Source organism: Dendrobates tinctorius, unplaced genomic scaffold (genome assembly GCF_039654945.1).
Source record: "Dendrobates tinctorius isolate UK_male_01 unplaced genomic scaffold, ASM3965494v1 ptg000143l, whole genome shotgun sequence".
Classification (NCBI taxonomy): domain Eukaryota; kingdom Metazoa; phylum Chordata; class Amphibia; order Anura; family Dendrobatidae; genus Dendrobates; species Dendrobates tinctorius.
In genome coordinates this window covers 12,865,062-12,980,504 of record NW_027361810.1, presented here as the reverse complement: position 1 = coordinate 12,980,504, position 115,443 = coordinate 12,865,062, and the positions used below count along the sequence as shown (strand labels likewise).

The following is a 115,443-nucleotide window of genomic DNA, read 5'->3' as shown; positions in this document are numbered from 1 at the left end:
CAAACTGTAAGTCTTAATCATAGAATCGTAGAGTTGAAGGGGACCTCCTGGGTCATCTGGTCCAACCCCCTGCTCAAAGCAGGATTCGCTAAATCATCCCAGACAGATATCTGTCCAGCCTCTGTTTGAAGACTTCTATTGAAGGAGAACTCACCATTTCTCATGGCAGCTTGTTCCACTCATTGATCACTCTGTCAAAAAGTTTTTTCTAATATCTAATCTGTGTCTCCTCCCATTCAGTTTCATCCCATTGCTTCTAGTCTTTCCTTGTGCAAATGAGAATAAAGTTGATCCTTCTACAATGTGACAGCCCTTTAGATATTTGTAGACAGCTATTAAGTCTCCTCTCAGTCTTCTCTTCTGCAAACTAAACATTCCCAAATCCTGCAACCTTTCCTCATAAGACAGGGTTTGCAGACCGGTCACCATTCTGGTCGCTCTTTTCTGAACTTGCTCCAGTTTGTTGATGTCTTTTTTAAAATGTGGTGCCCAAAACTGGACACAATATTCCAGATGAGGTCTGACCAAAGAGGAGTAGAGGGAAATAATGACTTCACGTGATCTAGACTGTATGCGTCTGTTAATACATCCTAGAATTGCATTTGCCTTTTTTGCTTAAAGAGGTCTAGGACATAATTGACAGGTAGCAGGGTTACTGGAGGCCGCAGACAAACAGGAGAAGTCCTGAAGACCACTGACACGCAGCAAGGCCAACGGCAGCAGCAGACAAACAGGAGAAGTCCTGAAGAACACAGACAAGCAGCAGGTTTACGGGAAGCTGCAGACAAACAGGTACAGTCCTGAAGACCACTGACAGGCAGTAGAGTTACTGGAAGCCACAAACAAGTGAAGTGCTGAAGACCACTGACAGGCAGCAGGGTTACTGGAAGCCGCAGAGTAGTAATTCCGGGACTGGAAACCACAGGCAACCAGGAGATGGCCTGGAGCCGGAGGACAGGAGCCGTGCACACAGACAAACTGAAATAGTCTTACTACAATACCAAGACAGGGCTCATCCCACTGAATGGCCGCACTCCTTCCATGTGGGCAGAACACTACTCAGACAACACAGGGTGAGGGTAAAACAGAGTGGCAATGCTTTATTGAACCACCAACAGACAATAACATATAGAACAGTCCCAGCAAATACCCAGGATAATGAGAGTTACAGAGTCTCACCCTTCCGCTGCTCGCCGGGATTAGAGCCGCTGCGACTTCGGGGCTTCCAGGTCTGACTATCCCCACCAATGGCACCCCACTTTTGGCAGGCACCCAGAGAGAGGAGGTAATGACAATCTAGAAAACTGTCAAGACTGGAGAGATTTGGGCTGATTATGTGTTAAGCTCATAAAATGGCTAGACTGGAAAGCAATTGTAACAAATGATCAGCTTTGAGACGTAGGAGGTATGTACTGGGCTTTTTAAGCAAGAACGTTCCCATTCGTTGATGCAAAAAGTGTAGCAGAAAGTAACTTTGTGAGTATTAGGCTACGTCCCCATGATGAGCTTCTGAAGTTTCAAGTTTTTGGAACCATTTCTACGCCCATTAAGTAAAATAGGTTATTTGGAAGAAATTCAGAGTCAAAATGTTATTTTGGGAAAAAAGCCTAAAACCAATCCTGAACGGACCCCATGATCCCAACAGTGGTTGGTCCATTTAGGGATCCCCACTGTGACTTACACTTTACACCTCACCCACAACAACAGATTAGCAGGATGGGTGGGTCGCAGTGTACCCCAGAACCTATCCTGAGAGTATGACCATCCAGCAGCAGGGAAATGACACGTTAATAGACTTACATTGATGAGTTTACAGGGAGTCTATTATCTCTGTTCAAACCCAGCAATGTCAACCCTGAGACAGCAGCTCCCTATAAACAAGGACATGAAGCTCCTGTCCGTTAACATAGAGGAAAGGGGGGCTTCTAATCAGGCAGGCAGCAAATACACAGGAGACGTTCATCTCCCCCTATGGATCCAGCAGCAATCCATTAAGAAAAAGGTTGCTCAGACAAGTCTTTTTGTCTTATTTTGCTCTAATCATTGTATTATTGCTAAAGTTGTTACTTATGACTGTTGTGTTTGAAACTGTTAAACTGTAAAGCGCTGCGGAATATGTTGGCGCTATAAAAATAAATATTATTATTATGATGATGATGCACTAAGCAAAAAACGTATCCTTTCCAAATGAAAGAAATACTGATGGCTATTTAATGGATCTGTTTTCCATAGACTTCAATGCACAGCGCCACACACTGTATAGTGGCCATTCTTGGGTACTGCAGCACAGTTCCTATTAAAATCAATGTGATCTGAGATGCAGTAACTGGAGTCGACCACAACACTGTGTATGGAGTGGTGCCCACTGCCGCAGGAGCTGTGAATAGCTGACTTGATGATTTGTCCTAATAAAAACCAAATTCCACATAATGCTTCTCTTTTCTGTGTATCATCTCAATCATTTATTCATGAATTACATCATCCATAATCCAAACCTTCCACTCACGTTTCCAGGACTTTGAGCTGCACCAGTTTTCTGGAATGCGCTATCCCAGGCAAATTAGTTCCTACCAGCCACAGTTTTACATACAATGACTGTCACCAGATTCTGGCAAGTTAACTTTAAAGGGAATCTGTCACCTACCCTTTGGCGGGCGATGAAAACGAGGTCGATCCAGTCCGATGGGCGGTGTTCCCGTTGTGTGCTGCCTCCCCATCCTTGTCCGCCGTCCACAGGTTATTGCTGAATTGGAGTAGGTGTACGACATTTTTTGCGCTTCGGCTAAGCATTCATAGCTAGCGCACGCGCAGTATGCTTTGCCCATCTACGGCCAAAGCCAAAAAGCCGAACTGCGCATGCGCCAGTTAACTAAGCCCGGAAGTATTTTGCTGTGTTCCGGGGCTTAGGTAACCGGCTTTTCGGCTTTGCCCGCAGTTGGGCAAAGCATTCTAAATACTGCTTTCTTTTTCGAGTGCTTTTCTCTTTAAGGCGATGTTCACACAGAATTTTTTGGAGGCGAGCAAAAACTACACATTTTTTCAAGTGGAAACTGCATCAGGAAACGCATTTCTTTAGGGAGTTTTTCTTTTTTTCAAGCAGTTTTGAAATATTATTTTTTCTGAAGCCTTTTAATTGGACAGTTCCAAGCTGGAGCAGATTCCATTATCTTTCCGCCAGGTATTTTTGAGAGAAAAAAAAACTAAAAAAAAAAAAAAAAATCCTCATATGAACAATAAAGTGGATTTCGAATATAAATAAAATGATAGTTTCCCGACCATTTTTTGAGGAGTATTTAGGAGAGGATCCGCTAAAAAAAAAAATAAATAAAACACCCTCAGAAACTCCTTGTAAACATAATCTAAGTAAAAAAAAAAAAATGCATGAAAAAAAAATGCATCCACACTTTTAAAAAGGTGAAAAAAATTATATCACTTTTGCATTAACTTTTTTTTTCTTTAGCATTTTTAATTACTGGTGTTTTTAAAGTCCTACTGAAAAATCTATGTGAAAAATGCCAGATTAAAAAAAAAAATAAAAACATGCTGATTTTTGTGAAAAAAAAAAAAATGCTATTAATCCTATTGAAAAAGCACTAAAATGAACTAAAAGATCTAATTCTGTTGTGAATATGACCTGACAAGGGCTCGGATTCGCCTCTCCATTCCTCAGATATGGCCCTCTCTTTCCTATGGGATAGATTTTGTTTGTCAGCCAATTGGGTGTGGTCTTCGGGAACACACCTTCAAAGAACAGAGGATCACACCCCTTTGGCTAACAACAGTCGATTTCTATACAGTGAAGATGGAGGCAGTATCTCTGGAAAGGAGAGGAGCAGGAACAAAAGAAAAACAACGCCGGATTCAGGAGAACAGCGGCATTTACAACAGGTAAAAAAAATAAGAAATACATACTTTTAGCAAGTGGCAGGTCTTCTGTAAAGGACCACAAAAGAGATAAATGTTATCTGAAATTTCAACAGTGTTTTCAAACATAAGTCACGATCCTTTGTTCAAAATTACCAATACCCGTCAGTCAATCAAACCTTTGGCCGAGGTTTGAACAAATTCCGCCCTTTTATCAATCTAGATCACTGGATTGTTAACACAAAATCTTTCAAGGACCCCGGCTCTCCGCCTGTGCACGGCCCCTTTAAAGCTCCCTCCTTTTTGGAGAAAGAAAAGATGAAATCCCGGAGGAGTTATTAGGAAAGACGGCTCGGATGTCCGTGTCTTTCCTATCATAATGGACAATCCTGACACTTCTGCTCACACCGTTTGCGAGTTCAGCCGCGTGTGAAAAATCGGCAAAACTACAAAGAGTTTTGCTTCACCGATTCCTCGGCTCGTCTTCCAGAGGGCAAACGCTTAAAAATTAAACTAACCCAATAATTTCCAAAGCCCACCATTCCTTATTAGCAAACGTGTTAAACAGCCAGACCGACGCGTTTTATCCGATTTCTGATACAAACCAATGCGAAATGTCATTTATTCTCCATAGGATGAAATAACAAATTATTCCGACACTTTAACCGCTGGACTGGATTATTTTGGACACATTTGTTGTTTCCATTGCTGTATTCTGAAAGCCACGGGGTTTTTTTTTCCATGCCGGCATGGCTCTGCGAGAGTTACATTTTTTCTAGAGCAACTTTAGGTTTTTATCATCATTATTTTGTGGTACATATGCGATAATTTATTGAATAACTAATTATTACACTTATTAAGTAATGATTTATCTCACGGGCCAGCAAGACGTTAGGGAGCTACAGGACTCAACATTTCATACAAATAGTTATATTCTTGTACATAGGAGCAGTATTATAGTAGTTATATTCTTGTACATAGGGGGCAGTATTATAGTAGTTATATTCTTGTACATAGGAGCAGTATTATAGTAGTTATATTCTTGTACATAGGGGCAGTATTATAGTAGTTATATTCTTGTACATAGGAGCAGTATTATAGTAGTTATATTCTTGTACATGGGGCAGTATTATAGTAGTTATATTCTTGTACATAGGAGCAGTATTATAGTAGTTATATTCTTGTACATAGGGGCAGTATTATAGTAGTTATATTCTTGTACATAGGAGCAGTATTATAGTAGTTATATTCTTGTACATAGGGGCAGTATTATAGTAGTTATATTCTTGTACATAGGGGCAGTATTATAGTAGTTATATTCTTGTACATAGGGGCAGTATTATAGTAGTTATATTCTTGTACATAGAGGCAGTATTATAGTAGTTATATTCTTGTACATAGGGGCAGTATTATAGTAGTTATATTCTTGTACATAGGGGGCAGTATTATAGTAGTTATATTCTTGTACATAGGGGCAGTATTATAGTAGTTATATTCTTGTACATAGGGGCAGTATTATAGTAGTTATATTCTTGTACATAGGGGCAGTATTGTAGTAGTTATATTCTTGTACATAGGGGCAGTATTATAGTAGTTATATTCTTGTATATATAGGGCAGTGTTATAGTAGTTATATTCTTGTATATAGGGGTAGTATTATAGTAGTTATATTCTTGTACATAGGAGGCAGTATTATAGTAGTTATATTCTTGTACATAGGGGCAGTATTATAGTAGTTATATTCTTGTACATAGGGGCAGTATTATAGTAGTTATATTCTTGTACATAGGGGCAGTATTATAGTAGTTATATTCTTGTACATAGGGGCAGTATTGTAGTAGTTATATTCTTGTACATAGGGGCAGTATTATAGTAGTTATATTCTTGTATATATAGGGCAGTGTTATAGTAGTTATATTCTTGTATATAGGGGTAGTATTATAGTAGTTATATTCTTGTACATAGGAGGCAGTATTATAGTAGTTATAATCTTGTACATAGGGGCAGTATTATAGTAGTTATATTCTTGTACATAGGGGCAGTATTATAGTAGTTATATTCTTGTACATAGGGGGCAGTATTATAGTAGTTATATTCTTGTATATATAGGGCAGTGTTATAGTAGTTATATTCTTGTACATAGGGGCAGTATTATAGTAGTTATATTCTTGTACATAGGGGCAGTATTATAGTAGTTATATTCTTGTATATATAGGGCAGTGTTATAGTAGTTATATTCTTGTATATAGGGGTAGTATTATAGTAGTTATATTCTTGTACATAGGAGGCAGTATTATAGTAGTTATATTCTTGTACATAGGGGCAGTATTATAGTAGTTATATTCTTGTACATAGGGGCAGTATTATAGTAGTTATATTCTTGTACATAGGGGGCAGTATTATAGTAGTTATATTCTTGTATATATAGGGCAGTGTTATAGTAGTTATATTCTTGTACATAGGGGCAGTATTATAGTAGTTATATTCTTGTACATAGGGGAAGTATTATAGTAGTTATATTCTTGTACATAGGAGGCAGTATTATAGTAGTTATATTCTTGTATATAGGGGTAGTATTATAGTAGTTATATTCTTGTACATAGGAGGCAGTATTATAGTAGTTATATTCTTGTACATAGGGGCAGTATTATAGTAGTTATATTCTTGTACATAGGGGCAGTATTATAGTAGTTATATTCTTGTACATAGGGGCAGTATTGTAGTAGTTATATTCTTGTACATAGGGGCAGTATTATAGTAGTTATATTCTTGTATATATAGGGCAGTGTTATAGTAGTTATATTCTTTGTAGGGATTCGACTCGCTTAGGTGCAGCGGGAGACAAACATGAGGCACGTTCCTTTAAAATTTCACCAGGTTTATTACTCCATAAACCATAGACAGCATAACACTGAAATGTAACCTTCACTTCAGGCAAAGGAACAGAAATGTCCGTGGCTTCAGACTCGGACTGAGAGTCTCAGCACATGCTGGGAGCTGTAGTCCTCCCCATATACACTCTCTGTAGTGTCCCACCTGGACACATGGAAGTCTGTCCACACTCAGACAGACTCACTCTCACACTCTCTCACATGTGCCAAACACCTCAATTACATAGCCCTGTAACCACACCCACAGGTGATCACATGGCTATGACATCACTAAAGGTTGTATAGACACACACAGGCTTCCCTGACACAGTGTAACAGAAAGATCAGCAGTACCTCTGCTGATCAATACACCCTGGAGCCTGCATCCCAAGGCCACCCACCTTGAGACCCAAAATGGTCATTTAGGACCCTGCTTCTGTTACCACACTGAATGTGCCTGTACACCCGTCCTGGGACACCCACACAGCGCCCCCTAGCTGACATAGTGGTAACTACACCACATACCTCCCCCCTCTGTTCAAACTTGTGGGGTTGAACACATGACGTCACCCAGGGATCTTGAGACCTGGCACCCATGTCACCTTGCCCTACCAGTCGGGAGGACCATCTCTGTCTGTTTTGGTAGTCATACTGCATATTTACGTTAGGCCTCCCCTGCCCCCAGCGGTCAGTATCTCGGCCTTGGGCTTTGGCCTTCCCGTCAACGTCCGTCAGTGTGACCAGACACTCTTTAGTCTCCACCTGTCTGCAGTGTGCTTCATCACGCGACCTTTCTCTCACTGGCTGGCTCTCCCAGTTCGCACGGTCATGAGTCCCACGTCCAGCTGGGCCAACTGGCTGGTCTGAGTCTGACCCTCTGTCGCTATGTCCACCACCGAGTCTCGTGCCTATGTTACTAAGATTAGAACGGCCACTTGCGGACTCTCGACGTTCTTGCCTTCGACTACCTGTCCTTTCATTCCTTGGAGGATCCCTTCGGGTCCTTACACCTTGGGTTGGAGGGGGACGCCACCTGACGTTCTCTATCTGCTCATTCATCTGCAGTCGATCCTGTCTTAGCTGCTCAATCTCCTTCAGGTACGCTACCCGATATTCCAGGAGCATGCGAAGCTTCCCAATGCTTTCCACCGAACCAACCACAATGACAGGAACCATGTCATCTTCAATAACGACTTGGATTTCACCAGCAGGTGGGATCCTCACTCTCTTCACACAGGATCGATTCACCATCTCCTGCATCACCTTTCCAAGTCTGCCAACGACTTTCCCCACCAGATTTCTGGGCACCGGAATTATGTCTTCCACAAAGCCCAGCCGACTTTGTGCTTCCCTTGCAAGCTCCAGACGTCGAGCGGCTTTCCAATTACGCTTCACGAGCATCTGTTTCGTGCGGAGACATTGTAGGTGCATCTCCTTCAGGACAGCCACCCTTCTCTCTGTGTCTTCCGTTTCTGCCAGTATCACCAACTGGTCTGTTTCTGGTGCCCAGCTCACACTATAGGCCTTTACTGCCTTTTTAAAGGTCTCATGCACACCTTCGCTGGCACACGCTTCTCGCACGTCTTTGGGTACCTCCATCACACACTTGAAGGTCATGGACTTGCTCTCATCCTGGACAGATGGCTCTGGGTTCCCCACGGACACTTCCCTCAAGGTATCTGCCAAGACCGGGTGACTGTCTTGTGCAGCTCTTGGCTCACCATCTTCCTGAGATTTACAGTCTTCAGGACCCTTTTCCAAGATGGGCTTTGGCAGTTCTGCCTTGCTATCAGTCGGGCAAGGCCGCTGTACGTCTTCGCCCATCCACTTCTCCTGCAGAAGACCTTTTACTACTCCACTGAGTTCTTGCAGAACTTTATCTTTCTCCTCTGCCAGGTAGCGACGCTCATCCTCTCTCCTGAGAATCTCCTGTTGATGCTTCTCTTGGGCCTCTCTGAGCACCTCCATATCTTCCAACAGGGTCTTGTTCATGGTTTTACACGCTGACAGGTGACCTCTGAGCTCAGAGACTTCCTTCTCCAGCTCATCCACTCTGTGCTCAGCTGCTTGCCTTAGGACTCTTTCCCGTTCGACATGTTCTGTTACAGTCTCCTTTATCAGCTGTATCTCACGATCCTGCTCTCTTTTGTCCATCACGTGTCTCACTACTACCTCTTTAATTATATCGTTAAAGGGTACCACTGGGTCAGTCACCCCAGTCGAGTGAACCCTCCAGTTACCGTCCAGCACCAATGTGTCTAGTCCAGTCGTCTCATCTCCCAGCCCACCATCTGTCTTATCACGAGACGTCAGGTCCGTCACTTGGGCAGATGTACTTCTTCCTCTGGTCAGTTCTACCTCTGACCTGTCCATGTCAGGAGCCGTCACTGTCTCAGTGTCCGCTTGCCCCACAGTCGAAGCATCTCCATCATCCGACCAAATGTCATCAAACAAAAGAAAGTCCCGGCCCCTCTCCCAGGCATAGACTAAGTCCCGTGGTATCCCTCTACCTTGGCACTCACCACCTTTGGTCCCCTCAAACACTACTCTGTCTACTGCGTAGTTCACCGTGACCCCGTGTTTACAGCGAACCCTGATGTTTTTCTCGGTCAGAGAGAAAACGAGAGGAGTTCCTGTCAGAGTCACCTGACTCTCTGATTCCAGCCGACCAAAGGCTCCTTCCCGGTGCAGCATCACTGTACACATCTGTGGCCCATCATTACTCCCCGGAAAGGATATTCCACATTCTGAAAAAGACCTGCACATACACTGCGGTACTCCAGACATACCTACTGAGACACCCAGTGCTGTCACTTCTTCACACTTGGCCCCTTTCTGGACCACCACCCCGCTTTGGGTTGCCACCTCAATTTTGGTCACCGCCCCCTTTTGGAACTCCACCCCTTTTTGGGTTACCACTCCAATTTGGGTCACCGCCCCCTTTTGGGACTCCACCCCTTTTTGGGTTACCACTCCAATTTGGGTCACCGCCCCCTTTTGGGACTCCACCCCTTTTTGGGTTACCACTCCAATTTGGGTCACCGCCCCCTTTTGGGTTACCACTCCAATTTGGGTCACCGCCCCATTTTGGGTCACCGCCCCCTTTTGGGTCACCGCCCCCTTTTGGGATTTCCCCATGTCCGTCCTGCAGAACCTCTTAGGCCACAGTTCACACAGTACAGTTTTCGTTGATGCAAAAAGTGTAGCAGAAAGTAACTTTGTGAGTATTAGGCTACGTCCCCATGATGAGCTTCTGAAGTTTCAAGTTTTTGGAACCATTTCTACACCCATTAAGTAAAATAGGTTATTTGGAAGAAATTCAGAGTCAAAATGTTATTTTGGGAACAAAGCCTAAAACCAATCCTGAACGGACCCCATGATCCCAACAGTGGTTGGTCCATTTAGTGATCCCCACTGTGACTTACACTTTACACCTCACCCACAACAACAGATTAGCAGGATGGGTGGGTCACAGTGTACCCCAGAACCTATCCTGAGAGTATGACCATCCAGCAGCAGGGAAATGACACGTTAATAAACTTACATTGATGAGTTTACAGGGAGTCTATTATCTCTGTTCAAACCCAGCAATGTCAACCCTGAGACAGCAGCTCCCTATAAACAAGGACATGAAGCTCCTGTCCGTTAACATAGAGGAAAGGGGGGCTTCTAATCAGGCAGGCAGCAAATACACAGGAGACGTTCATCTCCCCCTATGGATCCAGCAGCAATCCATTAAGAAAAAGGTTGCTCAGACAAGTCTTTTTGTCTTATTTTGCTCTAATCATTGTATTATTGCTAAAGTTGTTACTTATGACTGTTGTGTTTGAAACTGTTAAACTGTAAAGCGCTGCGGAATATGTTGGCGCTATAAAAATAAATATTATTATTATGATGATGATGCACTAAGCAAAAAACGTATCCTTTCCAAATGAAAGAAATACTGATGGCTATTTAATGGATCTGTTTTCCATAGACTTCAATGCACAGCGCCACACACTGTATAGTGGCCATTCTTGGGTACTGCAGCACAGTTCCTATTAAAATCAATGTGATCTGAGATGCAGTAACTGGAGTTGACCACAACACTGTGTATGGAGTGGTGCCCACTGCCGCAGGAGCTGTGAATAGCTGACTGTGAGGGAGTCGGGTGTTGGACCCCCAGTTATCTGATCTTGATCATTTGTCCTAATAAAAACCAAATTCCACATAATGCTTCTCTTTTCTGTGTATCATCTCAATCATTTATTCATGAATTACATCATCCATAATCCAAACCTTCCACTCACGTTTCCAGGACTTTGAGCTGCACCAGTTTTCTGGAATGCGCTATCCCAGGCAAATTAGTTCCTACCAGCCACAGTTTTACATACAATGACTGTCACCAGATTCTGGCACGTTAACTTTAAAGGGAATCTGTCACCTACCCTTTGGCGGGCGATGAAAACGAGGTCGGTCCAGTCCGATGGGCGGTGTTCCCGTTGTGTGCTGCCTCCCCATCCTTGTCCGCCGTCCACAGGTTATTGCTGAATTGGAGTAGGTGTACGACATTTTTTGCGCTTCGGCTAAGCATTCATAGCTAGCGCACGCGCAGTATGCTTTGCCCATCTACGGCCAAAGCCAAAAAGCCGAACTGCGCATGCGCCAGTTAACTAAGCCCGGAAGTATTTTGCTGTGTTCCGGGGCTTAGTTAACCGGCTTTTCGGCTTTGCCCGCAGTTGGGCAAAGCATTCTAAATACTGCTTTCTTTTTCGAGTGCTTTTCTCTTTAAGGCGATGTTCACACAGAATTTTTTGGAGGCGAGCAAAAACTACACATTTTTTCAAGTGGAAACTGCATCAGGAAACGCATTTCTTTAGGGAGTTTTTCTTTTTTTCAAGCAGTTTTGAAATATTTTTTCTGAAGCCTTTTAATTGGACAGTTCCAAGCTGGAGCAGATTCCATTATCTTTCCGCCAGGTATTTTTGAGAGAAAAAAAACTAAAAAAAAAAAAAAAAAAAATCCTCATATGAACAATAAAGTGGATTTCGAATATAAATAAAATGATAGTTTCCCGACCATTTTTTGAGGAGTATTTAGGAGAGGATCCGCTAAAAAATAAATAAATAAAACACCCTCAGAAACTCCTTGTAAACATAATCTAAGTAAAAAAAAAAATGCATGAAAAAAAATGCATCCACACTTTTAAAAAGGTGAAAAAAATTATATCACTTTTGCATTAACTTTTTTTTTCTTTAGCATTTTTAATTACTGGTGTTTTTAAAGTCCTACTGAAAAATCTATGTGAAAAATGCCAGATTAAAAAAAAAATAAAAACATGCTGATTTTTGTGAAAAAAAAAAAATGCTATTAATCCTATTGAAAAAGCACTAAAATGAACTAAAAGATCTAATTCTGTTGTGAATATGACCTGACAAGGGCTCGGATTCGCCTCTCCATTCCTCAGATATGGCCCTCTCTTTCCTATGGGATAGATTTTGTTTGTCAGCCAATTGGGTGTGGTCTTCGGGAACACGCCTTCAAAGAACAGAGGATCACACCCCTTTGGCTAACAACAGTCGATTTCTATACAGTGAAGATGGAGGCTGTATCTCTGGAAAGGAGAGGAGCAGGAACAAAAGAAAAACAACGCCGGATTCAGGAGAACAGCGGCATTTACAACAGGTAAAAAAAAATAAGAAATACATACTTTTAGCAAGTGGCAGGTCTTCTGTAAAGGACCACAAAAGAGATAAATGTTATCTGAAATTTCAACAGTGTTTTCAAACATAAGTCACGATCCTTTGTTCAAAATTACCAATACCCGTCAGTCAATCAAACCTTTGGCCGAGGTTTGAACAAATTCCGCCCTTTTATCAATCTAGATCACTGGATTGTTAACACAAAATCTTTCAAGGACCCCGGCTCTCCGCCTGTGCACGGCCCCTTTAAAGCGCCCTCCTTTTTGGAGAAAGAAAAGATGAAATCCCGGAGGAGTTATTAGGAAAGACGGCTCGGATGTCCGTGTCTTTCCTATCATAATGGACAATCCTGACACTTCTGCTCACACCGTTTGCGAGTTCAGCCGCGTGTGAAAAATCGGCAAAACTACAAAGAGTTTTGCTTCACCGATTCCTCGGCTCGTCTTCCAGAGGGCAAACGCTTAAAAATTAAACTAACCCAATAATTTCCAAAGCCCACCATTCCTTATTAGCAAACGTGTTAAACAGCCAGACCGACGCGTTTTATCCGATTTCTGATACAAACCAATGCGAAATGTCATTTATTCTCCATAGGATGAAATAACAAATTATTCCGACACTTTAACCGCTGGACTGGATTATTTTGGACACATTTGTTGTTTCCATTGCTGTATTCTGAAAGCCACGGGGTTTTTTTTTTCCATGCCGGCATGGCTCTGCGAGAGTTACATTTTTTCTAGAGCAACTTTAGGTTTTTATCATCATTATTTTGTGGTACATTTGCGATAATTTATTGAATAACTAATTATTACACTTATTAAGTAATGATTTATCTCACGGGCCAGCAAGACGTTAGGGAGCTACAGGACTCAACATTTCATACAAATAGTTATATTCTTGTACATAGGAGCAGTATTATAGTAGTTATATTCTTGTACATAGGGGGCAGTATTATAGTAGTTATATTCTTGTACATAGGGGCAGTATTATAGTAGTTATATTCTTGTACATAGGAGCAGTATTATAGTAGTTATATTCTTGTATATATAGGGCAGTGTTATAGTAGTTATATTCTTGTATATAGGGGTAGTATTATAGTAGTTATATTCTTGTACATAGGAGGCAGTATTATAGTAGTTATATTCTTGTACATAGGGGCAGTATTATAGTAGTTATATTCTTGTACATAGGGGCAGTATTATAGTAGTTATATTCTTGTACATAGGGGCAGTATTATAGTAGTTATATTCTTGTATATATAGGGCAGTGTTATAGTAGTTATATTCTTTGTAGGGATTCGACTCGCTTAGGTGCAGCGGGAGACAAACATGAGGCACGTTCCTTTAAAATTTCACCAGGTTTATTACTCCATAAACCATAGACAGCATAACACTGAAATGTAACCTTCACTTCAGGCAAAGGAACAGAAATGTCCGTGGCTTCAGACTCGGACTGAGAGTCTCAGCACATGCTGGGAGCTGTAGTCCTCCCCATATACACTCTCTGTAGTGTCCCACCTGGACACATGGAAGTCTGTCCACACTCAGACAGACTCACTCTCACACTCTCTCACATGTGCCAAACACCTCAATTACATAGCCCTGTAACCACACCCACAGGTGATCACATGGCTATGACATCACTAAAGGTTGTATAGACACACACAGGCTTCCCTGACACAGTGTAACAGAAAGATCAGCAGTACCTCTGCTGATCAATACACCCTGGAGCCTGCATCCCAAGGCCACCCACCTTGAGACCCAAAATGGTCATTTAGGACCCTGCTCCTGTTACCACACTGAATGTGCCTGTACACCCATCCTGGGACACCCACACAGCGCCCCCTAGCTGACATAGTGGTAACTACACCACATACCTCCCCCCTCTGTTCAAACTTGTGGGGTTGAACACATGACATCACCCAGGGATCTTGAGACCTGGCACCCATGTCACCTTGCCCTACCAGTCGGGAGGACCATCTCTGTCTGTTTCGGTAGTCATACTGCATATTTACGTTAGGCCTCCCCTGCCCCCAGCGATCAGTATCTCGGCCTTGGGCTTTGGCCTTCCCGTCAACGTCCGTCAGTGTGACCAGACACTCTTTAGTCTCCACCTGTCTGCAGTGTGCTTCATCACGCGACCTTTCTCTCACTGGCTGGCTCTCCCAGTTCGCACGGTCATGAGTCCCACGTCCAGCTGGGCCAACTGGCTGGTCTGAGTCTGACCCTCTGTCGCTATGTCCACCACCGAGTCTCGTGCCTATGTTACTAAGATTAGAACGGCCACTTGCGGACTCTCGACGTTCTTGCCTTCGACTACCTGTCCTTTCATTCCTTGGAGGATCCCTTCGGGTCCTTACACCTTGGGTTGGAGGGGGACGCCACCTGACGTTCTCTATCTGCTCATTCATCTGCAGTTGATCCTGTCTTAGCTGCTCAATCTCCTTCGGGTACGCTACCCGATATTCCAGGAGCATGCGAAGCTTCCCAATGCTTTCCACCGAACCAACCACAATGACAGGAACCATGTCATCTTCAATAACGACTTGGATTTCACCAGCAGGTGGGATCCTCACTCTCTTCACACAGGATCGATTCACCATCTCCTGCATCACCTTTCCAAGTCTGCCAACGACTTTCCCCACCAGATTTCTGGGCACCGGAATTATGTCTTCCACAAAGCCCAGCCGACTTTGTGCTTCCCTTGCAAGCTCCAGACGTCGAGCGGCTTTCCAATTACGCTTCACGAGCATCTGTTTCGTGCGGAGACATTGTAGGTGCATCTCCTTCAGGACAGCCACCCTTCTCTCTGTGTCTTCCGTTTCTGCCAGTATCACCAACTGGTCTGTTTCTGGTGCCCAGCTCACACTATAGGCCTTTACTGCCTTTTTAAAGGTCTCATGGACACCTTCGCTGGCACACGCTTCTGGCACGTCTTTGGGTACCTCCATCACACACTTGAAGGTCATGGACTTGCTCTCATCCTGGACAGATGGCTCTGGGTTCCCCACGGACACTTCCCTCAAGGTATCTGCTAAGACCGGGTGACTGTCTTGTGCAGCTCTTGGCTCACCATCTTCCTGAGATTTACAGTCTTCAGGACCCTTTTCCAAGATGGGCTTTGGCAGTTCTGCCTTGCTATCAGTCGGGCAAGGCCGCTGTACGTCTTCGCCCCTCCACTTCTCCTGCAGAAGACCTTTTACTACTCCACTGAGTTCTTGCAGAACTTTATCTTTCTCCTCTGCCAGGTAGCGACGCTCATCCTCTCTTCTGAGAATCTCCTGTTGATGCTTCTCTTGGGCCTCTCTGAGCACCTCCATATCTTCCAACAGGGTCTTGTTCATGGTTTTACACGCTGACAGGTGACCTCTGAGCTCAGAGACTTCCTTCTCCAGCTCATCCACTCTGTGCTCAGCTGCTTGCCTTAGGACTCTTTCCCGTTCGACATGTTCTGTTACAGTCTCCTTTATCAGCTGTATCTCACGATCCTGCTCTCTTTTGTCCATCATGTGTCTCACTACTACCTCTTTAATTATATCGTTAAAGGGTACCACTGGGTCAGTCACCCCAGTCGAGTGAACCCTCCAGTTACCGTCCAGCACCAATGTGTCTAGTCCAGTCGTCTCATCTCCCAGCCCACCATCTGTCTTATCACGAGACGTCAGGTCCGTCACTTGGGCAGATGTACTTCTTCCTCTGGTCAGTTCTACCTCTGACCTGTCCATGTCAGGAGCCGTCACTGTCTCAGTGTCCGCTTGCCCCACAGTCAAAGCATCTCCATCGTCAGACCAAACGTCATCAAACAAAAGAAAGTCCCGGCCCCTCTCCCAGGCATAGACTAAGTCCCGTGGTATTCCTCTACCTTGGCACTCACCACCTTTGGTCCCCTCAAACACTACTCTGTCTACTGCGTAGTTCACCGTGACCCCGTGTTTACAGCAAACCCTGATGTTTTTCTCGGTCAGAGAGAAAACGAGAGGCGTTCCTGTCAGAGTCACCTGACTCTCTGATTCCAGCCGACCAAAGGCTCCTTCCCGGTGCAGCATCACTGTACACATCTGTGGCCCATCATTACTCCCCGGAAAGGATATTCCACATTCTGAAAAAGACCTGCACATACACTGCGGTACTCCAGACATACCTACTGAGACACCCAGTGCTGTCACTTCTTCACACTTGGCCCCTTTCTGGACCACCACCCCGCTTTGGGTTGCCACCCCAATTTTGGTCACCGCCCCCTTTTGGAACTCCACCCCTTTTTGGGTTACCACTCCAATTTGGGTCACCGCCCCCTTTTGGGACTCCACCCCTTTTTGGGTTACCACTCCAATTTGGGTCACCACCCCCTTTTGGGTTACCACTCCAATTTGGGTCACCGCCCCCTTTTGGGTTACCACTCCAATTTGGGTCACCGCCCCCTTTTGGGTCACCGCCCCCTTTTGGGTCACCGCCCCCTTTTGGGATTTCCCCATGTCCGTCCTGCAGAACCTCTTAGGCCACAGTTCACACAGTACAGTTTGTCTTTTAACGATACCACACAAGTCTTTGCTGGCACCACCACAGCTCCTGCTGTCACTGATCACCGGCACCTCCGGCTGCTGTTCACACACATACACAGCGGCTGGTGTCACTGCAGCTCCTGCTGCGCCATCTTCGTGGACCCGCCGATCCACTGGAAGCCGCTTGTCACCTTCAAAGATAAAAAAGCCAAAAAAGTGCGCCCATAGGGCCTTACCAGTGCAGGTATAATGGGTTATGCAGCAATAATACAGGGTACTCACCCTTAATAGTTGTGTAAAGCCACAACTACTGTATCTGCTTAGTCACATGCAATAAAGCTGCAGCAGGATGGTGTAGACAGACAGCGTCTGCTACCAATGCTCCCAGGGCAGATCCCAAAAAAGAAAAACACCAGGTCCTTGTGCTGCGAGACCTTCGTGACCCCACTGAGCCACAGCAAGCACCTTCAGGTTTTGCAGAGGAAAAGAAAAAAAAAAGAAAAAAAAAACACATGCACAGTCTCTCACGTGTCCTGTTCGTGTGCCACTCAGGACGTACCGTCTCCACCTGAGAATTTCCAACACACAGGGCACACCGGGTGCTATTCAGGGAGCAGCCCTCCTCCCAGGGTCTCCCAACACACCAGCCTCACCAGGTCCAGGGGCTCAGCGGGTGCTCTTCAGGACATCCGTCTCCGCCTGAGACTGCCCAACACACGCCTTACCAGGTCCAAGGTCATAGCACGTGTTCCAGGGATCCGATTCCTCTCCTAGAACCTCCCAACACTGACCCTCCAGGACCTTGCTCACTGACCCCTCCAGGAACACAGTCTCTCACTGACCCTGGTCAGTGCAACACAGACTCCTGTCTGTTACCTGTGTCGGCCACACAGGTTCTTGGACGCCTCTTCTCCTCAGAGGTATCCCACAAATATTAATAGTCACTTTCTCTGACCTCGGTCAGTATTACTCACGGTTGTCAGACCGTCTGCTCTCCTGGCTCAGAATCGCCAGCGCTGCCACACGCGCTTCTGGGAATCGCTGCCCGCAGTCTGTCACCAATTGTAGGGATTCGACTCGCTTAGGTGCAGCGGGAGACAAACATGAGGCACGTTCCTTTAAAATTTCACCAGGTTTATTGCTCCATAAACCATAGACAGCATAACACTGAAATGTAACCTTCACTTCAGGCAAAGGAACAGAAATGTCCGTGGCTTCAGACTCGGACTGAGAGTCTCAGCACATGCTGGGAGCTGTAGTCCTCCCCATATACACTCTCTGTAGTGTCCCACCTGGACACATGGAAGTCTGTCCACACTCAGACAGACTCACTCTCACGCTCTCTCACATGTGCCAAACACCTCAATTACATAGCCCTGTAACCACACCCACAGGTGATCACATGGCTATGACATCACTAAAGGTTGTATAGACACACACAGGCTTCCCTGACACAGTGTAACAGAAAGATCAGCAGTACCTCTGCTGATCAATACACCCTGGAGCCTGCATCCCAAGGCCACCCACCTTGAGACCCAAAATGGTCATTTAGGACCCTGCTCCTGTTACCACACTGAATGTGCCTGTACACCCATCCTGGGACACCCACACAGCGCCCCCTAGCTGACATAGTGGTAACTACACCACATCTTGTACATAGGAGCAGTATTATAGTAGTTATATTACTGTACATAGGGGCAGTATTATAGTAGTTATATTCTTGTACATAGGGGGCAGTATTATAGTAGTTATATTCTTGTACATAGGGGCAGTATTATAGTAGTTATATTCTTGTACATAGGAGCAGTATTATAGTAGTTATATTCTTGTACATAGGGGCAGTATTATAGTAGTTATATTCTTGTACATAGGGGGCAGTATTATAGTAGTTATATTCTTGTACATAGGGGGCAGTATTATAGTAGTTATATTCTTGTACATAGGGGGCAGTATTATAGTAGTTATATTCTTGTACATAGGGGCAGTATTATAGTAGTTATATTCTTGTACATAGGGGGCAGTATTATAGTAGTTATATTCTTGTACATAGGAGCAGTATTATAGTAGTTATATTCTTGTACATAGGGGGCAGTATTATAGTAGTTAGATTCTTGCACATAGGGGCAGTATTATAGTAGTTATATTCTTGTACATAGGGGGCAGTATTATAGTAGTTATATTCTTGTACATAGGAGCAGTATTATAGTAGTTATATTCCTGTACATAGGGGCAGTATTATAGTAGTTATATTCTTGTACATAGGGGGCAGTATTATAGTAGTTATATTCTTGTACATAGGAGCAGTATTATAGTAGTTATATTCTTGTACATAGGAGCAGTATTATAGTAGTTATATTCCTTTACATAGGGGCAGTATTATAGTAGTTATATTCTTGTACATAGGGGCAGTATTATAGTAGTTATATTCTTGTACATAGGAGCAGTATTATAGTAGTTATATTCTTGTATATAGGGGCAGTGTTATAGTAGTTATATTCTTGTACATAGGAGCAGTATTATAGTAGTTATATTCTTGTACATAGGAGCAGTATTATAGTAGTTATATTCCTTTACATAGGGGCAGTATTATAGTAGTTATATTCTTGTACATAGGAGCAGTATTATAGTAGTTATATTCCTGTACATAGGGGGCAGTATTATAGTAGTTATATTCTTGTGCATAGGGGGCAGTATAATAGTAGTTATATTCTTGTACATAGGGGGCAGTATTATAGTAGTTATATTCTTGTACATAGGAGGCAGTATTATAGTAGTTATATTCCTGTATATAGGGGCAGTATTGTAGTAGTTATATTCTTGTACATAGGGGCAGTATTATAGTAGTTATATTCCTGTACATAGGGGGCAGTATAATAGTAGTTATATTCTTGTACATAGGAGGCAGTATTATAGTAGTTATATTCCTGTACATAGGGGGCAGTATTATAGTAGTTATATTCTTGTACATAGGAGGCAGTATTATAGTAGTTATATTCCTGTACATAGGGGCAGTATTATAGTAGTTATATTCTTGTACATAGGAGCAGTATTCTAGTAGTTATATTCCTGTACATAGGGGCAGTATTATAGTAGTTATATTCTTGTACATAGGGGCAGTATTATAGTAGTTATATTCCTGTACATAGGGGCAGTATTATAGTAGTTATATTCCTTTACATAGGGACAATTTTTATTATAAAACCCAAACATAAATACAATTATAATAAAACAAAAATCATCCAGTATTACAAAACACAAACCACTTAGGTAATATATACACAGCACTAATAATCAGATCATATTCATAAATAAATTAAAGTGTCCACACCTGGGGATGGAAAAAGAAAGATAGAGGGAGAAAAAAAAAAAACAAAAAAAAAAACATTATCATATTTTCTAACTGAATTTTACGTTCCTCCATAACGTTGTGTTTCTTGGACTCCTTCCAACTTCCAGTGATTTTATCCACCGGAGTTCTGACATAACCTGATTGGCGGCAGCGGTGTGATCGAACAGCTCGTTGTGTAGTGACACCCGGGTTCTCATGTGCCAGTGATAGTATTTGATGACACTGATTATAATGTACATTGTCTCTCTGTTGATGTTACTAACAGTGGAGGGGACACCATAGATTATGTCAGGATACTTTAGAGTCCGCAGTCTGGGGATTTTTAGATTAGCTGACACTTCCTCCCAGATCTTACTCCCTCCCCAGCAATCACATATAAAGTGCTCCATAGTTTCCTCCTGCTGACAACCAAGGGGACAAGTCCGATCAGAGACACACAGATGTTTCAGGTTCCCTCTAACAAAGAGCCGACTATGCAGTGAAAGCCAAGTGACATCAAACAGTTTAGGAGGTAGCCGTTTCCCGTTTAGAAACCTAAGGCTTTCCTGCAGGGTGGTGGTGGCACAATCTCTCAGGGCCAGTGGAGAGTAGAAGAAAGTCCTACATACACGAGCATACAGGTCTCTTCTCGTACTGCTCTCAATGTAAGACCTCTCCAGTCCCCACCTCCTAACACACTTCAGACCATAGTCCAGATACTGGGGGAGGTGGTCACCTGTCCATCTCCTCCTCTTGAGACTGCCGCCTCGCACCCAAGATTCTGCAAAAGGCAATATCCAGTACCTGATACTATTTACCCACAGGGAGCTACTGTTTGAGTCCATGTTCCCAAAATTCATCTTTAGAAACAAGGAGTCAAAGAAAACCCTTGGATTCAACATATCCAGCCCACCCTCTCTCCGCCGTAGGTATGTTATTCCCCTCTTTATCAGGTTCATCCTATTCCCCCACAAGAGCTGGAAGAACAGGCTGAGGAGCCTCGCTGAGAAAGATTCTGGTAAAGGGAAAATGACAGAGACATACAAGAAAACGGGGACCAGGTAAGTCTTCAACATTGTGACCCTTTCTCTATAGGTAAGCCTCCAGTTCTTCCATCGCTGAACCTTTGCATTTCCGGTTTCCAATTTCTCCTCCCAATTTAGCGTGGCATTATCATCCCTCCCAAATTTAACCCCTAGGATCTTAATATGGGTGGAGGCTTTGGAAAACTGCGGCAGATCAAAGCTGGGCTCAGTATCTAATGTCCACAGAGCTTGGCTCTTTTCAAGGTTGACCAGAGACCCGGAGGCCTCTGAGTAGCTTCTGATGGACGCAGATAACATCTGCACCTCACGAGGATTGGAGATCACCAGCGTCACATCGTCCGCATAGGCAACAACATTCAGAGGCGGGCAGTGGGGGACCGGCACCCCCTGAAAATCACACTCCTGCAATGACCTCAGAAACGGGTCTAGGGCAAAAACATACAGGAGCGGACTCATTGGGCAACCCTGTCTCACCCCCGCCCCAACTCCAAAAGTGTCACCCTGCCAACCATTAATCAGAGGAAAGCTCACCGCCTCTCTGTACAACGTCTTCAACCAATCCACAAATTGTCCCGGAATACCGTACTTTGACAAAGTGGCCCACAGATAGTCATGATCAACCCTGTCAAAGGCTTTAGCCTGGTCCAGACTAACAACATATCTCCCACACCGCAGAGCTTTACATCTCTCAAACATCTCTCGTATCGAGATGACTGCTCCAGAGATGTTCCGCCCTTTTACTGTGCCAAACTGAGAGCCTGCCAACAGTGCCGGGGACAAACAGACTAATCTAGAAAATAGGATCTTTGCTAGAATCTTCCTGTCCACATTCAAGAGGGCAATCGGCCTCCAGTTCTTGATGTCGCTCGGCTCTTTACCTTTAGACAGCAGAATTAACGAGGACACTCTCATGGATGGAGGCATCAGGTGATTTTCTAGACAATTTCTATACACATCCACGAGAATTGGAGCCAGGAGGTCTCTGAATTTCTTATAAAATTCTGCCGTTATACCATCTGGACCTGGTGCCTTCTTCAGATATAACTTATCAATAGCCTCCTTAACTTCTTCCACCGTTAATTCTGCTGTCAAAGGAGAAAAGTCCAGATCATTAGTATCAGGCACTGGAGTTGCCTCCAAGAATTGAGCCATCTTATCTTTATCCAAAACTTTCCTCTGAAACAAGTCAGCATAGTAAGATCTCACCACCTCCAGGATACCCTCCCGTGAATCCTGCAATACACCCTGGGAGTCAATGAGACCCGTGACCATTTTTTTGGCCACCCTCTCCCTGCAATTCTCAAAGGGATCAGGGGCCCCTAAGGACCCATAATCCCGTTCAAGAACCAGGGAGGTATACCTGCTATACTGATACTGCTTTATCTCAGATTTCAGCCGGTCGATCTTCACTTTGTCATCCCCGCCCGCCGAATACAGTGACTCCAATTCTTTGCGCAGCTTTAGGTACTGGCTGTACTTATTCCTCCCTTTATTAACTGACAGTCTCTTTAAGAGGGATCTGATATCCTCCTTGACGTCCTCCCACCAGTCGGTCATGTTGTCATAGAAGTCAACCCTGTCTAGATGAAGCTGGATAAGGGAGTGAACACGGCTCTGAACATAGGCATCATCCAGGAGACTGGAATTGAGCTTCCACAACCCTCTACCAATGTCCGGACGGTTAGAGGAACCCAAAGAGAAGCACAAGGCGAGGTGATCAGAGTAAGGGACGACCTTCTCACTCTGGGCGCCGACAGCCTCAGTAGGACTGACAAAAGCAAAATCTATCCTACTGCTCCTGTTGGAACATGAATACGTGAATTTTGGCTGTCGCCCACCCTGTGTGAAAACGTCGGTCAGTCCTGCCTGCATTATAACGTTATGTAGGACCTTACCGTCCCTGGTCACTGCCCTGCCCGAGGAGCTGTCACCTGATGTCATTATGGCATTAAAGTCCCCCGCCATCACCACTGGAAGAGAAGTGAAGAGGTAAGGCTTGACGTCATTAAACAGCTGGATCCTGTCCGTCACTGTCTGTGGCCCATAGATGTTAATAAGCCGGAGTCGCCTCCCATGGACAGTGACTTCCAGGACCAGACATCTTCCCATGACCACCTCAGTCATCCTATGCACAGTCACATCATTGGTGTTAAACAGGACAGCGACCCCGGCGTAAGGCTCCACAGCCAGTGACCAGAAAGAAGGACCGGACCGCCATTCCCTCTCAGCCTCTCTCATAAGCCCCAGAGATGTCAGTCGTGTCTCCTGCAGGAAGATGACATCTGTGTCCAGATATGTGAGATGTTCATACACCACGTGTCTAGTTCTCCTCAGCTTAATGCTATTCACATTGCTCGAGGTCACTGTCAATGAGAACCCCGCCATCACAGCACAATATAGAAGGAGCAGAGTAACAGCCATCATCATGAGTCAGAGATGTTCTGTCCACCACTGGTGTCCATGTCAGACTCTACCTGAGGGTCTACAGATAAGGGCTTCCGCTTTGGCGGGGGATGGTCCTCTATGTCCCTGTCACACTCAGCATCAACTTTCCTCAACTCTTCCTCATAATCATCACCATTGGAGTCAGATAAAACTCCATACTTGTTGGACACGACCATCACTCCTGCAGAATTCTGAACCTTCTTACTAGCAGTCTGACCAGTGTCATATTCTGCCTCAGGTTTACTGGAGGATGTGTTCTTTTTCTTCCTTTTATTATTATTAATGCTCCAGTCATCAGATACAGACAGCGATGCTGAAGGGGGGGCATCTGAGGCTGCTGGACCTGATGGACGACCTCCATGTTCCCCTCTGCACCCTGCTTCTCTGGTGCTGCCTGAGTGGACTCCTGGTGGGCATCTGAGCTGGTCAACATCTCTCCTGACATTAAACACTCCTCCTCATGTGTCCCTGCCACCACATCCTCATCCTCCTGAGCCCCTGCCCCTGCCATCACTAACTCATCAGGGAAGACTCTGCAGATGTTGTGCCAGGCGTCTGGACAGTCCCTGTGAGGGTGGCCCATCCTACCACCGAGGTTGCACCTGACATCCCGGCAGTCTGCAGCGACATGGCCAATTGCCCCACACAGACTGCACTTCACCACAGTACAGGCGTTAGCCAGATGACCTTTCCCACCACATTTGAAGCACTTTCTGGGTTGCCCGGGATAATATCACCTTCCCTTCTCCCTCCCAATGAAGAAGGAGTTGGGTAAGTGGGCAGTGATGTTATCACATTGCCGCAATTTTACCAAGACCCGCCACCCCATTGTCCAGATACCATCCTCATCTCTGACCTTGGTGAGTCCAGAGACGAGGTCACAGTGTCTCCGGAGCCACACCTCGATGTCCTGTGGAGGAACGGCCTCATTCCAGAACGTGATATTCACTGTGACTGTGTCCGGCCTGGAGATAGGAACCAACACAAACTTATTCCAGCCCTCAGCATCTCTGAACTTGGGGTAATTGGCCCAGAATCTGTCCAGGTCAGACATGAGCTTGAAGCTGACCTCCTAGCCCTGCCTGTCCTGAAGATTAGACACTGCCAGTATCTCATTTGCCACAAACCCCATCTGGCCGCAGAGCAGCTCTCTCACCACATACCTGCGTTGTGGCAGATCCTCCTTGGCACCTATGTATTTAAACCGCACCACATTAATGCGCTTGAATGTCTGGCCGGTATACCTGGCGCTGGAAGTGAAGGATGGGGCGCCGCGGCTCCAGGCATTCCTGGGGGGCACCTGCCGGGTCACACTGGGCTGACTGACAGGGAGAGGGCCTGCAGCAGGGGGATCTGTCACACCTTGTGGACTAGATGGCAAAGGGGGATAATCACACATATCATGCACATTATCATAAGCAGCATCATTATCAGACAGTGCGACGTCCATTACAGAATGTGAAACCCCTCCGACCCCCGACCCCATGGGCACAGCATCCCCAGCCACAGTCTGTGCCTCAGCCTCATCAGCACAAACAGTCTCACATATACTGTCCTGCTCCTGTTTGGGGCATTCTGGGACCTGTGGTGCCTCTGCTGCAGTCTGAAGTGTATGCTCCTGTTCACACTGAGCTGCCTGCTGCTGCAGCTGTTTTCCCTCCTGGAAGCAGAAGCGGGCAGCCTGTAACACTGGCCGTGTCCGCTGCTGGGGGGTCCCGTCCTGAACATCAGGACTGAAGCACTTTCTGGGTTGCCCGGGATAATATCACCTTCCCTTCTCCCTCCCAATGAAGAAGGAGTTGGGTAAGTGGGCAGTGATGTTATCACATTGCCGCAATTTTACCAAGACCCGCCACCCCATTGTCCAGATACCATCCTCATCTCTGACCTTGGTGAGTCCAGAGACGAGGTCACAGTGTCGCCGGAGCCACACCTCGATGTCCTGTGGAGGAACGGCCTCATTCCAGAACGTGATATTCACTGTGACTGTGTCCGGCCTGCATTGTGATTGCTATAAGTGTGTGCTAGAAGTGTGAAGATTAATTTAAGAATTAAAACCAGAAGGATGAATACAGACTGTGCCCTGCTACCTGCCACCATCGCACTCTAACAAGCATCTCTATTCTTCCGACAGGTATGTCCATCCACCCAGCTCTCCTGCTCTCCTGCTGTCTGTCTATGAAGGACACACAGTGCGTCACCCAGCTTTGCACATAGACTTGCCTCTGCACCTAGCATTCACATGGTATGTCCATCCACCCAGCTCTCCTGCTCTCCTGCTGTCTGTCTATGAAGGACACACAGTGCGTCACCCAGCTTTGCACATAGACTTGCCTCTGCACCTAGCATTCACATGGTATGTCCATCCACCCAGCTCTCCTGCTCTCCTGCTGTCTGTCTATGAAGGACACACAGTGCGTCACCCAGCTTTGCACATAGACTTGCCTCTGCACCTAGCATTCACATGGTATGTCCATCCACCCAGCTCTCCTGCTCTCCTGCTGTCTGTCTATGAAGGACACACAGTGCATCACCCAGCTTTGCACATAGACTTGCCTCTGCACCTAGCATTCACATGGTATGCCTTTCAGCTAACCCCAGCTTACCCCAGTGTTATTTATGACCTTGTTTACTCTGGCTTGATCATATACATCTGGTCCACTCTTAATTGTCTGGCCAAGATGAGCAGAGACCACTCCTCTCTGCTTCACACCTGACTGCACTTAGTTGTACATATATTGCAGAGTACAAGTCTGCATAGACTTCAGTCTGCATTGTGATTGCTATAAGTGTGTGCTAGAAGTGTGAAGATTAATTTAAGAATTAAAACCAGAAGGGAACCAGAAGGGAACTGAAGGTAACTGGACACAGTCACTGTAAACAATGTTTCTGTTTGTTTTCACTTTCACCCCAATAATCCTTCACTTTCTGATAATTCCCCTAATCCCTACTCCTAGTAAGGAACTGTTCATCTCTTCTTCAATCCTCCCCATCCACCTCACCTCCGCCTCAAAACTGTTCCTTAACATACAATCCTCTGTCTCCAAACACAGACAGCCCCCTCATGCCCTCTCCTGCTCCCACCTGCTAACACTTTCTCTGCTCCTTCTCACTGCTGGTGATATCTCTCCAAATCCTGGTCCTCCTCACCACATTCCCACAGTCATTTCTACCTCCCATCCACGCTCTATCACAACCTTCCGTAACCTCTCCAACCTTATACCCATTCACCCAGCCCCCGCTTCCCCAGTCCCACTAACAGGAGCTCTGTGGAACGCTCGCTCTGTCTGCAACAAGCTTTCCTACATCTATGATCTTTTTCTTACTACCAAACTCTCCTTCCTCGCCATCACCGAAACCTGGCTCACCCCTTCTGACACAGCCTCTCCTGCTGCACTTTCGTATGGCGGCTTCCACCTTTCTCACACCCCCCGCCCCAGCAGCAAACTTGGTGGAGGAGTTGGTTTTCTCCTGTCAGATACCTGCTCCTTCACCCCAATCCCACTGCCACCCTCTGTTACCCTCCCTTCCTTTGAGGTGCACTCTGTGCGCATCTACTCCCCCTCCAACCTCCAACTGGCTGTCATCTACCGCCCCCCAGGGCCAGCCACCACCTTCTTTGACCACTTCACCACCTGGTTACTTCATTTCCTTTCCGCGGACATCCCTACTATCATCATGGGCGACTTCAACATCCCCATTGACACTTCCCTCTCAGCTGCCACTAAACTTCTATCTCTCACTTCCTCCTTCGGCCTCACTCAATGGTCTTCTACAGCCACCCACAAAGATGGCCACACACTGGACCTCATCTTCACCCGCCTCTGCTCCCTATCTAACCTCTCTAACTCACCTCTTCCTCTCTCTGACCACAACCTGCTCACATTCTCTTCCCTCTTCACTCCATGTCTACAATCCCCACCCCACAAACTTTCACACCCTCGCAGGAATCTTAAACACCTTGACCTACACTCATTCTCCGAATCCCTCCTCCCTCTTACAGATATAAGTTCCTTACACAATGCGGATGACGCTGCCGCTCTATATAACACCACAATAGCTGTAGCTTTGGAATCCGCTGCCCCACTTACACATACCAAAACTCGCAAAATCAACAGACAGCCCTGGCACACCAGCCTGACCAAAGAGCTGAGGCGAGCTTCCAGGGCTGCTGAGCGCAGATGGAAAAGATCCCACTCCAACGAGCATTTCATCGCATTCAAACAGTCCCTCACTACTTTCAAGACCACACTCGCCACAGCTAAACAAACCTACTTCTCATCTCTCATATCCTCCCTGTCTCACAACCCTAAACAGTTATTCAACACCTTCAATTCTCTCCTCCGCCCCCCAGCACCTCCTCCCTCCCCACTCATCTCAGCTGAAGACTTTGCCTCATTTTTCAAGCAGAAAATTGATAACATCAGGGACAGTTTTGGTCAACAACCCCCAGAGCCCTTCCTCCCGACTTCCCAGCCCTCCACCTTCAAAACCAACTTCTCCACCATTACAGAAGATCGACTCTCCACTCTACTCTCAAGATCACATCTCACCACCTGTGCACTCGACCCGATCCCATCCCACTTCATCCCAAACCTCACCACAGTCTTCATCCCAACCCTAACCCATCTCTTCAACCTATCACTAACAACTGGTGTTTTCCCCTCAAGCTTTAAACATGCCTCCATCACACCTATCCTCAAAAAGCCCTCTCTTGACCCATCCTCTGTATCTAGCTATCGCCCTATATCACTTCTCCCATACGCCTCCAAGCTACTGGAACAACACGTCTACCTTGAACTGTCCTCCCATCTCTCTTCTTGCTCCCTCTTCGACCGCTTACAATCTGGCTTCCGGTCACACCACTCCACTGAAACTGCCCTTACTAAGGTCACCAATGACCTCTTAACTGCCAAGAGCAAGCGACACTACTCTGTCCTCCTCCTCCTGGACCTGTCGGCTGCCTTTGACACAGTGGACCATTCCCTATTATTACAGACCCTCTCATCCCTCGGCATCACAGACTTGGCCCTCTCCTGGATCTCATCATACCTAACAGACCGGACATTCAGCGTCTCCCACTCACACACCACCTCCTCACCTCGCCCCCTATCTGTCGGAGTCCCACAAGGTTCAGTCCTAGGGCCCCTGCTGTTCTCTATTTACACCTTTGGCCTGGGACAGCTCATAGAATCTCATGGCTTTCAGTATCATCTTTATGCTGATGACACACAGATCTACATCTCTGGACCAGATATCACCTCCCTACTAACCAGAATCCCTCAATGTCTGTCCACTATTTCATCCTTCTTCTCCACTAGATATCTGAAACTCAACATGGACAAAACAGAATTCATCATCTTTCCCCCATCTCACGTGACCCCCCCTACGAACCTATCAATTACAGTAAATGACTGCCCACTCTCCCCAGTCCCACAAGCCCGCTGCCTCGGAGTAATCCTTGATGCTGATCTCTCCTTCAAACCACATATCCAAACCCTTTCCACTTCCTGCCGACTTCAACTCAAAAATATTTCACGCATCCGTTCATTCCTCACCCAAGAATCTGCAAAAACCCTAGTCCATGCCCTCATCATCTCTCGCCTTGACTACTGCAACCTCATGCTCTGCGGCCTCCCCTCAAACACTCTTGCACCCCTCCAATCTATTCTAAACTCTGCTGCCCGACTAATCCACCTGTCCCCCCGCTATTCCCCAGCTTCTCCCCTCTGTCAATCCCTTCACTGGCTCCCAATTGCCCAGAGACTCCATTACAAAACCCTAACCATGACATACAAAGCCATCCACAACTTGTCTCCTCCATACATCTGTGACCTCGTCTCCCGGTACTTTCCTGCACGCAACCTCCGATCCTCACAAGATCTCCTTCTCTACTCCCCTCTTATCTCCTCTTCCCACAATCGCATACAAGATTTCTCTCGCGCATCACCCCTACTCTGGAACTCTCTACCACAACATATCAGACTCTCACCTACCATCGAAACCTTCAAAAAGAGCCTGAAGACCCACCTCTTCCGACAAGCCTATAACCTGCAGTAACCACCGATCGACCAAACCGCTGCACGACCAGCTCTTCCCTCGCCTACTGTATTATCACCCATCCCTTGAAGATTGTGAGCCCTCGCGGGCAGGGTCCTCTCTCCTCCTGTACCAGTTATGACTTGTATTGTTTAAGATTATTGTACTTGTTTTTATGTATACCCCCCTCACATGTAAAGCGCCATGGAATAAATGGCGCTATAACAATAAATAATAATAATAATAATAATAACATCAGGGGTCCTGGCCTCTACAGCACAGTCCTTCTTATAGGAGGCGAACCGCTCGCGGTTCCTGTAGGTCTCTGCCAGGGGCCCCATGCTCTCCAGCACAGATTCAGTGTCCTGCACAACACTCGCCAGCTGTACACCCAGTGTGTTCAGTTTCAGGTCATACGCGTCATTACTGGCAGGATTAGTGATCTTTAGACTATAGATGAAGTCTACCTCCATTTGCAGCGCTTTTTTTTGCTGCTGTAACTCACCCAGTTTTCGGACAAGTCCCGGTATCTCATCCGCTAGCTGCAGCTCGGGTGCACGCGCCGGCCCCACAGGCTTAGTCTTGACCAGGGGTACAGGGGTTTTGAATCCTGTCTTGTGCGGGTCCACCACGGATGGTTTTGTGGCCCCTTGGCTGGATGCAGGCTCCGCAGCAGGTTTATCGCTGCCACCTGACTATGACCGTGTGCGTCCTGACCGCGTCATACTGCCATGCTGCTGTAGGTTCTCCTGCATTGTCTGCCTTTCCAAAGACGTCCGTCTCTGCCTGGAAGCAGGAGAGGTGATCTGCACAGCTGGGGCCGATCTCACCTGTGCACCTGGCAGGAGCTGCTTACTGACTGGGGAGCTACAAGACTTCACATTCTGCTGGTTTCCATCACTCACTGACACATTGCCTTCTGGCTTCTTTGCTGGAACTGGAGAAGGTTTTCCTCCCAAAATTTTACTCACAACTGTTTCCTTCTTCATAGAACTGCTGCAGCTTTGGCTCGCTGCATTCACTGGACTCACAGTGGCTTTGGGATTAACATTCCCATTAGAAGCCTGGGAGGCTAGTCCCAGTGTAGGCCGGGAAGCCTGGGCCTTGCCAGGGGAGCTTCCCCGCCCAGGGTGGCCCCTCCCTGGGCTTGCTCCAGACATCAGGAGATCCACAAAACACAACCTCACAGCTAGGAGGCAGTATTATAGTAGTTATATTCTTGTACATAGGGGCAGTATTATAGTAGTTATATTCTTGTACATAGGGGCAGTATTATAGTAGTTATATTCTTGTACATAGGGGCAGTGTTATAGTATATTCTTGTACATAGGAGCAGTATTATAGTAGTTATATTCCTGTACATAGGGGCAGTATTATAGTAGTTATATTCTTGTACATAGGGGGCAGTGTTATAGTAGTTATATTCTTGTACATAGGGGCAGTATTATAGTAGTTATACTCTTGTACATAGGGGCAGTATTATAGTAGTTATAGTCTTGTACATAGGGGCAGTATTATAGTAGTTATATTCTTGTACATAGGGGCAGTATTATAGTAGTTATATTCTTATACATAGGGGGCAGTATTATAGTAGTTATATTCTTATACATAGGGGGCAGTATTATAGTAGTTATATTCTTGTACATAGGGGCAGTATTATAGTAGTTATATTCTTATACATAGGAGGCAGTATTATAGTAGTTATATTCTTGTACATAGGGGCAGTATTATAGTAGTTATATTCTTGTACATAGGGGCAGTATTATAGTAGTTATATTCTTGTACATAGGAGCATTATTATAGTAGTTATATTCTTGTACATAGGGGCAGTATTATAGTAGTTATATTCTTGTACATAGGAGCAGTATTATAGTAGTTATATACTTGTACATAGGCGCATTATTATAGTAGTTATATTCTTGTATATAGGGAGCAGTATTATAGTAGTTATATTCTTGTACATAGGGAGCAGTATTATAGTAGATATATTCTTGTACATAGGGGCAGTATTATAGTAGTTATATTCTTGTACATAGGGAGCAGTATTATAGTAGATATATTCTTGTACATAGGAGCAGTATTATAGTAGTTATATTCTTCTACATAGCGGCAGTATTACAGTACTTCTATTATAGTTGTACATAGGAGCAATACTGCCCCCTCTGGACAGGAATATAGCTATTGCTCCCTTTAAATGATAATATGGTTCTGAGATGTATATAATTTTTAATGGAATTTCTCTCAAGGATATAATTATAGACTTGCTGGAGGAATGCAATATATCAGTAAGTATATGTTACTTGAATTGTAAGAGTTATATATCGGGAGAGTAGCATTATTATGTGATCAAATATATAATACATTAAAGAGCTGCTGACTTATGATCATACCAATCAATACTTGTAAACCGTTGTATTGCTGTGTGCTGGCGCCAAGGCTGAACAATCAATCTTTTTATGGCTTAAAATCAAAGTCGTTCATGATGTGATAATTGGATATAGGGGATCTTGTTCTGGAGATTAACAGAGTTTTCAATTATAATTCATACAGTTCTTCTATATCATAAAGGATGAGGCTGGATGTGAAATTGCATATATTCATGATGAACTGACTGTGAATGTGGCAAATATTTCTACTTTTAAAACCAGGTAAAAACATGAAAATTCCTTCTTTATCCCCTTAAGGACCAGGGGTATTTCCGTTTTTGCGTTTCCATTTTTTGCTCCCCTAATTCCCACTGCCATAACTTTTTTCTTTTCCGTCAATATGATCATGTGAGGGCTTGATTTTTGCGGGACAAGTTGTACTTTTGAACGACACCATTGATTTTACCTTTTAGTGTCCTGGAAAACGGGGAAAAGATTCCAAACGCGGTGAAATTGCAAGAAAAGGGCAATTCCACAATTATTTTTTTGGGATTTTTTTTTACCATGTTCACTAAATGCTAAAACTGACCTGCCATTATGATTCTCCAGGTCATTACAAGGTCACAGACACCAAACATATAGGTTCTTTTTTATTTCAATGGTGAAAAAAAATCCAAAGTTTGCAAAAAAAAAAAAATCCATTTTCCAAGACCCGTAGCATCTCCACTTTCCGGGATCTGGGAATGGGTGACGGCTTATTTTTTGGTGCCGATATGGCGTTTTTATTGGCACCATTTTGGTATGTATATGATCTTTTGATTGCTCGTTATTGCATACTAGGGACAGTATTATAGTAGTTATATTCTTGTACATAGGGGCAGTATTATAGTAGTTATATTCTTGTACATAGGGGCAGTATTATAGTAGTTATATTCTTCTACATAGGGGCAGTATTATAGTAGTTATATTCTTGTACATAGGAGCAGTATTATAGTAGTTATATTCTTGTACATAGGGGCAGTATTATAGTAGTTATATTCTTGTACATAGGGGCAGTATTATAGTAGTTATATTCTTGGACATAGGGGCAGTATTATAGTAGTTATATTCTTGGACATAGGGGCAGTATTATAGTGGTTATATTCTTGTACATAGGGGCAGTATTATAGTAGTTATATTCTTGTACATAGAGGCAGTATTATAGTAGTTATATTCTTGTACATAGGAGCAGTATTATAGTAGTTATATTCTTGTTCATAGGGGCAGTATTATAGTAGTTATATTCTTGTACATAGAGGCAGTATTATAGTAGTTATAGTCTTGTACATAGGGGCAGTATTATAGTAGTTATATTCTTGTTCATAGGGGCAGTATTATAGTAGTTATATTCTTGTACATAGGGGCAGTATTATAGTAGTTATATTCCTGTACATAGGGGCAGTATTATAGTAGTTATATTCTTGTACATAGGGGCAGTATTATAGTAGCTATATTCTTGTACATAGAGGCAGTATTATAGTAGTTATATTCTTGTACATAGGAGCAGTATTATAGTAGTTATATTCTTGTTCATAGGGGCAGTATTATAGTAGTTATAGTCTTGTACCTAGGAGCAGTATTATAGTAGTTATATTCTTGTACATAGGGGCAGTATTATAGTAGTTATATTCTTGTACATAGGAGCAGTATTATAGTAGTTATATTCTTGTAATAGGGGCAGTATTAGGCCGGGGTCACACTGGCGAGGAATACGGGAGAGTGAGAGGCGCAAAAAGCATGCATTAGACACGGACCAATGATTCTCTATGGGGTCCCTCGCACCAGCCGTATATTTCTCATCCGTATTCTACGCTCCGTGCCACTCGCAGCATGCTGCGATTGTCAGCGTACTACGCCCGTAATACGCCAATGCAAGTCTATGGGTGCGCAAAAAATACGGATTACACACGGACCACACGTGTGACTTGCGAGAAATACACACCAGGTGTCTTTGAGCAAAGCCGGCAATTCAGTGCGCGATACAGTAAACTCACACTGACAGGTTTAATAAAGATAGAAAGAATAGATATAGACACATAGAATACATATATATATATATATATATATATATTATGCATTCTATGTGTCTATATCTATTCTTTCATTTCTTTATTAAAACTGTCATAGGGCTCCATTATATGTCCATTTTGCAAGCCTGCGAGAAAATCTCACCATACGGATGCCATACGGATTACATACGGATGCTGACATGTGCAAAATACGCGACCACACCTTGATTACGGATGAAATACGGAGCACTGTTTAGGGGTCTGTCATCCGTATTACGCATGTAAAATACTGACCGTATTTTGCGCAGGTTAGTGTGACTCCAGCCTTATAGTAGTTATATTCTTGTACATAGGGGCAGTATTATAGTAGTTATATTCTTGTACATAGAGGTAGTATTATAGTAGCTATATTATTGTACATAGGGGCACTATTATAGTAGTTATATTCTTGTACATAGGGGCAGTATTATAGTAGTTATATTCTAGTACATAGAGGACAGTATTATAGTAGTTATATTCTTGTGCATAGAGGGCAGTATTATAGTAGTTATATTCTTGAACATAGGAGCAGTATTATAGTAGTTATATTCTTTTACATAGGAGCAGTATTATAGTAGTTATATTCTTGTACATAGGAGCAGTATTATAGTAGTCATATTCTTTTACATAGGGGGCAGTATTATAGTAGTTATATTCTTGTACATAGGGGCAGTATTATAGTAGTTATATTCTTGTACATAGGGGCAGTATTATAGTAGTTATATTCTTGTGCATAGAGGGCAGTATTATAGTAGTTATATTCTTGTACATAGAGGGCAGTATTATAGTAGTTATATTCTTGTACATAGAGGACAGTATTATAGTAGTTATATTCTTGTACATAGAGGGCAGTATTATAGTAGTTAAATTCTTGTACATAGGAGCAGTATTATAGTAGTTATATTCTTGTGCATAGAGGCAGTATTATAGTAGTTATATTCTTGTACATAGGGGCAGTATTATAGTAGTTATATTCTTCTACATAGGGGCAGTATTATAGTAGTTATATTCTTGTGCATAGAGGGCAGTATTATAGTAGTTATATTCTTGTACATAGAGGGCAGTATTATAGTAGTTATATTCTTGTACATAGAGGGCAGTATTATAGTAGTTATATTCTTGTACATAGGAGCAGTATTATAGTAGTTATATTCTTGTGCATAGAGGGCAGTATTATAGTAGTTATATTCTTGTGCATAGGAGCAGTATTATAGTAGCTATATGCTTGTACATAGGAGGCAGTATTATAGTAGTTATATTCTTGTTCATAGAGGCAGTATTATAGTAGTTATATTCTTGTGCATAGAGGGCAGTATTATAGTAGTTATATTCTTGTACATCGAGGGCAGTATTATAGTAGATATATTCTTGCACATAGGAGCAGTATTATAGTAGGTATATTCTTGTACATAGAGGGCAGTATTATAGTAGTTATAATCTTGTGCATAGGAGCAGTATTATAGTAGTTATATTCTTGTACATAGAGGGCAGTATTATAGTAGTTATATTCTTGTGCATAGGAGCAGTATTATAGTAGTTATATTCTTGAACATAGAGGGCAGTATTATAGTAGTTATATTCTTGTACATAGGAGCAGTATTATAGTAGGTATATTCTTGTACATAGAGGGCAGTATTATAGTAGTTATATTCTTGTGCATAGGAGCAGTATTATAGTAGTTATATTCTTGTACATAGAGGGCAGTATTATAGTAGTTATATTCTTGCACATAGGAACAGTATTATAGTAGGTATATTCTTGTACATAGAGGGCAGTATTATAGTAGTTATATTCTTGTGCATAGGAGCAGTATTATAGTAGTTATATTCTTGTACATAGAGGGCAGTATTATAGTAGTTATATTCTTGTACATAGGAGCAGTATTATAGTAGTTATATTCTTGTACATAGAGGGCAGTATTATAGTAGTTATATTCTTGTACATAGGAGCAGTATTATAGTAGTTATATTCTTGTGCATAGAGGGCAGTATTATAGTAGTTATATTCTTGTGCATAGGAGCAGTATTATAGTAGCTATATGCTTGTACATAGGAGGCAGTATTATAGTAGTTATATTCTTGTTCATAGAGGCAGTATTATAGTAGTTATATTCTTGTGCATAGAGGGCAGTATTATAGTAGTTATATTCTTGTACATAGAGGGCAGTATTATAGTAGATATATTCTTGCACATAGGAGCAGTATTATAGTAGGTATATTCTTGTACATAGAGGGCAGTATTATAGTAGTTATATTCTTGTGCATAGGAGCAGTATTATAGTAGTTATATTCTTGTACATAGAGGGCAGTATTATAGTAGTTATATTCTTGTACATAGGAGCAGTATTATAGTAGTTATATTCTTGTGCATAGAGGGCAGTATTATAGTAGTTATATTCTTGTGCATAGGAGCAGTATTATAGTAGTTATATTCTAGTACATAGAGGGCAGTATTATAGTAGTTATATTCTTGTACATAGGAGCAGTATTATAGTAGTTATATTCTTGTGCATAGAGGGCAGTATTATAGTAGTTATATTCTTGTACATTGGAGCAGTATTATAGAAGTTATATTCTTGTACCTAGGAGGCAGTATTATAGTAGTTATATTCTTGTACATAGGGGCAGTATTATAGTAGTTATATTCTTGTGCATAGAGGGCAGTATTATAGTAGTTATATTCTTGTGCATAGAGGGCAGTATTATAGTAGTTATATTCTTGTACATAGGGGCAGTATTATAGTAGTTATATTCTTGTACATAGGGGCAGTATTATAGTAGTTATATTCTTGTCCATAGAGGGCAGTATTATAGTAGTTATATTCTTGTACATAGAGGGCAGTATTATAGTAGTTATATTCTTGTACATAGAGGGCAGTATTATAGTAGTTATATTCTTGTACATAGAGGGCAGTATTATAGCAGTTATATTCTTGTACATAGGAGCAGTATTATAGTAGTTATATTCTTGTGCATAGAGGCAGTATTATAGTAGTTATATTCTTGTACATAGGGGCAGTATTATAGTAGTTATATTCTTGTACATAGGGGCAGTATTATAGTAGTTATATTCTTGTGCATAGAGGGCAGTATTATAGTAGTTATATTCTTGTACATAGAGGGCAGTATTATAGTAGTTATATTCGTGTACATAGAGGGCAGTATTATAGTAGTTATATTGTACATAGGAGCAGTATTATAGTAGTTATATTCTTGTGCATAGAGGGCAGTGTTATAGTAGTTATATTCTTGTGCATAGGAGCAGTATTATAGTAGCTATATGCTTGTACATAGGAGGCAGTATTATAGTAGTTATATTCTTGTTCATAGAGGCAGTATTATAGTAGTTATATTCTTGTGCATAGAGGGCAGTATTATAGTAGTTATATTCTTGTACATAGAGGGCAGTATTATAGTAGATATATTCTTGCACATAGGAGCAGTATTATAGTAGTTATATTCTTGTACATAGAGGGCAGTATTATAGTAGTTATATTCTTGTGCATAGGAGCAGTATTATAGTAGTTATATTCTTGTACATAGAGGGCAGTATTATAGTAGTTATATTCATGTACATAGGAGCAGTATTATAGTAGTTATATTCTTGTGCATAGAGGGCAGTATTATAGTAGTTATAATCTTGTGCATAGGAGCAGTATTATAGTAGTTATATTCTTGTACCTAGGAGGCAGTATTATAGTAGTTATATTCTTGTACATAGGGGCAGTATTATAGTAGTTATATTCTTGTGCATAGAGGGCAGTATTATAGTAGTTATATTCTTGTGCATAGAGGGCAGTATTATAGTAGTTATATTCTTGTACATAGGGGCAGTATTATAGTAGTTATATTCTTGTACATAGGGGCAGTATTATAGTAGTTATATTCTTGTGCATAGAGGGCAGTATTATAGTAGTTATATTCTTGTACATAGAGGGCAGTATTATAGTAGTTATATTCTTGTACATAGAGGGCAGTATTATAGTAGTTATATTCTTGTACATAGGAGCAGTATTATAGTAGTTATATTCTTGTGCATAGAGGGCAGTATTATAGTAGTTATATTCTTGTGCATAGGAGCAGTATTATAGTAGCTATATGCTTGTACATAGGAGGCAGTATTATAGTAGTTATATTCTTGTTCATAGAGGCAGTATTATAGTAGTTATATTCTTGTGCATAGAGGGCAGTATTATAGTAGTTATATTCTTGTACATAGAGGGCAGTATTATAGTAGATATATTCTTGCACATAGGAGCAGTATTATAGTAGGTATATTCTTGTACATAGAGGGCAGTATTATAGTAGTTATATTCTTGTGCATAGGAGCAGTATTATAGTAGTTATATTCTTGTACATAGAGGGCAGTATTATAGTAGTTATATTCTTGTACATAGGAGCAGTATTATAGTAGTTATATTCTTGTGCATAGAGGGCAGTATTATAGTAGTTATAATCTTGTGCATAGGAGCAGTATTATAGTAGTTATATTCTTGTACCTAGGAGGCAGTATTATAGTAGTTATATTCTTGTACATAGGGGCAGTATTATAGTAGTTATATTCTTGTGCATAGAGGGCAGTATTATAGTAGTTATATTCTTGTACATAGGGGGCAGTATTATAGTTATATTCTTGTACATAGAGGGCAGTATTATAGTAGTTATATTCTTGTACATAGAGGGCAGTATTATAGTAGTTATATTCTTGTACATAGAGGGCAGTATTATAGTAGTTATATTCTTGTACATAGGAGCAGTATTATAGTAGTTATATTCTTGTGCATAGAGGGCAGTATTATAGTAGTTATATTCTTGTGCATAGGAGCAGTATTATAGTAGCTATATGCTTGCACATAGGAGGCAGTATTATAGAAGTTATATTCTTGTTCATAGAGGCAGTATTATAGTAGTTATATTCTTGTGCATAGAGGGCAGTATTATAGTAGTTATATTCTTGTACATAGAGGGCAGTATTATAGTAGATATATTCTTGCACATAGGAGCAGTATTATAGTAGGTATATTCTTGTACATAGAGGGCAGTATTATAGTAGTTATATTCTTGTGCATAGGAGCAGTATTATAGTAGTTATATTCTTGTACATAGAGGGCAGTATTATAGTAGTTATATTCTTGTACATAGGAGCAGTATTATAGTAGTTATATTCTTGTGCATAGAGGGCAGTATTATAGTAGTTATAATCTTGTGCATAGGAGCAGTATTATAGTAGTTATATTCTTGTACCTAGGAGGCAGTATTATAGTAGTTATATTCTTGTACATAGGGGCAGTATTATAGTAGTTATATTCTTGTGCATAGAGGGCAGTATTATAGTAGTTATATTCTTGTACATAGGGGGCAGTATTATAGTTATATTCTTGTACATAGGGGGCAGTATTATAGTTATATTCTTGTACATAGAGGGCAGTATTATAGTAGTTATATTCTTGTACATAGGAGCAGTATTATATTAGTTATATTCTTGTACATAGGGGGCAGTGTTATAGTAGTTATATTCTTGTACATAGGGGCAGTATTATAGTAGTTATATTCTTGTGCATAGAGGGCAGTATTATAGTAGTTATAATCTTGTGCATAGGAGCAGTATTATAGTAGTTATATTCTTGTACCTAGGAGTCAGTATTATAGTAGTTATATTCTTGTACATAGGGGCAGTATTATAGTAGTTATATTCTTGTGCACAGAGGGCAGTATTATAGTAGTTATATTCTTGTACATAGGGGGCAGTATTATAGTTATATTCTTGTACATAGAGGGCAGTATTATAGTAGTTATATTCTTGTACATAGGAGCAGTATTATATTTGTTATATTCTTGTACATAGGGGACAGTATTATAGTAGTTATATTCTTGTACATAGGGGCAGTATTATTTTAGTTATATTCTTGTACATAGGGGCAGTATTATAGTAGTTATATTCTTGTACATAGGAGCAGTACTATAGTAGTTATATTCTTTTACTTAAGAGCAGTATTATAGTAGTTATATTCTTGTACATAGGAGCAGTATTATAGTAGTTATATTCTTGTAATGGGGCAGTATTATAGTAGTTATATTATTGTGCATAGAGGGCAGTATTATAGTAGTTATATTCTTGTACATAGGAGCAGTATTATAGTAGTTATATTCCTGTACATAGGAGCAGTATTATAGTAGTTATATTATTGTACATAGGAGCAGTATTATAGTAGTTATAGTCTTGTACATAGGAGCAGTATTATAGTAGTTATAGTCTTGTACATAGGAGCAGTATTATAGTAGTTATAGTCTTGTACATAGGAGCAGTATTATAGTAGTTATAGTCTTGTACATAGGGGCAGTATTATAGTAGTTATATTCTTGTACATAGGAGCAGTATTATAGTAGTTATAGTCTTGTACATAGGGGCAGTAATGCAGTTTATATATTTTTTTCATCGAGTGCAGCATTCAAGTATGATGAAAAACTGCCAAAAGGGTCAATGAAAATGCTCACTGTTACTTTGTTAATATTTCTGATGAGATCAACACATGGGCGCACCTCCTGTGGGGGAGGGGCAGCTGTCCCCCCTAGAAGCAGGGGCGCACAATGAAAGAACGCCTGGCCGTGGTAGTGGAGCGCGAGTTTACTTTTCCCGCCGCCACGCCCCCCATCCTCGCCCTCCTAGAGACACCCACCGCAGCCTCTCACTGCTAATAAATTCCAGCAATGATGCCGCTGGGCTGCTGTCTTCTGTGCGCACAGGACCTGTGATGAGGTCACAGGAGGGGAGGAGTCAGGGGTCACATGATCAGGGGCCTCGGTGTATGCAGGACTCTGCACTGCTGGATGAGGGGAAGTTTATGTGTGGGGTCAGGAGGGTTTTACAGTGTGGATGTAGCAGAGCTGTGTGTGTACAAGGTGTACGGAGCGGAGATGTGTGTGTACCAGGTGTATGGAGCGGAGCCGTGTGTGTACAAGTTGTACAGATCGGAGCCGTGTGTGTGTACGGAGCAGAGCCGCATGTGTACAAGGTGTACGAAAAAGAGCCCTGTGTGTACAAAGTGTACGGAGCGGAGCCGTGTGTACGAAGTGTACGGAGCGGAGCCGTATGTGTATGAGGTATACAAAGCAGAGCCGCGTGTATGGAGTGGGGCCGCATGTGTAAGAGGTGTACGGAGCGGAGCCACGTGTGAACAAGGTGTATGGAGCAGAGCCACATTTGTACGGGGTTTACGGCATGGAACCATGTTTGTACTGAGTGGAGCCGTGTGTGTGCGAGGTGTACGGAGCGAAGCCGTGTGTGTACGAGGCATACAAAGCGGAACCGTGTGTGTATGAGGTGTGCGGAGCTGTGCATGTACAAGGTGTATGGTGGGGGACAGTCCCGATTTTGAGATTCTGTCCCAACCGGGAGCTTACTTTTCCCACAGACACAGGCGTACACGGCGGAGCCCTGAGGAGCACTTTAAAACTCGCACGGAACATTCCACCGGAAGTGACATGCTGGAAGCTGACCGGAAATTGGGTAATTTTGGGAGGAGATTGTGACGGAACCATGGAGGCACTTCAGGGAATGCTTCAAATCCATCACCATGTCCTCCTTCAACAGCGCGGACAGCGGTATCACCTTGGAATTGGGGATGCCGGCCATGTGAGTGGATCATGATATGTCCTGCATCGGGAAGCTCAGGTGGGCATTACAATGGGAGCAGAGCTGCTACAGTATCTTTATAGAATCTTTCTTTCTCTCTCTGTTTCTTTCTCTCTCTGTTCTTTCTTTCCCTCTCTAATCTTTCTCTGTTCTTTCTCTCTCTCTGTTCTTTCTTTCCCCTCTTTCTTTCATTCTTTCCCCTTTCTTTCTCTCTCTTTTTCTCTCTCCATGTTCTTTCTTTCCCCTCTTTCTTTCTCTCTCTATGTTCTTTCTCTCTCTCCATGTTTTTCCCCTTTCTTTCTTTCTTTCTTTCTCTCTGTTCTTTTTTCTGTCCTCTCTTTTTCTCTCTCTCTGTTCTTTGTTTTTTTCTCTCTATCTCTCTGTTCTTTCTTCCCCTTTTTTTCTCTCTCTGTTCTTTCTTTCCTTCTTTTCTCTTTCTCTGTTCCTCCTTTCGCTCTCTGTTCTTTCTTTCTCCTCTCTTTCTCTCTCTGGTCTTTCTTTCTTGCTCTCTCTGTTATTTCTTTTTTCTCTCTCTCTGTTCTTTCATTCTTTTCCTCAGTACCAGTCACTGTGCCCATAATACCAGCCACTATGCCCTCAGTACCAGTCAGTGTGATCAGCAGTGCTAAATGGGTGCTGTTGGGGCGAGGATATGGGTGTGACTAGTTGTGAAATGGGTGTGTCATAAAATTTGCCATGCACCTGATCATGGCTTCCTACCCCCCTAGTTTTGATCCTGGGTACGCCCATGGGTCAACATTTTTTTCCAGGTTCAGTAAATATTCTACAATTCTGCTTCTATAAACGTGTTAGTTTAGCTACCACATATAAAAACAAGTCCATAAACAAGAATCTGTTGAAATAAATTCCTAAAATAAACTTGGAACTACACGAATAGAATACAAGGTCATTATTTTTTAAACAAATTTTTTTTAAATCTTTATTCAAATTTTAAGAATTTAATGTAATTTAAATCGTACAATGAGAGATATTTATTCAGAGAGAATCAGTGCAATACTCAATCAATAATCAGTATTCACAAAATCCCCATCAAGTTTTGGGCGGTTTCCAAAAAAAAAAAAATCAGAATTCATATCTGCTGAGTCAGACTCCAATATAATTCCATAGGCATCAATGCTCTGCTCGTCCGTATACCACCAGTGGCCCGGTACCAGATTGTGTGCAGTTCCGCTTCCTCCCTATGTTTATTTGCTATTCTGTCCTTAATGACCTGAAAAGGGGCCAGATACAAAGTCAACATGAACTTTGTGGGCTCAAACAACAACTCCCAGCATATCTTGACAGCTACAGAATGATTAGTGTTGTAGTTTTGAATAAGCTGAAGAACCACAGAACCAAGAGACAAGACCCCGGAATTAGGCAAAGTTAGGGACATGCTTTATATGGAAGGATCTGAGAATGTAATACTGTGCAGAATCTGAGGTCAATGGAGACACATGAAGCCACGGACGCACCGATGCCACAACTATTGTAAACATGATCGATGATGGCAGCATTAGAGGCGCGGGCTCACTTTGCACTCATAAAGCTTTATGAGCCTTTCTGCCTCCCGCACTCCAGTCATATAGGCTCCGTGTGTAGTCGTGTAGAAGTTGGGATGCGTAGCTTCTCCGGCGAAAAGAACCTGCAAGGGCTGCAATCATGAAAAATACTCATCAATAGTAATGATAATCATCAATATATTAAATTCCTTCCTACACATACATTGGGGCAGTATTATAGTAGTTATATTCTTGTACATAGGGGCAGTATTATAGTAGTTATTTTCTTGTACATAGGGGCAGTATTATAGTAGTTATATTCTTGTACATAGGGGGCAGTATTATAGTCGTTATATTCTTGTATATAGGAGCAGTATTATAGTAGTTATATACTTGTACATAGGAGCAGTATTATAGTAGTTATATTCTTGTACATAGGAGCAGTATTATAGTAGTTATATTCTTGTATATAGGAGCAGTATTATAGTAGTTATATTCTTGTACATAGGGGCAGTATTATAGTAGTTATATTCTTGTACATAGGAGCAGTATTATAGTAGTTATATTCTTGTACATAGGAGCAGTATTATAGTAGTTATATTCTTGAATATAGGGGCAGTATTATAGTAGTTATATTCTTGTACATAGGAGCAGTATTATAGTAGTTATATTCTTGTACATAGGAGCAGTATTATAGTACTTATATTCTTGTACATAGGAGCAGTATTATAGTACTTATATTCTTGTATATAGGGGCAGTATTATAGTAGTTATATTCTTGTACATAGGAGCAGTATTATAGTCGTTATATTCTTGTACATAGGAGCAGTATTATAGCAGTTATATTCTTGTATATAGGAGCAGTATTATAGTAGTTATATTCTTGTACATAGGAGCAGTATTATAGTAGCTATATTCTTGTATATAGGGGCAGTATTATAGTTATTATATTCTTGTACATAGGAAGCAGTATTATAGTAGTTATATTCTTGTACACAGGGGCAGTATTATAGTAGTTATATTCTTGTACATAGGAGCAGTATTATAGTAGTTATATTCTTGTACACAGGGGCAGTATTATAGTAGTTATATTCTTGTACATAGGGGACAGTATTATAGTAGTTATATTCTTGTACATAGGAGCAGTATTATAGTAGTTATATTCCTGTACATAGGGGCAGTATTATAGTAGTTATATTCTTGTACACGGGGCAGTATTATAGTAGTTATATTCTTGTACATAGGGGCAGTATTATAGTAGTTATATTCTTGTACATAGGAGCAGTATTATAGTCGTTATATTCTTGTACATAGGGGCAGTATTATAGTAGTTATATTCTTGTACATAGGAGCAGTATTATAGTAGTTATATTCTTGTATATAGGAGCAGTATTATAGTAGTTATATTCTTGTACATAGGAGCAGTATTATAGTAGTTATATTCTTGTATATAGGGGCAGTATTATAGTTATATTCTTGTACATAGGAAGCAGTATTATAGTAGTTATATTCTTGTACACAGGGGCAGTATTATAGTAGTTATATTCTTGTACATAGGAGCAGTATTATAGTAGTTATATTCTTGTACATAGGGAGCAGTATTATAGTAGTTATATTCTTGTATATAGGGGCAGTATTATAGTAGTTATATTCTTGTACATAGGGGACAGTATTATAGTAGTTATATTCTTGTACATAGGAGCAGTATTATAGTAGTTATATTCTTGTACATAGGGGCAGTATTATAGTAGTTATATTCTTGTACATAGGGGGCAGTATTATAGTAGTTATATTCTTGTACATAGGAGAAGTATTATAGTAGTTATATTCTTGTACATAGGGGACAGTATTATAGTAGTTATATTCTTGTACATAGGGGCAGTATTATAGTAGTTATATTCTTGTACATAGGGGCAGTATTATAGTAGTTATATTCTTGCACATAGGAGCAGTATTATAGTAGCTATATTCTTGTACATAGGGGGCAGTATTATAGTAATTTTCTTGTATATAGGGGGCAGTATTATAGTAGTTATATTCTTGTATATAGGAGAAGTATTATAGTAGTTATATTCTTGTACATAGGAGCAGTATTATAGTTATTATATTCTTGTACATAGGAAGCAGTATTATAGTAGTTATATTCTTGTACACAGGGGCAGTATTATAGTAGCTATATTCTTGTACATAGGAGCAGTATTATAGTAGTTATATTCTTGTACATAGGGAGCAGTATTATAGTAGTTATATTCTTGTATATAGGGGCAGTATTATAGTAGTTATATTCTTGTACATAGGGGACAGTATTATAGTAGTTATATTCTTGTACATAGGAGAAGTATTATAGTAGTTGTATTATAGTAGTTATATTCTTGTACATAGGGGACAGTATTATAGTAGTTATAATCTTGTATATAGGGGCAGTATTATAGTAGTTATATTCTTGTACATAGGAGCAGTATTATAGTAGTTATATTCTTGTACATAGGGGCAGTATTATAGTAGTTATATTCTTGTACATAGGGGGCAGTATTATAGTAGTTATATTCTTGTACATAGGAGAAGTATTATAGTAGTTATATTCTTGTACATAGGGGACAGTATTATAGTAGTTATATTCTTGTACATAGGGGCAGTATTATAGTAGTTATATTCTTGTATATAGGGGCAGTATTATAGTAGTTATATTCTTGCACATAGGAGCAGTATTATAGTAGCTATATTCTTGTACATAGGGGGCAGTATTATAGTAATTTTCTTGTATATAGGGGGCAGTATTATAGTAGTTATATTCCTGTACATAGGAGCAGTATTATAGTAGTTATATTCTTGTACATAGGGGCAGTATTATAGTAGTTATATTCTTGCACATAGGAGCAGTATTATAGTACTTATATTCTTGTACATAGGGGCAGTATTATAGTAATTTTCTTGTGTATAGGGGGCAGTATTATAGTAGTTATATTCCTGTACATAGGAGCAGTATTATAGTAGTTATATTCTTGTATATAGGGGCAGTAATATAGTAGTTATATTCTTGTACATAGGGGCAGTATTATAGCAGTTATTTTCTTGTACATAGGGGCAGTATTATAGTAGTTATATTCTTGTACATAGGGGCAGTATTATAGTAGTTATATCCTTGTACATAGGGGCAGTATTATAGTAGTTATATTCTTGTACATAGGGGCAGTATTATAGTAGTTATATCCTTGTACATAGGGGCAGTATTATAGTAGTTATATTCTTGTACATAGCGGCGTTATTATAGTAGTTATATCCTTGTACATAGGAGCTGTATTATAGTAGTTATATTCTTGTACATAGGGGCAGTATTATAGTAGTTATATTCTTGCACATAGGAGCAGTATTATAGTAGCTATATTCTTGTACATATGGGGCAGTATTATAGTAATTTTCTTGTATATAGGGGGCAGTATTATAGTAGTTATATTCTTGTATATAGGAGAAGTATTATAGTAGTTATATTCTTGTACATAGGAGCAGTATTATAGTAGTTATATTCTTGTATATAGGGGCAGTATTATAGTTATTATATTCTTGCACATAGGAAGCAGTATTATAGTAGTTATATTCTTGTACACAGGGGCAGTATTATAGTAGCTATATTCTTGTACATAGGAGCAGTATTATAGTAGTTATATTCTTGTACATAGGGAGCAGTATTATAGTAGTTATATTCTTGTATATAGGGGCAGTATTATAGTAGTTATATTCTTGTACATAGGGGACAGTATTATAGTAGTTATATTCTTGTACATAGGAGAAGTATTATAGTAGTTATATTCTTGTACATAGGGGCAGTATTATAGTAGTTATATTCTTGTACATAGGGGACAGTATTATAGTAGTTATAATCTTGTATATAGGGGCAGTATTATAGTAGTTATATTCTTGTACATAGGAGCAGTATTATAGTAGTTATATTCTTGTACATAGGGGCAGTATTATAGTAGTTATATTCTTGTACATAGGGGGCAGTATTATAGTAGTTATATTCTTGTACATAGGAGAAGTATTATAGTAGTTATATTCTTGTACATAGGGGACAGTATTATAGTAGTTATATTCTTGTACATAGGGGCAGTATTATAGTAGTTATATTCTTGTATATAGGGGCAGTATTATAGTAGTTATATTCTTGCACATAGGAGCAGTATTATAGTAGCTATATTCTTGTACATAGGGGGCAGTATTATAGTAATTTTCTTGTATATAGGGGGCAGTATTATAGTAGTTATATTCCTGTACATAGGAGCAGTATTATAGTAGTTATATTCTTGTACATAGGGGCAGTATTATAGTAGTTATATTCTTGCACATAGGAGCAGTATTATAGTACTTATATTCTTGTACATAGGGGCAGTATTATAGTAATTTTCTTGTGTATAGGGGGCAGTATTATAGTAGTTATATTCCTGTACATAGGAGCAGTATTATAGTAGTTATATTCTTGTATATAGGGGCAGTAATATAGTAGTTATATTCTTGTACATAGGGGCAGTATTATAGCAGTTATTTTCTTGTACATAGGGGCAGTATTATAGTAGTTATATTCTTGTACATAGGGGCAGTATTATAGTAGTTATATCCTTGTACATAGGGGCAGTATTATAGTAGTTATATTCTTGTACATAGGGGCAGTATTATAGTAGTTATATCCTTGTACATAGGGGCAGTATTATAGTAGTTATATTCTTGTACATAGCGGCGTTATTATAGTAGTTATATCCTTGTACATAGGAGCTGTATTATAGTAGTTATATTCTTGTACATAGGGGCGTTATTATAGAAGTTATTTTTTGTGGCTAGGAGCAGTATTGTAGTATTTATGTACAGTGCTATCCTTTAACACATGGAGCTGTATTATGGGACTGATGTAACTTATAATTATGGCTATATTATTGCATACCAGTAGGGTCTTCCTATGATACGTTGATGGCAGTGGCTCCGCAAGGGCCATCTGTTCCTTCACAGCATCTACTCCTACAGGGACATTAGTGTAAGACCCCCGTATATAAGGGTTACTGTGCCACGTGGAGCGCAGCACGCCTTGTAGTTCAGTCACTGGCCAGCCTGTAAATTTCTTCAGTAGTCTGGGGGGGGGGGGGGAGAAATGAAATTAATTGCAAAAAGTTCACAGGATGATGAATACAATGTAAAATAAATACAATAAGAGCCTTAATGATTCAGCAAGTGCCAAAATGGAAATTCTGTGAATCGCTTACTGGAGAGAAGCAGCGATTACAATGGAAGTGGGGCTATTAATAGTGTGACTGCAGAGATTCCCTCTCCCGACGTTCCCCAGATAGCGGCTGGAAACATTTATAATAATCGCTGTGCGGAAAAACGCTGGATCCGTGATAAAACCTGCGGCTTCCAACTAAGTGCCTAATAGAAAGGCAAGATAAATCAGGTGAAAGGCAGGAATCACTTCGAGGGTCCGGGAAATGCTGAGTGGTTCTCGTTGTTCCATAGTCCAGAAATAGCTCTTAAAGTATGTAAACTCTTAAAGGGGCGGGTCCAACTAAATTTTATTTTCAATGAATTGATTGACAGAAGTCTAAAAAATTCTCTTAAAGTCCCATAACCACCTCATCATATCCTAGGTGTAGATTACATGCATAGATTTAATTGCTCTTTAAAAGAGGTGTCTGCTAGATCATAAGGATATCTTCAAGTAGACCCCCACCTATAAGCCAGAAATGTACAGAGTGAATTAAAGGGGTTGTCCAACCGTCAGTCTGTATCAGAGTGTCTTTGCTTGGTTGGGCCGAGAAGTGTTAGAACAAAGTTAGTAAAGTGAGTAAAACTTTTTTTTTTACATTTTTTATGTGAAAAAAAACCCCCAAAACATGCCTGGAGTATCCTTTATTCCTGCAGCCCATTTACCTCTGCGTAGATAGGGTCAGCTTGCCATTCTAGAGTATAGGAAAGCTGGGTGGAAGCAATATTACACGGCACCCAGCTTTCTCAGGACGGGATACAAATATGAAGCAGATGAGCATGGATGGGGTTTTTTTTTTTCTCGCTGCACAGTATATCATGGAAATTCGACAAATGCAAATGAGCCTGCGATTAGCACAACTCCGGCCACCACTTTACTACATGATTTGATTGCCCAAACCACCGGATTTGAATACAGATTAGTTAATAAAGGTGTTTAGACTCGAGGAGAGGCGACGTGTTAGCGCTGCAGACACACAAAGAAACTACTACAAGAAACTAAATGATCCCTGGTGTTTCAATTAACTTTGCATAAATGAATAGTGCAGGCGAATGTAAGAAACTTGGTTAATGTCTAATCAGAGAGATATGCTACTTTCTCCACTTATCAGACACTTTTCCTCCCTTTGACTTCTGATCTTGTCATTCACTCTGAAATACTGCTAAAATCCATCAAAATAAGATGACGGCTGGTTCAGCGGTGGATCAGATTACAGCAGCATATTGAAGTTTATAAATGCAGAGGAGAGAAGGAATAGCAGAGCAAGAATCAGATTATCTGCTGCTTTCTAGTTAGTGGTGGATTCACTTGTACATTGCTCAGTACTTGCTGTACCATGTCCTCCTGCTGATGCTTTCTAGCAAGTCTTTATCTTTCCCACTGCAGGATTCATATCTACACTGCCCCTAACTGTTGTATAATGTCCTCCTACTGATGCTTTCTTAGAAGTATTTATCTCACCCCATTGCAGGAATCACAGTTACACTGCTCAGTAGTGCTGTAAAATGTCTTCATGCTGCTGCTTCTAGACATGTGAAACATAGAAACAGGAGAGCAGTAATTCCTTATGTCTGTGTGTGCTCTGTATGGGAGACATCATACCAGCTACAGTTGTGGGCAAAAGTATTGACACCCCTGCAATTCTGTCTGATAATACTCAGTTTCTTCCTGAAAATGATTGCAAACACAAATTCTTTGGTATTATTATCTTCATTTAATTTGTCTTAAATGAAAAAACACAAAAAGAATTGTCCTAAAGCCAAATTGGATATAATTCCACACCAAACATAAAAAAAAGAGGGTGGACAAAAGTATTGGCACTGTTCGAAAAATCATGTAATGCTTCTCTAATTTGTGTAATTAACAGCACCTGTAACTTACCTGTGGCACCTAACAGGTGTTGGCAATAACTAAATCACACTTGCAGCCAGTTGACAAGCATTAAAGTTGACTCAACCTCTGTCCTGTGTCCTTGTGTGTACCACATTGAGCATGGAGAAAAGAAAGAAGACCAATGAACTGTCTGAGGACTTGAGAAACCAAATTGTGAGGAAGCATGAGCAATCTCAAGGCTACAAGTCCATCTCCAAAGACCTGAATGTTCCTGTGTCTACCGTGCGCAGTGTCATCAAGAAGTTTAAAGCCCATGACACTGTGGCTAACCTCCCTAGATGTGGACGGAAAAGAAAAATTGACAAGAGATTTCAACGCAAGATTGTGCGGATGTTGGATAAAGAACCTCGACTAACATCCAAACAAGTTCAAGCTGCCCTGCAGTCCGAGGGTACAACAGTGTCAACCCGTACTATCCGTCGGCGTCTGAATGAAAAGGGACTGTATGGTAGGAGACCCAGGAAGACCCCACTTCTTACCCCGAGACATAAAAAAGCCAGGCTGGAGTTTGCCAAAACTTACCTGAAAAAGCCTGAAACGTTTTGGAAGAATGTTCTCTGGTCAGATGAGACAAAAGTAGAGCTTTTTGGGCAAAGGCATCAACATAGAGTTTACAGGAGAAAAAAGAGGCATTCAAAGAAAAAAACACGGTCCCTACAGTCAAACATGGAGGAGGTTCCCTGATGTTTTGGGGTTGCTTTGCTGCCTCTGGCACTGGACTGCTTGACAGTGTGCATGGCATTATGAAGTCAGAAGACTACCAACAAATTTTGCAGCATAATGTAGGGCCCAGTGTGAGAAAGCTGGGTCTCCCTCAGAGGTCATGGGTCTTCCAGCAGGACAATGACCCAAAACACACTTCAAAAAGCACTAGAAAATGGTTTGAGAGAAAGCACTGGAGACTTCTAAGGTGGCCAGCAATGAGTCCAGACCTGAATCCCATAGAACACCTGTGGAGAGATCTAAAAATGGCAGTTTGGAGAAGGCACCCTTCTAATATCAGGGACCTGGAGCAGTTTGCCAAAGAAGAATGGTCTAAAATTCCAGCAGAGCATTGTAAGAAACTCATTGATGGTTACCGGAAGCGGTTGGTCGCAGTTATTTTGGCTAAAGGTTGTGCAACAAAGTATTAGGCTGAGGGTGCCAATACATATGTCTGGCCCATTTTTGGAGTTTTGTATGAAATGATCAATGTTTTGCTTTTTGCTTCATTCTCTTTTGTGTTTTTTCATTTAAGACAAATTAAATGAAGATAATAATACCAAAGAAACTGAGTATTATCTGACAGAATTGCAGGGGTGTCAATACTTTTGGCCACAACTGTAGTCTCCATAGCAGATGAAAATTTGGAATGGAGACTGCAGAGAGGCACGCGGGCAGGATAAAAATCATATAATGACCTAAAAAAAGTGTTATTCCTCATGTACTTATTCTGAAAAGGCACCTTATAAATGACAGGTACGCTGTAAAATGAAATGTGTCATTAAAAAAAATGCCTCGTTTAAATCAGGTTTTTATGTAAATTAATTTTTTTAAGTGTTTGCCAGCGTTTTTTATTCTATATCACAATCTGCATTTAAAAAGTATATAAATCTTGCAATTCTCACACTGGGGCTTTTTTAGACTCTAACTTTCTGTTGTTTTAGAAAATAACACATGTACGTCAGCTGCAATGAACAGACACTGATCCCATCTGTTGTGTTGAAGCATTTATTGAGCATGTGCAAAGTTCATTGTGTGTGGGGGGGCTGTGAGGGCATCAAAATGGCAGGGGGTCAGTTGTCACACCACCTATTGTGAATGGTGGATCCTGTGTTATCTACTGTATATAGAGTTATTAGTCATTGTGCAGGAGGGGGAGGAGGAGGTGAGCTGTGACATCACCTATTGTGAATGGTGGATCCTGTGTTATCTACTGTATATAGAGTTGCTATTAGTCATTGTACAGGAGGGGGAGGTGAGCTGTGACATCACCTATTGTGAATGGTGGATCCTGTGTCATTTACTGTATATAAAGGTGGTATCAGTCATTGTACAGGAGGGGGAGGAGGTGAGCTGTGACATCACCTAATGTGATTGGTGGATCCTGTGTCATTTACTGTATATAGAGGTGGTATCAGTCATTGTATAGGAGGGGGAGGAGGTGAGCTGTGACATCACCTATTGTGAATGGTGAATCCTTTGTGAATGGTGGATCCTGTGTTATCTACTGTATATAGAGGTGTTATCAGTCATTGTACAGAAGGGGGATGAGGTGAGCTGTGACACCTCCTATTGTGATTGTCCCCTCTAAAATGTAAAGTGCTGTGGAATATGTTGGCACTATAGAAATACAATTATTATTATTATTGGATCCTGTGTCATCTCCTTTGTATAGAGATTTTACCAGTCAACGTAATCCTGTCTCTGATGATAATGAAAGTGCTGTAAATGCTTCCAGAAAAGACATTAAGGCAAGGGACTGACTAAATGGACTGATTGACAGGACTAAATGACCGCCAATCAATAAGACTTTATCTATGGGCAGTCGTTTAATAGTCTGTTTACACTGTTTACACAGACAGACCCCAGTTAACAATGCGCACCGAGCGATCTATTCACAGATCATTTAGTGCTCATAAGTTGCCGTGCTTCACAGTTTACACAGGACGATGCACCGCCGAGAACAAATAATCTTTTGGGCTGCACAAAAGGTTATTTAACGCCATGATGGGTTTTTTTTTGTTCATCGGGCGATCGCCTGTTTACACTGCAACGTTATCGGGAAACGACAGTTCTTCAGGATACTCCTTCCCGATCATCTGTCAGTGTAAATGCCGCTTAGAGTCTAAAAAAAGCCACAGGGGCCATTGTGAAAGCTGTAACATTACTCATTTTACTTCTTAAGATCATGACATGAAAACCAAATATTGATCTAAAAAATGTAACAAAAAACCCTGCTTTAAACAAACAATGACTCGTATTCACATGACACGTTTCCTTTGAAATTGCAACACAATTGACACAAATGAATCATTTAGCTACAAACCCTTGGAGATGGGCAGAGAATAAGCACAAAGTGGATCTTAAAATTAGCATGAAAAAAAAAATATTATAAAAATCATATACTGTTACTAGAAAAATTGGGATACCGTCTGAAAGAGTATGAACCATTTTGTAATTGCTCCAAAATAGAAGTTTGGCAAAGATCCTCCCCCATCGCCTGTAGACTGTGAGCCATCGCGGGCAGGGTCCTCTCTCCTCCTGTACATGTGTGTGCCTTGTATTGCTCACGTTTATTGTACTTTATTGTATGCCCCTTTATCATATGTAAAGCGCCATGGAATAAATGGCGCTATAAAAAGGAATAGTAATAAAAATGATAATAATATTCAATAACCTCCGACTGTTTTGTGTATGCAGCTCCTATGCTGACCTATGTGTCTCCATTGGAGACTCTCCAGGAACACTCCTTGTAGTCCGATTCTGCAGGCATTTATTAATACCTTACATTTGCCTCATTTTCTACTGTCTGTTAAGATGAAGAGAAGAGAGTAACCCATGACTGCAGGATCGGGCGACACGGTGCGTTTGTAGCCTGTAACAATGGAGACACGTAGCGCTGCACAGGAGCTGTATACACTAAATGATCGCCTTGATTCAAAATCTCCTATTTGCACATTTGTTTCAGTTTTCTTCTTAGAAGCAATGGAGCAATCACAGAATGGATGCAAAAGTATTCATACCCTTCCAAGTTTCCCATAGATATTAGCGGATACGTGATATGAATATACCCAGTTGGTGCATTCATAAATATTGATTTTGATCTTTTTGACCACCGTTGATAGCCACTCCCATGGTATGCAGGAAAGGCGGAATTAACCTGTTCCATGTGTTTTATGGACCATTACCCTTTTTCCCACAAAAAGAAAGTTCTGATGGTTTTTTGCTATTCTTTTAGCCATAAAGTTTATATATAGAACTGGTTTCTTACCGGACGCAGACCTCCCCCACTTCTCTTTCAGGGAGGGTCTCCATATGTTCCGCAGCCAGTCCTGTGATCCATCCACAGAGGGTGCTTCTATGCATTGGCACACAATCAAAGCCCCCAATCTTCTTGAACCACTCTGAACGCCATGATTGCCGTTTTAACCCATCAGAATATCCCTCTGGACTCTCCGGGCCTTCTTCCCATACCAGCTGTATACCAGCACAGTCATCTGGCCAGAAGGGCTTTTTAAACTCCAAGAAGATCTTGGCCACTGTGCCGAATCCTAATCGCTGGATGGCCTCCATCTTTCCCTTTGGTAGTGGAGGATCAAATAAAGTGGTAGCCCGTTCCTTCATGCATCCAAGAGAAACGGTGACAATGACATGATCTGCTGGAAACTGCTCACCATCTTCACAAAGCACATTGACCGCATGTTTTGATACCTTCGAAATGGATGTTGAGGATCCTTCCCATTGGACACACTGAACTGGTTTACGGCAACGAAGAGAATTAGATGGCAGCTGGTCTAGTAGGCCGTCCAGAAGAGCCTGGTAACCCTTACAGCCCAAGGAGTTGAAAAATGGTCCCTCAAGAGCGGTGTATAAACCGAGCTGACTCAACGAGAACTCATACATGGAGTTACAAGCCTCATCCACACATTCTGCTCGCTTACACCACTCGTAAACTCCTTCCAGACCCTTGGCCTTTGGAAGATTGGACAAGGAGAATTCACGATCAAGATACGCCCCGACTGACCACGTCTCACATTCTGTTTTATAGTCTTTCTGGTTGATTTGAGACATTAACCTACCAAAAAAACAAGTTACCTCTTCCACCTGAGTCGTAGGCAGCAGCTTTCCTTGTTCATTAAAGAAATAATCCTGGGGGGTTACAGACACTGGCTGGCAAGACACCATATTAAACCCATCATCGGCCAGTAGTCCTCCCTCCTTCGCCATTTGGTAGAGTGGATTGTCTTTCTGGCCATGGACCCAGGTGGCACCCAACTCCAGTGCAGCAGTTCCAAAAGGTTTGTGTGTCCATACTCTTCCCCCTGCCCGATCTAAGGCTTCCAGGATGACGATATTTTTCACTCCATGTTTCACCAAGGTGGTGGCAGCACCAAGCCCTGCAAAGCCAGCGCCAATGATAACCACTCTAGGCTGGTAGTCGCTAGAGTCCATTGAGATATCAGATGTTATGGGGGACCTAAGGCAATAAAGTTTACAGCAAGTTACCACTTTTATGTAATCATATAACACAGCAATTAACTATATTTAAAGATTCAAAAATCAGGAACCACTCAGGCTGGTCCTCCAGACCCGGCCCTCTAATGTTCCTCCTGGTCTTCTCATACATATGACTTTAATGAAGAAACATTCATGGTTGAATGTGTTGGAACTCTTGAAATTGTTCCAGAAAATGAAGTATTTTTCCCAGAAAATTACTACGATTACACATGTTTTGTTACACATCTGTTTATTTCCTTTGTGTGTCTTGGAACAAGACAAAAAATAAAAACTACACAGAAAAAAAAGGAAAATTAGACATAATTTCACACAAGACTCCAAAACAGGGCTGGACAAAATAGTTGGTACATTCAGCTTAATATTTGGTTGCACGCCTTTTGGAATAAATAACTGTAATCAATCTCTTTCTATAACCATCAATAAGTTTCTTGCACCTCTAAAATGCAATTCTGGAGCACTCTTCTTTTGCAAACTGCTCCAGGTCTCTCATATGTGAAGGCGTCTTCTCCCAACAGCAATTTTAAGATCTCTCCGCAGGTGATTAATGGGCTTTAGATCTTGATTCATTGCTGGCCAATTCAGAACACTCCAGCATTTTGTTTCCATCAAATTTTGGGCGCGTGTTGTTTGGGATCATAGTCCTGCTTGAAGACCCATGACCTAGGATGCAAACTCAGCTTTCTGACACTGGGCACTACATTGTGACCTACCATTTGTTTGTAATCTTCAGATTTAATGATGCCTTGCACACAGTCAAGGCACCCAGTGCCAGAGGAAGCAAAGCAACCCCAAAACATCTTTGAACCTCCACCATATTTAACTGTAGGTACTGTGTTCTTTTTTTTGCAGCTCTCATTCCAGTTTCGATAAACAGTAGAATGATGCGCTTTACCACACAGCTTTCTTAGTCTCATCTGTTCACAATATGCTTTCTCCCAGAATAATTTTGGCTTACTCATGTATATTTTGGCAACCTACAGTCTAGATTTTTTGCTGGTACTGATGCACTCTAAGCCTGCACAGCAGCTTGAATTTCTTTGGACTTTGATTGGGGCTGCTTATCCACCATCCGGACAATCCAGCTTTGCAACTTTTAATCAATTTGTCATGGTCCAGTCCGGAGTTTATCTTCTGCTGTCTTCACTCCGGACTGGTCATGTGGGGGTTAATCTCCTCAGCCTCGTTCTGGAGCTAGCTGGGCTATTTCAATCCCTCACAGCCTGCTGACCAGTGTTAGTGATAGCTCAAGCTTGCAGTTTAGAGCCGCTGACCCTTGTACCCTGGTGATCTTCCTGCCTTTGACTGATATTCACGTGTATGACCCGGACTGATTTCTGACCCCGTCTCTTGGTATTCGTCTCTGCTGTTACGTTCCCTCTCTGGCATCTGACTCCCCGGCTTGTACCCCGACCACGTATTTCGTCTCACGTTTTGGACCCCGTGCTCATGTTCTGGCTTTCTGACTCTCGGCTTAGGTGTTTTGACTACGTGTATTGCTGCTCCTTCTGGTACGTCTGCTCCTGTTAGTTTCTGACTCGGTTCGTCTGACTATTCTCTCTCGTTACCTGTGGCACCTGTGCTGTTACTCAGGGTTGCTGCTCTTAGTGTGTAACCTCTCTTCCCTCACCAGCTCCCCCTGGTGGAGGTTTCACTACACAATTTTTCTCTGTCATCCACGTCCAGGGAGATTAGCTAGAGTGCCATGGTTTATAAACTTCTTGACTATGTTGTGCACCATGGAAAAAGGAACATCGAGATCTCTGGAGACGGACTTGTAACCTTGAGATTGTTATTTTTCAACAGTTTTGGTTCTCAAGTCCTCAGACTGTTCTCTTCTCCTCTTTCTGTTCTCCATGCTTAGTATGGCACACACAGGCACACAATGCAAAGAATGAGTCAACGTCTCCCCTTTTAATTTGGTTTCAGGTGCGGTTTTCATTTTGCCCACACCTGTTACTTGCCACAGGTGAGTTTGAATGAGCATCACATGCTTGAAACAAAATTGTTTACCCATGATTTTGGAAAGCTGACAATTTTGTCCAGCCCATTTTGGGGTTTTTATGTGAAACTATATCCAATTTGCCTTTTTTCTCTGTTTTCTTTGTGTTGTTCCAATACACATAAAGGAAATAAACACTTCCTTTACTAAATTTTCTGGAACAATTTGAAGAGTGTCATCACTTTTGGCTGTGACTGTATCTGTATATATATATATATGTCATATAGGGAGCATATACTTCTATGCAGCTGTCATGCTCAGGTGGGGAGAGGCGACGGTCAGTCTTTGCACCGCACTCCGTTCTTGGGCCGATATATACTGCAATTTGACTGTGCCCATACATAATGTACTTATGTCCTAACTCTTCCTAAATTTTTCTTTATATTAATTCTGTATTGTATCCTTTCTGCTCTGGTAACGTCCTTATCGTAATCTTGCAGCTATCGTAAACTGACTTTTATCAATGTATAACAACCAATTAGGAAGATGGCAACTAGCCATATGTACATAAAACCTATTCTAAAATGACATCAATAGTTATTTGTAATTTCCTATCTTCTACATGTACACTGCTCAAAGAAATAAAGGGAACACTGAAATCCCACATCGTAGATATCACTGAATGAAATATTCCAGTGGTAAATCTTTATTCATTACATAATGGAATGCGCTGAGAACAATAAAACATTAAAATTATCAATGTAAATCAAAATGAATATCCCATGGAGGTCTGGATTTGGACTGATACTCAAAATCAAAGTAAAAAATCAAATTACAGGCTGATCCAACTTCAGCGGAAATGCCTCAAGACAAAGAAATGATGTTCAGTAGTGTGTGGCCTCCACAAGCCTGTATGACTTCCCTACAACACCTGTACATGGTGCTGATGAGGGGTTGGATGTTCTACTGAGTGATCTCCTCCCAGACCTGGATTACAGCATCAGTCAACTCCTGGACAGTCTGTGGTGCAATGTGGCGTTGGTGGATGGAACGAGACATGATGTCCCAGATGTGCCCAATTGGATTCAGGTCTGGTGAATGGGCAGGCCAGTCCATAGTATCAATGCCTTCATCATGCAGGAACTGCTGACAGACTTCAGCCACATGAGGTCTAGCATCGTCATGCATCAGAAGGACCCCAGGGCCCACGGCACCTGAATATGGTCTCACAATGGGTCTAAGGATCTCATCCCAGTACCTAATCACAGTCAGGCTACCGGTCATGCTGGAGGATGTTGCAGACAGCAGAACATTCTCCATGGAGTCGCAAGACTCTGTCACATGTGTCACATGTGCTCAGTGTGAACCTGCTCTCATCCGAAGAGCACAAGGCGCCAATGTTGAATCTGCCAATCTTGGTGTTCTCTGGCAAATGTCAATCGCTCTGCACAGTGTTGGGCTGTGAGCACAACACCCACTTGTGGACGTTGAGCCCTCATACCACCCTCTTGAAGTCTGTTTCTGACAGTTTGAGCAGACACATCGATGTTAGTGGCCTGTTGGAGGTCATTTTGCAGGGCTCTGGCTCTGCTCCTCCTGTTCCTTCTTGAACAAAGGAGGAGGTAGCGGTCCTGCTGCTGGGTTGCTGCCCTCCTATGGTCCCCTCCACGTCTCCTGGTGTACTGGCCTGTCTCCTGGTATCTGCTCCATGCTCTGGACACTGTGCTGATAGACACAGCTACCCTTCTTGTCAAAGCTCACATTGCTGTGCCATCCTGGATGAGCTGCACTACCTGAGCAACTTCTGTGGGTTGTAGACACCACCTCCTGCTACTGTACCTCTTGGGATGAGAGCAATTACACTAACGAGCATCATTTCCCTGTCTTGAGGCATTTACACTGAAGTTGGATCAGCCTGTAATTTTATTTTCCACTTTGATTTTGAGTATCATTCCAAATCCAGACCTCCATGGGATATTAATTGTGATTTACATTGATCATGTCATGTTTTATTGTTCAATGCATTCCACTATGTAATGAATAAAGATTTGCAACTGCAATATTTCATTCACTGATATCTAGAATATGGTATTTTAGTGTTCGCTTTATTTTTTTGAGCAGTGCATATTGACGTTTGAAAAAAAAAAAAAAAAAAAAATTAAATAAAAAAATAATTTTTGTATTACTATAGGTCTGAGTGAATTTTCAAAGTTGTCACTGACTTAATTTAGTCATGTCTCTAGTGACTACACAAAAATAAGTTGATGAAGCATCTTCAGACAAACAAGTTAGACACTAGGTTATATGATAGACTCCTACCAATTGCCTACATATAAATTGGTGTAGGTTGGGTTGAACCTGGTCCCCATTACGGTCCCTCATGTTTGGAAAAAAATAATCCATCTTATACATAAAATAGTTATAGAATAGTGTGAAGTATTCTGATCTGAATAGGAGATATGTGACCTATCCAGATTACTAAATTCACAGACTACTACCCCCTTCGGATGTGAAATGTTTCTCCTTTGGATCACGGTCTATCTGACTTGTATATGCCGCCTGTAAGGATCTTGTCATTCATTGACCTCTCACTGATGTATGTCAGTACATTATTTTTTTTTTTTGTTACTACTGATAATACATACCGATATACACTTTGTCCAGAGACACAGCATTGTGTTGCCATAAACACAGCTTATATGGTTGGGTTGCTATGTCTTAAACAGTTCACTAGTGATGAATTACTAATTTTTATAGCATTGATATAGTTAGCGCGGGTGCACAGTTTATTAAGTTTGCAGACACACTCCCACCACCAGCAGCTTTCTTACAATACTTGTATAAGAACTGCTACTATTTATTGATTTTTTTTTACAATGTCAAAAGTTATTTACATTATATATACAGTACAGTATTTTAATGAATTGCTTACCTTAGACCTGTACTCACCGAAAGAAATCTGAAAGTCCCAAGGTCCTGGATAAACGCCCAAGATGACAGAATCTGAAGCGAGTCGTGGCTTGGACAAGAATCATCCCATGTGATCCAACCCACTGCTGATTCCCAACCAGTGAGGATCGTCATACGGCAACTGTAGGTTGTACACAGCATTATCCGCAGATTCATGAACCTTTGCCCGGCTCAGTCCAACGAGGTCGTGTTCAGTACAGGCTGGAAACATCGAGAGCGAGTCCATATTCCTTTTATTTTCATCCTGCAGAGTCATCCGGAGACCTTTGATCAACGGCATAAACAAAAAAAAAATACAGTTGAATAAGAGGTGGAGTCCATGCTGCCAAATGTAGCAATTCCTGTAATAAATCATATAAGGTAAACGCTACAGAAGCAATTCTGTAAATATTTACTTCAATTCAACTACAGGCTCACTTTAATTAAAGGAGCTCATAAATTTACAAATGTGAACTGATCCTCATCAAGAAAAATTATTCTGATCTCTGAAAGTATTTTTCAGTATATGCTACGTTCAGAACCTGTATCCAAGAAGTATTGTTTCTCCTTGCGGAGAATGACATGCTAAGCATGCCGAGATGAGGAGACTTAACCCCTTCACCCCCAAGGGTGGTTTGCACGTTCATGACCGGGCCAATTTTTACAATTCTGACCACTGTACCTTTATGAGGTCATAACTCTGGAACGCTTCCATTGATCCCGGTGATTCTGACATTGTTTTCTCGTGACATATTGTACTTCATGTTAGTGGTAAAATTTCATTCAAATAACTTGCGTTTATTTGTGAAAAAAATGGAAATTTGGCAAAAATTTTGAAAATTTCGCAATTTTCCAAATTTGAATTTTTATGCCCTTAAATCACAGAGATACGGCACACAAAAAACTTGATAAGTAACATTTCCCACATGTTTACTTTACATCAGCACAATTTTGGAACCAAAATTTTTTTTTGTTAGGAAGTTATAAGGGTTAAAAGTTGACCAGCGATTTCTCATTTTTACAACACCATTTTATTTTTAGGACCACATCACATTTGAAGCCACTTTGAGGGGTCTATATGATAGAAAATACCCAAAAGTGACACCATTCTAAAAACTGAACCCCTTAAAGTGCTCAAAACCACATTCAAGAAGTTTATTAACCCATTAGGTGCGTCACAGGAATTTTTTCGAATATTTAAAAAGAAATGAACATCTAACTTTTTTTCACAAAAAAAATACTTCAGGTTCAATTTTTTTTATTTTACCAAGGGTAACAGGAGAAATTGGACTGCAAAAGTTATTGTGCAATTTGTCCTGAGTACGCTGATACCTGATTTGTGGGGGGGAACGACTGTTTCGGCGCATGGCAGAGCTCAGAATGGAAGGAGCGCCGTTTGACTTTTTCAATGCAAAATTGGCTGGAATTCAGATCGGACGCCATGTCACGTTTGGAGAGTCCCTGATGTACCTAAACAGTGGAAACCCCCTACAAGTGACCCCATTTTGGAAACTAGACCCCCCAAGGAACTTATCTAGATATGTGGTGAGAACTTTGAACCCACAAGGGCTTTACAGAAGTTTATAACGTACAGCGGTACAATTAAAAAATCATATTTTTTCCACAAAAATGATCTTTTCACCCCAATTTTTATTTTCCCAAGGGTAACAGGACCCTAAAAGTTATTGTGCAATTTGTCCTGAGTACGCTGATACCCCACATGTGGGGGTAAACCACTATTTGGGCGCATGGCAGAGCTCGGAAGGGAAGCAGTGCCATTTGACGTTTTTGGCTGGAATTGAGATCGGACACCATGTCGCGTTTGGAAAACTCCTGATGTACCAAAACAGTGGAAACCCCCCACAAATGACACCATTTTGGAAACTAGACCCCCTAAGGAACTTATCTAGATGTGTGGTGAGAACTTTGAACCCCCATGGGCTTCACAGAAGTTTATAACATAAAGCCATACAATTAAAAAATCATATTTTTTCCACAAAAATGATCTTTTCACCCTCAATTCTTATTTTTCCAAGGGTAACAGGACCCTAAAAGTTATTGTGCAATTTGTCGTGAGTACGCTGATACCCCACATGTGGGGGTAAACCACTATTTGGGCGCATGGCAGAGCTCGGAAGGGAAGCAGCGCCATTTGACGTTTTTGGCTGGAATTGAGATCGGACACCATGTCGCGTTTGGAAAACCCCTGATGTACCAAAACAGTGGAAATCCCCCACAAATGACACCATTTTGGAAACTAGACCCCCTAAGGAACTTATCTAGATGTGTGGTGAGAACTTTGAACCCCCATGGGCTTCACAGAAGTTTATAACATAAAGCCATACAATTAAAAAATCATATTTTTTCCACAAAAATGATCTTTTCACCCTCAATTCTTATTTTTCCAAGGGTAACAGGACCATAAAAGTTATTGTGCAATTTGTTCTGAGTACGCTGATACCCCACATGTGGGGGTAAACCACTATTTGGGCGCATGGCAGAGCTCGGAAGGGAAGCAGCGCCATTTGACGTTTTTGGCTGGAATTGAGATCGGACACCATGTCGCGTTTGGAAAACTCCTGATGTACCAAAACAGTGGAAACCCCCCACAAATGACACCATTTTGGAAACTAGACCCCCCAAGGAACTTATCTAGATGTGTGGTGAGCACTTTGACCCCCCAGTGCTTCACAGAAGTTTATAATGCCCGGGCGTGAAAATAAATAATTCATATTTTTTCCACAAACATGATCTTTTAGTCACCATTTTTTTATTTTCCCAAGGGTACCAGGAGAAATTGGACCCCAAAAGTTGTTGTCCAATTTGTCCTGAGTATGCTGATACCCCATATGTGGGAGAAAACTACTGTATGGGCACACGTCGGGGCTCGGAAGGGAGGTAGTGACGTTTTGGAATGCAGACTTTGATGGAATGGTCTGCGGGTGTCATGTTGCCTTTGGAGAGCCCCTAATGTACCTAAACAGTGGAAACCCCCCACAAATGACACCATTTTGTAAACTAGACCCCCCAAGGAACTTATCTAGATGTGTGGTGAGCACTTTGAACCCCCCAGTGCTTCACAGAAGTTTATAACGCCCGGGCGTGAAAATAAAAAATTAGTATTTTTTCCACAAACATGATCTTTTAGTCACCATTTTTTTATTTTCCCAAGGGTACCAGGAGAAATTGGACCCCAAAAGTTGTTGTCCAATTTGTCCTGAGTATGCTGATACCCCATATGTGGGAGAAAACTACTGTATGGGCACACGTCGGGGCTCGGAAGGGAAGTAGTGACGTTTTGGAATGCAGACTTTGATGGAATGGTCTGCGGGTGTCATGTTGCCTTTGGAGAGCCCCTAATGTACCTAAACAGTGGAAACCCCCCACAAATGACACCATTTTGTAAACTAGACCCCCCAAGGAACTTATCTAGATGTGTGGTGAGCACTTTGAACCCCCCAGTGCTTCACAGAAGTTTATAACGCCCGGGCGTGAAAATAAATAATTCGTATTTTTTCCACAAACATGATCTTTTAGTCACCATTTTTTTATTTTCCCAAGGGTACCAGGAGAAATTGGACCCCAAAAGTTGTTGTCCAATTTGTCCTGAGTATGCTGATACCCCATATGTGGGAGAAAACTACTGTATGGGCACACGTCGGGGCTCGGAAGGGAAGTAGTGACGTTTTGGAATGCAGACTTTGATGGAATGGTCTGCGGGTGTCATGTTGCCTTTGGAGAGCCCCTAATGTACCTAAACAGTGGAAACCCCCCACAAATGACCCCATTTTGAAAACTAGACCCACTAAGGAACTTATCTAGATGTGAGGTGAGCACTTTGAACCCCCAAGGGCTTCACTGAAGTTTATAATGCCAGGGCATGAAAATAAAAAAATCGTATTTTTTCCAGAAACATGATCAATTAGTCCCCAATTTTTTCATTTTACCAAGGGTAACAGGAGAAATTGGACCCCCAAAAGTTGTTGTCCAATTTGGCCTGAGTACGCTGACACCCCATATGTGGGAGAAAACTACTGTATGGACACACGTCGGGGCTCGGAAGGGAAGCAGTGACGTTTTGGAATGCAGACTTTGATGGAATGGTCTGCGGGTGTCATGTGCGTTTGGAGAGCCCCTGATGTACCTAAACTATTGAAACGCCCCACAAGTGACCCCATTTTGGACACTAGACCCCCCACGGAACTTATCTAGATGTGTGGTGAGCACTTTGAACCCCCAAGTGCTTCACAGAAGTTTATAACACTCGGACGTGAAAATAAAAAAATCATTTTTTTCCACAAAAATGATATTTTTGCCCCCAATTTTTTATTTTCCTAAGGGTAACAGGAGAAATTGGACCCCAAAAATTGTTTTGCAATTTGTCCTGAGTAGGCTGATACCCTACATGTGGGGGTAAAACACTGTTTGGGCGCATGGCAGAGCTTGGAAGGGAAGGAGCACCATTTGACTTTTTCAACTCAGAATTGGCTGGAATTGAGATCAGACGCCATGTTGCATTTGGAGAGCCCCTGATGTGCCCAAACAGTGGAAACCCCCAATTATAACTCCAACCCTAACCCCAACACACCCCTAACCCTAGCCCTAACCCTAGCCCTAACCCTAAGGCTGTGTGCACACGCTGCGGATTTTGCTGCGGTTCCGCAGCGGTTTTGGCTGCTGCGGGTGTACAGTACCATGATTCCCTATGGGAATCAAAAACCGCAGTGCAGACGGTGCGGAATTTTCCGCGCGGATTATCTGCGGTTTTCAATCCGCAGAAAGAATTGACATGTCAATTCTTTCTGCGGATTCTCCTGCGGTTTGCCATCTCCTCTATTGAGGAGATGAAAAACCGCAGTACAAAACCGCAGAGCAATCCGCAGGTAAAACCGCAGGTCTTTTGACCTGCGGTTTCACCTGCGGATTTTACAAAATCCGCGCGGATGAATCCGCACCTAATCCGCAGCGTGTGCACACAGCCTTACACTAACGGGAAAATGGAGATAAATACTTTTTTTTTAGTTTTATTATTTTTCCCTAACTAAGGGGGTGATAACGGGGGGTTTGACTTACTATTTATGGCGGTTTTTATGTTTGGCGGCTGTCACACGCTAAAAGACGCTTTTTATTGTAATATAGTTTTTGCATCACCACATTTTGAGAGCTATAATTTTTCCGTATTTTGACCCACCGAGTCACGTGAGGTCTTATTTTTTGCGGGACGAGTTGGCGTTTTTATTGGTACCATTTTCGGGCACGTGACATTTTTTGATCGCTTTTTATTCCTATTTTTGGGACGCAGAATGAACAAAAACCAGCGTTTCATGAATTTCTTTTGGGGGGGTGCGTTTACACCGTTCCGCGTGCGGTAAAATTGATAAAGCGGTTTTATTCTTCGGGTCAGTACGGTTACAGCGATACCTCATTTAGGTCGTTTTTTTATGTTTTTGTCGGTTTTATGCAATGAAAACTATTTTATATAAAAAATAATTATTTTTGCATCGCTTTATTCTGTGAGCTATAACTTTTTTATTTTTTCGCTGATGATGCTGTGTGGCGGCTCGTTTTTTGCGGGACAAGATGACATTTTCAGCGGTACCATGGATATTTATATGCGTCTTTTTGATCGCGCGTTATTACACTTTTTGTTTGGTGGTATGATAATAAATCATTATTTTTTGCTTCGTTTTTTATTTTTATTTTTTAAGGGGTTCGCTAAAGGGGTTAACTAAGGGGACAGTTTTACAGGGCAGGTCGTTACGGATGCGGCGATACCAAATATGTGTACTTTTATTGGGTCTTTTTTTTTATTTCCAAAAAATGAATTTATTGGGGGAATATTTTTTTTTTTTCTAATTCATTTGGCGATTTTTTTTAAATTATTTTAACACTTTTTTTTTTACTTTATTACATAGTCCCAGGTGGGACATCACTGTCTTGCGACAGATCGCTGATCTGTCACATCATTATTGTTTTTTTTTTTTATTATTTCCAAAAAATGGATTTATTGAGGGAATATTCTTTTTTTTTTTCTAATTTATTTGGCGATTTTTTTAAATTTATTTTTACATTTTTTTTTTATTTTTTTTTACTTTATTACATAGTCCCAGGTGGGACATCACTGTCCTGTGACAGATCGCTGATCTGTCACATTACAGATCACTGTGACAGATCAGCAATCTGTCACAGGCATTGAAGAAGACTTCCTCTTGCCTGCGCTTTGCAGGCACTGAGGAAGCCAGCTTCCTCAGGTCCCCGAAGGCCCCCGTCGCCATCTTGGATTCGGGGGCCTGGAGGATAGGAGCCCCCCGCAGCAGCGCTGCACATTGCGCTGCCGTGGGGGGCTCAGGGAAGCACGGAGGGAGCCCCCTCCCTGCCGATGCTTCCCTTTAACTCCCGGTACACCGCGATCATGTTTGATCGCGGTGTGCAAGGGGTTAACGTGTCGGGGGCGGACACATAGTGCCGCTGATCGCGGTAGACGTACTATCCCGTCCACGGTCATACGGGCCCGGGTACCGTGGACGGGATAGTACGTCGGATGTCAGGAAGGGGTTAAAGCCGCAATGCTCCTCTGGGAATTATGCAAATTGTCTCTTCAGAGAGGGAGAGGACTAGAACTCTAGTGCCACCTATTGGAAGTAGCGATCCTAAAAGTCAATGTCGACCCTTTAACGAGCCTTGTTACATGACTTAGGATAAAAGCCAAAACCAGAATCTCAATTTGCAGACACTGTGTTTCGGGGTACTGCCCCTCGTCAGTGCAAAGTGTGAGATCTGGTTTGGCTGTGTGAGAGGCGTCTGACCGACATCCAAGAAGTATCGCTTCTCCTTGCGGAGAATGACATGCTAAGCATGCCAAGGAGAAACGATACTTCTTGGATATCGGTCAGACGCCTCTCACACAGCAAAACCAGATCTCACACTTTGCACTGACAAGGGGCAGTACCCCGAAACACAGTGTCTGCAAATTGAGATTCTGGTTTTGGCTTTTATCCTAAGTCATGTAACACGGCTTGTTAAAGGGTTGACATTGACTTGTAGGATCGCTACTTCCAATAGGTGGCACTAGAGTTCTAGTCCTCTTCCTCTCTGAAGAGACAATTTGTTCAGAACCTGTACACATACAGGGTAAAATAGATGAATGCCTAAATTGGGGGAGTACTGGCCTCTATGTATGGCCAGCGATCGCTTGCAACAGCTGATAATAGGTGAAATCACAACTTGGGAAAGGAAGGGGGGTAAACATGTATAAAATCTAGTGAAGATGGTGACCATAGTGACACCCCCTATAGTAGTGCAAGTTTTGGGGATGCAGACGTAGCAGTCACACCTGGGCCTTATGGCAGAAAGACCTCAAAGGAAGACACTGGGATTGTAAATGGCACCTGTGACCCATAGAGGACATATTTATAGTCTATCCAGCCTATAGTGGGCATATCTATAGTGAATCCTGCCCATATGGGCTTATCTATAGTGAATCCTGCCTGTAGTGGCATATTTAAAGTGAATCCTGCCTATAGGGAGCATATCCCTTTTCTGTAAGTTCAGGCCCCGTCACACTAAGCGACTTACCAGCGATCCCGACACCGATATCAAGGTGTCAGGATCGCTAGTAAGTCGCTATGTGATCGCTGGTGAGCTGTCACACAGACAGCTTCACCAGCGATCAGCACAGCGATGCCGAGCGCCCGGCATCGCTGGCCATCCCTGTAAAAATAGAATCAAAATAAAAAATATAGTTATTCTCACCTTCCGACGTCCCGTTCAGCCATCCTTCCTCTCTCCACGCTCCGGTCCCAGTGATCCTTTGCACGAATGACCGCGAGATGTCACGGTCTCGAGGGATAACAAAGTCTCGCGGTCATTCGTTTAAAGGATCACTGGGACCGGAGCGTGGAGAGAGGCAGGATGGCTGAACGGGACATTGGAAGGTGAGAATAACTATATTTTTTATTTTTTTTATTATTTTTTACTCCTGATCGCTGGTCTCCTGCCTGTCACACACAGCGATGCGTGCTGGCCAGCGGGAGACCAGCGACCAAAGAAATGTCCAGAGGTTTCTTCCAGCGATCAGCGATACCGGCAGGGGAGGCCGCTCACTGATCGCTGTCACACACAGCGATCTCGCTGGTGAGATCGCTGTTACGTCACAAAAGTTGTGACTCAGCAGCGATCTCGCTACCGAGATCGATTAGTGAGACGGGGCCTTTAGTCAGACAAGTAATAAAAAAGTGTCTAGATATGATGCAACAAATCCTATGGAACATTTTTTGGACGTTTCGAAGTATGAACTACTTCTTCCTCAGGGGATGACATACATGTATGTCATCCCCTGAGGAAGAAGTAGTTCATACTTCGAAAAGCGTTGGGAATAAAAACAATGATCTTTTAATTCATCATTAACTCTGTATTATGTTAAGCAGCGCACTAAGTCCAATAAAAGTTCCATAGGATTTGATGTGTCGGCGGTCACTTGTTTGACCCTTGGACGTGCAGCAGCTGATCACTAACTCTGTGCTTTATCTTCTCCTACAGCAGGTGAGTAGATTCCATATACGTTTATAATTTTATCATCGGATAAGACCCTATTTGCGCTTTTCTGTTCCTATAGTGCAAAACATTAAATATGATGCAAGTCATGAAATAGTTCTTTAGTGCAAATTACACCACAATTCAGACATGAAATTTAATAAATATGCCCTATTGAATCTTGTTAAAGGGGTATTCCAATCTTATTGAATCACTTCATGATCAGTGGAGGTCTGACCTCCGGGTACTTTACCATCCTGAACATGAACGCGCTTTAGATCTGTGTCACCTCCAATGTTTGTCCCTATAGAGCAGCAGCACGGTCACCCGCTGTGCAGGACCATTTAGATCCTTGCACAGTATGGCCAGGCCCTCCACAGTGCAGGAAAATGTAGAAGGGGATTCAGGAGTGAACCACACACTAAGTGATTCCATGTCATAGGGATACGACATCATACAATAAAATGTGAATATCTCTTTAAGAGAGCCTCTTGTAATTCTGCTGAGAACACAACAGAACAGAAGATACAATGTTCCATCCAGTATCTCATTCACTTCTTTATAAACAGCATGTTTTCACAGTTTTTTCAAGGTCTGGATCAGCTAGACATGATGGAAAAGATGTGGGAGAGACCTTTGGGCATATGCCCTGAGTCTGGGTGCCAACAAGTCAGTCTTCCTTAGCCGTGGTACATATTTACCGAGTAGTTGACCTTTCAGCGTAGTCAGACCGCCGACATTATATGTTTAGTGCTGACATTAGAGCAGCATTATGTCAAGTATAGCGGTATTACTACATAATATATAAATGTATATAATACATCTTCACTATTATATACAGTTAGGTCCAGAAATATTTGCACAGTTACAGAATCTTCGTGATTTCAGCTCTGCAGGCCACTAATTTTTATTTAAAATGAAACACCTGAGATAATGAAATCCGAAACAACTGAAGTTGAGACTAAGGGTATGTGTACACGTTGCGGATTCGTCTGTGGATCCGCAGCGGTTTTCCAAGGGATGTACAATACCATGTTATCCTACGGAAAACAAAAACGGCTGTGCACATGCTGCGGAAAATTCCGCAGCATGTCAATTTCTTGTGCGGATTCCGCAGCGTTTAATCCGCAGGTGTAAAAACGCAGGCGAAATCCGCACTAAATCTGCGGTAAATCCGCAGTTAAAACGCAGGCATTTTGACCTACGGATTCTGCAGATTCCGGCCGGAAAAATCTGCAGACGAATCTGCAACGTGTGCACATAGCCTTACACATTGGCCGCTGCCCACTTATATCAGCAGCTGAGTTTATTCTTTCAGCCTACTGATATATACGTACCCCAATGAATCAAAATGATACAGCATTATACGGACAATATTATCATCCTAGGGACTTTCCCTTAGCATTTCAGTAATGTCTTCAGCAGATAGTCGCTGATTGGAGGGCAATAATGACATTAGCGGTCAAGGTGTTCAAGGGGTTGGACAAAAATATCCCGTGAAACGTTTAGGAATTGCAGTGATTTTTCTACAAAGGTCTTCTCACTTCAGAGGCTCAAAAGTAATTGGACAAATTAACTTTCTAACAAATAATAAAAAATGAACATAATGCTTGGTAGAGAATCCTTTGCAGCAATAACAGCCTGAAGTCTGGAAGCCATGGCCGTCACCACCATTGGTCTCCGGTGTGAGGCTTTGTTGCCTTTACTGCAGCGGACTTCAATTACGCAATCCAGAAAGATAGACAGTGTTTATTAAAATATACAAAGATTATGCAAAATGGGAACAAAACAATACAGTATATACAATTACAAGGAATAATGAAAGAAAATGACTAAACTTGATGTCATGGAAATGGTTCAGAGCTTATCGGAGGGACGTACTCTTTAGGAAAACAGACAGGTGTAACTACTGATTTTTATTAGCTCAAGGTTACGCCCTCATGCCTCCCTTTGATGAGCTCATGTGGGATGTGCTAGGTCTGTTAGAGTTTTATGAGATAACCATTTACAGGATCTATTTGCCCCTGGAGGTCCCAGGTGGTAGATATTGTCATGTTTCTTATCCCAATTTTACCTTTACATTGAGATGAGACATGGCATGGATAACATCATCCAGACGGTTATTAAGTTGGAAGGGTTAAAATAGGCTTACGGTGATGTGAGTGAATGTGTTACGTTCTTCCCTTTGCTATTATGCCGAAAATATATCTCCCCCTAAATATCTGATCAACACAAACTCCAATATTCATCAGTGACCACTGGCTCTAAAAGGTCTGTGAAAGATTATTTGATCAGAAGAAGCTCTTTGGTTTGGAAGCGTACTTCTCATCTCAGCCTTTCCCAAATCTCAGCCAAGGAGTGTTCTCCCCAGCAACTCTCCCTGCTGTAATGACCTGGTCACTGCAGGGGACCCTTATTTCAATGGGGATGAAATTGTCAACTCTCTCTCTTACTTCCCATTATCATTTTTTTTTCTCTTCCTCAGTTATAAATTAGTCCCATATGTTCAATGTGAGGGTGATATGCCCCCCTATGGATTTTAATTTTTCTCTATGACAAGTCACATCATCAATAAACACTAGTGACCCCATTGGCAGCCATGCATGCCCGCACCATCACATCGCCTCCACCATGTGTTTCAGAGGATGTGTTGAGCTTTGGATCATGAGCCGTTCCAAGCCTTCTCCATATTTTCTTCTTCCCATCATTCTGGTACAGGTTTAGTTTACCATTTCCAGAACTAGGCAGATTCTTTAGATTTTTTTTGGCAATATCTAGTCTGGCCTCTCTCTTTTTAAGGCTGATTAATGGGTTGCACCTTATGGTGAACCCTCTGTATTTGCTCTCATGAAGTCTTTTCTTTAGAATAGACTTAGATAGTTAAACACTGACTTCCTGGAGAATGTTCTTCCCTTGGGTGGATATTGTGAAGGCGTTTTTCTGCACCATGGTAAGGATTCTGCGATCATCCACCACTGTTGTCTTCCGTGGACATCCGCATGTTGTGGGTTCACAGCAACAGCTTCCAAATGCCACACCTTGAATAAGCTTCAAAATTTTGCCTGCATAATTGATGACGGATTAGTGAGGTAATAGGCCATGCAGCCCATTGAAGAGATTGTGAGATAATTGTCCAATTACCATTGGTCTCTTACAAGTTACATATTAAAGATCTGTAATTTCTAATCTCCTCAGACCACAGGACGCGGCTCCAGTAATCCATGTCCTTAGTCTGCTTGTTTTCAGCACAGTGTTTGCAGCTTTCTTGTGCATCATCTTGAGAAGAGGCTTCATTTTGGAAGGAGAGCCATGCAGACCAATGTGATGCAGTGTCTGGTCTGAGCCCTGACAGGCGGACCCCCACCCCTGTAAGCTCTGCAGCAATGTGTATGGTCTGAACACGAACAAGGCGGACCCCCACTCCTGTAACCTCTGCAGCAATGTGTATAGTCTGAGCACGTAGAGACGGACCCCTCACCACTGTAATCTCTGCAGCAATGTGTATAGTCTGAACATGGACAGGCGGACCCCCCACCACCCCTGTAACCTCTTTAGCAATGTGCATGGTCTGAGCACGGACAGGTGGACCCCCCACTCCAGTAACCTCTGCAGCAATGCTGGCAGCACTCATATGTCTATTGTGACCAGATGACCTCTGGATATGACCCTAAGCACGTGCACTCATCTTCTGTGGTCGTCATATCTTGTTACACCGCTGTATTGTTGTGAATTCACTTTCTGGCCTCCCTCTAGTTATTACTGAAGGTAGTGGAGCTGGTCAGATCGACAGAGGGGTTGCGAGTTCTCTTTCTGGGCTCCCTCTGGTGGTTACTGGAGGTAATGGAGCTAATCTGATTGACACAGGCTTGTCACCTGATAATGAGGATGACGAGTGGTGATCTGGGGTTTCAGATTGGGATTTAAGACAGCCGACTCCCTCTATCCCTGCTGGTGATTTTCTTCCTGTACCTCCTGAGGCCTGATGTCTCCAGCTCTTTCCCTTCATGTTCAGCTAAGTGGTTTATATGCTATTCTGTTTGCATTTGATCTGGTTTTGTCTATTTCTGCTTTGTGAGAGTCAGCCAGCTCCGGCTGGGGCTGTGCTGAATCACCGCCCATATGTTACTGCTTGTGCCAGTTTGTTTTTGTCCCTTATTAGATTGGCCTCTTTTTCCTCTGCTTTCAGAATATACCAGAGTGCTGATATAGTGGGGGCGAAGTCGTGCGACTTCCGTGTTTTTGTGCATCAGACGTGTTGGACTTTTTGCAGGGTTTTTTGCGTGATTGCAGACAGAGACTTTCCTTTCCTGTCTAGTCAGTGTGGGCCCCATCATTTGCTCAGTCTATTTTCCTGCCTGCGTTTGTGTTTTCATCTTGTCTCACCAACAATATGTGTTTGGGGGCTGTCTATTCCTTTGGCGTCTGCTCTGGGGCAGTTTAGATTTCCCCTTTCTTACTTTAGGCTTAATTAGCTCTCCAGCTGTGCCGAGGCTTCTAGGATCATCGTAGGTACGCTCTACGGCTACTTCTAGTTGTGTGGATAGGATCAGGGGTCTGCAATCCGCTTAGTTACCAACCTCTCTGGTTTTCTGCGGCTTAGCCTGGGCCTGCTCTCCTCCTAGGTGACCCAGTCATAACACTGTATGGTCTTGGCTCCCAGGCTGCAGATCAGCGTCAGGGTGTTGGTGATCTTCTTATAGCCCTGGCCATCTTTGTGTAGAGCAACAGTTCTCTTTTTCAGATCCTCAGGGCATTCTTTCCCATGAGGAGCCGTGTTCAACTTCAGTGACCGGTATAAGAGTGTGAGAGTAGCACCCCTGCTCCCCATTCACACCTGAGACCTTATAACACTAATGAGTCACATGATGACACCGGGGAGGGAAGATGGCTAATTTGGCCATTTTTGCTAACGGGTGTACTTTCTTTTGTTTCCAGCAGTTTAGACATTAATGAATATGTGTTGGGTTATTTAGAGGGCACCACATTTACACTGATATACAAGCCGTACAGTCTATCACAGGGTCAGATCCGCAGTGTTGTCACATGAAAAGGTAAAATAAAATATTTACAAAAATGTCAGGGGTGTACTCACTTTTGTGGTATACTGCACATGCCATGAATTTCTCTCGTGATCTCTTGACAGAATCCCAATAAGTCACAGGTCCGAACAGTCAATTTAAAGGCCCCGTCCATCTCTTTAAGCAATATTTTAATCTAAGCCTCTATAGATGCGGAGTAACTAGTAAGGCGTTAATTGTACATTAATAACAGATTTACAACCAGGGATCTTTTTTATTGCTGCTGATTATTGAAATATAACCCTGAATTTATGGCTTTGAGTTAATATTTCATGCGAGGTCAATGTATCATCTGTATTTGCCCTGTCAGCATATGTTACCAGCATGAGATTAGATACAGGACATCTAGTATCACGTGCAACAACAATCTCAGAATTGCATTCCTTCCACCCATTTTCCAACTTTTTTTGAAAAGTGAAGTCATTGACTTTCCCCATGAACTACAGTCATAAATGCCGCTGCCACAATTCCATGCCTGGCTGGCAGCATACACCCTCAGGCTCCTCTATCTTGGTGGAAACCTATGCATCCTGATTCATAAAGTACAACAATAAAGACGGACACATTGGTTGATATTATCTATTGCTCATGGCTGCCATTAGTGAATGGCACAGTAGGAAGGCATTATACACATACCTGGCAAAGGGGATATCCTGGAAGGCAGCCAAGGGCCAAAATACAGGAGGACATCAATGCCGGACACTTAGAAATGATCTGGTCTTTATCTCCCATTTCTGGTCATTGGACCAGTCTACATCAATGCAGTGGCTGAGGCTTTAATCACAGGAGGGGGTCTTCGTCCTTCCACTGAGGACCAGACATCTTGGCATCAGGTCAATGTAAGGTCTCTATAGGGAGCCTAAAGTGGCTACTGATAACGGACAAAGGCTTGCAATGGTCAGATAAAGCCTCCAGTGTGAGCTGGACACATGGACAATTGGAGGTGCCGGCATAGATCTTCTATAGTGACAGCTCCATTCACAATTTAGAAGCAAAATCTTAGAGCGTAGAGAACATCTATGCAATAGTACGGGCGAGACCAATAGTGCACGACACGTATCTGTGTGACTAGCGCCCTATACAAGCCTTATCCATTTATAATACCAGGCCACCACCCCCTCATGACTGACAGGCTTGTGAGTGGTTAATCCAATTTTTTTTTTATCCCCCAAGATAAGCGTTTGCCAAATTTACCAGGTGCCATTTATCTCTGGCCAACCTGATGTTAATGAAGCAGCCATGAAACAGGTCATATACTTGCACATACCGGTGGGACAAAAACTTGGAACAGCTGACAGCTATTGTATATGGTGCTGCGATCCTGCCAATATCGCCGAGCTTTGCCGACTTTAGTTTGTAGAGGACCTTTAGGATAATAGGGAACAGCGTTCCTACGAATGTTTTTGGTTTTTTTGCCAATTGTTGGGGTGTGTAATGGGGCCATTGATCCTGCTTACATTACATGGAGTTGGATGCAATAGTATACAGTGTTACCAATCCCATGGAATCTGAACAGTATGATAACTTGGATCAGTTCAGGTACAATGTATCAGCACTGGAGAGAGGTTTGTGCTGCTCAGAGATTTATTGTCCAGACAGGATACATTGTATTGGGTGATGACAGATTTATCAGAAACAAGATGGTTTCTATTTACCAACAGCAAGCAGGGATCTTGAAAACTATGAAAAATTAGAAAACAAAAGTTTATTGGAAAGCTGGTGAACTTTTTATAACTTTCGAAAAATGATGGGAAGTCAGTGATGTCAATATATTTTCATATAATCGATCCATTATGTGCAAATAGTGTAAATCAGTAATTAATAACCCATCAGACCTAAGCTGCATTGCTTATTAAAAACGCTCATTTCCTGATAATCTTGCTGGGTAAACGGACAGCTGATCATCCAATGAATGAGCAAAATGCTTGTTCATCAGGTGAAATGATGAGAATGCACAGCACAGAAAAATCATTGTTGTCGGCAGTGCACCATCCTGTGTAAACAGTACTCACACCGTCATTAACCATGGCAGTGTATGTGCACTGACTGATCTACTATAGATTTATAAGTCTGCATCATTTACTTTGGTATTCGTGTGTAAACATGCATTTAAACGACTGCCTATCGGTAAAAGTGATTTCCCAAAAGTTGTAAGTAAAGGGGTTGTCCATCGTCCAGAATTAGAAAAACATGGATACCTTCTGGCTTAAACAGCACCACCCCTGTCTACAGGTTGGATGTGATATTGCATCTGTGTACCATTCACTGTAATGGAGCTGAGATGCAATACCAGACTCTACCTATAGACAAGGATGGCGTTGTTTTTAGAATAAGGCAGCCATGTTTTTTCTAATCCTGGACAACCCCTTTCATGGCATAATTTTATTGTACCAATTCACTTAAGATTAGAGTTGAGCGAATATCTTCGGTTCCCCGCTTATTTGGCAAGCTACAGTGTGAACCCGACTTCCTGGATCACGCCAGCTGATCAGCTGATCGCCGCCGCAGCTGCATATGTCACGGCAGTGTCACAGTCACAGCACATGCATGGACAGCCTGTGTGTTGGGCCCTCCATGCATGTGCTGTTACACAGCCGCGACACATGCAGCTGCGGCGTCGATCAGCTGTTCCGTCGGCGCGATCCAGGAACCCGGGTTCCTGCTGTAACTTATTCGGCAAGCGCTATAGCCGAATAAGTGGGGGAACCGAAGACATTCGCTCAACTCTACTTAAGATAACTGTGGGCTGAAAGATTATTTCCCCTGACTGAGTTTTTAAGGTGAATGACCAATGTCTGATTGGTGATGGTCCAAGGTGCAGAATGAAGGGGCCATGAGTCAGCAGTGGAGGGGCGGCAACACTCCAGCAAGAGCGGTGGCCACTTCTTACTGCTGTCCGTATGGGTCGCAGGGATGGACCCCAACCAATGACACATTGGATAGGACATTGATGCATGTTTCTAAAAAAAAAAAAAATCCCTTTAAATGATAGACTTTATTATTATATCTAAGCACAATATCTGAGCTACTGTCACTAGGAGGCAGCATGTCTAATGTCCCCAGCTAGCAAACAATACATCCAGTTAGCACATCCATTGTCATAGTAGAAGTCCCCCACACTCTGGGGGTCCCTTTTGTGTCCTAATTACATTAAGAAAAGCCATGTAAAATGGTTATTCTAATTAAAGTGCAATAATCTCAATGCAAACTGAATTAACCCCGTCAATGCCAAATTTAATTCCCTGGAGACAATAATAATGCAAAATCAGTGGATGAGTAAATTTAGCAGGAAGAGCCAGACATTATCAAATGTATAAATCATGACAGACAGGACCTGCAAGTTATGGCTCCGTGCAGCATGTACAAGATGGTCATAGCATGTGAAAGCCGAGATTAGAATAAGGTAATAGATACATACCATGAGTGCATAATCCGGCAGCGCTGACAAAAACACCTTTGTCCTGTAGGGTCGGAATTTCCACTATGTTGCACACCTGGAAACACAGATGGGAAAACCAGGAAGATGCAAAGAGGGACAGTACGTCACAGTAAAGGAGCATGCACCCCTAAATTAGGCCACGTTCAGTATTTGGTCAGTATAATAGAAACACACCTTCACTTCTGCAAATCTAGTGCAAACCCAATACTTCCCAAAGCTTAAGGTTTGCTACAACTATAGCGAGTTCAGACAATCCTCTTTAACGGCCTGGGAACGTGGGCAGATACAATGTAGCAAACAATAAAGCCTCATTCATATGTTCGATCCTCGTGTACATGATCTATCCATTTTATTTGCAGATAGATCTAGTACTCAAATTCTGTGCAAAAAAAATGACACATGTTCAAGTTTCACCAACTCGCCAGTTAAAGAATAGGCAGTACTTTGAAGAAACAGAAAGAGCAGCACTCACCACTCCTTTTTAAAATGGAAAGACCTTTATTTTTCAGTGCATCGGGACATCCACATGGTACGCAGGAAGATGCAGGGTGCACGAGAGATTGTGGACTACAGCCGTTTCGCGCCCGTCAGGCGCAAATCTGACGCGAAACGGCCGCAGTCCACAATCTCTCCTGCACCTTGCATTCTCCTGCGTACCCTATGGATGTCCCGATGCACTGAAAAATAAAGGACTTTCCATTTTAAAAAGGAGTGGTGAGTGCTGCTCTGTTTCTTCAAATGACTGCCACATTATACTTGTGAGCTAGCACCACGATCTTCCTTACTTGCTTGAAAAAGCTCTAACAAAGGGAAACAGTTTTATATGTGTGGCAAGTTGTTGGCTGGTGCCCCAGCTCTCAGGTTTAATTAAATAATAGGGTCTGCGTTTCCTACGGATCTACTGTATTACATCCGCCTGCTGCCAGTTTCAAACACAGACATGTGAATTCAGGCTTTGGGGCTGAGTTTTGCTGCCAATATACTTAGCTCAGAGGATTTGCAGAAAGTTGCATTCGCAATTTGCCTTCTAAACTGGATGCGACTTTAATAGTAACTCTAAACACATGTCCACAAGGATGGGAAGGCCACAGATATTTCATGCAAAATACAGTACCATGCATTCATCCACATGCTGGAGAATTTGCATGACTAACAACCAGCGCTGATCATTTTTTAAGGATACATTCGCAGAATGGAAAAATCTGGTGCACATCTGAAGAAAGATACTGATGAAACATGCAGCTTTTTCAGCAAATTCACCACCATTTTCACTCCACTACATTTAGGCCACATTCACATGTTCAGTATTTTTATATCACTATTTAGAAGCCAAGACCAGGAGAGGAACAATGAGAGGAAAAGTAGAATAGAAACACGTCACCACTTTTACATTTATCACCCACTTCTGGTTTTGGCTTCCAAATACTGATGTAAAATAATGACCAAATAATGAATGTGGCCTTAGATGGGTGGCATTGTCCCTGAAAAAAACAAATACATCAAAAAAATCGTATGCTGAAAATTTAGACATCTACCCTCTACTTGTCAGTTTTCAAGTGGAGCAATTTCCCCTCAAAAGGATGAAACTGGTTCAAACATCATCCTCATAGCGGGTACTAAATGCTGTTGCATACTTTGCCACACTTAAAATCCACTACTTGCACAATCCCTTATAAGTTGACTTCCACAAGCCCAGTATATTAAAGGGAATCTGTCACCCCTTTTTTCGAATATCAGCTGCCGGCACCGCCATCAGGGGCTTATCTACAGCATTACAGAATGCTGTAGATAAACCCCCGATGTAACCTGAAAGAGAAGAAAAAAAAGAGTTAGATTATACTCATCCAGGGGCGGACCGGTCCGGTTTGGGTCCGGAGGGAGTCGCGGTCCGGTCTGGCGCCTCCCATCTTGCAGCTTATGACGTCCTCTTCATTCCTGCCCGTCGCGGCTCCGGCGCACTGCTCTACCCTGTTGAGGGCAGAGCAGAATACTGCAGTGCGCAGGCGTAGGACCTCTCCCAGCGCCCGCTCACTGCAGAACTCTGCGCAGGAGCCACGACAGGAAGGAAAGAAGAGGACGGCATCGTATGAAGATGGGAGGTGCCGGAGCGGACGGCGACACCCATCGGACCGGATGTCAGGGTGAGTATAATCTAACTCTTTTTTCTTATCTTTCAGGTTACATCGGGGGCTTATCTACAGCATTACAGAATGCATTACAGAATGCAGTAGAGAAGCCCCTGATGGTGGTGCTGGCAGCTCATATTCGAAAAAATAGGTGACAGATTCCCTTTAAAAATGTTATTCTCACCTCCTGCACTGGCGCTGTTCCAGCAATGTTGATGCCAGATTTCCTGGCTCTCCAATGACATTGTTATGACAAGAGGGCTGCAGCCTATCAATGGCCACTGATGGTCTGCAGCAGTCACACTTGGTGCCAGAGCTTCAGCCAGTCAGCGCTCACACTTTTATTTTATATAGGGACTTCCGTTTGGTCACTATTTTTTAATAGGACGGGCTTTAGGTGCTTGATCAATGGTTTAGTGATATTTACCACAGGAGGACATATTTTATGGCTTTATTGAGTGGGCTGATATGAGGCATACCCACGATTAGCTCATTTACTAAGCGATATTAACCACTAGGGCAGCTTGTGAGTTTTCATAAGTTAACCCCTTGTATGCTGATAACTTGCAAATACTACAAGTCTATTTGCGATATCTCAACAATTATACTATATGCCTATATTTGCTTGCGCCTCTACATTCATAGCGTATTAATCTTCTATCTTGATTTGTGGTTATTAATGCGCCTTACACGTTGATTCATGATTGTATCTACATCACCATGGGATAGGGATATATTTTGCGGGCCTTTCTTGCAGGATCCTATTGTGTAGGGCCTATTAGGGCACTATGGCTCCAGCCTTTGGGGAGTGGGGGCGCTAGTTGTGTATTTTAGGGTGCCAACCTCAGTGGTAAGGCAGGGCTTTTCATGGACAGAACTGGCGCCAGGAAACTGTCGGGATCCCTCACATTACCTCTTTCACCTGAAGGACCGATGTTCTTGGGTGTGAGACACCATATGTCTCTAATTGATTGCTCCGTCGAGAAGAATAACACAGACATACGCTGTATAGTACAACTCGGGAAGCCTGCTGAGACGCCTCTGGCTTATCAGTTAGGTTTCCATTCTTTATAGCAAAGAAGTTAAACATTTACAGACATGCGTAGTATAAAACAATTTCACAACTGGTTTCAACAAGACAGAGGAAGCCACGTAGGCTGAAAAACAGGAATTCATCTGTTATCTGGTTTTAGTTCTCAAGGGAACAGGAGAGATGAGTCTAAACAAGAAAATACAACATAGACAGAACTCAATTTAACTCCTTCAGTTCCTATCAGTCATTTTCCTGCTGTCCCTTACTTTGATTTTGAATTTGTGTTGGAACTCCAGGGAGTTTCCCTAGTGTGGCCTTTTACTGTCATTGTCGTTTCTTACTTTTTTTTTTTTTTTTTAATATACTCAATAAAGAATATGTTTCGAAAGTGCGTTTTTTTTTTTGGTTTATGGACTCATAAAAACGGATGGTGTGCGACTCGTTACAAGTTGGAGATTGGATGGAGCCGCTGTACCATCACAGCACACGTCTGCAGCTTCTCGCTGTTACACCATTATTTTAGAAACATGAATAAAAGACAAACTGCAGCCAAGTCGCCCCCTCCCTGCACTGTGGTCTGAGCTGCAGAGTGGGACCTATGGAAGGATTTAGGACGATGGTGTAAACTCCTGGATCATCAGTGCCCAGAACAGGTGATGTGATCTGACGGCACAAAGTCAGCCCGAGACATGGAACGCTGCAATTTCTGATAAATAAATAAATAAATAGGAAAGTCCTCCCTGCCCCGGTGCTGAGCTTCGCTCCTGATCCGCTCCTGCTGGAGATTCGAATTTCGAACGTTCCAATCCCTGATACAATGTATCAATATCAACATGTGGCTGTACCGGCCAACCTACCTTGCTGTTTCACACCACGCCCACCACTAGGTACACAGACGATAAGTCACACAGGTTTCTGCCTCTACCCACGCCCTCCTATCTCCTCAACCAATCACATTACAGTATCCGTTTCTCTGCGCTTCCGGTATTTGCGTTCCAAGCCTCTCTATGAGGGACGAGGTGATGACGTAAACCAGGGTCGGAGTGACGACGGCGGGAAGGGGCGGCGCTGAGAAGGTGACACGTAAGGGGGCTGCTGGGAGCTGCGAGGAGAGGAGGAGGAAGAGGAGTGAATGAGGGCTGCGGAGGAGGGGGAGACATGAGCTGGGAGAAGGAGCCTTTCTGCGGGCGAACCGCGCTGTGAGGAGACCTCCCCTGACAGTGACTGGACCCAGCGCCCTCCTCCCCAGTATCCCCATATCTGGGGTCTCCTCACCCTCCTGGATACTGTGTATACTCTGCGCCCTTACTATATTTACCCCTCTGTGCCCGCTTAGCATCTTGCCCTCTAAATCACTTCCCAGCCTCCCCTCCCCCACCATCCTGAGGACCATCTTGGAGCTGCCCTGGGCTCACATTCCCATACTCCAGCTTCTGCCCCTTCGGTGCCGCTGGACTTTTCCTGGCACCCAGGTGGCAATGAGACTATCCATGGTCCTCTCCCTGCTTCGGCCCGTCGGCCCCGTGGTCATCGGCATCTCTCTGGGCTTCACACTCAGTTTGCTTAGTGTCACCTGGGTGGAAGAACCTTGTGGAAGCGGCCTGAGGCTCCCTGGAGGACTGACAGACTCCATGCATGATGTGAGCGTCGTAAGGAAGCCCAACTCCTTCCCAGCTGGCCTGGAGAATAATGAGAACTTCGAACCCAAAATCATCCCGTACACTCCACCTGATCCCGAAAAACTGCAGAAGAAACCCGTCCGGTGAGTAGCGCTCGGTCTCCGCCTCTGGCCCGGAGGGCTTGTGTAATCGGTGCAATTACTCCCAGGACATTCTTCACTGTCTCGGAGTCTTTTGTAACTTTCTACATAAGGAAAGTCAAATTGTCTGTAATAGCCTTGAAATTGATGGTGGGAGATGACTCACGCTGCGCCATGTTATTAGGCTCCGGGAACTGACTGGCCATGTGCTGGGGCCAATGCCAGACCCATTATCTGATTAGAAAGCTCAAGAAGATGAAAGTTTTCTTGTCTTCTGGTTTTCTACACGTGTGACGGTCTCTTTCCACCCTGGTCGGGTGGACGGAGCTTTTAAATCTGTCTTCATCTTCTTTTGCTTTGAGACCCTTCATTATTTTTAATCCTATTTCTTAGTCTTGTAGCTGTAGCCGGTAGATGACCAGTTAGATCTTATTGGGATGATTGGTCCCACCAGTAAAGATGTGTCCAAAAGGTTTTGACAATTTCCTCCAGTCATGATCGAGTTTGAATAACTATTTTGAGTGACATTGGAGTTGTCTCTCCAGGTAATTGTAGTCTTTACAGAGCTCGTCCAGGACTGACTTATTGCAATATTTGTAGGATAGGTCTTCAATATGACACCAGGGCGAACCCACTGGGCAGCTGAAAACTTCTTTGGCAGGGTCTGGATAAGAAGTGGTGTGCAGGGTGAAACAGCAGCTGCATACAATGTTTAGTGGCCACTTGCCATCATTGGGGAAGGGTGGGCTAGGAGTCAGACCTCCAATGATGTCATATTGTAAATTATACGTGGGGGTAGGTGTCAGACCCCCCACTGATTATATATTTGGGGGGGGCTAGGAGTCAGACCCCCAATGATGACATATTGTGAATTATATACAGGGTTAGGTGTCAGACCCCCGCTGATATATTAATGATTAATACATCAGCAATATGCCAGGACAATCCCTTTAATGCCTAGGGAGCCCCGTAGATTGGATACAACTTCTATATATGGAGGTGCTGGGTGAAAATTAGTTACTTTGTATCTACGGTAAGAACCTGTTGTAGTTTTATCCCTCCCCTTTAAAGGCTAAATTCAGACGTGTGGACTAAGATGTACGGACCAACTTGGGGGTCTTTTGTCTCGAACTCGACTGCCTGATATATACTTATGAGGTTGTCGAGTTCGGTTATAGAAACGTGGCCCGTCCGAGCTCCGCAGTCTGTAGTCGAACCATGATATACAGTATAGATGTCTGGGTTGGACTTAAGAGTACTTATGTGCTGAAGGCATCAATCACGTGCAGGCCTGGGGTCTTGGTCTGCTTGGGGTATAGGGTTGTCTGATAGGTTCTTTAAAGACTATTTGCGCAGAAACTAGGGTTGAACTTTAAGGTCAAACTCATTAAATATATAGGTTTGACCTTTTTGACCAGACCCAGGAACAGTATCTACTTTCCTGAGTGTTTGTAATTTTCCGCTGTGTACAGTGTAAACACTCTGCTTCCTGTGAATAATGTATGTGAACCCCCAGTGAACAAAAGCAGTCACTGATCCTGTCCGGTCAGTTATTCACATCATATGGAGAGTTTCTCTCTAATCTAAAAGTAAATCTGCATTTAACAAATCGGTTATCTGCTTCTGGGAAATCTAAGTAACCAAAGGAATAGCTGCCAGGTAAAATGGCTTCTCGAGAAAACATCAGATGCCCCCTAGGTTTGTATCTCCAAACCTGCTGAAATCATGAAGGACCTCATAGATGAATATTTGGTGGGGACCTAGATCCTGAAAGGAGCTCAATTTTCAGATCCGGTCTGCAGTGTTATGTTTACAAAGTAGGAAGTTATCTACTATCCATAGGATGGGGGGAACACGTGCTGAGACCCCCAGCGATCCTGACGCAGTTATACGCGCTGCCATTTAGGCTAAGTTCACACTAGGCGTTGTTTTTTTTTCTTGCAGCTAAACCTGATCGCTTGGCAGGAAAGAAGCTGCAGGAAAAAAGCATGTTTTCCTTGCGTTTTTTTGCTGCAGTTTTGGCATCCTAGATTTGTCTCTTGTGCATGCTGATAAAGTTTAGCATTGGGAAAAAGTCCTGTTCTATAGAATCGGATTTTGGCACAAAAAAACGCAGCAAAAATGATACCGGTGTTTTTGGTGCATTTTTTTCAGTGTTTTTTTTTTTCACCACCCATTCATTTCAATGGGTGAAAAACGCTTAAAGATGTGACATGCTCCATTGCGCATAAAATCATGCAAAGCACAAAATCCTGATGACAAAAAACTAAGCTGTGTCATGAAATTTCTGATATCTCATAGCCTTTGCTGGTATTGTAAAATGCAGCTGAAAATTTGCTTTAAAAAACACACAAAAATGCTACAAAAATTTCCTAGTGTGAACGTAGCCTGTCTGTGGTCCTGCTGGAGAAAGCTGAATGCAGCTACGGAACCCCGGTCTCAGGATCTCTTCAGGTTCCAGAAATCCGACCCCCAGCGACTAGCAAATTATCACTGATGTAGAGGAAAACTTTCTATTATGGGAATAACTCTTTAAAGGGAATCTGTCACCCCATTTTTGGCCTATGAGATGCGGCAACCGCCATCAGGGGCTTATCTACAGCATTCTGTAATGCTGTAGATAAGGCCCCCTGATGTAACCTGAAAGATAAGAAAAACGAGTTAGATTATACTCACCCGGGGGGCGGTCCGCTGGGTGTCGCGGTCCGGCAACTCCCATCTTCTAGCGATGACGTCCTCCTTCTTACTTCTGCCACGGCTCCAGCGCAGGCGTACTTTATCTGCCCTGTTGAGGGCAGAGTAAAGTACTGCAGTGCGCAGGCGCTGGAAAAGTTCAGAGAAGCCCTGCGCCTGTGCACTGCAGTACTTTACTCTGCCCTCAACAGGGCAGATAAAGTACGCCTGCGCCGGAGCCACGGCAGAAGTAAGAAGGACGACGTCATCGCTAGAAGATGGGAGGCGCTGGACTGGACCGCGACACCCACCATGATGGTCTGAGTGCAGTCCAATTTTCATGGATTGACAGAATGGAGAAGATTGTGAAGCATTTTTTTTTTTTTTTTCCATGTACGAGAAAAATGGGTGACAACTCTTCTCAAACTCGTCGATTTTTCTTGCATATCAGCCGTGTGAACGAGCCCTAACTTTGCAACTTTTATCATCTTTTTTCTGAGCTTCTCTCAGCTGGTTTGTGACCATCTAAGTTGACTGCAGGAAAATAAAATAAAAAACCTGTAAAAGCCAAAAGGTACAAAATGATTAATGAAGCCCAATTGCAGAATTGATATTTTAACTTTCAACCCTCTTAAGCCGTCTATATAGCTATAAGGTAAAATAAACTTCAGTAAAATGTTACCTTGATATCAGTGATCCGATGTTTTTATTCCAAAGAAAGCGGTGTTTTTCTTAATATCTTAAGATCTGTGGGCCGGACATAGACCTCCCCAAGAATCTGCCTCCAGAGCTTATTGTAAATGATAGAGGCATTACCAGCGTGAGACATGTAGTGACTGACAGTCTGCTCTCCTGATACACAGGTCTCACACTGTTAACACCACCTTTCATTTAATAAGCGCTGGAGGCAGATTCTCTGGGAAATCTATTCCCGGCCCATAGATCTTAGCAGTCCATTTGCATATAAGAACAGTGAGGATTTCTCTGCACTAAGACATCAGATCGCAGATATCAAGTTATCCTTTTATTCAACTTTCTATGTGCATGTATACGGCTTAGGAGGGTTTATCCTACCGAGATTCCCTTTTAAGTATTCTGTAGGCTCTCCTCTGCTGTTCTCGTATGCAGCAGAGTTCTTGCTTCCTTCAGTATCTACCCAACTTTCCCAGATTTCTGAACGGCTGCTTGAATAGCGGTGTACTACACAGTATCAGGTGAGAGGTTCAGCCTGTGGCATGTGCTATACTATACAATACTTTATTGGTAGCCACATTGGTTGTCACCCAGCTTTCCTCGACAAAGATGCAACAAAAAGAAGACTGCTCAGAGATGTGACTGTGACTCTGGCTTTCCTAGAGATGGGGAGGGACGCGGCGCTGTGGCATGGCGGCACTATAATGTCTTCCTCCGCTGTCACTCTCCCTTTCAGCGCCTCTGACATTGACATTTTTAGAACTTCAGCCATTGTGGATAGTTTCCGTGTTACTGTTTACATTAACTGTTTACATTTACTGTTTTACATTAACAAATGAATGCTGCAGCCAGGATCATATTCCTCACCAATCATTACACCGATGCCTCTGCCTTGTGCCAGTCATTACACTGGCTACCCATCCACTCAAGAATTCAGTATAAACTTATTACCCTCACCCACAAAGCCCTCCATGGCTCAGCACCACCCTACATCTCCTCCCTTGTTTCAGTATACCACACTACCCGCGCCCTCCGTTCTGCTGATGACCTGAGGTTAGCATCCTCAATAATCAGAACCTCCCCCTCCCGTCTCCAAGACTTTACACGTGCTGCGCCAATTCTTTGGAATGCACTTCCCAGGTCAATACGATTAGTCCCCAATCCCCACAATTTTAAGTGTGCCCTGAAAACTCATTTATTCAGACTGGCCTATCGCCTCAACACATTAACCTAATCTATCCCTGTGTGGCACAGCCAAAAGTTTTTACCATAACCAGGTTCCCGCATCATGTTCCCACATGCTTTATGCATCCATTAGCCCTCTGTGTCTGTACTGTTACACACTTAACATTATGGCTGGTCCATACAATCAGGTCAATTGTTACCACCCACCTTTCGTGTCTCCCTTTTTCCCTCATAGACTGTAAGCTTGCGAGCAGGGCCCTCATTCCTCTTGGTATCTGTTTTGATCTATGTGATTGTTATGCTGTAATGTCTATTGTCTGGACAAATCCCCTCCGAAATGTAAAGTGCTGCGGAATATGTCGGCGCTATAGAAATAAAATTTATTATTATTAACTCTTTCCATGCTCACATGAGATTACAGGGAGCTATAAAGTGAGGGTGGGCAGATGTAGTATTAGTAAATGGGAACACCGTGTCTGTCGTCAGGGGCCTAATTTACACAAACTTCTGCTACAATGAAGATGTTTCCTATTAGCTTTAATGACTTCCTGCTGGCGGTTTCCTTACTTTACAGTAGGGTCCCGTCTAAACTGCAACATTTCTTAGAACCTCTCTACCTACAGCAGCAAAGGAACCACATAGGTCCAAGTCCTGATCTGGGAGGTCTTAAAGGGGTATTCCCACCTCAAAGTAAACACGTACACCATTTTCCTATAATTAGAGGGGGTCTAACTTCCAAGAAAAACTTACACCACCCCCCCCCCACCCTGAAACAGAGAGCCGATGGGCAGCCCCTGCATTAGTGGAACTGCTGCATCTGCTTCACGGATTCTCTGCACAGCTGTGTGGAAGAAGTGCAGCTGGTCCGTATTCATAGAATCGTAGAGTTGGAAGGGACCTCCTGGGCCATCTGGTCCAACCCCCTGCTCAAAGCAGGATTCGCTAAATCATCCCAGTTAGATGTCTGTCCAGCCTCTGTTTGAAGACTTCCATTGAAGGAGAACTCACCACTTCTCGTGGCAGCCTGTTCCACTCATTGATCACTCTAACTGTCAAAAAGTTTTTTCTAATATCTAATCTGTGTCTCCTCCCATTCAGCTTCATCCCATTGCTTCTAGTCTTTCCTTGTGCAAATGAGAATAAAGTTGATCCTTCTACAATGTGACAGCCCTTTAGATATTTGTAGACAGCTATTAAGTCTCCTCTCAGTCTTCTCTTTTGCAAACTAAACATTCCCAAATCCTGCAACCTTTCCTCATAAGACAGGGTTTGCAGACCGGTCACCATTCTGGTCGCTCTTTTCTGAACTTGCTCCAGTTTGTTGATGTCTTTTTTAAAATGTGGTGCCCAAAATTGGACACAATATTCCAGATGAGGTCTGACCAAAGAGGAGTAGAGAGAAATAATTACTTCACGTGATCTAGACTGTATGCTTCTGTTAATACATCCTAGAATTGCATTTGCCTTTTTTGCTGCTGCATCACACTGTTGACTCATATTCAGTCTGTGATCTATTAGTATACCCAAGTCTTTTTCACATGTGCTGTCACTTAGCCCTATTCCTCCCATTCTATATATGCTTTTTTCATTTTTATTGCCCCAGATGTAGTACTTTGCATTTCTCCCTGTTAAAAACCATTCTATTAGTTGCTGCCCACTTCTCCAGTTTATTTAAATCTTTTTGAATCCTCTCTCTCTCTTCTCTAGTATTAGCTATCCCTCCTAGCTTTGTGTCATCAGCAAATTTAATCAGTTTACCCTCAATTCCTTCATCTAAATCGTTGATAAAGATGTTGAACTATACAGGGCCCAGGACAGAGCCCTGTGGTACCCCACTTGAGACATTCTTCCAACTGGATGTGCAGCCATTTCGACCACTCTTTGGGTCCGATCACTAAGCCAGTTATGAATCCACCTAACAGTTGCCTTGTCCATTCCATACTTAGTCATTTTTTCAATAAGGATTGTATGAGAGACTTTGTCAAATGCTTTGCTGAAGTCAAGATATACTATATCTACAGCATTTCCTTGATCCACCCAATCAGTAATACCATCATAGAAGGAAATTAAATTAGTCTGAAATTAGTCATTCGTCACTGTTCGGATTGATTGGGGTCTAGGGTCCTATGTTCACAAGTAGCAAGTTGTCCCCTATCCTTATGATAGGAGAAAAATGGCTGATCATTGGGGTCTGGCCATTGAGACCTCCAATGATCGCGAGAGCAGGGCTCCTCACTGCCAGTTATTTTCCATGAGACTGCGTTCTTCAACAGTTGGGAGCCTGCAGATCCCCAATCTCTAGATTAAAGGTACTGTCACACTTAGCGATGTACCAGCGATCCCGACCAGCGATATGACGCGGTCAGGATCGCTGGTGCATCGCTAAGTGGTCGCTAGTGAGCTGCCACATAGGCAGATCTCACCAGCGACATCGCTGGGGACGGGGATCGCTACTTACCTGTCACACCAGGCGATCCTGCGTCCTCCCGCCTGGCTCCACGCGTCGCTCGTCGTCACAGCAGGAAGCACCGCAGGAAGCAGACGACGAGAAACAGTCCTGGACGTTCTCGCGCGATCAGCGATAACCAGCGGGGGAGCCGGTCGCTGGTAAGTATCAGACACAGAGATATCGCTAGCAATATCGCTATAACGTCACTAGTTATAGCGATATTGCTATCGATATCTCTTAGTGTGACATGCCCTTAAGACACCAACAATCTCAAAATGTTGGTATATTGTGGTGCTGTACCTTCACATTCTAAAGTCAGAATATACCGTTAATCCTTGAAGAATGAAAACTTCTGCAACTTCCTAAAGATTTGTATTTAGATAACAATTGGTTGGTCAGACTGGATGCAACTGTAACAAACCTTCAGCTGTGATAAGCATTCTGTAAGGACATGATTTTAGATGTATAAAGGCTGCTCTTATTCACTGACCGGAAGGAAAGCTCTTAAAGGTTGTAAGGAAATGAAACCAACTTGTATCAGAAAGTTGAAGAACTTCATTAGTGGAAGAGGATTGAACTCGGATTTGCAATACATGGCAGCAGATTAAGCAAAAATCTAGTTGGCCCTTTAAGAATACAGACTGTGTATTTACGGGCCTAATTGAAACCGGTTTATCTAGAAACTGTCAGCAAGCAGGCAAACCAATCCAACCTGGCCTCTTAATACTGGTCTGTGGGGAGTTGAGTCTGGGAATCGGACACAGGTCGTAGATGCCATAGTGATGGGTACAGGGACCATTAGGGGAAGCTCTCGCCCCGTACTTGTCTGTTCCCATTGTACAGGCAGCCTTATCCCTTGGCGTTGACCTTGACTCTCACTTCTGGGGGTCGGGTTCACAGTCTGCAGATTATGGGTTACATATGGAGGGCTGATCATTAGTAATGGCCGCTCAGTCATCTGTTACCAGCAGCTAGTCAGGAGCTTACGTCTAAGTGAGAACACATGTCCGAGCGATTACCAGGTAATTCCAGGAATCCGTCCTGCTGCCACCGGGGAACCATGGGGGGCAATGTGCTCAATCAAAATCCATTTCTCTGACTTTATTATTGGCTGCGGCTGATGGCGGTGGTCTGCATTTATCGACGCTCGTATAATGACACGTTCTGCAACTTCTTAATACTTTGTCTATTTTTCACTATTCTCAAGCACTCTTTTTGTTGTCGGTGAATGATTTGCATCCAGAGGCTGAAAACCTTTCCAGATATAGGGCTGCGCTCACTGGCCCATTCGGACACTTAGTTTAGTGATACAATAGGGTCCCACTTATGGGGTCCGCTTTTTGCCTCTGATTCTGTTTTGCAGCGAATCACTTTATTCAATTTGACTGCTCCTAATGTGAACAGAGCCGAATACTTTTCACAGCTGAGCGTTTGCAACTTTTGTATTCGGTCTATTTGAAATATTTGGAATCTGATACATTTGTGGCAAAGATTCCAGTTCCCTGTGATTGTCGATGACCTTGCTGCTTCGCTACAGGTTTCCTACGATCTTACTGTGAAGTCGTACCTGCACTGACTGATACATTGTTGCAGTTTTCAGGACATAAGATCATTTTGGAATCCTTGGTGTTTGTTCTCATTCACTGACAGCAAGCAGAACTTGAATCCATTTCTTAGAAATCTGCCTCCACCTGAACCCTTGTGACTGCTGCTGCTCCTTAGATTTGCTGTCAGTCGCTGGTAATTATGTGATAAAGCGGAGCTGGACTTTCCCCTGTACAAGGTGCCGCTCCCCCTTTGAGTTCACCGCCTGGCACTTATCGGGTCACTTAATAGCCTCCTCGCTGTTCCCACTTCATAGGGGGCTCCAGCAGCCCTTGCTAAACCCATTGTATCTGACCACCGCTGTTCGCTCTGTAATGTCACTTTCTTTTACCTCCAGGATTAACCTGGCATTGCCCTCATCTCTGAATTCTCAGCCCCCTGTTAGCGGGCTGCCCCTGCCAGTCTGTGCACAGGGAACAAAAGGTGAAATGCAGAGAACTCCTGATGGCTGCAGCAACGTTAACCCCAAACCTCCTGGATCTGTCTGCTTCACTGCATCCTGGGAGATGTCGGGCGATATCTGATTTGACATTATCTTCATGTCTCGTGCATTATGGGGCCGGTAGTTGGGGGTCCAGTGGACCCTGCTCTAGCTAAGCGTGGGCATCTGATTGGGACTTTGTGACAAGATCAGTCTCAAGTCTCCTTTCATGTCTGCACAGGCTTTGCTTGATGCTGCTCTGGTGGTGACTGGAGTTTAAGATACAATGTAGCCAAGAGCCATAGTACGTTCTTCAGCTTGCAGTACAATCCAAGGTGGATTTTTGAGAACAAGGTTTGTTTCCCAGCAGCGCCCCTGCAGGACAAATGAGGCGTTACATTATTTCATTGTAATTGTGCCCATTGACACTCCGGAGATGAAGAACCTTCATCGATTTTTGGTTTTGTGGTCTGTGAACCTCAGACCATAAACCGCATAAATAGTGATGATTGCTGGGGCCATATCTAAGCCGCCAGATATCCTATCGTGCTGGATAAAAGGCCTTCCGATATTTCCCATGTCGGCATAGATCTGTATGGTTATAAAGTTACAGCCCTGCCAGTCGCTGGTGTCAGTCTATACTGTTATTCTGGAATTGTAGGATGGAAGGTGATAACTGTGTAAATGGTGGATTGGTCCTGTCCTGTGTTCTCTGTAAGAACAGCCTGCTGAGCTGCTCGTGGCTCCGGCTGACACTGCGCAGCAGGCAGCACGCTGCTGACTGACCACTTGCAGATGTAGCTGAGCTGAGTTTCCACATAGTTTCACATGGTTGAAGCTGCCTGTGGCTTCCTATCTGCTGAAACATCATGTTGTGGAGGTGCCATCCTCTGCCTTCCGGTGCCATCCTCTGCCTTCCGGTGCCATCCTCTGCCTTCCGGTGCCATCCTCTGCCCTCCCAGTGAGACTTTGCTGAATGGGTGATAAGCAATCTTGAGATCTCTCACAATCTGTACTGAGCCCAACCTGCTGCCAGGACTGATAAGCTTAAAGGGATATTGCCACTATATTTTCCTGGCATACACTAGTAATCGACTTAACTCTCCGGAAACTGTAGATTTGACTTCTGGGAAATCTGCCAGATCTTGAAAGTTAGGGCCCATTGTGCAACACACGGCCCCATCCCTGTGCAGGGCATGATGACGTGCGGGGAAAGGTCAGGTGTCAGTGAGTTTGGGGGAAGGCGTCACTGCTCTTGGCTAATGTCTCTAAGAATCGTGATGGAAACCTGCGCTTCGACCCCTAACAAAGAGTGGCAGCATAAATAAGTCATATGCCATCACTTACTAAGGTGACGGAACGTCTTTTTAAATGGAATTTGTCAGTAGATATTTGCTATGTAATCCGAAAGCAGCATGATGTAGGGGCTGAGACCCTGATTCCAGTGATGTCACTTACTGGACTGAGTGTTGCTGTTTCAACAAAATCAGTGTTCTGCCAGCAGTAGTTTGTCACTACAGGACTAATGACTGGTGTCTCCTAGTCAACTGCTGTGACCACACACCTCCACCACTGATTGGCAGCTTTCTGTCAATGTACAGTGACTTCTCCAGCAGAATAGTGAGTGCAGCTCTGGAGGCTAATACAGGATGTAACTCAGGATCAGTAATGTAATGTATGTACACAGTGACTGCACCAGCAGAATAGTGACTGCAGCTCTGGAGTATAATACAGGATGTAACTCAGGATCAGTAATGTAATGTATGTACACAGTGACTGCACCAGCAGAATAGTGAGTGCAGCTCTGGGGTATATTACAGAATGTAACTCAGGATCAATAATGTAATGTATGTACACAGTGACTGCACCAGCAGAATAGTGACTGCAGCTCTGGAGTTGTTAGGAGTCAGATTTCTGCGGTTACTATACAGGAATCCAGACCCTCACATTCTGCAGTCTCCTGCTGTTTATCTACTGCAGAGGAGAATGCAGAAGAGATTGCCTTGCAGCAAATCTCTCTCCTGAGGCTAAGTCCTTCATTCAATCATCTGAGCATGCTCATGGAACGATCTCCCATTGGAGATCGGGAGTCATGTGCTCAGGTCCTGCTCCAGATCTCATTGGTCCATCTCGGAGATCTGGAGGCTTCCGGAAGGTCCCGTCTGCTATAAAAAGCACGCATGGCCGTTCCGCCATGCGCTAGTATAGTCATACTTGCTGCTGTGTGAATGTTGATGGATGCATGATCTGGTGAATGACTGACTCATTTGAAACCCCTTCCCTCTGATAATACGCGTGTGTGAGGGATTATTACCAGTACCAGTGCGCTATTGCTCCATAGGCACAGCTTCTAGCGTCCGACATTGCGCTTGCGCCATAGCGGTGTTGTTGAGTGGCAGTATCCACGCCGCGCTGCAGTAGCAGCCCACTTGAGCGTTCGCGGCTGCGATGCTATACTCTGTCACTAACGGTAGGTCTAGAAGGACTTAGTACCGCCATCTTGGGCTACTCCTGTGACCGTTTTTATGTATTCTACCTGAAGCCTGTGACACAAACAGGTTCAGTGTTTTGTATCTTTTGTTGCGGCTCCTCTGTGTGTGAACAGAGCCCGTCCTGCACACTCCGGGTGACGTTTAACCCGTGTGCATAATCACCATATTGTCTCTGCCACCATCTAGCAGCGGTTATATCACCTACTGCACGGTGGACGCCGAGCGGCGAACGCACTTTATTATTTTTATTTCGTGCGTTCCGCCGTTCCTAACAGGAGTATAATACAGGATGTAACTCCGGATCAGTAATGTATGTACACAGTGACTGCACCAGCAGAATAGTGAGTGCAGCTCTGGAGTATAACACAGGATGTAACTCAGGATCAGTAATGTAATGTATGTACACAGTGACAACACCAGCAGAATAGTGAGTGCAGCTCTGGGGTATAATACAGGATGTAACTCAGGATCAGTAATGTAATGTATGTACACAGTGACTGCACCAGCAGAATAGTGAGTGCAGCTCTGGAGTATAATACTGGAGGTAACTCAGGATCAGTAATGTAATGTATGTACACAGTGACTGCACCAGCAGAATAGTGAGTGCAGCTCTGGGGTATAATACAGGATGTAACTCAGGATCAGTAATGTAATGTATGTACACAGTGTCTGCACCAGCAGAATAGTGAGTGCAGCTCTGGAGTATAATACTGGAGGTAACTCAGGATCAGTAATGTAATGTATGTACACAGTGACTGCACCAGCAGAATAGTGAGTGCAGCTCTGGAGTATAATACTGGAGGTAACTCAGGATCAGTAATGTAATGTATGTACACAGTGACTGCACCAGCAGAATAGTGAGTGCAGCTCTGGGGTATAATACAGGATGTAACTCAGGATCAGTAATGTAATGTATGTACACAGTGTCTGCACCAGCAGAATAGTGAGTGCAGCTCTGGAGTATAATACTGGAGGTAACTCAGGATCAGTAATGTAATGTGGACAGTGGCACAGATTAACCCTTTCCCGTACGTATTTCTCCCATTAACACTTGAGGATATCACTGTGCAGCGGTTCCCCCATCGGTCGGCTGCACATTTTCTGGTTTTCCGGCAGATGCTTTGTGTTTCGCCTGCAGCTAATTGGAACAATAAACTATTAACCTGAAGATCAAAGACGGTGATTGTTCTCGAACCCTCGGTCTTCACATCTTGTTCAGATTTATGATAGAAATTTTCTCTTTTCAGAGTAAGAAAGTTCTTCACAAGACGCTCATGCACTTAGTGTACATGTCAGGGAGACTCTGAGCGGTGCATGGAAGCCTGCGCTTATCGCTTTACAGAAGTATTAATATAGCAGGAAAGATGGCCTCCAACATGTGGCTGCTCAGCTGCTGCAAAACTACAACTCCCAGCATGCCTCGCAGCGGCAGATTGCTCTGGATATAAAGCTGGATGAATGATGCCCTTCGTTATAATGTCAGCACTAATCATTCCTGGCTCCTAACTGGCGAACCTATAAAATATCAGCCATGTTTTCCTACGTCTGTACAATCCCTTTAACGTGCGCACAGATGTAACGTAGCGCTGGCTGACGGCTGCTGCCCCATTATTGTGCCCAAATATATGGAGGGATAAGAGTCCAACAGATAAGACGACGGACACTTATCCTAAATATCAGCCTTCTCCTCCATCCTCATATCACGCGGCAGATGTAACTATTGCTCCCTGTTATCAGCCGTATCCCTGCTCTTCGGTGGGACGGTTTCTCCGGTGTTGGGTCGTGACTGGCTACTACTATAACGCTAATGTGCATTAATCCGTTGTTGGCTTTGGTTTCGCCGGCCCTTTAATTTCGCCCGTCGGCGCAGATCCAGATGTGTCGTGGTTATAATCTCTGCATGATCTGCACCGTCCTATTGTTGTGATGCCGCGGCGGCGATCATCGGCGCGGGCCAGATCCCTTTTGTCAGATGTGACCTTCTCGTACGTCGCCGTGAGCGGTTTTTGGTCTATAAATAACTGTGCAGCTGTGCCACGTAGTGAACGGTGGGCGAGCGCGGAGCCCACACCGGGCCGGTTATTAACACTGGTGGAGAGGAGCGTTCTCCGAGGCTGAGGGTTTGCATCAAGCATCTCCAGCCAGGGACCTTCCTGCTGTAGCAGAACTACAAGTCTCAGCAAACCCTGACAGCCGCAGGTTATCGGGGGCATGCTGGAGGTTGTGGTATTGCAGCATCAAGAGATTCTCTGGCTTACAAGACTCTGTCATTTTACTTTATATCTTCTTTCATAAATATTGGGCAATTGCTTAAATTGCATTCCCTTAAAACAGAGATGACCGAATCTCCGCAGACTCCTGATGAATGAGCAATCCGCAGCCAGCACCGGCTTTCCTAGGACCAGACCTTTATGGGTCCCGACAGCAGCCATTTTCACCAGATATTTGCTGAGATATTTTTTTCCCATCTCCACATTGGAGAAATTGCAATTTAAGCGATTGCCTGAATTTATGAAAGTAGATAAAAGCGAATCTATTCTATACTGGGTAATGGGGACGTTATACCTGAAGCTGGAAAGTGATCTAGGAAAGATCTCCCATCGTTGGTGATCTAGTAATTGATCTCCTAGCATTGCAGAACTACAACTCCCAGCATGTTCATTTGGCTTCTGTAGTATTGTCCATCATTGCCGCTCTTACGTTTTTCTATATTTTTTATGATCGTGGAGCGAGCGCTGACATCTTGGACCACCGCTGACCATAAGAATGAAGGGGAAGCAGCGTCCCACCCCCGCTGTAATGAGGGAATTGGCACGGTGGATCCTTTTGTTCTTAGGATTTCAAGGGATCACTGAATAAATCCACTGCTGGCCCCCCCATCAACTGTAATCTGTAGGGGACTGTCCTTGAAGCACCCCCACAGGAGAAGTGAGGTATTACCGCTTCTGTAGTATTGGCGGTACACTGATATCACCCAGAAAGGGCAGAGTAGTCTCAATGTGGAACTAAAGGGTTAATGGTTTTCTTAAAGGGACACTCTGTAATGCCGCATTTTTTGGGGGTAGAATTGGCTGCCTCAATGTTTGCCATCTCTATAGATTCTCCCGGCCCGCGAGCCGCCTCTATATATAACTGGGGTTTACTCGAGGTGCTGCTCGGTACAGACAGGTGATTGTTCTGCGGGGAGGAGGGCGGCGCGGATACGGCCTGGTATCTTACACTATGGCTCCTGTCTCTGCGCGGTCTAATCCCGTCGTCTCCTCCCTCTCTCTGGGGTACGTGCTGCGGCCCTGGAACAAAATGACTTTATAAGCGCCGGTACAACGAGACGTGAACGCAGACGTGAGCCAATAAAAATGCACGGCGCCGATAAAGGGGAGCGAGTGCTGCAAAATCCATTCGAAGGGCTCATGTGCCGCGGAGCTGGGGGTAAAGTGCGGCAGAGCCGGGCTGCGTCACACTTCACAGTCGGACGTCATAGTCATCAGCCGTTCTTTCTTATGTACAATTCTGGGAGACCTTGGAAGCATTAATGAGTATCCCCAAGTAGTGAGGTGCTGACAGGGGTTGTCCAGGATTAAAAACCATGGCTGCCTTCTTACAAAAAAAAAGCAAAACAGCGCCACCCTTTCCTACAGGTTGTGTCTGGTAGTACGTCTCCACTCAGTTGAAGCGAATGGAGCTGAGCTGCAATACCACACACAGCCTGCAGACAAGAGTGGCGCTATTATTTATAATAGTTGTTCTTTGCATCCCATTAAAGATCATACACCCCCTGATCTTGATGCGGACCACTGGAAATGTATTGGGGCCCGTATATAAGGGCTCACAGATGGGGTGGTCTTCAGCTGGGAACACTTTGTAAAGGTTTCCCCTGATAATGGAAACGTTCTATATTTCTTGGACCTATATTGACTTTTAGGTGGGAATGTTTTGCCATGAGAAAATAGGGGGGGAAGCCAGCACTGCTTAAGGTTAGAACGCATAAATTGAAGTGCATATGCACATAATATCCAGCTGTATGTATCAAAAATGAGATATTTAGCAAAAAAATTGATCAATTTAATTGAGCCACCCCGCCGCGCCAAAGCAATCTCATGTGGGGGGTCCTACTCTACATTTATAATAAATACTGTGCCATTGCGGCCTCCTAAGAGCATGACCACATCAAGTGCAATCTGTACCTGAACATTTCTGGATCGCTCCCATGAAGCCAGATGAAGCAAGTGCAGATGAAGGCCAACCAGGTCTGAACATGCGCGGCGGGGTGGCTCAATTGAATTGATCAATTTTTTTGCATAATATCTCATTTTTGAATACAGCTGGATATTATGTGCATATGCACTTCTATTTATGCGTTCTAACCTTAAGCAGTGCTGGCTTCCCCCCCTATTTTCTTGTTGTTGGTTTGTGGCTCACCACCACTGTTGCCGTGCACGCTTGGCTATGTCCGCTATAATTTTTCTGTGTTCATTATGATGGATCTAGGCTGCTGTGCACACACACGGCAGCCCCGCCCTGCCCCAAGCTTTATTTAATTGTGCACCTGTGTCTGGGCCAATATCGCCCTTCATCTATGTTTGCTGGTCTGGCAATGTGTGGAGGTCAATCCTGATATGTCTGTGTTCAGACCTGGTTGGCCTTCATCTGCACTTGCTTCATGGGAGCGATCCAGTAATGTTCAGGTACAGATTGCACTTGATGTGGTCACGCTCTTAGGAGGCCGTAATGGCACAGTATTTATTATAAATGTAGAGTAGGACCCCCCACATGAGATTGCCTTGGCGCGGCGGGGTGGCTCAATTGAATTGATCAATTTTTTTGCTAAATATCTCATTTTTGAATACAGCTGGATATTATGTGCATATGCACTTCAATTTATGCGTTCTAACCTTAAGCAGTGCTGGCTTCCCCCCCTATTTTAATGTTTTGCCATGCAGAGCCCTAATTATAGGGTCTCCAACATGGCGGCATAATGACTTTGCCATATATATGAAGCCTCTAGATGCCCCCGTATGTCCAGCCCGGATAACTAGGTCCGTTGTTGTGGGGTCCTGACCTGCTGTGACCAATTTAGGGATGATATTAATAAAAGAACCTTAAATTTTTCCTTTTTTGCTTCTTCCGACAGCTGTTTTCTCCGCGATGACTCATTGTAGAGAACCCGGACCGTAATCCTTACACCTCGGAAGCTTTTACTTCCAGGACAGCGTTTACCATATTGTTTGTGTGTGTGTGTATATATATATATATATATATATATATATATATATATATATATATATATATATATATATATATACAGTGCCTACAAGTAGTATTCAACCCCCTGCAGATTTAGCAGGTTTGATAAGATGCAAATAAGTTAGAGCCTTCAAACATCACACAAGAGCAGGATTTATTAACAGATGCATAAATCTTACAAACCAAAAAGTTATGTTGCTCAGTTAAATTTTAATAAATTTTAAACATACAAGTGTGGGTCAATTATTATTCAACCCCTAGGTTTAATATTTTGTGGAATAACCCTTGTTTGCAATTACAGCTAATAATCGTCTTTTATAAGACCTGATCAGGCCGGCACAGGTCTCTGGAGTTATCTTGGCCCACTCCTCCATGCAGATCTTCTCCAAGTTATCTAGGTTCTTTGGGTGTCTCATGTGGACTTTAATCTTAAGCTCCTTCCACAAGTTTTCAATTGGGTTAAGGTCAGGAGACTGACTAGGCCACTCCAACACCTTGATTTTTTGCCTCTTGAACCAGGCCTTGGTTTTCTTGGCTGTGTGCTTTGGGTCGTTGTCTTGTTGGAAGATGAAATGACGACCCATCTTAAGATCCTTGATGGAGGAGCGGAGGTTCTTGGCCAAAATCTCCAGGTAGGCCGTGCTATCCATCTTCCCATGGATGCGGACCAGATGGCCAGGCCCCTTGGCTGAGAAACAGCCCCACAGCATGATGCTGCCACCACCATGCTTGACTGTAGGGATGGTATTCTTGGGGTCGTATGCAGTGCCATCCAGTCTCCAAACGTCACGTGTGTGGTTGGCACCAAAGATCTCGATCTTGGTCTCATCAGACCAGAGAACCTTGAACCAGTCTGTCTCAGAGTCCTCCAAGTGATCATGAGCAAACTGTAGACGAGCCTTGACATGACGCTTTGAAAGTAAAGGTACCTTACGGGCTCGTCTGGAACGGAGACCATTGCGGTGGAGTACGTTACTTATGGTATTGACTGAAACCAATGTCCCCACTGCCATGAGATCTTCCCGGAGCTCCTTCCTTGTTGTCCTTGGGTTAGCCTTGACTCTTCGGACAAGCCTGGCCTCGGCACGGGAGGAAACTTTCAAAGGCTGTCCAGGCCGTGGAAGGCTAACAGTAGTTCCATAAGCCTTCCACTTCCGGATGATGCTTCCAACAGCGGAGACAGGTAGGCCCAACTCCTTGGAAAGGGTTTTGTACCCCTTGCCAGCCTTGTGACCCTCCACGATCTTGTCTCTGATGGCCTTGGAATGCTCCTTTGTCTTTCCCATGTTGACCATGTATGAGTGCTGTTCACAAGTTTGGGGAGGGTCTTAAATAGTCAGAAAAGGCTGGAAAAAGAGATAATTAATCCAAACATGTGAAGCTCATTGATCTTTGTGCCTGAAATACTTCTTAATACTTTAGGGGAACCAAACAGAATTCTGGTGGTTTGAGGGGTTGAATAATAAATGACCCTCTGAATAAACTTTTCACAATTTAAAAAAAAATTAAACAAAGAAATAACATTCTTTTTTGCTGCAGTGCATTTCACACTTCCAGGCTGATCTACAGTCCAAATGTCACAATGCCAAGTTAATTCCGAATATGTAAACCTGCTAAATCTGCAGGGGGTTGAATACTAATTGTAGGCACTGTATATACACATATATATATATATATATATATATATATATATATATATATATATATATATATATATATACCGTATTTTCCGCTTTGTAAGACGCACTTTTTTTCCCCAAAATTTGGGGGGAAAACAGGGGTGCGTCTTACAAAGCGGACATGCCTTACCTAGGCTGTGATCGGGGGCGTCCGGCGGTTTCTGGCCGCTGCTGCGGGTGTGTCCGGTGCCGCGTTGTGTGCCCGTCGATGCCCGGGGCTCTGCCAACATTGTGCGACAGGCCAGAGCCCCGGCATTTCCTCAGTTCCCTGTGTGCCGGTAAAAAGATGGCCGCCGGCGCGTGCGCAGATGGGATCTCGGGACCCAGTTCTCGAGAGATGAGATTTGAAATCTCATCTCTCGAGAGGTGGGTCCCGAGATCCCATCTGCGCACGCGCCGGCGGCCATTTTCCCTGGGTTCCCTGTGTGCGCGCGGTGGTGCCTGCAAAAAAATGGCCGCCGCGCGTGCGCAGATGGGATCTCGGGACCCAGCTCTCGAGAGATGAGATTTCAGATCTCATCTCTCGAGAACTGGTCCCGAGATCCCATCTGCGCACGCGCCGGCGGCCATTTTTTTTTTACCGGCACTTCAGCGCACATATACAGGGAACCGAGGAAATGCTGGGGCTCTGGTCTGTCGAACAATGTCGGCAGAGCCCCGGGCATCGATGGGCACACAACGCCGCACCGGAGCACCCGCAGGACCGGCCTCCAACCGCCGGACAAGTGGAGAAACCTGACACCAGCACAAGACTCTGCAGCAGCAACAGCACACATCGGAGCCCCCCCTCATCCCTGAATGCGGACTGCAGCATCACTCCACGCCTGCCTCCTCCAGCAGCGAGCCTGGGACCCCTCTACACCGCAGCCACCAACCCCGGTAAGCAATAAGATGCAAGGATTATAAGAGGCACCACCATTTTATTAAAAAATATTTTTTTCTTATTTTTCTCCTCAAAAATTGTGGTGCGTCTTATAATCCGGAGCGTCTTATAAAGCGAAAAATACGGTGTATATATATATATAAAAGCTGTGTATCTTATCCTATCCTGTGTGATGCTGACTGCTGAGCTGTGTATCTAATCCTATCCTGTGTGACACTGACTGCTGAGCTGGGTATCTAATCCTCTCCTGTGTGATACTGACTGCTGAGCTGTGTATCTAATCCTCTCCTGTGTGATACTGACTGCTGAGTTGTGTATCTAATCCTCTCCTGTGTGATACTGCCTGCTGAGCCCTGTATCTAATCCTATCCTGTGTGATACTGACTGCTGAGTTGTGTATCTAATCCTCTCCTGTGTGATACTGTCTGCAGAGCCGTGTATCTAATCCTACCCTGTGTGATACTGACTGCTGAGCTGCGTATCTAATCCTATCCTGTGTGATACTGACTGCTGAGCTGTGTATCTAATCCTCTCCTGTGTGATACTGGGCTCCCCCTGCAGTCTGTGTCAGAGGGTGGTCTGTGTTGGCACGGTAATAAATTGTGTTATTTCCAGCTTTACAGAAGGACGATAAAACCATAGAAATGATAAGAATAATCGGCCTCAGTTACCACAACTGTCTACAAAGAAAACTGTTGCTGATAGCAGCCAATCGCAGCTCATTTTTCATCTTTTAAACAGCTCTGGGACAGCGTGGCGAGTTTTGAGTGGCGACTTGTGTGTTTCGACTTTTATGTGGCGAGGTTGGTGTATGTGTGGTGAAATGTGTGCTGAGGGTGGTATATGTGGTGAAGCACGTAGTAGTGTGTGGCGCATTTTGTGTGTGTGTTCATATCCCCGTGTGTGTTGAGTATCCCATGTCAGGGCCCCACCTTAGCAACTGTACGGTATATACTCTTTGGCGCCATCGCTCTCATTCTTTCAGTCCCCCTTGTTCACATCGGGCCGCTGTCAATTTGCCTCCAACACTTTTCCTTTCACTTTTTTCCCCAGTATGTAGATAGGGGCAAAATTGTTTGGTGAAATGGAACACGCGGGGTTAAACTTTCGCCTCACAACATAGCCTATGACGCTCTCGGTATCCAGACGTGTGACTGTGCCAAATTTTGTGGCTGTAGCTTCGACGGTGCGGATGCCAATCCCGGACATACATAAATACACATACACACATTGAGATAGAGAGAGATAGATATAGATATATATATATATATATATATATATATATATATATATATATATATATATAATCCTCCCCCAGCTATTAACGAGCGGAGATTAGAGGGTAAACTAATTACTACTCGGGTCCGACCTTGTCAATGCCACATCTGAGGCTCCTGTCAGCAGGACTTTACTGCGAGTCCGGCTCTTCTGCGCGATTCTTAATTCTGCTCCGTCTGGAACCGAGGTCGTCTCAACAAAGGGAATGTGAAAAAATTCAAGCACTTGAAATAATTGGGCTCTGTGATTGACAGGGTGGACTGAAGAGCCTGTAATCCACTCTCGGGGCTTGTAAGATCACTCGGCGTAAGCGGCTTCTTCTATTGCGCTTGTCAGTCATTTAGGAGAATGGTTGGAACACATCTCCAGAACTTCAGAACTTTGTCTTAATGCGGTTGACCATTTTGGATCCTTTGGGAGAAAAATAGCTGCGATCACCAGTGATCGTCTGTGAACGGTGGCACAAAGTGTTTAACTTTTGCAACAGTGCCACCGCAGGTGAAAGGAGGAATTTAACGCAAAACTTCTGAATTTTGTGTAAGCTTTACGAGATGATTGCAGAGATGATGCCCGCCATTATCACCGCTTCGGCAGGAGACAGGAGGAGAAGCGTTACTAGGGAAGCTACTGGGAGGATGAACCTATTTATTAGTTGTCTGGATTAGTGGAAGTAACTCAGGAGTCGCTGACGTGGCCACCAATGGTCTAGACTACTAGAAGGTCTTGGTTTAGTTAAAATTATTTAAACTGGTTGCAATTTCCAAAACTTTCTGACAGCCATCTCAACTTTTCGTTCTTTCTTTCCCCCTGGTTGTAGGTCTCGCTACATCAGCACAGAACTTGGCATCCGAGAGCGACTATTTGTTGGCGTCTTGACCTCCAAGACCACCCTGAACACCCTAGCGGTAGCGGTCAACCGGACCCTAGGCCACCGGCTGGAGAAGCTTGTCTACTTCACGGGCATGCGTGGCCGAAAACTCCCGCACGGCATGACGGTGGTGACCCATGGAGATGACCGGCCCATCTGGAACATGTACCAGACGGTGAAGCATCTGCTGGACCATTTCGTCCAGGAGTACGACTGGTTCTTCCTCGTGCAGGACGACACTTACACCGAGGCTCACCGGATCGCCAAGCTTGCCGCGCATTTAAGCCTCGATGCGGACTTGTACCTGGGTCGGCCCGAGGAGTTCATCGGTGGTGACACCGAGGGGAGGTACTGCTATGGTGGGTTCGGGTATCTCCTCTCCAGAAGTCTACTGAAAAAGCTGCAGCCGCATTTGGAAAGCTGCCGCAACGATATCCTCAGCGCTCGGCCTGACGAGTGGCTGGGGAGATGCATCATCGATTACACCCACGTCAACTGCTTGGAGGAGTATGAGGTAAGACCTGGAGGAAGGAACTCTGCCAAAACTTACTGAAATTTCCTCTGCAAAAGTTAAAAAGTACATTAAACATTGCAGAAGGCTGCAGCACTGATGTCAACATTAGTCCGGGGTACACAAGACCCAGCATTGTCTGAGCCCTGGTAATGACACGGTTAATATTTAACATAATGTGAATGGATGCAGATAACGTAAATGTCTGCCTGCGTCAGGAACTATAGGTCCGTGCCCCTCACTGTGTAGGAGGAGAAGAAAGCCGCTGTTTTCTCAGCTCACAGCCTTGGATCATGCACTGTACGAGGATTATAAGGTGGCTTTGCAAGACGTACAGGCGGTCGGCAGCAAATACATTCGGACGGTTGTACGGGGGGGAAGAGCAAGAGCTGCACTTATCGGAACGGAGGAAATCCTATTAGGAAAGCTCAAGATTTATACACAAACATGACAGCTTTCCTGGAGTTTTCTATTTAAGTTCACCCATGTACAAGAATATAACTACTATAATACTGCTCCTATGTACAAGAATATAACTACTATAATACTGCCCCTATGTACAAGAATATAACTACTATAATACTGCTCCTATGTACAAGAATATAACTACTATAATACCGCCCCTATGTACAAGAATATAACTACAATAATACTGCCCCTATGTACAAGAATATAACTACTATAATACTGCCTCCTATATACAAGAATATAACTACTATAATACTGCCCCTATGTACAAGAATATAACTACTATAATACTGCCCCTATGTACAAGAATATAACTACTATAATACTGCTCCTATGTACAAGAATATAACTACTATAATACTGCTCCTATGTACAAGAATATAACTACTATAATACTGCCTCCTATATCCAAGAATATAACTACTATAATACTGCTCCTATGTACAAGAATATAACTACTATAATACTGCCCCTATGTACAAGAATATAACCACTATAATACTGCCCCTATGTACAAGAATATAACCACTATAATACTGCCCCTATGTACAGGAATATAACTACTATAATACTGCCCCCTATGTACAAGAATATAACTACTATAATACTGCCCCCTATGTACAAGAATATAACTACTATAATACTGCTCCTATGTACAATAATATAACCACTATAATACTGCCCCTATGTACAAGAATATAACTACCATAATACTGCTCCTATGTACAAGAATATAACTACTATAATACAGCCCCCTATGTACAAGAATATAACTACTATAATACTGCCCCCTATGTACAAGAATATAACTACTATAATACTGCCCCCTATGTACAAGAATATAACTACTATAATACTGCCCCCTATGTACAAGAATATAACTACTATAATACTGCCCCCTATGTACAAGAATATAACTACTATAATACTGCCCCCTATGTACAAGAATATAACTACTATAATACTGCCCCCTATGTACAAGAATATAACTACTATAATACTGCCCCCTATGTACAAGAATATAACTACTATAATACTGCCCCCTATGTACAAGAATATAACTACTATAATACTGCCCCCTATGTACAAGAATATAACTACTATAATACTGCCCCCTATGTACAAGAATATAACTACTATAATACTGCCCCCTATGTACAAGAATATAACTACTATAATACTGCCCCCTATGTACAAGAATATAACTACTATAATACTGCCCCCTATGTACAAGAATATAACTACTATAATACTGCCCCCTATGTACAAGAATATAACTACTATAATACTGCCCCCTATGTACAAGAATATAACTACTATAATACTGCCCCCTATGTACAAGAATATAACTACTATAATACTGCCCCCTATGTACAAGAATATAACTACTATAATACTGCCCCCTATGTACAAGAATATAACTACTATAATACTGCCCCCTATGTACAAGAATATAACTACTATAATACTGCCCCCTATGTACAAGAATATAACTACTATAATACTGCCCCCTATGTACAAGAATATAACTACTATAATACTGCCCCCTATGTACAAGAATATAACTACTATAATACTGCCCCCTATGTACAAGAATATAACTACTATAATACTGCCCCCTATGTACAAGAATATAACTACTATAATACTGCCCCCTATGTACAAGAATATAACTACTATAATACTGCCCCCTATGTACAAGAATATAACTACTATAATACTGCCCCCTATGTACAAGAATATAACTACTATAATACTGCCCCCTATGTACAAGAATATAACTACTATAATACTGCCCCCTATGTACAAGAATATAACTACTATAATACTGCCCCCTATGTACAAGAATATAACTACTATAATACTGCCCCCTATGTACAAGAATATAACTACTATAATACTGCCCCCTATGTACAAGAATATAACTACTATAATACTGCCCCCTATGTACAAGAATATAACTACTATAATACTGCCCCCTATGTACAAGAATATAACTACTATAATACTGCCCCCTATGTACAAGAATATAACTACTATAATACTGCCCCCTATGTACAAGAATATAACTACTATAATACTGCCCCCTATGTACAAGAATATAACTACTATAATACTGCCCCCTATGTACAAGAATATAACTACTATAATACTGCCCCCTATGTACAAGAATATAACTACTATAATACTGCCCCCTATGTACAAGAATATAACTACTATAATACTGCCCCCTATGTACAAGAATATAACTACTATAATACTGCCCCCTATGTGTAAGAATAGAACTACTATAATACTTCAAACTGGGACTCTTGTGTTGTAGCATTATATGCAGCTGCGCTTATTGACCCACATCGGCTTTGTTTGCAGGGAATTCGCTATCGTTACTTTGAACTGGGGAAGAACATGGACCCTGAAAAAGAGAGTGACCCCCGACTCAAGCACGCTTTCACAGCCCACCCCGTCCTGGACCCGGTGCAGATGTATCGCCTGCATAAACACTTTGCTCAATTGGAACTGGAGAAGACATACCAAGAAATAGAGCAGCTACAGGTGAGGAGTGGCGTCAGTAGGGCACCTCCAAGGCTGATTCTGCATGAAGGAAAATGGTAAAGATATGAGCTGCCTACAGTTGCCACTAGGTGGTGATGAGGAGCATACATGTGTCATTTCTGTTTGCAATGTGCTCCCCCTAGTGGTGACTACAGGCAGATAAAATTCTATTATTTCTTTTGTCTGTACAGGGGATTTTGAGCTCAGTAGTGGAAAAATATCCTGTGCTTGAGAGCTACCGTATTTAGCTTATATCTGCTCATTTCCACACTGATCAATTTTTAAAATAACAAGTATTTTATCCCTTATCAACCAGGGATGTTTCCAAATATTACTGCCTGTGAGTGTTACATAAAATGGGTCTGTGTACATGGGACTAAGAGGAAAGCTATACTTGCAGGGTGGGGCTCTGTACAGGGGACTTGGAGGAGAAATATACTGCCAGATGGTGCTGTGTACAGGGGACTGAGAAGAGAGATGTACTGCAGGATGGGGCTGTATATTGAGTGGCTGTGCAGTCAAGTACTGCAGGGTGCGGCTATGTACAGGGGGTTGACAGGAGATATGTACCATAAAATTGGCTGTATATAGGGGGCTGAGAGAGGTGTGATTTACTGCATGATGAGGATGTATACAGGGGGCCGAGATGAGAGAGATATTGCAGGAGGGGCTGTATACATGGGGGGGCTGAGAAGAGTGAGATTGAGAGGCGTCGTGCTTTACTGCTGGCTCATGAGAGATCATTGATGTGAAGTTCCATATTTTTCATCCGTTGATGCATATGACAGAAGGCCATATTCTGCTGTATGCATCAATAGAGCAGCATTTATAGATTCCCATCTTCAATCTGTCAGCAGCAAGCAAAAAAACCCACAGCCCTTCTTGTCTCAAGATTAGCACTGCTTGGTAATTACTATCTCCTTTGTGGAAGAGTGCAGGAGAGTGGCGCTCGGAGGGAAGCCGGCTAATGATGTAAATTCACACAGGCGAAGAGACATGAGGTGAATGCTTCACTAGATTAGCTTTACGATAACTCCCGAGTTAGGGTTGGTCATGAGCACAGGAGAGAGGGAAGGAAGCTCTGCAGCACCGAGGAGAAGCAGGGTGCTGCTGAAATGTGGTTTTTAGCAGGTAACCATAAGACTGCAATTTGGTGTATGAGGCTGGCGGCACAGAGGGGCAGATCCAGTTTGTCCTGCGCCCACGTTGCGCATAGTCTGTATAATAACTATATACGCATCTACTGCGCTTTGTAAAAAAAAAATTGTGATTGTGGGGAATAACACTGTAACCTGCCAGGATCAGAGAGATCTCCAATCCCTTCAGTGGCAGCAGGAGCCCGTGTGTGTGTGTGTGTGTGTGTGTGTGTGTGTGTGTGTGTGTATTAGTTGTTCTTCCGTAATCTGGAGGGTAAGGTCGGCTCCCCTGAGCCTATTGTGATGGCTATATCCGTCACGGCACAAGGTAATGGCAGAAATGTCATCTGCCCGTCACATATATATTCGTCATTTAAAGGGTTAACTGGCAAAGCAAGCTGCACATGCCGTGCTGTTCTGTAATGCCGAGCTCTCCTCTCCGGTGCGCTGCCATACAATACCGAACCCTCCGACCCATCACACACAAGGGACCGGATCTGTCCCCGAACAACCCGCACAACCGGTTTTTGCAGCTGTCGCCATGTATGGAATGCAGAGCCGGCGATGACGGATTCCAGCACTTCTCACTTTTCAATCAGCTTGATAATTGTGCAGCTTACCAGGGATCCTGTCCACCATCAGAACCGTGCAATAGAATCGTCATCGGCCATCCCAAGTCACCCGGCCTCTTAGAAATTGAGATTTATTAAAATTAGATTGTAAGCCTCGCTGCCGGGGAGGGAGGGGTTAATGTGTACTCGTCAGATATGCTGTAACAGCCATGGGAGATACGCCCTAAACTTCTATCTGCCGGAAGCCTCCACTAGAGGGAGCTCACTCCATGCAGATTCCTACAGCTCCCATTAGTCCGCATGCAGTAAGCGCCCCCTAGTGGTGGCTCCAGGCGCCAGAATATTATTTACTGCTGAGTTAGTAGGTGTGCTTTTCTTTAGAGACCCTGAGGATAGTACCACGTGCACCCCCCCCCCCCTCTCGATCTTAGCCCTTTACAATCTAAACTTATTGTTTTGGGGTTTTTTTTACATATTTTTCGAAGGATTGTAAATTACTCTGTACACACAGCCCATAAAATTGTTCCACTAATAAAAAAGTTACTGCTTCTTCTGCCTCCATTATATGATGTGGTTATAAGAAATCATCACTTTTTAATCTGTGGTGTACTCTAATTTTTCTTTATATTTCCCACCTCCCCTTTTTTTTTTTTATAAATAAATTCTAATATTTATGCAATAGTGCCCCCTAATGTCAGACTGTGTGTACTGCAGATACCCAATATTGATATGGTTTTACATCATCGGACTAATGCTCCTAAGGTTACCATTTTTTTTTTTTTTTTTTTTATCCCTGGATTGTGCATGCGCCGTCCTAGATGTGATTTTCTTGATATGTGCGCGGCTCGGACTGATCTATTGATTCTGTGCCTCTTGTCTGTTTGCAGCGTGAGATCCAGAACACAAGCAGCTTGACTGTGGAGGGCGAGCAGTCGGCCACATGGCCCCTCGGGATCAATCGGCCATTCCAGCCCCGGACACGCTTTGAAGTCTTGAAGTGGGATTACTTCACCGAGGACCAAACCTTCTCTTGCATCGATGACTCTCCAAAGTGTGAGCTCATAGGGGCCGACCTTGCCGATGTGACCGATGTCATCAGCACAGCCGTCGACGAGTTAAACCGTAAATACCAACCGGTGCTGCACGTACGAAAGCAGCAGCTTCTGAATGGCTACCGCCGCTTCGATCCGACGCGGGGCATGGAATACACATTGGATCTCCAGTTGGAGCTGGTGACTCAGAAGGGTCACAGCCGCTCCATAACCAAGAGGGTCCATCTGGTCCGTCCGCTGAGCGAGGTGGAGATCATCCCGATGCCTTATGTGACGGAAGCCAGCCGCATCAACATTATCCTCCCCCTGACTGCTCAGGACAAGGAACATGCGGCGCGCTTCCTACAGGCCTTTGTGGACATCCAAGGCAACGAGAACTCTCTTCTCACCCTGCTCTTCATCTACGACCCCTTCCAAGCTCAGCAGGTCAGCCAAAACGACATCTTCAGCCAAGTCAAGAGCCAAATCGCCGTGTATGAGCGCAAGAACCACGACGTCAAGATCCCATGGATCAGTGTGAAGACTGACGCTCCTTCTCAGATTCGGCTCATGGACATCATCTCCAAGAAACACCCGGTGGACACACTCTTCTTCCTCGCAGGTGTCGGCAGCCGCGTTGGCATAGAGTTCCTCAACCGCTGCCGGATGAACACCATCAACAACTGGCAGGTCTTCTTCCCCATTCACTTCCAAGGTTATAACCCTGAGGTGTCGGAGCACGGGCAGCAGTCTCCATCAGGGACTCTGGAACTTGTCCGGGACGCTGGCCACTTTGACAGAGATCTTTTCGACGAAGCTTGTTTCTACAACGCTGACTACATGGCGGCCAGAACAAAAATGGCTGCCGATGCCCAAGAGAACGAGGAGATCTTGGAGATGCTAGACATCTACGAGATGTTTATTCGCTACTCTGGGCTCCATATTTTCCGGGCTGTGGAGCCGGCACTCCTCCAGCCCTATCGCACGCGGGCCTGTAACCCGCGGCTCAGCGAGGAAATCTACCATCGGTGCGTGCAAAGTAATCTTGAAGGACTGGGCTCTCGGTCGCAGCTGGCCATGCTGTTATTCGAGCAGGAACAGGGAAATAGCACCTGACCACAATTGTGAGGCCACACGTGGTCCAGGGACCTCAGAGACCCTCAGACTGCTTTACCCGGACACTGCAGCAGGTGCCAGGTACAAGGCCTTCGTGGCACCTCCGTAAGGTCCCCATTACTGTACGAGGCCTACGGCCATGGCGAACAGACTGACGTGCGGTTGGACGCGAGGGGACATCCCCCTTCAATAATGGACCACCAGCAGCCTGGTGCTTTGTGCTTCCCGCACGCACTCCGCCACCATTGCTGCTTCTACTACTTGCTCACAAACTGAAGGACGCATTGCTGGGGCCCATCGGACCTCTGTGTTGTGTGTTTTTCTTTTTTTATTTTCCAAAAAAAAACCCAAAAAACTACGTGGCGGGGAAGAGAGGAAACACTTACACAATTTGTCAAATCTTTATGAACCTTTTAATTTATCTCTGTGGTCTCTTTGGTTTTATAAGATTTTTTACTTCCCGTCGTTGTGTCCTTTTGCTGTGTAATCTGAGGCTCTCGCCAAGAATGTGGTCATTTATTTTGGTTATCGAAGGTTATAAAATGCCCCGTCCGCGGGGGATGCTGATTGGCTGTGAAACAGTAAAAGGAAAACTAAAGGGAGTGGTCCATAAAGGTTTCAAAATTGGGTTGAAGTCAAAACATGCTGTAAAATATAAAAGAAAAAATTCTTATTTCATCCTCTGCACTCCCGTGGTCTCCGCCGTTCCAGCAGCGTCCACTTACTAACTTTTATTTTGCGTGACCGCTGCAGGCAGTCATTGGTCTGAGTGGCCATGTGACCTTCATCATTGGATCAGTGATTGGCTGCAGCGGTCATTTGAGTCTTGCGATGTCATCATTAGTCTATTAATTTGTAGTTTACTGCCTGTAACCCAATTTTGAAAACTTCTGGGCGTCCCCTCGCCAGGCCCTTCCCTCGTGCAGGATCTACACTCCATTTGGTTTTCCAGTCCGCCTCCTATTCATGGGGCCACTTGGTCTGCCAGAAAAGGGATGGAGATCGGTACGGCGCCATCTAAAGGCTTTTATGGGTTTTATACACTCCGCTCCTCCTGCCCAAGTGAAACTTTATTTTTATAAAATGGAAACCTCATCTAATAGGATCTGAAAAATATTCAGGATTGAGAGTCCTCAGTAGTTGATACCTTTTAATGGCTAACTGAAAAGATGGTAATACATTGCAAGCTTTCGAGACTACTCAGGTCTCTTCATCAGGCTAGACTAATGGACTAATAGGATCTGGTGATTTTTGTATTTTTATCAGTATTTCAAGATCTCCGCTTGCTGTCAGTGTGGGATATCGCTATTTCTTAGGTACATTTGGGGACTAAAGTCCATCCTCTAGGACAGTGGTCTCCAACCTTTCTGACCTTGAGAGCTACATTCAGCTTAGAGAGCGTGTCGCGAGCCGCCTCCGGCACGGAGCGTGTCGCGAGCCGCCTCCGGCACGGAGCGTGTCGCGAGCCGCCTCCGGCACGGAGCGTGTCGCGAGCCGCCTCCGGCACGGAGCGTGTCGCGAGCCGCCTCCGGCACGGAGCGTGTCGCGAGCCGCCTCCGGCACGGAGCGTGTCGCGAGCCGCCTCCGGCACGGAGCGTGTCGCGAGCCGCCTCCGGCTCTCATCTCCTTCAAAGTAGAGTCAACCAAAGCCCCCATTACAGGTATAATCATAACCAAAGCTTTTCCACAGAAATCACTCCAAAGCAGTACTCTGAGATCCAGGGGTTCCCACAATCCCCCCATTCAGTATTCTCCCATCAAGGACACCCAACACACTGTCACATCCAGCTTTGAGCACCTCCTCTAACAGGTAGAGCCATCCTCCAGCGTACCATACCTAAAACATCTCTAAATCCCGAAGACCAGTAAATGTGCATCCGGATCTGCTCTTTGGTGCAGGGCTACTCACATGATTCACCATTTTGAGATGTGCTCCTCATACCTGTTTGCTAGACCTGGAGCTAATGCACCAAGCTGGCAGACACTCGCGAGCCACACGTGGCTCCTGAGCTACAGGTTGGGGACCGCCGTTCTTGGATATCAGTTTATTGTAAAATGCTTTTCTCTAAATATTCCCCAGTTTTCAAGATCTCCGCTTGCTGTCATTCACTTAGTATTTGTTTTTTAAGTCCCTTAATGCGAGATATCGGTGGTATAACGTGGCTCCTGCGCCCGCTCCAGACCCGCTAAATTATGTACTAGTTTGTTACGTAGCGGGTATGTGTGTGGAGCAGTTATACCACTGATATCTGCCAGGAATGGAGGCATTCCCAATCGCTGCTTAACCCCATAAATACCACTATTAAAGTGGTGCATCCATAGAGGTGCGTATCGGCCGGCCGGCACCCAGGAAGCCCAATCATAGGAGACTGTCATCTACCGTGGTTACGGAAAGTATTCAGACCCCTTTAAATTTTTCACTCTTTGCTTCATTGCAGCCATTTGGTAAATTCAAAAAAGTTCATTTTTTTTCCTCATTAATGTGCACTCTGCGCCCCATCTTGACTGAAAAGAAACAAATGTAGAAACTTTTGCAAATTTATTAAAAAAGAAAATCTGAAATCTCACATGGTCATAAGTATTCAGCCCCTTTGCTGAGTATTGAGAAGAAGCACCTTTTGAGCTAGTACAGCCATGAGTCTTCTTGGGAATGATGCCACAAGTTTTTCACCCCTGGATTTGGGGATCCTCTGCCATTCTTCCTTGCAGATCCTCTCCAGTTCCGTCAGGTTGGATGATGAACGTTGGTGGACAGCCATTGTCAGGTCTCTCCAGAGATGCTCCATTGGGTTTAGGTCAGGGCTCTGGCTGGGCCAGTCAGGAATGGTCACAGAGTTGTTCTGAAGCCACTCCTTTGTTATTTTAGCTGTGTGCTTAGGGTCATTGTCTTGTTGGAAGGTGAACCTTCGGCCAAGTCTGAGGTACAGAGCACTCTGGAAGAGGTTTTCATCCAGGATATCTCTGAACTTGGCCGCATTCATGTTTCCTTCAATGGCAACCAGTCGTCCTGTCCCTGCTGCTGAAAAACACCCCCATAGCATGAAGCTGCCACCACCATGTTTCACTGTTGGGATTGTATTGAGCGGGTGATGAGCAGTGCCTGGTTTTCTCCATTCATACCGCTTACAATTATCACCAAATAGTTCTATTTTCGTCTCATCAGACCAGAGAATCTTATTTCTCATAGTCTGGGAGTCCTTCATGTGTCTTTTAGCAAACTCTATGCGGGCTTTCATATGTCTTGCACTGAGGAGAGGCTTCCATCAGACCACTCTGCCATAAAGGCCCGACTGGTGGAGGGCTGCAGTGATAGCTGACTTTGTGGAACTTTCTCCTATCCTATCTGCATCTGTGGAGCTCAGCCACAGTGATCTTGGGGTTCTTCTTTACCTCTCTCACCAAGGCTCTTCTCCCATGATTGCTGAGTTTGGCTGGACGGCCAGGTCTAGGAAGACATCTGCTGATCCCAAACTTCTTCCATTTAAGGATTATGGAGGCCACTGTGCTCTTAGGAACTGAGTACTGCAGAAATTCTTCTGTAACCTTGACCACATCTGTGCCTTGCCACAATTCTGTCTCTGAGCTCCTTGGCCAGTTCCTTTGACCTCATGATTCTCATTTGGTCTGACATGCACTGTGAGCTGTGAGGTCTTATATAGACAGGTGTGCGCCTTTACAAATCAAGTCCTATCAGTTTAATTAACCACAGCTGGACTCCAATGAAGGAGTAGAACCATCTCAAGGAGGATCACAAGGAAATGGACAGCATGTGACTTACATATGAGTGTCTGAGCAAAGGGTCTGAATACTTATGACCATGTGATGTTTCAGTTTTTCTTATTTAATAAATTTGCAAAAATTTCTATATTTCTGTTTTTTTTTCAGTTAAGATGGGGTGCAGAGTGTAGAATAATGAGGAAAAAATGAACTTTTTTGAATTTACCAAATGGCTGCAATGAAACAGAGTGAAAAATTTTAAAGCGGCCTGAATACTTTCTGTACCCACTGTATA

The 115,443-nt window shown here is 43.3% G+C and overlaps 2 protein-coding genes across 5 annotated transcripts; one reads left to right on the top strand and one right to left on the bottom strand.

The window, feature by feature from the left end:
- Positions 1-42,735: 42,735 nt before the first annotated feature.
- LOC141049251 (peroxisomal N(1)-acetyl-spermine/spermidine oxidase-like) lies at positions 42,736-81,873 on the bottom strand. Of its 4 annotated transcripts, none has more exons than XM_073545486.1 (6): positions 81,673-81,873; positions 77,636-77,711; positions 60,591-60,892; positions 54,473-55,678; positions 48,292-48,475; positions 42,736-43,510 (listed from the first exon to the last, which is right to left on the bottom strand). In XM_073545486.1, exons 3-6 carry the CDS (start codon positions 60,782-60,784, stop codon positions 43,373-43,375), a joined length of 1,722 nt encoding a protein of 573 aa, XP_073401587.1. In that variant the 5' UTR covers positions 60,785-60,892; positions 77,636-77,711; positions 81,673-81,873; the 3' UTR covers positions 42,736-43,372. The 4 variants fall into 4 exon arrangements, with proteins under 4 accessions (XP_073401587.1, XP_073401590.1, XP_073401588.1 ...); XM_073545489.1 differs by having other exon boundaries at positions 60,608-60,892; XM_073545487.1 differs by lacking the exon at positions 81,673-81,873 and adding an exon at positions 80,696-80,835.
- Positions 81,874-81,896: 23 nt separating this feature from the next.
- CHPF (chondroitin polymerizing factor) lies at positions 81,897-111,892 on the top strand. The gene is made up of 4 exons (XM_073545481.1): positions 81,897-82,577; positions 103,994-104,558; positions 107,394-107,576; positions 110,172-111,892. The coding sequence occupies exons 1-4, from the start codon at positions 82,294-82,296 to the stop codon at positions 111,429-111,431; spliced, it is 2,292 nt and encodes a 763-aa protein (XP_073401582.1). The 5' UTR covers positions 81,897-82,293; the 3' UTR covers positions 111,432-111,892.
- Positions 111,893-115,443: the final 3,551 nt, after the last annotated feature.

Bases quoted from the DNA above. Each gene is read 5' to 3' on its own strand.
- LOC141049251 (XM_073545486.1), bottom strand. From the start codon at position 60,784: ATGAATCTGCGGATAATGCTGTGTACAACCTACAGTTGCCGTATGACG. The intron at 55,679-60,590 runs GTAAGCAATTCA...TTATTGCCTTAG, and splicing joins TCGGTGAGTACAGGTCTAAG to GTCCCCCATAACATCTGATA. The intron at 48,476-54,472 runs GTAAGAAACCAG...CCCCCCCCCCAG, and splicing joins GTGGGGGAGGTCTGCGTCCG to ACTACTGAAGAAATTTACAG.
- CHPF (XM_073545481.1), top strand. From the start codon at position 82,294: ATGAGACTATCCATGGTCCTCTCCCTGCTTCGGCCCGTCGGCCCCGTG. The intron at 104,559-107,393 runs GTAAGACCTGGA...CTTTGTTTGCAG, and splicing joins ACTGCTTGGAGGAGTATGAG to GGAATTCGCTATCGTTACTT. The intron at 107,577-110,171 runs GTGAGGAGTGGC...GTCTGTTTGCAG, and splicing joins AAGAAATAGAGCAGCTACAG to CGTGAGATCCAGAACACAAG.